The 144,179-nt window shown below is 42.9% G+C and overlaps 1 long non-coding RNA gene and 1 pseudogene across 2 annotated transcripts; one reads left to right on the forward strand and one right to left on the reverse strand.

Moving 5' to 3' along the window:
• Positions 1-6,747: 6,747 nt before the first annotated feature.
• LOC127333052 (uncharacterized) lies at positions 6,748-92,376 on the reverse strand. Of its 2 annotated transcripts, none has more exons than XR_007870889.2 (4): positions 92,166-92,376; positions 84,388-84,600; positions 84,081-84,109; positions 6,748-6,902 (listed from the first exon to the last, which is right to left on the reverse strand). It is a non-coding gene; the product is annotated as an uncharacterized lncRNA (long non-coding RNA). The 2 variants fall into 2 exon arrangements; XR_007870886.2 differs by having other exon boundaries at positions 84,388-84,611.
• Positions 92,377-97,265: 4,889 nt separating this feature from the next.
• On the forward strand, positions 97,266-99,779 carry LOC127333051 (subtilisin-like protease SBT1.6; annotated as a pseudogene).
• Positions 99,780-144,179: the final 44,400 nt, after the last annotated feature.

The following is a 144,179-nucleotide window of genomic DNA, read 5'->3' on the forward strand; positions in this document are numbered from 1 at the left end:
CCGATTACACTGGGTATGCTTGATTGGCTGCGGTGATTACATGGATACGCTTGATGTTTTGTTTTACAAGAATATGAGTTGCTAATGTTTTGTCAGAATATTGATTAATTTCTATTTCGACAAATTTCTAGCACTCCGTATGTCCATTTTTAGCAAAGGTCATGCGAAAAAAAAATCGTGATTTTCTTTTTTGTACTAATTATTTTCAATTTTGATTAGTGTTAGCTAGCCATGTCGTTTTGTGGAAAATGCAATGACGTTGTCGCCGGGTCATCTTCAAGCGGTTCGCGTGGAGGTGAAGAAAATGCAGACACGATCTGCACCCTCCGAGAAGAACTTAATGTAGTTAAGCAAAAATTGGTGACCCTGAAAGCAAACATGGCCACCATTATCGAAAACCAAGTGGAAAATAGGGTCAACGGTAACCTTTCTATCTTGATCCAGTTGATCGAAGATTGGATCGCCGAAGGTCGACAAGGGCCACATCCTAAGTACCAACGCAATATGGCGTATGGTTCAACCGAGACGTCTGGTTCTGTCGAGCCTGCAACACATGTGGCGTCAGATCCTGCCACGCTCGCATCACATGTGGCGTGCTGACCTTGATTTGAAAAAAAGGAACGGAAAAGACCTAAAAAAAGGATTATATCGGTTCCCAGAAAAATCGGATTGTGGACAAGATCTACACGCAAGATCGGCAATATCATGTGGCGGGTAAACCTATGTTATCGTGGGACAAGTACCTAACGCTACTTGGTGATATGAAGAGTCTGCATGACCTCATTCTTAAAGAAGAAAGGCATCGTATTTGTATGGAATCTCCAACATACCCGCCTTTTTTCGTCATGGTTCCTAAGTGCTTGGACTTTGTCGATAAACACCCCGCGGACGTGTTTTTCCTGAGATTTAAAGCTATATTCTTCATGTTTCAGATGAATAGACTCCATCAAAATTTTGTTCGCCTATTTACGCTTGTTGTGGCCTACTAGGTCAGAAAAGAGCAAGAGTTATCCCCGAGCTTGGCGATAGCGGACCCCTAATACCTGTATGAGAGCTACTTGGTCACCTATGAGAACAGACTCAATGCGATGCATTACATCGAAAGTCTCTTCTTAGTGAATAAGGATAAAGAAATGTTTGTCCTTCCTTATTTTCCCGAGTAAGTCACTAGCTGGCGCCACAAGATGCTTTCGTATATATTTCTTTCATTATGTTTGAGTTGAGGATATAATGGTCTGTTTGAATTGTGTTGCACAGAGACCAATATTTCACCCTCATTGTTTCGTGGATCCAATACTCGCACGCCGTGTATTTTGACTCAGGGAATGCGAAACCGAAAACTATACCAACATCAAAAACGTTCTGGATTATGCTCTCAACCGCTACTACTTGAAGGATAACAACTTGAAAAGAGAAGTAGTAGTCATCAGATGCAGGCGTGTATTCGGCCACAAAACGGAGTTCCCCCGAGTCAATCAACCAAAAGATAGCACGATGGAGGCATCCTACGCAATCCGTCACATGTGTGAGTTTGTACGGGATTATCGGCTACTTGTGGAGCCATCTAGTCTTACAACATGGGTCAGGAACTTTGTAGACTGTAGTGACGAAGATTTCATATTAGAGTTGTATGGCATTGACTACAAGAAAAACCTTCCATAGAGACATTTTACTAGAGACACTTCCTTTACATGAGGCTCATCTCTTGGTACTTGACTTCTTTTAAATGTTATGGCACTACATCGTATACTATGTATGAATTTGATATACTGACGTATATTATTTATCATATGCATAGAGATGCCTTGTATGTCGTTTACAAGGGTAGGGTTCCCGGAATCTATGCTAATTGGGAAGACTGTTCGATACAGGTACACCATTTTGCAGCTGCATCTACACACGGTATAACACTATGGAGGAGCCGGAATCTAGATACGCGCACTATCTAGCTGAAAAGATGAGAGAGATGATGATGAATCAAATGAAGACCGCCTTCATCATGATGTTGCTCAGTGACTGCATTTCCTATCTATCATCTATGTTATTTTAGTTTAGATTACTAATTAACTAGCTTTTGATCGATCTTCGGTTCTGACATTTGAGATCAAATAATGGTTTGGTACTGGTATAATCATATCATGGGTCTATGTATTTCATATCATGTGTGTACGTATTTTATACTGCATGTTTAGGTATGCTATTGTGTATGTATATATGTATAATAAGGAGAAATGGCATCGTGTATTCAAAATAGGGGCCAGAGGCAGCATGCGCGCGGAGCACTGTTAGTACATGCTGCCATCAAATCTATTGGCGGCGCGCTGGGTTCGCACGCGGCTGGTAAGTAGCATACTAGTCGCGTGCGGCTCCGCACGCGAGTAGTAACGGATACCACTAGCGAGGTACTACTCGCGGGCCGCCACCCGTGACTGGTAGCCTAAATCCACACGCCGGCTGTAGGCTTTTTCCTACTAGTGTATAGAACCCTACACAGCTCCCATGTCGTCCTAGCCTAGGGCGATCTGGGAGAACCTCCCCCTCCGGCCCCAGCCCACCCATCTAACCCCTCCCTGCCGCCACTATCGTCGGCTTTCGCCGTGGTTGCGACGGGCCTCTAGCCAATGGTCAAAAAAATCATGTTAAGGTACCTCTGCACCGGCAAGCTTTTCCTCCCCCGAGATCCAAAATTTCTCCATGTGGGTGCGGCTGCCTCTCCCATCTCCGATGGCACCCCATCCTCTCCTTCATGGCCGCCGACCGGCGACCGCATCTCGGTCCATGTCCGCCCCTCCCAGAGCCCGTACTAGAGTTGAGAGCCCTACTCCAAGTCTATCTGCGTGTGGCCGATGCTCCTGCATGTGTCATTGCTCGGCGGCTCTGCGGGCCTTGGGGCCAAATCCAGCACTCTCCGTTGCGTGGGTGTGTGGATCCGCCAGTTGCCCTACACCACGTTGTGCCAGCGGTCCTGCAACTCCTTACCTATCTTGGGCTGCACTTTTTCATCTTCGCAAGGTGGTGCAGCTTGACGTCCCTTCTAGGCGCAGAGCAAGCGGCTAACAATGAAGGTGCATATCCCGGAGAAATCCTTGCTATAGTTTTGCTAGAGATGACCATGATAGCATTGGAATGACGTCTTTAAACCTCGTTGGGGACGTGGTTTTGGAGAGGCACATCCTGTTAGCTTCTTGTTGTGATTCCGAGTGAAAGCTTCACGACGATGTGTCGATTTTCTTGTTGAAGGCGTCGCAAGGGAAACTCGTGCTGCTTGTCCGGTGGCACAATTGGTTTTGGTTTGGTGCACTTGGACTTCTGCTCTTGAGGGTCGTGCAAGCTTGGATAAGTCCGATGGTGATGGTAGCGGTATTGCCATGATCTTTGTGTTTCTGGTGCGGTCTGAGTTGATTAGCCCCCTTCGGCGGTGCAACTTGCCTCCTCACCTCGCAAGTTCTTGGGGGCTATCCCTTTGGCCGAGTTCGCGATGAAAGTTCGTGACATTGGAGGAATCTCGGTTTTGCAATGCCCTTCGATGACGTTGGCGGAAACTCCTCGCATTCCTGGCACTCAATCAGCCGTGCGAGCCGAAGGACCCCTAATGTGAAAGATTTGTACTCCCTCCAATTAATATTAATTGTTACTAATTTAGTACAAGTTTATACTAAATCAGCGACACTTAATATACTAAATGAGGGATAGTTAACATGGATCGGAGGGAGTACTACATTCTACAATCATGATTTCCATGATGCACATATTATCTACATTCCCCTTTTATATTCCAATTGCTAATAGAACGAAATGACACTTCGCAGCGGATATATAACACTATAGAGTAAATCTAGTTACAGAAACTCAATTCGGCTCCCGGGTGCGTATGATCCCTCTACCATAAAAACATATTTCCAAGTGTTAAAAAATTAAGATAAAAAAATTACATGTACATCTCCATAATATATGTGTGTTCGTCAAGTTTCACGAAAAAAAAATTGTCGTCTACGTGAAAAAGTGAAAATTTATCTTGTGACAAGTCTTTGTTTTGGCACCGAATTTTGTCTTTTTTACACACGCCACACGACAACACGTTTTTTCACGAAACGACTTTGTGAGCGCGTAGCACATGAAGATGTACGTGCGAGATTTTTGTTTCAAATTTTTTGACATTTCAAAATGTGTCTAACATGCATTTTAAAATAAAGGGAGCATACGCTCTCATGTGCCAAAACATCACTCCCAGCTACGCAAGAGATTAGATCATGTCTATTATTTCTGAGTTGTCAGTGTATGAATCTAGCCGCGCAAGAGATTAGATCATTGTAAGTGTGCAGCGTAAGCACTAACGCTCAAATATCACGTTGTTTTTGAAATTTGGCAAGGAGCTCTAGTAACTACTAGTTCTACGTAGTACTAGTTATGAAGTGATAGCTTCCGTGCTACTTGGGGACAGATTTTTAGACAGTTGGTTTCATTATGCTTCACGCGAAGATAGAATCTTAGCTGAAAAAATTGGGTGCCAGCACGTATAGTCTTCAACTGGGGCATCTCTCTCAAGAGAGACAATCAGGCAGGGGAAACCGCTACTTGATTTAGGAAAAGAAGGGAAGGATAGTGGAGGCCTTTTCATCACTTCTCCATCTTTAGAATTTTTTGTTTACACTAGATGACCCGTTGCGCTATCGCGCAAATAACAGAATCAAGTCAGAATTTAAACCATAAGTTTTAGCTTATTTTAGTATTTAGAATTAGCCCGTAATTTAACTGCTTTAGTATCTTGCAGACACTACATCCCATTGAGATGTTGTAGTAAGATATGACAATTTAGTACGATTCTGCATTATTTTTTCAGATTTTATGCTTTTGTATGAGCTCCTCCACCATATTATGGTTATTGTATCGAAAGAGGTAGCATTATAAAACAAACATAAAAAGACAATTGCTAATTCCAAGATGAATGTATCTACTTCAAGACAAAAAAAAGTTGATACCATAGTTTTCTAGGTTAGAAGTGTCAATTTTGAAAACATATCTTATATTGGGTTATGTGTGTGCTTCCACTTTTACGTGCTGATCGTGCTTGGTGCACTAATATTATTGTTAGGGAAAACACAATGAAAGACACATTGGTGGTTCTCTTGAATATTGTTCCACTATTGAAAAATATTTGAACCTAAACGTTGCAAGTCTTAGGAAAAATATTTATTGTTGTAGCATATAACCAACAAAAATACATACAGTGGATGTGCTTTTCAAAAGAAATTTAAGTGTAGTCTCAAGTATCAAATAAGTGATATATCGATGATATGAACAATAGGTAGGATTCAATGCATAATAAGGTTGAGCAATACACATTGATGTAATCCTACTGACATAACCCATTGCATCACTGGAGCAATTCGCGAAATGGAGACACGGACTTTGGCCCTAAGGTTTCAATTTTGATTCATGGACATGTGGCATGATGTCATCAAAAGTTTGCTCATACTTAAAAAGAACAAAGTACTTAATCATTGGCACTTAATATATTAAAGTAATAAATCCTGTAAATACAAAAATATTTGGATAAAGATATATTTGATACATTTTATTTTGAGGGGAAAATATTGGACTAATGACAATAACTGTGAACAGATGGTTTTTTTTCCTGTTCAATGTAAGATCAATTCCCAAATTGCTCATTTGGGTAGTATTCATACGGGTGAGTGCCTATTTGAAACGAACTGGTGCAGGTGAGTGCCAAAATTGAGACGGAATTATGTCAGGTGTGCCAGAATTGAGACGGAATTAGGACGGGTGTGGCACTTGTGCATATACCAAGGTTGGTCTTGAAATGATTGGGATAATCTGCTCTTTATTTTGCCTTGTCTTGAGAAGATAATTCGAATTATTGTGTATCAGAGGTAATGGAATTAGTGGTGGTTATTAATCTTGGAGGCACAAGCTATAACCAGTAAAAGAAATGGGAAAATGTCCCTAACGCCACTTGGGCTACTTGTCCAATTTTCATACCACATCCATATAAGAAATAGAATGTAAGATCAAACGTCACAATTAAGCGACGCCTAAAAAGATAATGAAATCTCCTAAGCAGGATGATATAAAATTCTTCATCTTGCATCACCAAACTCCTTCCGCTTGACAGACGATCAACCAGATTCAGGACAAATGTAGATGATAGAACACTCATGGACGCAACAACTTCATAACTCCCATGCTCTTGAAGGGCATGCTTCAGACAAGTTTAAACGGTACAGCCTTTTTGGCATTTTTTGGCATGTGTTTTCGGCTTGTGACGAACACATGGAATATCAGCATGAAGCACCGAATGTTACCACACTCATGGATTGAGGATGGTGATATGGTCCACCCTTTGTAGCATGTGGTATGGTGAAGGACCGAGCAACATATCCATTGTTTAACAAATGTTAATAAGCCGACCTTCTAAAAATTATTGCCCTTATACTTTGCTACAAACAAGAATACGTGGAAAGCTCATCTGCTTCATTTGCCATAACTAAGTCAAACAATCATGAACCTCGGCAATATTCTCTTAATACATTCACTAAAGATCAATTACTGAATGATTTGAAGTTATGAAACATCGTGCTGGTCCTCACCTCCTCCGGCGAAGACTCGCTGACAGCACCGCCTCCGGATCAGGCCCGAGTGCCCGACTGCTGCCATCGTCCTTGATGATGAGTCCAAGGTAAACCAAGCACAGTGCTGTGCACGGCAACCCTTTCATCTGTCTCATCAATTCCAACCCAAGATTATTTACTCTAAATTTGTCAGGCATGGTACAATCGAAGCAACTGCATGAATGGCCCAAGATTGATTACTACTTGAAAATCCACACCTAGTTCTGCCCCCTCTCCCTCCCAAGACTATCATTACACTCTTTGCCTGCTCACCTGTCAACCATTGAATTGAAGCTAGCTAGCTCTATATAATAACAGAACATGCCACAATATTTGGCCTCCATAATCGAAGTCTCGAGCGCTCTCGACCACAGTATTCGAAATAGCCTCCCTCACCTCTGGTTTACTAACTGTAGCATGTGTTTTTCTTCAAACACATCATTATCCTATGCTAATTGTTTGTTGCGCTGGATCATCTAGGTGTAGATCTTAGCCGGGTAAGGTGGAATACTGCGGGTCTGTGTGGTTTACCTTGTCCCTGCGAGGAGGACGAACCCGTCTAAGTCAACATGGTGGTGATGGAGACGATGACGGTGTGAGGTCGAGCGAGAGAGGTGGCGGCGGAGCTTCCCGTCGGCACTGTGCAGACCTAGATCGGTAGGTGTGTTGGTGGGGCGAGTGGCACTCCGGTCAACCTCGTGATCTGTGCCACCGCCCCCACCACTGTATTTATAGCACAGGCGACAGGGGCCCACCAACCAGATGCGGTTGGGCGCCCCCGATCAGGGCGCGGACGAGGTCAAGGGTCCGAGTTCGAGCCGTTGGGCTCGGACGCGAGGAGATCATCCTAACATTCTCCCCCTTGATCTCAACTTTTCTTTTAACTTTATACTTTCATTTTATTCGTTTCATTTTGGATCAGTACATAGGGCATGTTTCTTCATCACATCTCTATTGCCGATAGAATCGGACAGCCACAATGCACTTCTCTATTTTGAAACAAATTCTTTTACTTTTGGGTCTCTTATGATCCAGTATAGGTAAGACTTTCCCTTAAACCCATGCTGGCTACGTGCTCCTTGAACACGCTGTGTCGTAAGCCTTTCGTTAGCGGATCCGCAAGCATATCTTTTGTCCTTATATGCTCGAGACTTATTGTTTGATCCTGGACCTTGTGTTTCACAACATAATACTTAACCTCAATCGGTTTCGTAGCTGTACTCGACTTATTGTTGTGATCATAAAATACTGCAGACTCATTGTCGCAGTACATCTTTAGTGGTTTGTCAATACAATCTACCACTTTCAAGTCAGGTATAAATATCTTTAACCATAATGCCTGCCCCGTGGCTTCATAACATGCTATAAATTATGCATACATCGTGGATGATGCAACTATCGTCTGTTTGGAGCTTCTCCATGAAATAGCTCCCCCTGCGAGGGTGAATACATATCCAGATGTGGATTTTTTATCATCTTTATCCCCCGCAAAATCTGCATCTGAATACCCTCTTATTTCTAGGGAATCAGATCTTCTGTATGTTAGCATATAGTTTTTTGTGCCTTTTACATAATGCAATGCCTTCTTTACCATTTTCCAGTGTTCAAAACCTGGATTTTTTTGATATCTCGCGAGTACTCCGGTGATAAAAGCTAAGTCACGGCGAGTGCACACTTGTGCATACTGTAGGCTTCCAATAGCCGAAGCATATGGAACCGCTTTCATTTGATCGAGCTCGTATTGATTTTGGGGACTTTGATGTTTCCCAAAATGGTCGCCCTTGACTATAGGGGCAGGTGTGGCACTGCACTTATGCATATTATACTTACTTAGAATCTTTTCTAAATAAGCCTTTTGCGATAGTCCTAATACTCCATTGTTTCTATCTCGGTGAATTTCTATGCCCAAAATATATGACGCTTCACCAAGATCTTTCATGTCAAAATATGAGGACAAGAACTTCTTTTTCTCTTGCAGTAGACTAACATCACTGCTGGCAAGTAGAATATCATCCACATACAAGATTAGGAAAATATATTTCCCACTTTTAAACTTTGCATCAACATAATTGTCCGCAATATTTTCTTTAAATTCAAATCTCTTAATTGTTTCATTAAACTTTAGATACCACTGTCTAGAGGCTTGCTTTAATCCATAAATGGATTTCTTTAGGCGGCATCCCATTTCTTCCTTGCCCTCCATGATAAAACCCTTGGGTTGTTTCATGTAGACATTTTCTTCTAAAACCCAGTTTAGGAATGTCGTCTTTACATCCATTTGATGTAACTCTAAATCAAAATGTGCAACTAGTGCCATTATGATTCTGAAGGAATCCTTACATGAGACCGGAGAAAATGTCTCATTGTAATCTATCACTTCTCTTTGTGTAAATCCTTTTGCCTCTAGAGGTGGCTGTTGTTGCTCCCTTTCATGCTCAACAAATGGTTCATTCGGCTCCTGACGGACAGGTTCCGAATTTTCTTTCACCGTTGTCATGGGCGGAGTTACAACAGGCGCTTGCACCACAATCGTAGGGATCGTCGGTACAGGTGCACATTGTAGCGCAAAAGATGGCTCATGAGTCATCGGATTAGGTGCATGCACCCTCTTCTCCTCAAGATCAATTTTCCGAGCTACCATGCCCCCGCTCATCATTTCGTCCTCTAAGAAGACAGCATGTCTCGTTTCCACAAACTTTGTGTATTTCTCTGGACAGGAGAAACGATAACCTTTTGACTTTTCAGGATAATCAATAAAATGGCAGCTGACTGTTTTGGTATCTAACTTTGCGATATTTGGATTAAATACTTTGGCCTCAGCAGGGCTCCCCCACACTTTTAGGTGGTTTAGAGAAGGCGCTCTCCCTGTCCATAGCTCATACGGTGTTTTGGGCACCGATTTGCTTGGTACTCTGTTTAGAATGTGAATAACGGTTTTTAACGCCTCAATCCACAATCCCAATGGTAGGGTGGAATAGCTCATCATACCGCGCACCATATCCATAAGGGTACGGTTGCGCCTTTCAGCTACCCCATTCTGCTGAGGTTCGCCCGCATCGAGTACTGGGCAACTATTCCAGTCTCCTGTAGGAACCTTTTAAAAGGTCCAGGGACTTGGCCATATGGAGTATGTTGACCGTAGTAATCCCCTCCACGATCAGACATGACTATCTTTATTCTTTTATCATGCTGATTTTCAACTTCAGCTTTGAATATTTTGAATTTATCCAACGCTTCTGTTCTTTCTTTTATTGGATAAATATAACCATATTGGGAGTAATCATCCGTGAATGTTATGAACGAATCATGGCCATCCACACATTTCACAGAAAATGGTCCACATATATCAGTGTGAATTATTTCTAGTGTTGTTGTGCTTCGATTTGCACCTTTTTAAAATTTTCTTTTAATGCAATCGATGCACTGTTCTATGTCCGAGAATTCTAATGGAGGAAGAATATCATTTTTAACAAGTCTTTCTATTCTCCCCCTCGAAATATGGCATAAGCGACAGTGCCATAATTTCGATGATTCATCAGTTCTTTTCTTTTGTTCTTTGTCCAACGCGGACAACACTTTTCACTCACATTACACACAGACAACACCCACTTTTAATGCAATCGATGCACTGTTCTATGTCCGAGAATTCTAATGGAGGAAGAATATCATTTTTAACAAGTCTTTCTATTCTCCCCTCGAAATATGGCATAAGCGACAATGCCATAATTTCGATGATTCATCAGTTCTTTTCTTTTGTTCTTTGTCCAACGCGGACAACACTTTTCACTCACATTACACACAGACAACACCCACATAAGCATTATTACACCATATGGCACACTTGCCATGTCTCTCCTGTCCATGTGTACTTTTCTGTCACCAGTTGCTACAGCAGCTAGGTCGCACATATCTTTGAAGAACCAGTGAACTGGCTGTTTATTCTTTCAAGATACTCCCCTACGGAAGCACACTCTGCAATTGAGCCCACAATAGCGTTCTCAATTGTATTCTTTATAAATGGCACTTAGCCACCTTTTATACTGCCAAGCAGCATCATCATTCTTGTCATTTCTGACTGGATCTTTTGTTCTGACCGGCTGTGGGAACCCAGTCCACCTCAGCATAAATCGACCTTCTTTTCTCCATTCAGTGTATTTGTCACCTTTGAGGGTTGGAACATCCTTGATGCAGCTCATCAAGTAGTACCCTCCTTTAAACCATAATGAAATGAGATCATAACAACAATTGCATGCAATAATCCAACGTTGGTCAAAATTAGAACATGCAACTGTTTGTGCAATTAAATCTATATCACCGTTGGGCAGAAAATAGAGATAAATGCACACCTTATTGCAACAAATCATGATCATGTCATTAATAACGTTGGTTAAAAAATAAAAGAACCATACTTGTCACAATAATCACTTTGATTATCACTTTTGCACATTACAACAAAACATGATCATGCCATCAATAACGTTGGTCATAAAATGACATATCATAATTGTTTCAACAATCACTTTTAAGCAACTTTTTTAAATTTTAATCATCACTTTTGCATTTTTCCAAATTGAAAATGCATCTTAACTATTTGTAGCGGAAACTTTGAAGTCAAACTTTAAACTTTAAACTTTTCAGAAGAATCTCTGTTACTTTTTAATTTCCAAAAACAAATATCTCGTTGGTTCAATTTGCTCAGGAAAAAAACTTGACAAAAATTCTTCTTTTACTATATGCAGCAGAAACTGTGGATTTAAACTTTTAACTTTTGAACTTTTCAGAGGCATATCTTTCACTTTTTAATTTCTGAACAAATATTTCGTTGGTCCTATTTATTCAGAAAAAACTAGACATAAATTGGCCAAATAATGACCCAAAACTGCCTAAAAACGCCTCTGAAAAAAGAAAAAAAACTGTGAAACTGTGCTCACTCGGCCCGCAGCCCACGCGGCCCGCCACGCACTGCGCGGCACGCAGCTTACGCGGCGCCCACGCTGCCTTGACGCGGCACCGACGTGGCGGCCTGCTAACGCGGCCTGGCCCGTGGCCCACGCAGCATGTCACGCGGCCAGCCAAAACACGGCCCGAACGCGGCCCGATCCCGCGTCGCCCATGCTGCTAGGGTTTCCATCCTGGCCGTCGGATGCGATCGACGGTCAGCCTTTACTTTCGGGCTAGTATATAAGAACCAAAAACGGTCTGCCCCCAAACCCTAGCATTTTTCCCCCCCCCCCCCCCGTCCCCCTCTCTGTCTCTTCTCCCGCACGATGGCGCCGGAGAGAACGAGTCCTCGAGCGCCCGTGGCCGGTGCCACGCCGGCGACGGCAAGCCCACCTGGGCGGCGGCTCGGCGGGGCCTCCTTTTTCTTTTTTCCACCCCACCCGAGGTCCTCGCGGGCGAGCTCCGGTCCCAGCACTCGGCCGGGGACGAGCTCCTCCCCTTTTCTTTGTACCTTGCTGCTTCCACCACCTTCTCTCTGGCGGCTGGGAGGTGGCCGCTCGCCCGCTCCGGCAATAGCTAGCCGGGGACAAGCCCCCCTCCCTTTCCTTTCTCTCTGTCTCCACCACCATAACCTCAGCGGCGGCGCGGTGAGAAGCAGTGGCGCCCCCCTTGGCCCTCTTGCCGGTGCGTGCGTGCACCCTCAGACCTTCATCAACTATCTTGCTCAAAATATTGAGTTATTGTACATCCAACTCAATGTTTACTCTACCCCTTAGAGTTTTCTTATGGTCTTCAACTCCTTTTTCTTCCAACCATTAGACTTATGGTTAGAATATTGGTCTAGGTCTAGTTTATGGGTTGTACTCTTCTAAGGTCATGCGAAGAATATCTGTGGTGTATCCACTCAATTGTGGACATCCAATGTGAATCCTTCGACTAAATGGTTATTTGGCTGACAAAATTTTATTTGTTCACAACTTCTTGGTACAAATAATCCAATTATGGACTGCTGATACGCGTAAAGCACACGCCCGTTGGGAACCCCAAGTGGAAGGTGTGATGCGTACAGCAACAAGTTTCCCTCAGTAAGAAACCAAGGTTTATCGAACTAGTAGGAGTCAAGGATCACGTGAAGGTCGTTGGTGACGGAGTGTAGTGCGGCGCAACACCAGGGATTCCGGCGCCAACGTGGAACCTGCACAACACAATCAAAGTACTTTGCCCCAACGTAACAGTGAGGTTGTCAATCTCACCGGCTTGCTGTAAACAAAGGATTACATGTATAGTGTGGATAATGATGTTTGTTTGCGAAGAACAGTAAAGAACAATTGCAGTAGATTGTATTTCATATGTAAAGAATGGACCGGGGGGTCCACAGTTCACTAGTGGTGTCTCTCCCATAAGATAAATAGCATGTTGGGTGAACAAATTACAGTTGGGCAATTGACACATAAAGAAGGCATAACAATGCACATACATATATCATGATGAGTACTATGAGATTTAATCAGGGCATTACGACAAAGTACATAGACAGCTATCCAGCATTCATCTATGCCTAAAAAGTCCACCTTCAGGTTATCATCCGAACTCGTTCCAGTATTAAGTTGCAAACAACAGACAATTGCATTAAGTATGGTGCGTAATGTAATCAACACAAATATCCTTAGACAAAGCATCGATGTTTTATCCCTAGTGGCAACAGCACATCCACAACCTTAGAACTTTCTGTCACTGTCCCAGATTCAATGGAGGCATGAACCCACTATCGAGCATAAATACTCCCTCTTGGAGTCACAAGTATCAACTTGGCCAGAGCCTCTACTAGCAACGGAGAGCATGCAAGAACATAAACAACACATATATGATAGATTGATAATCAACTTGACATAGTATTCAATATTCATCGGATCCCAACAAACACAACATGTAGCATTACAAATAGATGATCTTGATCATGATAGGCAGCTCACAAGATCTAACATGATAGCACAATGAGGAGAAGACAACCATCTAGCTACTGCTATGGACCCATAGTCCAGGGGTGGACTACTCACACATCGATCCGGAGGCGATCATGGCGATGAAGAGACCTCTGGGAGATGATTCCCCTCTCCGGCAGGGTGCCGGAGGCGATCTCCTGAATCCCCCGAGATGGGATTGACGGCGGCGGCATCTCTGGAAGGTTTTCCGTATCGTGGCTCTCGGTACTGGGGGTTTCGCGACGAAGGCTTTAAGTAGGCGGAAGGGTAGGTTTAGGGGCGACGCGAGGGACCCACACGCTAGGGCCGCGCGGGCCCAAGGCTGGCCGCGCCGCCCTAGTGTGGCGTCGCCTCGTCGCCCCACTTCGTATCTCCCCCGGTCTTCTGGAAGCTTCGTGGAAAAATAAGCCCCTGGGCGTTGATTTCGTCCAATTCCGAGAATATTTCTTTACTAGGATTTCTGAAACCAAAAACAGCAGAAAACAGCAACTGGCTCTTCGGCATCTCGTCAATAGGTTAGTGCCGGAAAATGCATAAATATGACATATAATGTGTATAAAACATGTGAGTATCATCATAAAAGTAGCATGGAACATAAGAAATTATAGATACGTTTGAGACGTATCAAGCATCCCCAAGCTTAGTTCCTACTCGCCCTCGAGTAGGTAAACGATAACAAGGATAATTTCTGAAGTGACATGCTATCATAATCTTGATCAATACTATTGTAAAGCATATGAGATGAATGCAGCGATTCGAAGCAATGATGAAGATAATGAGTAAACAAATGAATCATATAGCAAAGACTTTTCATGAATAATACTTTCAAGACAAGCATCAATAAGACTTGCATAAGAGTTACTCATAAAGCAATAAATTATTAGTAGAGGCATTGAAGCAACACAAAGGAAGATACGAGTTTCAGCGGTTGCTTTCAACTTCAACATGTATATCTCATGGATAATTGTCAACACAAAGTAATATAACAAGTGCAATAGGTAAACATGTAAGAATCAATGCACACAATTGATACAAGTGTTTGCTTCTGAGATAGAAAGAATAGGTAAACTGACTCAACAATAAAGTAGAAGATAGGCCCTTCGCAGAAGGAAGCATGGATTACTATATTTGTGCTAGAGCTTTTCATTTTGAAAACAAGAAACAATTTTGTCAACGGTAGTAATAAATCATATGTGTTATGTATAAGATATCCTATAAGTTGCAAGCCTCATGCATAGTATACCAATAGTGCTCGCACCTTGTCCTAATTAGCTTGGATTAACATGGATTATCATTGCATAGCATATGTTTCAACCAAGTGTCACAAAGGGGTACCTCTATGCCGCATGTACAAAGGTCCAAGGAGAAAGCTCGCATTTGATTTCTCGCTTTTGATTATTCTCAACTTATACATCCATACCGGGACAACATAGACAACAGATAATGGACTCCTCTTTAATGCATAACCATTCAACAATAGATAATATTCTCATAAGAGATTGAGGATTAATTGTCCAAACTGGAACTTCCACCATGGATCATGGCTTTAGTTAGCGGCCCAATGTTCTTCTCTAACAATATGCATACTCAAACCATTTGATCATGAAAATCGCCCTTACTTCAGACAAGACGAACATGCATAGCAACTCACATGATATTCAACAAAGGTGTAAAAGTTGATGGCGTCCCCAGAAACATGGTTACCGCTCAACAAGCAACTTATTAAGAAATAAGACACATAAGTACATATTCTTCACCACAATAGTTTTTAAGGCTGTTTTCCCATGAGCTATATATTGCAAAGGCAAAGAATAGAATTTTAAAGGTAGCACTCAAGTAATGTACTTTGGAATGGCAGAGAAATACCATGTAGTAGGTAGGTATGGTGGACACAAATGGCATAGTTTTTGGCTCAAGGATTTGGATGCACCAGAAAAATCCCTCTCAATACAAGGCTAGGCTAGCAAGGTTGTTTGAATCAAACTCAAGTATAAAAGGTGCAGCAAAAATCACATATGAACATATTGTAAGTATTATAAGACTTTACATTGTCTCCTTGTTGTTCAAACACCTTAACCAGAAAATATCTAGACTCTAGAGACCAATCATGCAAACCAAATTTTAACAAGCTCTATGTAGTTCTTCATTAATAGGTGCAGAGTACATGATGCAAGAGCTTAAACATGATCTATATGAGCACAACAATTGCCAAGTATCACATTATTCAAGACATTATACCATTTACCACATGCGGCATTTTCCGTTTCCAACCATATAGCAATGAATGAAGTAGTCCAACCTTCGCAATGAACATTAAAGATAAAGCTAAGAACACATGTGTTCATACGAAACAGCGGAGCGTGTCTCTCTCCAAAACAAAGAATGCTAGGATCCGATTTTATTTAAACAAAAACAAAAACAAACAGACGCTCCAAGTAAAGCACATAAGATGTGACGGAATAAAAATATAGTTTCACTAGAGGTGACCTGATAAGTTGTCGATGAAGAAGGGATGCCTTGGGTATCCCCAAGCTTAGACGCTTGGGTCTTCTTAAAATATGCAGGGATGAACCACGGGGGCATCCCCAAGCTTAGACTTTTCACTCTTCTTGATCATATTGTATCATCCTCCTCTCTTGACCCTTGAAAACTTCCTCCACACTAAACTCAAAACAATCTCATTAGAGGGTTAGTGCATAATTGAAAATTCATATATTCAGAGGTCACATAATCATTCTTAACACTTCTGGACACTGCACAAAGCTACTGAAAGTTAATGGAACAAATAAATCCATCAAACATAGCAAAACAGGCAATGCGAAATAAAAGGCAGAATCTGTCAAAACAGAATAGTCCGTAAAGACGAATTTTTTGAGGCACCAGACTTGCTCAGATGAAAATGCCCAAATTGAATGAAAGTTGCGTACATATCTGAGGATCACGCACGTAAATTGGCAGATTTTTTTAAATTTTCTACAGACGGGGCGGCTCAATTTCGTGACAGCAAGAAATCTGTTCCTGCGCAGTAATAAAAATCTAGTATTGACTTTACTATCAAAGACTTTACTTGGCACAACAATGCAATAAAATAAAGATAAGGAGAGGTTGCTACAGTAATAACAACTTCCAAGACTCAAATATAAAACAAAAGTGCAGAAGTAAAATAATGGGTTGTCTCCCATAAGCGCTTTTCTTTAACGCCTTTCAGCTAGGCGCAGAAAGTGTGAATCAAGTATTATCAAGAGAAGAAGCATCAACAGAGGGGTTTGGAGTTTTTTCAACTATGCATTGTATCTTATCTATGTAAGTTTCAGAGGCCCCTTTTTCATTATTTTTAGGCTTGCTATTCTCATCAAACAAATTTTCAGGGACAAGCCAACCATAGTTATTTTCTAGAGCTTCATGCATTCCTAGGAGCTTACAAGGTATTGTTGTCTTAATCTCCCCTTCACAATTAACTTTATTAGTGTACTTTAATCTATCTTTTTCCATTTTTCAAGGGTACTAGCAAAGTTGGTATAAGAGCCAAGCATCTTATATTTAATAAAGACTTTTCTAGCCTCTCTTGCTACACCACCAAATTCTTTAAGAAGGGTTTCTAAGACAAAATCTTTCTTTTCTCCTTCTTCCATATCACCGAGTGTAAGAAACATACGTTGAATTATAGGATTGAGATTAACAAATTTAGTTTCCAACATGTGTACTAAAGAAGCAACAGCAATTTCATAAGTAGGAGCAAGTTCTACCAAGTGTCTATCTTCAAAATTTTCAGCTGTACTAACATGAGTGAAAAAATCTTCTATATTATCTCTCCCAATGATAGACCCTCGTCCCACCGGTATGTCTTTTAGGGTGTACTTAGGAGGAAACATGATAAAATAAACAAAAGGTAAATAAAGTAAATGCAAGTAACTAATTTTTTTGTGTTTTTAATATAGAGAACAAGACAGTAAATAAAGTAAAGCTAGCAACTAATTTTTTTGTATTTTTGATATAGAGAGCAAACAAAGTAGTAAATAAAATAAAGTAAAGCAAGACAAAAACAAAGTAAAGAGATTGGATGTGGGAGACTCCCCTTGCAGCGTGTCTTGATCTCCCCGGCAACGGCGCAAGAAATTTAGCTTGATACGCGTAAAGCACACGCCCGTTGGGAACCCCAAGTGGAAGGTGTGATGCGTACAGCAGCAAGTTTCCCTCAGTAAGAAACCAAGGTTTATCGAACCAGTAGGAGTCAAGGATCACGTGAAGGTCGTTGGTGACGGAGTGTAGTGCGGCGCAACACCAGGGATTCCGGCGCCAACGTGGAACCTGCACAACACAATCAAAGTACTTTGCCCCAACGTAACAGTGAGGTTGTCAATCTCACCAGCTTGCGGTAAACAAAGGATTAGATGTATAGTGTGGATGATGATGTTTGTTTGCGAAGAACAGTAAAGAACAATTGCAGTAGATTGTATTTCAGATGTAAACAATGGACCGGGGTCCACAGTTCACTAGTGATGTCTCTCCCATAAGATAAATAGCATGTTGGATGAACAAATTACAGTTGGGCAATTGACAAATAAAGAAGGCATAACAATGCACATACATATATCATGATGAGTACTATGAGATTTAATCAGGGCATTACGACAAAGTACATAGACCACCGCTATCCAGCATGCATCTATGCCTAAAAAGTCCACCTTCAGGTTATCATCCGAACCCCTTCCAGTATTAAGTTGCAAACAACAGACAATTGCATTAAGTATGGTGCGTAATGTAATAAGCACAAATATCCTTAGACAAAGCATCGATGTTTTATCCCTAGTGGCAACATCACATCCACAACCTTAGAACTTTCTGTCACTGTCCCAGATTCAATGGAGGCATGAACCCACTATCGAGCATAAATACTCCCTCTTGGAGTCACAAGTATCAACTTGGCCAGAGCCTCTACTAGCAATGGAGAGCATGCAAGAACATAAACAACACATATATGATAGATTGATAATCAACTTGACATAGTATTCAATATTCATCGGATCCCAACAAACACAACATGTAGCATTACAAATAGATGATCTTGATCATGATAGGCAGCTCACAGGATCTAACATGATAGCACAATGAGGAGAAGACAACCATCTAGCTACTGCTATGGACCCATAGTCCAGGGGTGGACTACTCACACATCGATCCGGAGGCGATCATGGCGATGAAGAGACCTCCGGGAGATGATTCCCCTCTCCGGCAGGGTGCCAGAGGCGATCTCCTGAATCCCCCGAGATGGGATTGGCGGCGGCGGCATCTCTGGAAGGTTTTCCGTATCGTGGCTCTCGGTACTGGGGGTTTCGCGACGAAGGCTTTAAGTAGGCGGAAGGGTAGGTTTAGGGGCGACACGAGGGACCCACATGCTAGGGCTGCGCGAGCCCAAGCCTGGCCGCGCCGCCCTAGTGTGGCGTCGCCTCGTCGCCCCACTTCGTATCTCCCCCGGTCTTCTGGAAGCTTCGTGGAAAAATAAGCCCCTGGGCGTTGATTTCGTCCAATTCCGAGAATATTTCCTTACTAGGATTTCTGAAACCAAAAACAGCAAAAAACAGCAACTGGCTCTTCGGCATCTCGTCAATAGGTTAGTGCCGGAAAATGCATAAATATGACATATAATGTGTATAAAACATGTGAGTATCATCATAAAAGTAGCATGGAACATAAGAAATTATAGATACGTTTGAGACGTATCAACTGCTTGATACCAATTGTGGCTATTTGTTAACTAAAAGTGTACCCTATTATAGGTTTTGACCAATTGGTCAGGACATCTTCTACTTTATCTTGCAGCATTGATCCTATACCAACTGTAGTCTTCTGATACCAACTGTGGTCTTCTTATATATGCTATGGTTTCATAGGTCATCTTCCTTCCTTCAGGGTTTATTTTGCAAGCAAACCACTATGAATATAGTATCCAAAGTGATTTCCCATGCATTCCCGTTTCCATAATGACTATGGTTCTACTTCTACTTCTCCATAATCATCATATTTCTCACCTTCATGCTTCTTATGTACTAAAGTACTCCTCTGTTGAGGTAAAGCATGAGTTTTGATTGGTACTTCCTTCTGAATATTGTGGTTGCTTCCCACAACTTTGTTTCCTTTATCTGATGAACCTTCATCTTGTCTTCAGAATCTTCAGAATTCATCACTTCCTCACACGAATACCATTACCCGCTAGATCTATAGCATCAAGTAAGAACTTGATATTGCAACATGCATTTGCATATCAAAGTCAAACTTCATGTATGGATCTAGTCAAACAATAAAAATCCAATAAAATCCAAGAAGATTCAGCTTTTTGCATATAATACACACCATCTTAAGCCTGAATATAATAGTTGAGTAAGACATTGATACGTCTCCAACGTACCTATAATTTCTGATGTTCCATGCTTCTTTTATGACAATACTTACATGTTTTGCTTGCACTTTATAATGTTTTTATGCATTTTCCGGAACTAACCTATTAACGAGATGCCGAAGGGCCAGTTGCTGTTTTCTGTTGTATTTGGTTCCAGAAAGGCTGTTCGGGCAATATTCTCGGAATTCGACGAAACGAAGACCCAGCATCTTATTTTTCCCGGAAACTCCAGAAAGACTCCAGGGGCGCCGCCACCATCGCGAAACTCCGTTTCGGGGGACAGAAGTCTCTGTTCCGGCACCCTGCCGGGACGGGGAAGTGCCCCCGGAAGCCATCTCCATCGAAGCCACCGCCTCCATCATGCTCCGTGAGTAGTTCCTCCATGGACTACGGGTTCTAGCTGTAGCTAGTTGGTATTCTCTCCCCCATGTACTTCAATACAATGATCTCATGAGCTGCCTTACATGATTGAGATTCATCTGATGTAATCGGTGTTGTGTTTGTCGGGATCCGATGGATTGTTACATTATGATTGTCTATCTACAAAGTTTATGAAGTTATTGTTGCTGCAATCTTGTTATGCTTAATGCTTGTCACTAGGGCCCGAGTGGCATGATCTTAGATTTAAGCTCTATACTTATTGCTTAGATTGTATCTACAAGTTGTATGCACATGTCTATGTCCGGAACCAAAGGCCCCAAAGTGACAGAATTTGGGACAACTGGAGGGGAAGGCTTAGATATGAGGATCACATGTTTTCACGGAGTGTTAATGCTTTGCTCCGGTGCTCTATTAAAAGGAGTGCCTTAATTTCCAGTAGATTCCCTAGAGGCCCGGCTGCCACCGGCTGGTAGGACAAAAGATGTTGTACAAGTTTCTCATTGCGAGCACGTATGACTATATATGGAAAACATGCCTACATGATTAATGATCTTGATGTTCTGTCTTAATGCTATTTCAATCCTATCAATTGCCCAACTGTAATTTGTTCACCCAACACTTGTTATTGGAGAGTTACCACTAGTGTAGATAGCTGGGAACCCCGGTCCATCTCTCATCATCATATACTCGTTCTACATGACATTGGAAGTAGTATCAACTATTTTCTGGTGCCATTGCTCTCATATTACTGCTACTGCTGCTGTGCTACTGTTATTACTGCTCTCATATTACTCCTGCTTTCACATCACCCCTGTTACTAGTGCTTTTCTAGGTGCAGCTGAATTGACGACTCAGTTGTTAAGCCTTATAAGTATTCTTTACCTCCCCTTGTGTCGAATCAATAAATTTGGGTTTTACTTCCCTCGAAGACTGTTGCGATCCCCTATACTTGTGGGTTATCAAGACTATTTTCTGGCGCCGTTGCCGGGGAGGCATAGCTCTACTCATAAGTTCACCTGGGGAGTACACTCCACCTCTCTCTCTGTTTTATTTTATTTTGTTTTACTTAGTTTACTTCTATCTAGTTTATTTGTGCTTAGTTTATTTCTGTCTAGTATTATTTTGCCTAGTTTACTTTTGTCTAGTTTATTTTGTTTTGTTTTACTTTTCTCATATACCCAAAAATCCATAAAAATTTGAAAAACCTAAAAATTAAAAACTGCTATTATGGGAGAACCCACAACCTATTTGGAGCTTATAGAATTATATATGAATTATAGAGAATCAAGAACGGGAAAAGTTATGAGTGATGTGATAGAAAAGCTGAATACAATTGCTAAAATCTTGCTTAAACGCCATGATATAAACTGTTGCTCTAAACAGGATACTAAACATCTTAAATTTCAATGTGGCTTTAGTGAGGAAGTTTTAATTAAGAACTATAATTGGAATAACTATATTCATTTTGGGTTCAAAGAGGTAGAACAATTTGTCATATTTATGGGAGCCTCTGAGATAGAATCCTTCATTGCTAAAAATTATGAAACTTGTGTTGTTTGTAAGGACTTTAAAGATTATGTCCCTTCTATCCTTAATTTTTGCATAGAAAGCTACAGTGATAGGCCTAGGGATCATACTTTCACTAGTGGACACTCTCAACATTGATCACATAACTGAATAAACAAATACTACTTTCTCTACACTCTCTTGTTGGATGACAAACACCATTCATTGTGTAGGGCTACAAGAGCTCCCTCAAGCCGGAGTTAACAAGCTCCACAACATTCGGTGTTCATATTTAAGTAACCTTAGAGTGAATAATAGACCATTGCAATTATACCGAGTACTAACATAGCATGCACACTGTCACCGTCAGGCTATGAAAGGGGAAATAGATAGCATCAATACTATCATGGTAATAGTTAACTTCATAATCTAAAAGAGATCACAATCATAGCTTATACCAAGTACTACATGATGCACACACTGTCACCATTACATCATGAAGGAGGAATAGACTACTTTAATAACCTCACTAGAATAGCACATAGATGTTATTCAACTAGATCACAAGGCTCATGATCACATAAAGATCACATGGGAGAGAGAGATGAACCACATAGCTACCGGTACAGCCCTTAGCCTCGGGGGAGAACTACTCCCTCCTCATCATAGGAGTCAGCAGCGGTGATGAAGATGGCGGTGGTGTCGATGGAGATGCCTTCCGGGGGCAATTCCCCGTCCCGGGGGCATGCCGGAACAGAGACTTATGTCCCCCGAATCTTGGCTTCGCGATGGCGGCGGTTCTGGAATTTTTCTCGTATCGTGGCTTATTCTTTTAGGGTTTTCGAGGCGGGGGCTTTATATAGGCGGAAGGGCAGCCTCGGAGGAGACCTGGGGCCACCAGACCATAGGGGGTGCCCCCCCCTTGGCCGCGCCACCTTGTGGGGTGGGGCCCCCTGGCTCCTCTCTGGCCCCTCTTCGGTGCTCTGGAAGCTTCCGGGAAAAATAAGATATTGGGCGTTGATTTCGTCCGATTCCGAGAATATTTCCTTTCTAGGATTTCTGAAACCAAAAATAGCAGAAAACAGCAACTGGCACTTCGGCATCTCGTTAATAGGTTAGTGCCAGAAAATGCATAATAATGACATAAATTGTGTATAAAACATGTGAGTATCATCATAAAAGTAGCATGGAACATAAGAAATTATAGATACGTTGGAGATGTATCAAGCATCCCCAAGCTTAGTTCCTACTCGCCCTCGAGTAGGTAAACGATAACAAGGATAATTTCTTAAGTGACATGCTACCAACATGATCTTGATCAATACTATTGTAAAGCATATGAGATGAATGAAGTGATTCAAAGCAATGGTAAAGACAATGACTTAAACAACTGAATCATATAGCAAAGACTTTTCATGAATAGTACTTTCAAGACAAGCATAAATAAGTCTTGCATAAGAGTTAACTCATAAAGCAATAAATTCTTAGTAGAGAGTTTTGAAGCAACACAAAGGATGATTAAGTTTCAGCGATTGCTTTCAACTTGTAACATGTATATCTCATGGATAGTTGTCAACATAAAGCAATATAACAAGTGCAATAAGTAAACATGTAAGAATCAATGCACACAGTTGACACAAGTGTTTGCTTCTAAGATAGAAAGAAGTAGGTAAACTGACTCAACATAAAGTAAAAGATAGGCCTGATACGTCTCCGACGTATCGATAATTTCTTATGTTCCATGCCACATTATTGATGATATCTACATGTTTTATGCATACTTTATGTCATTATTATGCGTTTTCCGGAACTAACCTATTGACGAGATGCCGAAGGGCCAGTTCCTGTTTTCTGCTGTTTTTGGTTTCAGAAATCCTAGTAAGGAAATATTCTCGGAATCGGACGAAATCAACGCCCAGCATCTTAGGATCACGCGAAGCTTCCAGAACACCCGAGAGAGGCCAGAGGGGGGCCACTGGGCCACCAGACGCCAGGGTGGCACGGCCCAGGCCTTGGCCGCACCCCCCTAGTGTGTCACTGCCTCGTTGACCTTCTGACGCCGCCTCTTCGCCTATATAAAGGTCCCTGACCTAAAACACGATACGGAAAAAGCCACGGTACGAGAAACCTTCCAGAGCCGCCGCCATCGCGAAGCCAAGATCTGGGGGACAGGAGTCTCTGTTCCGGCACGCCGCCGGGACGGGGAAGTGCCCTCGGAAGGCTTCTCCATCAACACCACCGCCATCTTCATCAATGCTGCTGTCTCCCATGAGGAGGGAGTAGTTCTCCATCGAGGCTCGGGGATGTACCGGTAGCTATGTGGTTCATCTCTCTCCTATGTACTTCAATACAATAATCTCATGAGCTGCCTTACATGATTGAGATTCATATGATGATGCTTGTAATCTAGATGTCATTATGCTAGTCAAGTGGATTTTACTTATGTGATCTCCGGAGACTCCTTGTACCACGTGTGTAAAGGTGACAGTGTGTGCACTGTGTGGGTCTCTTAGGCTACATTTCACAGAATACTTATTCGCTGTTATGAATGGCATAGTGAAGTGCTTATTTATATCTCTTTATGATTGCAATGTGTTTTGTATCACAATTTATCTGTGTGCTACTCTAGTGATGTTATCAAAGTAGTTTATTCCTCCTGCACGGTGTAATGGTGACAGTGTGTGCATCGTGTAGTACTTGGCGTAGGCTATGATTGTGATCTCTTGTAGATTATGAAGTTAACTATTGCTATGATAGTATTGATGTGATCTATTCCTCCTTTCGTAGTGTGAAGGTGGCAGTGTGCAAGCTATGTTAGTACTTGGTTTGGTTATGTTGATCTGTCATGCACTCTAAAGTTATTTAAATATGAACATTGAATATTGTGGAGCTTGTTAACTCCGGCATTGAGGGTTCGTGTAATCCTACACAGTTAGTGGTGTTCATCATCCAACAAGAGGGTGTAGAGTCTAGCATCTATCTATTTATTCTGTTATGTGATCAATGTTGAGAGTGTCCACTAGTGAAAGTATGATCCCTAGGCCTTGTTCCTAAATACTGCTATCGCTGCTTGTTTACTGTTTTACTGCATTTATACTGCCTGCAATATTACTACCATCAACTGCACGCCAGCAAGCACTTTTCTGGCGCCGTTACTACTGCTCATATTCATTCATACCACTTGTATTTCACTATCTCTTCGCCGAACTAGTGCACCTATTAGGTGTGTTGGGGACACAAGAGACTTCTTGCTTTGTGGTTGCAGGGTTGCATGAGAGGGATATCTTTGACCTCTTCCTCCCTGAGTTCGATAAACCTTGGGTGATCCACTTAAGGGAAACTTGCTGCTGTTCTACAAACCTCTGCTCTTGGAGGCCCAACACTGTCTACAAGAATAGAAGCACCCGTAGACATCAAGCTATTTCCTTTCTGGCGCCGTTGCCGGGGAGGAAAGGTAAAAGGTTCTCATACTCCAGTCCCAGGTAAAGTACTTTTCTGGCGCCGTTGTGTGTGTGCTCGAAGCTATTTCCTTTAGATCCTGCAATTGCATCTTTTTGTTTCTTGTTTACACTAGTTTGGCATAATGGACAACAATGAGCTTCTTATTCTATTTCCTGATTTAAGACATGGATGGTTTGATGCGAAAATTAAAAAACCTATGGAACATATTAGTATGAACGCTTTGAACACCATTGTTGCTAATGATATGGAAAATTTTAAGCTTGGGGAAGCTGGCTTTGATGAGCATGATATTTTTAGTCCCCCAAGCATTGAGGAGAAAATTTACTTTGATGATACTTTGCCTCCTATTTATGATGATTATAATGATATTGGTCTTTTAATACCGCCTGTTATGTTGGATAAATTTGATTATGATTATACTATGCCTCCTACACTTGATGAGAATAATAATGATAGCTACTTTGTTGAATTTGCTCCCACTACAACTAATAAAATTGATTATGCTTATGTGGAGAGTAATGATACTTTTATGCATGTGAATAAGAATGCTTTATGTGATACTTATATTGTTGAGTTTGTTCATGATGCCTCTGAAAGTTATTATGAGAGAGGGAAATATGGTTATATGCATCTTAATAATATTAAGTTTCCCCTCTTTATGTTGAGAATCTTGAAGTTACTCGTGTTTTATCCTCTTATGCTTGTCACTTTGTTCTTCATGAATTCATTTGTGTACAAGATTCCTTTTCATAGGAAGCATGTTAGGCTTAAATTTGTTTTGAATTTGCCTCTTGATGCTCACTTTTGCTTCAAATACTATTTCTTGTGAGTGCATCATTAAAACTGCCGAGCCCATCTTAATGGCTATAAAGAAAGAACTTCTTGGAAGATAACCCATGTGTTTATTTTGCTACAGTAGCTTTGTTTTATATTTGTGTCTTGGAAGTTGTTACTACCGTAGCAAGCTCTCCTTATCTTATTTTATTGCATTGTTGTGCCAAGTAAAGTCTTTGATAGTAGGCTTGATACTAGATTTGGATTACTGCACAGAAACAGATTTCTGTCTGTCATGAATCTGGGCAGATTTCTCTGTAGGTAACTCAGAAAAATCTGCCAATTTACGTGCGTGATCCTCAGATATGTACGCAACTTTCATTAAATTTGGGCATTTTCATCTGAGCAAGTCTGGTGCCACTTTAAATTTCGTCTTTATGGACTGTTCTGTTTTGACAGATTCTGCCTTTTATTTCGCATTGCCTCTTTTGCTGTGTTGGATGGATTTCTTTGTTCCATTGACTTCCAGTAGCTTTGGGCAATGTCCAGAAGTGTTAAGAATGATTGTGTCACCTCTGAACATGTGAATTTTTGATTATGCACTAACCCTCTTATGAGTTTGTTTTAAGTTTGGTGTGGAGGAAGTTTTCAAGGGTCAAGAGAGGAGGATGATATACTATGATCAAGAAGAGTGAAAAGTCTAAGCTTGGGGATGCCCCGGTGGTTCATTCCTGCATATTTCAAGAAGACTCAAGCGTCTAAGCTTGGGGATGCCCAAGGCATCCCCTTCTTCATCGACAACTTATCAGGTTTCTTCTCTTGAAACTATATTTTTATTCGGTCACATCTTATGTATTTTACTTGGAGCGTCTGTGTGCTTTTATTTTTGTTTTGTTATTTTCATTCTCTGAATAAAATGCTTGTGTGGGAGAGAGACACGCTCCGCTGGTTCATATGAACACATGTGTTCTTAGCTTTATCTTTAATGTTCATGGCGAAGGTTGAAACTGCTTCGTTAATTGTTATATGGTTGGAAACGGAAAATGCTACATGTAGTAATTGGTAAAATGTCTTGGATAATGTGATACTTGGCAATTGTTGTGCTCATGTTTAAGCTCTTGCATCATATACCTTGCACCTATTAATGAAGAAATACATAGAGCTTGCTAAAATTTGGTTTGCATAATTGGTCTCTCTAAGGTCTAGATAATTTCTAGTATTGAGTTTGAACAACAAGGAAGACGGTGTAGAGTCTTATAATGTTTACAATATGTCTTTTATGTGAGTTTTGCTGCACCAGTTCATCCTTGTGTTTGTTTCAAATAACTTTGCTAGCCTAAACCTTGTATCGAGAGGGAATACTTCTCATGCATCCAAAATCCTTGAGCCAACCACTATGCCATTTGTGTCCACCATACCTACCTACTACATGGTATTTCTCCGCCATTCCAAAGTAAATTGCTTGAGTGCTACCTTTAAAATTTCCATTCTTTACCTTTGCAATATATAGCTCATGGGACAAATAGCTTAAAAACTATTGTGGTATTGAATATGTACTTATGCATTTTATCTCTTATTAAGTTGTTTGCTGTGCGATAACCATGTTCCTGGGGACGCCATCAACTACTCTTTGTTGAATATCATGTGAGTTGCTATGCATGTCCGTCTTGTCTGAAGTAAGGGAGATTTACCACTCATTTAATGGTTAGAGCATGCATAATGTTAGAGAAGAACATTGGGCCGCTAACTAAAGCCATGAATCATGGTGGAAGTTTCAGTTTTGGACATACATCCTCAATCTCATATGAGAACATTAATTGTTGCTACATGCTTATGCATTAAAGAGGAGTCCATTATCAGTTGTCTATGTTGTCCCGGTATGGATGTCTAAGTTGAGAATAATCAAAAGCGAGAAATCCAAATGCGAGTTTTCTCCTTAGACCTTTGTACAGGCGGCATAGAGGTACCCCTTTGTGACACTTGGTTAAAACATGTGTATTGCGATGATAATCCCGATAATCCGAGCTAATTAGGACAAGGTGCGGGCACTATTAGTATACTATGCATGAGGCTTGCAACTTGTAAGATATAATTTACATGATACATATGCTTTATTACTACCGTTGACAAAATTGTTTCATGTTTTCAAAATAAAAGCTCTAGCACAAATATAGCAATCAATGCTTCCCTCTGCGAAGGGCCTTTCTTTTACTTTTATGTTGAGTCAGTTCACCTATCTCTTTCCACCTCAAGAAGCAAACACTTGTGTGAACTGTGCATTGATTCCTACACACTTGCATGTTGCACTTGTTATATTACTTTACATTCACAATATCCATGAGATATACATGTTATAAGTTGAAAGCAACCGCTGAAACTTAATCTTCCTTTGTGTTGCTTCAATACCTTTACTTTGATTTATTGCTTTATGAGTTAACTCTTATGCAAGACTTATTGATGCTTGTCTTAAAAGTACTATCCATGAAAAGTCTTTGCTTTATGATTCATTTGTTTACTCATGTCATTACCACTGTTTTGATCGCTGCATTCATTACATATGCTTACAATAGTATGATCAAGGTTATGATGGCATGTCACTCCAGAAATTATCTTTGTTATCGTTTACCTGCTCGAGACGAGCAGGAACTAAGCTTGGGGATGCTGATACGTCTCTGACGTATCGATAATTTCATATGTTCCATGCCACATTATTGATGATATCTACATGTTTTATGCATACTTTATGTCATTATTATGCGTTTTCCGGAACTAACCTATTGACGAGATGCCGAAGGGCCAGTTCCTGTTTTCTGCTGTTTTTGGTTTCAGAAATCCTAGTAAGGAAATATTCTCGGAATCGGACGAAATCAACGCCCAGCATCTTAGGATCACACGAAGCTTCCAGAACACCCGAGAGAGGCCAGAGGGGGGCCACTGGGCCACCAGACGCCAGGGTGGCGCGACCCAGGCCTTGGCCGCGCCCCCCTAGTGTGTCACCGCCTCGTTGACCTTCTGACGCCGCCTCTTCGCCTATATAAAGGTCCCTGACCTAAAACACGATACGGAAAAAGCCACGGTACGAGAAACCTTCTAGAGCCGCCGCCATCGCGAAGCCAAGATCTGGGGGACAGGAGTCTCTGTTCCGGCACGCCGCCAGGACGGGGAAGTGCCCCCGAAAGGCTTCTCCATCAACACCGCCGCCATCTTCATCAACGCTGCTGTCTCCCATGAGGAGGGAGTAGTTCTCCATCGAGGCTCGGGGCTGTACCGGTAGCTATGTGGTTCATCTCTCTCCTATGTACTTCAATACAATAATCTCATGAGCTGCCTTACATGATTGAGATTCATATGATGATGCTTGTAATCTAGATGTCATTATGCTAGTCAAGTGGATTTTACTTATGTGATCTCCGGAGACTCCTTGTCCCACGTGTGTAAAGGTGACAGTGTGTGCACCGTGTGGGTCTCTTAGGCTATATTTCACAGAATACTTATTCGCTGTTATGAATGGCATAGTGAAGTGCTTATTTATATCTCTTTATGATTGCAATGTGTTTTGTATCACAATTTATCTGTGTGCTACTCTAGTGATGTTATCAAAGTAGTTTATTCCTCCTGCACGGTGTAATGGTGACAGTGTGTGCATCGTGTAGTACTTGGCGTAGGCTATGATTGTGATCTCTTGTAGATTATGAAGTTAACTATTGCTATGATAGTATTGATGTGATCTATTCCTCCTTTCGTAGTGTGAAGGTGACAGTGTGCATGCTATGTTAGTACTTGGTTTGGTTATGTTGATCTGTCATGCACTCTAAGGTTATTTAAATATGAACATTGAATATTATGGATCTTGTTAACTCCGGCATTGAGGGTTCGTGTAATCCTACACAGTTAGTGGTGTTCACCATCCAACAAGAGGGTGTAGAGTCTAGCATCTATCTATTTATTCTGTTATGTGATCAATGTTGAGAGTGTCCACTAGTGAAAGTATGATCCCTAGGCCTTGTTCCTAAATACTGCTATCGCTGCTTGTTTACTGTTTTACTGCATTTATACTGCCTGCAATATTACTACCATCAATTGCACGCCAGCAAGCACTTTTCTGGCGCCGTTACTACTGCTCATATTCATTCATACCACTTGTATTTCACTATCTCTTCGCCGAACTAGTGCACCTATTAGGTGTGTTGGGGGCACAAGAGACTTCTTGCTTTGTGGTTGCAGGGTTGCATGAGAGGGATATCTTTGACCTCTTCCTCCCTGAGTTCGATAAACCTTGGGTGATCCACTTAAGGGAAACTTGCTGCTGTTCTACAAACCTCTGCTCTTGGAGGCCCAACACTGTCTACAAGAATAGAAGCACCCGTAGACATATGAGCAGTTTTCTGGCGCCGTTGCCGGGGAGGAAAGGTACAAGGCTCTCATACTCCGGTCCCAGGTAAAGTACTTTTCTGGCGCCATTGTGTGTGTGCTCGAAGCTATTCCTTTAGATCCTGCAATTGCATCTTTTTGTTTCTTGTTTACACTAGTTTGGCATAATGGACAACAATGAGCTTCTTATTCTATTTCCTGATTTAAGACATGGATGGTTTGATGCGAAAATTAAAAAACCTATGGAACATATTAGTATGAACGCTTTGAACACCATTGTTGCTAATGATATGGAAAATTTTAAGCTTGGGGAAGCTGGCTTTGATGAGCATGATATTTTTAGTCCCCCAAGCATTGAGGAGAAAATTTACTTTGATGATACTTTGCCTCCTATTTATGATGATTATAATGATATTGGTCTTTTAGTACCGCCTGTTATGGAGGATAAATTTGATTATGATTATACTATGCCTCCTACACTTGATGAGAATAATAATGATAGCTACTTTGTTGAATTTGCTCCCACTACAACTAATAAAATTGATTATGCTTATGTGGAGAGTAATGATACTTTTATGCATGTGAATAAGAATGCTTTATGTGATACTTATATTGTTGAGTTTGTTCATGATGCCTCTGAAAGTTATTATGAGAGAGGGAAACATGGTTATATGCATCTTAATAATATTAAGTTTCCCCTCTTTATGTTGAGAATCTTGAAGTTACTCGTGTTTTATCCTCTTATGCTTGTCACTTTGTTCTTCATGAATTCATTTGTGTACAAGATTCCTTTTCATAGGAAGCATGTTAGGCTTAAATTTGTTTTGAATTTGCCTCTTGATGCTCGCTTTTGCTTCAAATACTATTTCTTGCGAGTGCATCATTAAAACTGCTGAGCCCATCTTAATGGCTATAAAGAAAGAACTTCTTGGGAGATAACCCATGTGTTTATTTTGCTACAGTAGCTTTGTTTTATATTTGTGTCTTGGAAGTTGTTACTACTGTAGAAACCTCTTCTTATCTTATTTTATTGCATTGTTGTGCCAAGTAAAGTCTTTGATAGTAGGGTTGATACTAGATTTGGATTACTGCGCAGAAACAGATTTTTGTCTGTCACGAATCTGGGCAGAATTCTCTGTAGGTAACTCAGAAAAATCTGCCAATTTACGTGCGTGATCCTCAGATATGTACGCAACTTTCATTCAATTTGGGCATTTTCATCTGAGCAAGTCTGGTGCCACTTTAAAATTCGTCTTTACGGACTATTCTGTTTTGACAGATTCTGCCTTTTATTTCGCATTGCCTCTTTTGCTGTGTTGGATGGATTTCTTTGTTCCATTGACTTCTAGTAGCTTTGGGCAATGTCCAGAAGTGTTAAGAATGATTGTGTCACCTCTGAACATGTGAATTTTTGATTATGCACTAACCCTCTAATGAGTTTGTTTTAAGTTTGGTGTGGAGGAAGTTTTCAAGGGTCAAGAGAGGAGGATGATATACTATGATCAAGAAGAGTGAAAAGTCTAAGCTTGGGGATGCCCCGGTGGTTCATCCCTGCATATTTCAAGAAGACTCAAGCGTCTAAGCTTGGGGATGCCCAAGGTATCCCCTTCTTCATCGACAACTTATCAGGTTTCTTCTCTTGAAACTATATTTTTATTCGGTCACATCTTATGTATTTTACTTGGAGCGTCTGTGTGCTTTTATTTTTGTTTTGTTATTTTCATTCTCTGAATAAAATGCTTGTGTGGGAGAGAGACACGCTCCGCTGGTTCATATGAACACATGTGTTCTTAGCTTTATCTTTAATGTTCATGGCGAAGGTTGAAACTGCTTCGTTAATTATTATATGGTTGAAAACGGAAAATGCTACATGTAGTAATTGGTAAAATGTCTTGGATAATGTGATACTTGGCAATTGTTGTGCTCATGTTTAAGCTCTTGCATCATATACCTTGCACCTATTAATGAAGAAATACATAGAGCTTGCTAAAATTTGGTTTGCATAATTGGTCTCTCTAAGGTCTAGATAATTTCTAGTAATCCAAATCTAGTATCATCTTTACTATCAAAGACTTTACTTGGCACAACAATGCAATAAAATAAATATAAGGAGAGGTTGCTACAGTAGTAACAACTTCCAAGATACAACAAAACAGTAGCAAAATAAAAACATGGGTTATCTCCCAAGAAGTGCTTTCTTTATAGCCATTAAGATGGGCTCAGTAATTTTAATGATGCACTCATAAAGATGAGTGTTGAAGCAAAAGAGAGCATCAAAAGCAAATAAGAAACAAATTTAAGCCTAACCCACTTCCTATGAAAAGGAATCTTGTACACAAATAAATTCATGAGGAGCAAAGTGACAAGCATAGGAAGATAAAACATGAGTAACTTCAAGATTCTCAACATAAAGAGGGGAAACTTAATATTATTGAGATGCATATAGCCATATTTCCCTCTCTCATAATAACTTTCAGTGGCATCTGATACGTCCCAAACGTATCTATAATTTCTTATGTTCCATGCTACCTTTATGATGATACTCACATGTTTTATACACATTATATGTCGTTATTATGCATTTTCCGGCACTAACCTATTGACGAGATGCCGAAGAGCCGATTCTTTGTTTTCTGCTGTTTTTGGTTTCAGAAATCCTAGTAAGGAAATATTCTCGGAATTGGACGAAATCAACGCCCAGGGTCCTATTTTCACAGGAAGCTTCCAGAAGACCGAAGAGGATAAGAAGTGGGGCCACGAGGCGGCCACACACTAAGGCGATGCGGCCTGGGCCTTGGCCGCGCCGGCCTGTTGTGTGGGGCCCTTGTGTGGCCCCCTGACCTGCCCTTCCGCCTACTTAAATCCTCCGTCGCGAAACCCCCAGTACCGAGAGCCACGATGCGGAAAACCTTCCAGAGACGCTGCCGCCGCCAATCCCATCTCGGGGGATTCAGGAGATCGCCTCCGGCACCCTGTCGGAGAGGGGAATCATCTCCCGGAGGACTCTTCATCGCCATGATCGCCTCCGGATTGATGTGTGAGTAGTTCACCCCTGGACCATGGGTCCATAGCAGTAGCTAGATGGTCGTCTTCTCCTAATTGTGCTATCATGCTCGATCTTGTAAGCTGCCTATCATGATCAAGATCGTTTCTTTGTAATCCTTCATGTTGTGTTTGTTGGGATCCGATGGATATTGAATACTATGTCAAGTTGATTATCAATCTATCATATATGTTGTTTATGTTCTTGCATGCTCTCCGTTGCTAGTAGAGGCTCTGGCCAAGTTGATACTTGTGACTCCAAGAGGGAGTATCTATGCTCGATAGTGGGTTCATGCCTCCATTAAATCTGGGACAAGGATGTAAAGTTCTAAGGTTGTGGATGTGCTGTTGCCACTAGGGATAAAACATCGATGCTTTGTCTAAGGATATTTGTGTTGATTACATTACGCACCATACTTAATGCAATTGTCTGTTGCTTGCAACTTAATACCGGAAGGGGTTTGGATGATAACCTGAAAGTGGACTTTTTAGGCATAGATGCATGCTGGATGGCGGTCTATGTACTTTGTCGTAATGCCCTGATTAAATCTCATAGTACTCATCATGATATATGTATGTGCATTGTTATGCCTTCTTTATTTGTCAATTGCCCAACTGTAATTTGTTCACCCAACATGCTATTTATCTTATGGGAGAGACACCGCTAGTGAACTGTGGACCCCGGTCTATTCTTTACATCTGAAATACAATCTACTGCAATACTTGTTCTTTACTGTACTTCGCAAACAATCATCTTCCACACAATACGGTTAATCCTTTGTTCACAGCAAGCCGGTGAGATTGACAACCTCACTGTTACGTTGGGGCAAAGTACTTTGGTTGTGTTGTGCAGGTTCCACGTTGGCGCCGGAATCCCTGGTGTTGCGCCGCACTACACTTCGCCGCCATCAACCTTCAACGTGCTTCTTGGCTCCTCCTGGTTCGATAAACCTTGGTTTCTTTCTGAGGGGAAACTTCCTACTGTCTGCATCACACCTTCCTCTTGGGGTTCCCAACGGACGTATGTTAATTGCACGCATCAAGCTCTTTTTCTGGCGCCGTTGCCGGGGAGATCAAGACGCGCTGCAAGGGGAGTCTCCACTTCCAATCTCTTTACTTTGTTTTTTTCTTGCTTTATTTTATTTACTACTTTGTTTGCTGCACTTAAACAAAACACAAAAAATTAGTTGCTAGCTTTACTTTATTTGCTGTCTTGTTCTCTATATCAAAAATACAAAAAAAAATTAGTTACTTGCATTTACTTAATTTACCTTTTGTTTATTTAATCATGTTTCCTCCTAAGTACACTCTAAAAGACATACCGGTAGGCCGAGGGTCTATAATTGGAAGAGATAATATAGAAGATTTTTTCACTCATGTTAGTACCGCTGAAAATTTTGAAGATAGACACTTGGTAGAACTTGCTCCTACTTATGAAATTGCTGCTGCTTCTTTAGTTCGCATGTTGGAAACTAAATTTGTTAATCTCAATCCTATAATCCAACACATGTTTCTCACACTCGGTGATATGGAGGAAGGGGAAAAGAAAGATTTTGTTTTAGAAACCCTTCTTAAAGAATTTGGTGGTGTAGCAAGAGAGGCTAGAAAGGTCTTTATTAAATACAATATGCTTGGCTCTTATACCAATTTTGTTAGTATCCTTGAAAAGATGGACATGGAGAGAGTAAGGTACACTAATGATATTAATGATGGTGGGGAGATTAAGACAAAAATACCTTGTAAGCTCCTAGGAATGAGCGATGCTCTAGAAACTAATTATGGTTGGCTTGTCCCTGAAAATTTGTTTGACGAGGATAGCAAACCTAAGAATAATGAAAAGGGAGCCTCTGAAACTCACATAGATAAGATAAAATGCATAGTTGAGAAAACTCCAAACTCCTCTGTTGATGCTTCATCTCTTGATAACACTTGATTCACACTTTCTGCGCCTAGCTGAAAGGCGTTAAAGAAAAGCGCTTATGGGAGACAACCCATGTTTTTACTACAGTACTTTGTTTTATATTTGAGTCTTGGAAGTTGTTACTACTGTAGCAATCTCTCCTTATCTTTATTTTATTGCATTGTTGTGCCAAGTAAAGTCTTTGATAGTAAAGTCAATACTAGATTTGGATTACTGCGCAGGAACAGATTTCTTGCTGTAACGAATCTGGGCAGAATTCTCTGTAGGTAACTCAGAAAAATCTGCCAATTTACGTGCGTGATCCTCAGATATGTACGCAACTTTCATTCAATTTGGGCATTTTCATCTGAGCAAGTCTGGTGCCATTTTAAAATTCGTCTTTACGGACTGTTCTGTTTTGACAGATTCTGCCTTTTATTTCGCATTGCCTGTTTTGCTATGTTTGATGGATTTCTTTGTTCCATTAACTTTCAGTAGCTTTGTGCAATGTTCAGAAGTATTAAGAATTATTATGTCACCTCTGAATATATGAATTATGCACTGACCCTCTAATGAGTTTGTTTCGAGTTTGGTGTGGAGGAAGTTTTCAAGAGTCAAGAGAGGAGGATGATACAATATGATCAAGAAGAGTGAAAAGTCTAAGCTTGGGGATGCCCCCGTGGTTCATCCCTGCATATTTTAAGAAGACCCAAGCGTCTAAGCTTGGGGATGCCCAAGGCATCCCCTTCTTCATCGACAACTTATCAGGTTCCTCTAGTGAAACTATATTTTTATTCTGTCACATCTTATGTGCTTTACTTGGAGCGTCTATTTGTTTTTATTTTTGTTTTGTTTGAATAAAGTCGGATCCTAGCATTCTTTATATTGGAGATATTACGCTCCGCTGTTTCGTATGAACACATGTGTTCTTAGCTTTATCTTTAATATTCATTGCGAAAGTTGAACTACCTCATTCATTGATATATGGTTGGAAACGGAAAATGCCGCATGTGGTAAATGGTATAATGTCTTGAATAATGTGATACTTGGCAATTGTTGTGCTCATATAGATTCTGTTTAAGCTCTTACATCATGTACCTTGTACCCATTAATGAATAACTACATAGAGCATGTTAAAATTTGGTTTGCATGATTGTTCTCTCTAAGTCTAGATATTTTCTGGTTAAGGTGTTTGAACAACAAGGAGACGATGTAAAGTCTTATAATGCTTACAATATATTTATATGTGAGTCTTGCTGCACCATTTTATACTTGAGTTTGCTTCAAACAACCTTGCTAGCCTAGCCTTGTATTGAGAGGGATTCTTCTCGTGCATCCAAATCCTTGAGCCAATAACCATGCCATTTGTGTCCACCATACCTACCTACCACATGGTATTTCTCCGCCATTCCAAAGTACATTACTTGAGTGCTACCTTTGAATTTCTATTCTTTACCTTTACAATATATAGCTCATGGGACAAAATAGCTTAAAAACTATCGTGGTGAAGAATATGTACTTATGTGTCTTATTTCTTAGTAAGTTGCTTGTTGAGCGGTAACCATGTTTTCTGGGGACGCCATCAACTTTTACCTTTGTTGAATATCATGTGAGTTGCTATGCATGTTCGTCTTGTCTGAAGTAAGGGCGGTTTTCACAATCAAATGGTTTGAGTATGCATACTGTTAGAGAAGAACATTGGGCCGCTAACTAAAGCCATGATGCATGGTGGAAGTTTCAGTTTGGACATAAAACCTCAATCTCTTATGAGAATATTATCTGTTGTTGAATGCTTAAGCATTAAAAGAGGAGTCCATTATCTGTTGTCTATGTTGTCCCGGTATGGATGTCTAAGTTGAGAATAATCAAAAGCGAGAAATCCAATGCGAACTTTCTCCTTAGACCTTTGTACAGGCGGCATAGAGGTACCCCTTTGTGACACTTGGTTGAAACATATGTTATGCAATGATAATCCGTGTTAACCCAAGCTAATTAGGACAAGGTGCGAGCACTATTAGTATACTATGCATGAGGCTTGCAACTTATAAGATGTCTTATACATAACTCATATGCTTTATTACTACCGTTGACAAAATTGTTTCTTGTTTTCAAAATGAAAAGCTCTAGCACAAAAATAGTAATCCATGCTTCCCTCTGCGAAGGGCCTTTCTTCTACTTTATTCTTGAGTCAGTTTACCTATTCTTTCTATCTTAGAAGCAAACACTTGTGTAAATTGTGTGCATTGATTCTTACATGTTTACCTATTGCACTTGTTATATTACTTTGTGTTGACAATTATCCATGAGATATACATGTTGAAGTTGAAAGCAACCGCTGAAACTTATATCTTCCTTTGTGTTGTTTCAAAGCTTTCTACTAAGAATTTATTGCTTATGAGTTAACTCTTATGCAAGTCTTATTGATGCTTGTCTTTAAAGTATTATTCATGAAAAGTCTTTGCTATATGATTCATTTGTTTACTCATTATCTTCATCATTGCTTCGAATCGCTGCATTCCTCTCATGTGCTTTACAATAGTATGATCAAGATTATGATAGCATGTCACTTCAGAAATTATCTTTGTTATCGTTTACCTACTCGAGGGCGAGTAGGAACTAAGCTTGGGGATGCTTGATACGTCCCAAACGTATCTATAATTTCTTATGTTCCATGCTACCTTTATGATGATACTCACATGTTTTATACACATTATATGTCGTTATTATGCATTTTCCGGCACTAACCTATTGACGAGATGCCAAAGAGCCAGTTGCTGTTTTCAGCTGTTTTTGGTTTCAGAAATCCTAGTAAGGAAATATTCTCGGAATTGGACGAAATCAACGCCCAGGGTCCTATTTTCACACGAAGCTTCCAGAAGACCGAAGAGGATAAGAAGTGGGGCCACGAGGCGGCCACACACTAAGGCAGCGCGGCCTGGGCCTTGGCCGCGCCGGCCTGTTGTGTGGGCCCTCGTGTGGCCCCCTGACCTGCCCTTCCGCCTACTTAAAGCCTCCATCGCGAAACCTCCAGTACCGAGAGCCACGATACAGAAAACCTTCCAGAGACGCAGCCGCCGCCAATCCCATCTCGGGGGATTCAGGAGATCGCCTCCGGCACCCTGCCGGAGAGGGGAATCATCTCCCGGAGGACTCTTCATCGCCATGATCGCCTTCGGATTGATGTGTGAGTAGTTCACCCCTGGACCATGGGTCCATAGCAGTAGCTAGATGGTCGTCTTCTCCTAATTGTGCTATCATGCTCGATCTTGTGAGCTGCCTATCATGATCAAGATCGTTTCTTTGTAATCCTACATGTTGTGTTTGTTGGGATCCGATGTATATTGAATACTATGTCAAGTTGATTATCAATCTATCATATATGTTGTTTATGTTCTTGCATGCTCTCCGTTGCTAGTAGAGGCTCTGGCCAAGTTGATACTTGTGACTCCAAGAGGGAGTATTTATGCTCGATAGTGGGTTCATGCCTCCATTAAATCTGGGACAATGATAGAAAGTTCTAAGGTTGTGGATGTGCTGTTGCCACTAGGGATAAAACATCGATGCTTTGTCTAAGGATATTTGTGTTGATTACATTACGCACCATACTTAATGCAATTGTCTGTTGCTTGCAACTTAATACCGGAAGGTGTTCGGATGATAACCTGAAAGTGGACTTTTTAGGCATAGATGCATGCTGGATGGCGGTCTATGTACTTTGTCGTAATGCCCTGATTAAATCTCATAGTACTCATCATGATATATGTATGTGCATTGTTATGCCTTCTTTATTTGTCAATTGCCCAACTGTAATTTGTTCACCCAACATGCTATTTATCTGATGGGAGAGACACCGCTAGTGAACTGTGGACCCCGGTCTATTCTTTACATCTGAAATACAATCTACTGCGAATACTTGTTCTTTACTGTACTTCGCAAACAATCATCTTCCACACAATACGGTTAATCCTTTGTTCACAGCAAGCCGGTGAGATTGACAACCTCACTGTTACGTTGGGGCAAAGTACTTTGGTTGTGTTGTGCAGGTTCCACGTTGGCGCCGGAATCCCTGGTGTTGCGCCGCACTACACTTCGCCGCCATCAACCTTCAACGTGCTTCTTGGCTCCTCCTGGTTCGATAAACCTTGGTTTCTTTCTGAGGGAAAACTTGCTACTGTCTGCATCACACCTTCCTCTTGGGGTTCCCAACGGACGTGTGTTAATTGCACGCATCAGCATCATGAACAAAATCAACAATTTAACTATCACATAAAGCATTCTTATTCACATGCATAAAAGTATCATTACTCTCCACATAAGCATAATCAATTTTATTAGTAATAGTGGGAGTAAAACTATCACAACCATCATTGTAATCATCATAAATTGCAGGCATGGTATAATCATAATAAACTTTATCCTCCATAGTAGGTGGCACCAAAATACCACTATCATTATAATCATCATAAATGGGAGGCAAAGTATCATCAAAGAAATTTCTCCTCAAAACTTGGGGGACTAAAAATATCATACTCATCAAAACCAGCTTCCCCAAGCTTAAATTCTTCCATAGCATTAGCAATAATAGTGTTCAAAGAGTTCATACTAATAACATTGGCATTATCATGCATATAAAGTTCCATAGGTTTTTTAATTTTCTCTTCAAACACCTCATGTCCTAACTCAAGATAGATACTATAAAGATCTCTAATATTTTTGTTGTTTTCCATTAAGCCTAACTAGTGTAAACAAGAAACAAAAAGATGCAATTGCAGGATCTAAAGGAAATAGCTTCGAGCACTGATGGCGTGTAATGCACACGTCCGTTGGGAACCCCAAGAAGAAGGTGTGATGCGCACAGCAGCAAGTTTTCCCTCGGTAAGAAACCAAGGTTATCGAACCAGTAGGAGTCAAGGAGCACGTGAAGGTTGTTGGTGGCGGAGTGTAGTGCGGCGCAACACCAGGGATTCCGGCGCCAACGTTGAACCTGCACAACACAATCAAAGTACTTTGCCCCAACGTAACAGTGAGGTTGTCAACCTCACCGGCTTGCTGTAAACAAAGGATTAGATGTATAGTGTGGAAGATGATGTTTGTTTGCGAAGAACAGTAGAGAACAATTGCAGTAGATTGTATTTCAGATGTAAAGAATAGGACCGGGGTCCACAGTTCACTAGTGGTGTATCTCCCATAAGATAAACAGATGTTGGGTGAACAAATTACAGTTGGGCAATTGACAAATAAAGAAGGCATTACAATGCACATACATATATCATGATGAGTACTATGAGATTTAATCAGGGCATTACGACAAAGTACATAGACCGCTATCCAGCATACATCTATGCCTAAAAAGTCCACCTTCAGGTTATCATCCGAACCCCTTCCAGTATTAAGTTGCAAACAACAGACAATTGCATTAAGTATGGTGCGTAATGTAATCAACACAAATATCCTTAGACAAAGCATCGATGTTTTATCCCTAGTGGCAACAACACATCCACAACCTTAGAACTTTCTGTCACTGTCCCAGATTTAATGGAGGCATGAACCCACTATCGAGCATAAATACTCCCTCTTGGAGTCACAAGTATCAACTTGGCCAGAGCCTCTACTAGCAACGGAGAGCATGCAAGAACATAAATAACATATATGATAGATTGATAATCAACTTGACATAGTATTCAATATTCATCGGATCCCAACAAACACAACATGTAGCATTGCAAATAGATGATCTTGATCATGATAGGCAGCTCACAAGATCGAGCATGATAGCACAATGAGGAGAAGACAACCATCTAGCTACTGCTATGGACCCATAGTCCAGGGGTGAACTACTCACACATCGATCCGGAGGCGATCATGGCGATGAAGAGACCTCCGGGAGATGATTCCCTTCTCCGGCAGGGTGCCGGAGGCGATCTCCTGAATCCCCCGAGATGGGATTGGCGGCGGCGGCGTCTCTGGAAGGTTTTCCGTATCGTGGCTCTCGGTACTGGGGTATTCGCGACGAAGGCTTTAAGTAGGCGGAAGGGTAGGTCAGGGGGCGTCACGGGGGCCCCACACGCTAGGGCCGCGCGGCCAGGACCTGGGCCGCGCCACCCTGGTGTGTCGCCACCTCGTGGCCCCACTTCGTATCTCCTCCGGTCTTCTGGAAGCTTCGTGGAAAAATAGGCCCCTGGGCGTTGATTTTGTCCAATTCCGAGAATATTTCCTTACTAGGATTTCTGAAACCAAAAACAGCAGAAACAAAGAATCGGCTCTTCGGCATCTCGTCAATAGGTTAGTGCCGGAAAATGCATAAATATGACATATAATGTGTATAAAACATGTGAGTATCATCATAAAAGTAGCATGGAACATAAGAAATTATAGATACGTTTGAGACGTATCAACCACTCACACACCGGCAACAATGCTAGGAAATAGCTTAGTAGTCGGAGGATGTGAATACCTTTTACCTTACCTCCACGGCAACGGCGCCAGAAAATAGCTTGATATCTACGCACGCTTCTATTCCTGTAGACAGTGTTGGGCCTCCAAGAGCAGAGGTTTGTAGAACAGCAGCAAGTTTCCCTTAAGTGAATCACCCAAGGTTTATCGAACTCAGGGAGGTAGAGGTCAAAGATATCCCTCTCAAGCAACCCTGCAATTATGATACAAGAAGTCTCTTGTGTCCCCAACACACCTAATACACTTGTCAGATGTATAGGTGCACTAGTTCGGCGAAGAGATAGTGAGATGCAAGTGATATGGATGAATATGAGTGGTAATAGCAATCTGAAATAAAGATGGCAGCGTGTAAACATGCAGTGGAACAGTAAATAAACGGTGATTCGATGCTTGGAAACAAGGCCTAGGGATCATACTTTCACTAGTGGACACTCTCAACATTGATCACATAACTGAATAAACAAATACTACTTTCTCTACACTCTCTTGTTGGATGACAAACACCATTCATTGTGTAGGGCTACAAGAGCTCCCTCAAGCCGGAGTTAACAAGCTCCACAACATTCGGTGTTCATATTTAAGTAACCTTAGAGTGCATAATAGACCATTGCATTTATACCGAGTACTAACATAGCATGCACACTGTCACCGTCAGGCTATGAAAGGGGGAATAGATCGCATCAATACTATCATAGTAATAGTTAACTTCATAATCTACAAGAGATCACAATCATAGCTTATACCAAGTACTACATGATGCACACACTATCACCATTACATCATGAAGGAGGAATAGACTACTTTAATAACATCACTAGAGTAGCACATAGATGATATTCAACTAGATCACAAGGCTCATGATCACATAAAGATCACATGGGAGAGAGAGATGAACCACATAGCTACCGGTACAGCCCTTAGCCTCGGGGGAGAACTACTCCCTCCTCATCATAGGAGTCAGCAGCGGTGATGAAGATGGCGGTGGTGTCGATGGAGATGCCTTCCGGGGGCAATTCCCCGTCCCGGCGGCGTGCTGGAACAGAGACTTCTGTCCCCCGAATCTTGGCTTCGCGATGGCGGCGGCTCTGTAAGTTTTCTCGTATCGTGACTTATTCTTTTATGGTTTTCGAGGCGGAGGCTTTATATAGGCGGAAGGGCAGCCTCGGAGGAGACCTGGGGCCACCAGACCATAGGGGGGCGCCCCCCCTTGGCCGCGCCGCCTTGTGGGGTGGGGCCCCCTGGCTCCTCTCTGGCCCCTCTTCGGTGCTCTGGAAGCTTCCGGGGAAAAATAAGATATTGGGCGTTGATTTCGTCCGATTCCTAGAATATTTCCTTTCTAGGATTTCTGAAACCAAAAATAGCAGAAAACAGCAACTAGCACTTCGGCATCTCGTTAATCGGTTAGTGCCGGAAAATGCATAATAATGACATAAAGTGTGTATAAAACATGTGAGTATCATCATAAAAGTAGCATGGAACATAAGAAATTATAGATACGTTGGAGACGTATCAATAAGCAAGTGGTAAAATGCATAGTAACAATCATACACATCAAGGAATAGTAGTTGTATAATAAGTAAAGAGCAGTTGTCAATTTTAAGTCCTATAGTGCATGGTTGATGATTAGTTATCATATAATTCAAAAGAATAACTTTTGAAGAACATGTTCTTCAACAAAGAACAAGTATGACATTTAGGTTTGTGAGGTTCTATGGTTTTCTATGGTTCTAATTGGTTTCTGGAGTAAGTAGTAGATGGATCCCAACAAAGTTGGATTCATTAGCATCTAGAGATTATATGGTTTTAGTGAAACACATCTTAAGTAATTGCTTATACATGGTTGCTATCAAGATTAGTATATCATGCTGGTGATAGTTGACTATTGGTTATAGGTCCTATTAGGCAGGATTGATGATGATTCTTAATTTACTTCCAAAGAATAACTTTTGAAGAACATACTTCTTAAGTAATAAGAAGTATTTCAATTAAGGTTGAGGTGGTCTAGGTTTTACTTTTGGATCATTAAATAAAGAATGGTTGGTTCCTAAATAGGATGATTCATAATTATCTAATACTAGTAGGGTTTAGTGGAACAGGGTTATGTAGTGCAAAATAGTAGGTATGGTTGCTATTAGGGTTCATTATAATGGTGTAATGCTAAGCATGGATAGGTAAGGTTGACGTCTCTGAGGATTGGAACTAGGGTTTACATTTGGTTAACCCTATTTGATCATCTAGGTCTGATGAAGATGAACACATGGGATACCCATCTTGTTAGTGATAGGTCTTCTACATTTTATGTGGACATGATAAGTATCTAGGTTCTATATGGTTCTATGATTAAAAATAAAGTACCATGATCACATGGTATAACCTAAGGTTTAGGTTTAGGACAATTTAGGGTTCATATGGATTAATGGAGCAAGTGTTCTTAATGGCATTAAGGTTTTAGAATCCCACATAAAATTATGAACTACTATTTTATGTACTCCCTCCGTTCCTTTTTAATTGACTCGAATTTAGTACAAACTTGTACTAAATCCGAGTCAATTAAAAAAGAACGGAGGGAGTATAATGGAATTAGGGTATCCTAATCTACCATCTAGTTCTTAAGGTAATAACTTCATTATAAAGTTGAAGTTATTAATCACTTTAAAATAAAATAAAATTGGATTTGGCATTTTATTATTTTTAAAGATTTTAATTATTAGGGTAATTATTAATCAGGGTTTAAATCTCTCTAATAAGGATTTAACATAATAACAAATAAACAAAATTAGTTTTAAAGTTTTCTTTATTTATTTACTGGTTTCTATTTAATTTGGAAAGTTTTCCTAATTATTGAATTTTAATTCAATTAAGAATAAAAAGAAAAGGCTTAATTAATAATGGTTAAACAATTAAATTTTTATTTAAAATGAAAATTTCATATTATATTTTTATTGGATAGATTTTATTTTTAGGATCATTTTGATATCTCATTTGATTTTTTCTGAGTTGTAATGGATTTTATAAATTCAAGTAAAGTTGCAGAAATTTATAGAATTGAAATAAACAAAAGAAAATTAAATGTACCCGGGCTACTGCTACCTACAGGCACATACAGGTGGGCCAGTGGCCAGGTCACCTGCCACGCGTGATTGACCGAGTCAAAATTGCCAACGTGGCAATGGGCACGGTGACCGGCGGTCTGTGGCGATGGTCGCCGGCGTTAGGCTACTCCCGTGGGCGCGCGTGTGCTGGCTCGACTCAACGTGTCGCGGTGAACCCTATGGTGGCGGCGCCGCTCCGGTAAGGTCACCGGAGCTTGATCAACGGTGAGGTACCACGGCGGTGTCCCCAGGTGGTTAAACGCGACGACTATCCAGACGCCTAGCGAGCATGCCGAGAACACGAGGGGATCGAGGAGCTCACCAGGAGCGTGTAGAGCTTGTCGGCATGACCTATGGTGGTCCAAATCGACGGCGGCGATGATGGACGGCATCGGAGAAGACGAGGTTGGCGTGGATGCTTTCGAGCGCTCCAGCTCGATTCCTTTTGCAGGCTGGGCGAGTCGAGGACGGCGGTTTCAATGGCGTCCATGGCGTGGCTTAGGACTGCCTCAATCGATGGCGATGGTCGACGACCGGCTCAGGTAGGGTTTCGGATTGGGGAAAATTGAGCAGAGGAGGAAGAAAACTGAGGCTAGGGCTCGTCCCGGGGCTTTTATACGGCGTCGGAGGGTGCCTCATCACGTCTTTGGACGAGGAGAGGCCGCCAGCGACGAGGAGAAGACGGCCACGGTGTCTCGCTGGTCTCCATGCGCGAGGGAGATGAGGACGACCCCTCCCTCTGATATTTTGGCGAAGGGGTATGGTGGGCTGGGCCAGGCTGCTGCTGGGCTGTGTTGCTGGGCTCGATTGCTGTGCTGCTGCTGGGCTGCGTCGGCTGGTAAGGTCCAGGTAAGGTTTTTCTCTCCTTTTCTATTTTTCCATTTTCTGTTTTATATTTTCTGTTTTCAATTCCTTTTGTTGAATTCAAATTTGAATTCAATTCTGCTCTGCAGGAGTTCCTACCTATTTTAATTAGGACGTAATAGCAATGGTAATTACATGGTCTTGTTGTAATAAATACATATTTAACATATTAAGTTTTATTGCAATTTTCATTAAGCATGATTTTATGCATTCATTTAATTCCTTTTTCTTGTGGAATCTGTTTTGAATTATTTGAGTTGATAATGGCTATTCCAAGTGTATTAAAAAGAATCATGAGGACTTGTCATCTTATTTGATAATTTGATTACTTGCATATGATTTTATGTGAAAACTCCTTTATTAAGGTCTTATAAGATTTACTATAATTCTATTTCAAGGTTAGCACTAGTATTATATTTTAATAACACCTTGAAATACCTAAAAAAGATACTACTCTCATTATGAGTTGGTCTTAATTATAAAGATAAATGTTTGATCATCAAATAGGATGTTATTATAAGATGTATCACAAGGGTTTTATTTAGGTTCATTAAATGAAGCATAAGATTTTATTAATATGCCATACTAGGGTTCTAATGATATTTACCTAATGGCAATTGGTTTGAATCTCAATTATGGCCTAGGTTCATATTATGATCACCATAGTGATGCATAAACTAGGGTTGAGATATACTTCTAGTTTATAGAATTGGGATGCCATTATATTCCATTTGCTAGGGTTTAATCTCCCCTAACCAAGGTAATATGGTTAATTGCTTAATTGTTTCTGTTCTCCTTTAATTACTAAGGACTTGAGAATTGGTTTTATCTTATACCAATAGATTTCTATTATATCCTTAATCTTTTATTCAAGTAACTAAAGTAGCTATATTTCTTTTTATAGTTAACTTTTCTTATGTGCTTATATCCTCTACTTCAAGTTCTTAGGGTTTATGATCACTACACAATTTATAATGATCAAGGTTTGGCTTCCTAAGTTATCTCTCAAGAATTTGGTTTCTCACTCCCTCGAGATGAAATGGTTTACCTCCTAATACTTTAGTTCAATGGTGGTAATTTATTCCTATGTAATTAAAGCTAGGATTGATATGGCTGGTCTCTCTCATTTGGAAAGGATTGTATTATTACTATCCTATGGTTAGGCTCCATAGAGATTGATATGATCACCATTATCTATGTTTCACATAAATGGTTTCTCTCTCTAAGGAATGTCTTAAATAATACTCTAGGGTTCCTCTTGAAGATAATGTTGTGATCATATGGATATTTATATCCAAGGTTTGCCTCAAGGTTTGTCATTGCTTCCCTAAATAAAATAGGACTCTCACCTCTTTAGGTTTGAGGTAAAACTACTTGGAATAGAGAAGAATATATACTTCTTGAGTGGATCTCCTTGTTATAATTCCAATGTTGAAGTGGAATGAATACCATGAGGTTTCATGGTAGGATAATGGATTAGTTTTAAGACATGGAAAAGATAAGTGAAGAATGATTTCTTCATTTATTGTTACTTGATTTCCAAATAGATGTATGTTCATATGTTATGGCAGGGAATTCCATGTTATGATCTTTAATAAGATCCAGTAGTTGTTCCTTGATTCATATGTTCTTGTGTTGGTTTTAATTCCATTTGATCTAACCCCTTAGATTAAATCATCTCTACCCAAAACTAGATTTTAACAAAGGTCACACTGAGGTTTATAGCACTTGACTTGATGAGCTCCTTCAATTCCACCAAGGTCAAGTGAAACTTCAGTTACTGTGACTGTTTTACTTTAAAGCGTGAAAATTCCCCAGATTTTCTATGCATGAATGCAATGCACACATCTGTTTCCTCTATTTTTTTGTAACCCCAAATCCTGGGATATTATAGAGAAGATGGCTCTTCTTCCCGAAAAAACATCTAGATCTACACACTAGCACTGCTCTGATACCAATGTTTGTTTCGCTGGATCATCTAGGTGTAGATCTTAGCCGGGTAAGGTGGAATACTGCGGGTCTGTGAGGTTTACCTTGTCCCTGCGAGGAGGACGAATGCGTCGAAGTCGACATGGTGGTGATGGCGACGATGACGGCGTGAGGTCGAGCGAGAGAGGTGGCGGCGGAGCTTCCCATCGGCACTGTGCAGACCTAGATCGGTAGGTGTGTTGGTGGGGCGAGTGGCACTCTGGTCAACCTCGTGATCTGTGCCACCGCCCCCACCACTGTATTTATAGCACAGGCGACAGGGGCCCACCAACCAGATGCGGTTGGGCGCCCCCGATCAGGGCGCGGACGAGGTCAAGGGTCCGAGTTCGAGCCGTTGGGCTCGGACGCGAGGAGATCATCCTAACACTAATTTCATATTTGTTATACAAACAATACAAAAATTACACTATAGGGGAGAGATAAATGGCTAGCAAAAAGAAATGGACAAAACAATAGCTAATGCCACATGATTGGTAAGACGCTACCATATTTATCTTAAAATTCTTCTAATCATAATCAATGTACTCAACACTCTGTGATGCTTAGTTGTCACTACAAGAAAAGTTGCCATGGCCGACGAAGTTGAAGTCGCGCCGTGGTTGCTGGTGTACCATGGCCGACGATTTTGGGTCCCTCCGTGGTGCATGTCAAAACTTTTTTTTTCTCGTTTTTGAGGCCACCTAGCCCGACGAAAGCGGCCAAAACGTCGCGTATGGTGGCCCGGGACGTGGTGCATCTCGAAATCTCGGGTTCGCCGGCCGAGTCAACGCAAATCCGCACCGCCGAGGGATGTAGGGCCCAGATGGCAGCCTCTCTGGCATTGTTTTTTTTCTCGATCGTGCCATCTCGTTCAACGTTCTCCGATCGAGCCGTTTACGATGCAGGATCATGGGTCCCGCATGTCATCCTCTATGAACCAAAATTCTTTCTATTCTTGGATTTTTTTGACCCCCTGATTTCTGGCTACTTCCTTTTTCTTTTGATCCCTTGCCGCCTTGGAAACGTTGAGACCGCTGCTGCTAAATGGGACCCGCATGTCATCCTCTATGTGCAATCAACTTTCTTTTCTTGGAGTTTTTTTTGGCACCTCATATTTGGTCACTTGCCTTTTTTTTTCGATCCCCTGCCGCCTCTCAAACGGTGATACCGCTGCTGCTAAATGGGACCCGCATGTCATCCTCTATGTACTATAAAAATTTCTTTTCTTGGATTTTTTTTGGCATCTCATATTTGGTCACTTGCCTTTTTTCTTTCGATCCCCTGCCGCCTCTCAAACGGTGATACCGCTGCTGCTAAATGGGACCCGCATGTCATCCTCTATGTACTATAAAACTTTCTTTTCTTGGATTTTTTTGGCACCTCATATTTGGTCACTTGCCTTTTTCTTTCGATCCCCTGCCGCCTCTCAAACGGTGATACTGCTGCTGCTAAATGGGACCCGCATGTCATCCTCTATGGACTATAAAACTTTCTTTTCTTGAATTATTTTTGGCTCCTGATATTTGGCCACTTGCCTTTTTCTTTCGATCCCCTGCCGCCTCTCAAACAGTGAGACCGCTGCAGCTAAATGGGACCCGCATGTCATCCTCTATGAGCAATCAACTTTCTTTTCTTGGAGTTTTTTTGGCACCTCATATTTGGTCACTTGCCTTTTTCTTTCGATCTCATGCCACGTTTGAAACGTTGAGGAACCTGCTGGCTCATGGGACCCGCATGTCATCCTCTATGTGCTATAAAAGTTTCCTTTGTTGGATTTTTTTCACCCTCTGATTTTTGGCTTGCCTTTTTATTTTGATCCCCTGCCCCCTTTGAAACGTTGAGTAAGCTGTTGGCTCAAGGGACCCGCATGTCATCCTCTATGTCCATCAACTTTCTTTTCTTGGATTTTTTTTCACCCCATAATTACTAGCTACTTTCTTTTTCTTTTGATCTCAAGCCGCATTACAAACATTGAGACCGCTGCTGCAAAATGGGACCCACATGTCATCCTCTATGTACAATAAATCTTGGATTATTTTTGGCTCCTGATATTTGGTCACTTGCCTTTTTCTTTCGATCTCATGCCACCTTTGAAACGTTGAGTAAGCTGCTGGCTCATGGGTCCCGCATGTCATCCTCTACGAACAATAAAAGTTTCCTTTCTTGGAGTTATTTTTGACCCCTAATTTCTGGCTATTTGCCTTTTTCTTTTGATCCCCTGCCCCCTTTGAAACGATGAGGACGCTGTTGGCAGGTCGGTCCCACATGTCATCCTCTATGAACAATAAAAGTTTCCTTTGGTGGATTTATTTTTGACCCCTAATAAATTTCTGGCTATTTCCTTTTTTTCTTTTGATCCCCTGCCACCTTGGAATTGTTGAGAATGCTGCTGCCTCATTTTTCTTTTGGTCCTGTGCCGCCTTGGAAACGTTGAGACCGCTGCTACAAAATGGGACCCGCATGTCATCCTTGATGACCCACAAGTATAGGGGGTGTATCGTAGTATCTTCGATAAGTAAGAATGTCGATCCCAACGAGGAGCAGAAGGTGTTGACAAGCAGTTTCGATGAAGGATTCACTGTAAATGCTCACAGACAAGTATTCAGGGGGTTTTGATGTAACAGTTGAATAAAGTACGAGTATGTAAAGTGCAAGAGTAATAATTGCAGCGAGTGGCCCAATCCTTTTTAGCACAAAGGACAAGCCGGTTTGTTTACTTATAATGACCAAGCGTTCTCGAGGACACACGGGATTTTAGTCTAGTGCTTTCGCTACATACGGCTAAATAATCTTCATTGTTGTGATAAGTGTTGTGTGGGTGAACCTATGCTAATGTACCGCCCTTCCTAGGACTAATACATACTTGTGATTATACCCCTTGCAAGCATCCGCAACTACAAGAAAGTAATTAAGAATAAATCTAACCACAGCCTTAAACTCTGAGATCCTGCGATCCCTCCTGCATCGATATACCAACGGGGGTTTAGGTTTCTGTCACTCCGGCAACCCCGCAATTAGCAAACGAATACAAGATGCATTCCCCTAGGCCCATAAATGGTGAAGTGTCATGTAGTCGACGTTCACATGACACCACTAGAAGAATAACACCACAACTTAAATATCACACCATTGAATATTACTCAACCATAGTTCACTACTAACATTTAGACTTCACCCATGTCCTCAAGAACTAAACGAACTACTCACGAGACATCATATGGAACATGATCAGAGGTGATATGATGATGAATAACAATCTGAACATAAACTTGGTTCAATGGTTTCACTCAATAGCATCAATAACAAGTAGAAATCGATACCGGGAGAGTTTCCCCTATCAAACAATCAAGATCAAACCCAAATTGCTACGGCGGTGACGGTGTCCAGCGGTGATGACGGCGGTGATGATGGTGGAGATGATGATGATGGTGATGGCGATGATGTCCAGCTCGATGACGGTGACGATGGCGTCGATTTCCCCCTCCCGGAGGGAATTTCCCCGGCGGATTCCTGCCCGCCGGAGAGCTCTTTTCTCTCTGGTGTTCTCCGCCTCGCAGAGGCGGCTGTAACTCTTCGCGAGATACCCCTTCTGGCTTAGGTCTTCGGGACGAAGGGTTTGGCGAAGAAAAGGAGGCGAAAAGGGTCGTGGGCCCCCCAGACCACAGGCCGGCGCGGCCAGGGCTTGGGCCGCGCCGCCCTAGGGTGTGGGCCCACCCTGGCTGCTCCTGGCTCCCCCTTCTGGCTTCCTTCGTCATCTTGAAAAATAGGATTTTTGGTATAATTTCCTTCCAGAGTTGATCTTCCGAAATATTGCGTTCTGACGGTGCTTTTTCCAGCAGAATCCTGGCTCCGGTGTTCAATCCTCCAATAATGATGAAACATGCAAAATAGATGAAATAACATAAGTAATGTGTCCCAATATGAAATATATCAATGAATAACAGCAAATTATGATATAAAATAGTGATGCAAATTGGACGTATCAACTCCCCCCAAGCTTAGACTTCGCTTGTCCCCAAGCGAAACTGAGCTCGATAGACATGACCACATGTTTATGGAGTGAAGAGTCGATAAATAGAATACGGACAAGAAGCATCATATTCATTCACACAGGACATTATAGTAGACAACCTCTTATAACTCATATTGAAACAAGTATAGGGTAATCACAAGTAAAGGTGCATGAGAAATCATAATTGGTGATGGCAAACTTCGTTCTTGGTCAGAGAACAATTAACAGATTATATTTATCTCATTGAGCAGCGCTCTCATGTTAAAGTTTATAAGGCACAACTTGCATACTCAATCATAATGGTCTTCTCATGATCATTGATAACTTGCAAAGCTATATTCATTCAGATAAAACTTGTACTAAACAAAGAAGAATAAAAGACATGATGTAGCAAATCACAATATAATGGTTTGATCACAACTACTCAAATGCTTGCTTGAGACGGAGGGAAATAGGTTTACTGACTCAACATAAAGTAAAAGACAGGCCCTTCGCAGAGGGAAGCAGGGATTAAATCATGTGCTAGAGCTTTTTCAGTTTTGCAATCATATAAAGAGAATAAAAGTAACATTTTGAGAGGTGTTTGTTGTTGTCAACGACTGGTAGCGGGTACTCTAACCCCCTTGCCAGACAACCTCCTAAGAGCGGCTCCCATATTATTTTCATTTTGTGTGGCACTCCTTCCAACCTTTCTTTCACAAACCGTGGCTAACCGAATCCTCGGGTGCCTGCCAACAATCTCATACCATGAAGGAGTGCCTTTTTACTTTGTTTTATTATGATGATGACACTCCCCCCAACCTTTGCTTACACAAGCCATGGCTAACCGAATCCTTCGGGTGCCGTCCATCAATCACATACCATGGAGGAGTGTCTATTTAGTTTAATTAATTTGGGACTGGGAATCCCATTGCCAGCTCTTTTTGCAAAATTATTGGATAAGCGGATGAAGCCACTAGTCCATTGGTGGAAGTTGCCCAACAAGATTGAAAGATAAAACACCACATACTTCCTCATGAGCTATGAAACATTAACACAAATAAGAGATACTAAGTTTTGAATTGTTTAAAGGTAGCACATGAAGTATTTACTTGGAATGGCAGAAAATACCATGTAGTAGGTAGGTATGGTGGACACAAATGGCATAGGTTTGGGTTAAGGTTTGGATGCACGAGAAGTATTCCCTCTCAGTACAGGTCTTTGGCTAGCAAGGTTAATTAGCAAGCATAAGAGTCGAGGGAAACAAACAAATATACATATGATAGAAACAATCATGCATCTTCCTTGTAAGCACAAGCAATTTTAACTTCAGAATAATGAGCTATGAGCTAACAAGAAAGACAAAGAAACATCTACATGTATTTTTCTTTTCTATTTAAACCTCAAAGTGTTGTTGCTATTGACCAATGCTAAGTTTGCCAAAACCAAATAGATTTATTCAATGCTCCCAAAGTGATACCAATACTAACAACAAGATGAATCATAGAGATTGCAAACTAAAATAAGATGTGCAATATGTAAATGATAAGACTTCTCATTAATATTTCATAACGATAACTCACACCAAGGGATACATAGATAACCAACTAAAGGAGAGACACTTCCAACTGCAACCCATCTTATACGATAACTTCCCTACTCATGATATGACACTTCTTGACAATAAAAGTAAAAGGTAGTGATAATGTGATACCGCGGCACTCCCCCAAGCTTGGAACAAACCAAGGGGATGCCAATACCGATGATGAATTACTCCTGCGGAGATGGTGGTGATGAATTCTTCCCGAGCTTCTTAATAAGCTCCTTCGTCTTCAGCTTCTCAGCTTGATAATTCTGCACTAAGATTCGAAGAGATTCATTGTTATCCGAAGTTGGCGATGACGACCTTGTGACGCGAATCGAGTGGTATTCAATCAATCTTCGGAGACGGCAGTTCTCCTCCTGGAGTATCTCCACTTCTCTTCTCAGAGCCCGATATTGATCACAAAACTCATCGGTAACCCGTAGAACTTCTTCCATCATGGGGAAGGAGTCGAGGCTAAGAGCGGGTGGTAAAGGTCCCTGCAGGTTATGAGAAAAAGAACGTCGAGTGTCAACAGATCCCACCAAGACTTGCTTGCTCCCTCCGGCTTGCTGCTCTTGCCTTGATGGCACCTCCTTCACTTCTTCCTCCGAGAGCCCCTTGCCCTTGTTGTTGGAGGCCATGGTGCTTCTAGACTGAAAACAGATCCTGGCAGAAACAGCTCGAAACAAAACACATCGAAAACACGATATAAGGACCTCCAGGGGTCCGGGAGATTATATAGCAAAAATTTTCTCGTCAAAAGGAAAGTACCAGATCGAACCAGAGTCGGAAAGGGGCGACGGGGCGGCCAAACCATAGGTCGGCGCGGGCCCAGGCTTGGCCGCGCCGGCCTATGGTGGCACCCCCTCATGCGTCCTTTCCACTCCGTTTCGAACTCGTAATTTCTCATATTTTCCAAAAACAGCAAAAATATAGTTCGGAAAGTAAATTGCGTACTTTTCATTACCAGTACTGTTACCTATTCAAAGTCGAGTTCGCGGATCGTCGGTTGCCCTTTGATGAAATCTTCCGGTGTTTCCACTTGAATAATATCAACATCAACATTATAGGAATCACCTGAGATATAATGCTTGAGTCTTTGTCCATTCACCACTTGCGTAGCATTGCCTTGGAGAGAGCTAATTTTGATTGCTCCTGAACGATACACCTCCTCGACAACATATGGTCCTTCCCATTTCGAGAGTAATTTCCCTGCAAAGAATCTGAGACGAGACCGATACAATAGGACTTTATCCCCAATATTAAATTCTCTTTTGATAATCCTCCTATCATGCCATTTTTTAACTTTCTCTTTAAAGAGTTTAGCATTTTCATAAGCTTCACTTCTCCATTCATCTAGAGAACTCAATTGCAACAACCTCTTATCACCGGCAAGTTTAGGATCTTTATTTAATTCTCTAACAGCCCAATAAGCTTTGTGCTCTAGTTCTAAAGGTAAATGACAAGCTTTCCCATAAACCATTTTATAAGGTGACATTCCCATGGGATTTTTATAAGCAGTTCTATAAGCCCAAAGTGCATCCTTCAATTTACTAGCCCAATTCTTTCTGGTTTTATTAACGGTCTTTTGCAAGATAGATTTAATCTCTCTATTTGATAATTCTACTTGCCCACTAGTTTGAGGATGATAAGCGGAAGCAATTCTATGATTAATACCATACCTAGCAAGAGTTTTTCTAAATCCTCCATGAATAAAGTGAGAACCTCCATCAGTCATAATATATCTAGGTACTCCAAATCTAGGAAAAATAATATCTAAAAGCATTCTTAAAGAGGTCTCACCATCAGCACTTTTTGTAGGTATAGCTTCCACCCATTTAGTAACATAATCAACAGCAACGAGTATATGAGTGTTACCTTCTGAAGACGGAAAAGGTCCCATGAAGTCAAATCCCCAACAATCAAACGGTTCAATAACAAGAGTATAATTCATAGGCATTTCATTGCGTCTGGAGATATTACCAACCCTTTGGCATTCATCACAAGATAAAATAAACTTTCTCGCATCTTTGAAGAGAGTTGGCCAATAAAAACCTGATTGTAGAACCTTTTGCGCGGTTCTTTCTCCGGCGTGATGTCCTCCATAAGCACTACCATGACATTTACTCAATATCTCCTGTTGTTCATATTCGGGAACACATCTTCGCATAATACCATCCACTCCTTCTTTATATAAGTGTGGGTCATCCCAGAAATAATGCCTCAAATCGTAAAAGAATTTCCTCCTTTGCTGAGCTGAAAAGGTTGGAGGCAAGTACTTGGAAACAATAAAGTTAGCATAATCAGCATACCAAGGACTGTCTCGCGAGTTCACCTTTATTACAGCCAATTGTTCATTTGGAAAACTATCGTTAACAGGAACAGGATCATAAGCAATATTTTCCAATCTAGACAAATTATCAGCAACAGGATTATCAGCACCTTTCCTGTCTACAATATGTAGATCAAATTCTTGCAAAAGAAGCACCCATCTAATAAGCCTAGGCTTAGCATCTTTCTTTGTCATTAGGTATCTAATTGCAGCATGATCAGTATGAATAGTAACTTTTGAATCAACAATATAAGATCTAAATTTATCACAAGCAAAGACTACAGCTAATAATTCTTTTTCAGTTGTAGCATAATTTCTTTGAGCAGCATCAAGAGTTTTACTAGCATAATGAATAACATTCAGTTTTTTATCTACCCGCTGTCCAAGAACAGCGCCTACAGCAAAATCACTAGCATCACACATAATTTCAAAGGGTAAGTTCCAATCAGGAGGTTCAACTATAGGAGCAGTTGTTAAGGCTTTCTTAAGAGTTTCAAAAGCTTCCTTACAATCATCATCAAAAACAAATGGTACATCTTTTTGAAGAAGATTAGTAAGAGGCTTTGAAATCTTGGAGAAATCTTTAATAAATCTCCTATAAAACCCAGCATGACCAAGAACACTACGAATACCTTTTACATCCCTAGGATAGGGCATCTTCTCAATTGCTTCAACTTTAGCTCTATCAACTTCAATACCTCTCTCAGAAATTTTATGTCCCAATACAATTCCTTCATTAACCATAAAGTGGCATTTCTCCCAATTAAGAACAAGGTTAGTTTCTTCACATCTCTGCAAAACTTTATCAAGGTTTCGCAAGCAACTATCAAAAGAATTCCCATAGACAGAAAAATCATCCATGAATACCTCTACAATACTTTCACAAAAACCATGAAAAATAGCAGACATGCATCTTTGAAAAGTAGCAGGAGCATTACATAAACCAAAAGGCATGCGTCTATAAGCATAAGTTCCATAAGGACAAGTAAAGGTGGTTTTCTCTTGATCTTTAGCTTTAACAGCAATTTGTGAAAACCCAGAATAACCATCAAGAAAACAAAAATGAGTATTTTTAGATAATCTTTCTAGCATTTGATCAATAAATGGTAAAGGGTAATGATCTTTCTTAGTAACTTTATTAACTTTTCGAAAATCAATGCACATTCTATACCCTACAACTACTCTTTGAGGAATGAGCTCATCATTATCATTAGGCACAACAGTCATACCTCCTTTCTTGGGAACACAAATTGCACGTGACTAACCCATCTACTATCAGCAATAGGATATATAATACCAGCTTCAAGAAGTCGTAATACCTCATTCCTTACCACTTCCTTCATCTTTGGAATTAGACGACGCTGAGGTTCAACAACAGGCTTTGCATCATCTTCCATATTAATAGCATGTTGGCAAATAGAAGGAGAAATCCCCTTCAAATCATCAAGAGTGTAACCAATAGCGCCTCGATGCTTCTTCAATATTTCCAATAACCTTTCTTCCTCAATCTCTGAAAGCTTAGAACTAATAATAACAGGATATATTTTCTTATCATCAATATGAGCATATTTAAGATTATCAGGTAAAGGCTTTAAATCAAAAACAGGATCTTCCTTTGGTGGCGGTGTTGTACCCAAATCTTCCACCGGTAAATCATGCTTGAGAATAGGTTGGCAAAGAAAAATTTCCTCAAGCTCATCTCTTTCTTTCCTAAAAATTTCGCTCTCGCTATCCTCCAAATGTTGCTGCAAAGGATTATTAGGAACAAGAACAATAGATGCACATTGCTCCATTTTAATATCATTACTAGGCAAATCAGCTTTATAAGGAGTTTTAGTAAATTTAGAGAAGTTAAACTCATAAGATTCACCAGCAAATTTAGTCAAAATTTTCTCTTTCTTGCAATCTATAATAGCTCCACAAGTATTTAGAAAAGGTCTACCAAAAATAATAGGACAATAATCACTAGCAGCAGAACCAAGTACCAAAAAGTCAGCAGGATATTTAATCTTACCGCATAAAACTTCCACATCTCGAACAATACCAATTGGAGAAATAGTTTCTCTATTAGCCAGCTGAATAACCACATCAATATCTTCAAGTTCACAAGAATCAATTTCGTGCATAATCTCCGTGTAAAGCTCATACGGAATAGCACTAACACTTGCACCAATATCACATAATCCATAATAGCAATGATCACCAATTCTAACAGACATCATAGGAACACTAGCTTGTTTGGGTTTATTAGGATGTGAAACAATATTAGAAGCATCTTCGCAGAAAATAATATGACCATCCTCCACATTTTCAGTCACAAGATCTTTAACTATTGCAACAGCAGGTTCAATTTTTATTTGTTCTTCAGGTTCTACAGGTTTCTTTTCACTTTTATGAACCGCACTATTTATAACAGAGTACTCCTTCATTTTAGCAGGGAAAGGAGTTTTTTCAATATAAGCTTCAGGAATAACATGATCAGCAGTTTCAACTACAACGCATTTATTAATAGATGAATCAACTTTATCTTTATACGGTTCATGATACTTATCAAAATTCTTCTTTGGCAATTCATAATGAGAGGCAAAAGCTTTATAAAGATTTACAGCAACTTGAGAATCAAGACCATATGTAGCACTCATATTACGAAATTTATCAGTATCCATAAAAGCTTCAATGCATTTATAATCATAAATTATACCTGATTCTCGATCTTTGTCGTTCTCCCAACCTTCAGTATTTTCTTGGATCCGATCAAGAAGGTCCCTTTTAAACTCTTCTTTGTTGCGTGTAAATGATCCAGAGCAAGAAGTATCCAGCAAGGTCTTGTCTTGAAAAGAAAGTCTTGCATAGAAATTATCAATAATAACATTACCAGGAAGCTCATGAATGGGGCATTTGAGCATTAAAGACTTCAATCTCCCCCAAGCTTGGGCAATACTCTCTCCATCATGAGGCCAAAAATTATATATGCGATTCCGATCCTTATGAATTTCACTTGGAGGATAGAACTTAGAATAAAACCGGGGCACAATATCATTCCATTCAAGAGAATCCCCATTATCCAGTAATTTATACCAATGCGCCGCCTTACCGGACAGCGATAAAGAGAATAGTTTCTTCCTCACTTCATCCATAGCAATACCTGCACATTTGAATAACCCGCATAATTCATGCAAAAACAGTAAATGATCACCAGGATGGACAGTTCCATCCCCTTCATAGCGGTTATCCATAACACGTTCAATAATTTTCATAGGTATTTTATATGGTATCACTTCCTCACCTGGCGCTTCATCCACTACCGTTGCAGTAGTAGTAGATTTCCCAAATAGAAAATGAAGAGAAGATCTCTCCATAATGACTTATAGCAGCAGGCAGAAATAAAATCAGCACAACAGTAAAGGTTTCCTTACCAATTCCACTTACCAATAGCGCTTCACTCCCCGGCAACGGCGCCAGAAAATAGTCTTGATGACCCACAAGTATAGGGGGTGTATCGTAGTATCTTCGATAAGTAAGAATGTCGATCCCAACGAGGAGCAGAAGGTATTGACAAGCAGTTTCGATGAAGGATTCACTGTAAATGCTCACAGACAAGTATTCAGGGGGTTTTGATGTAACAGTTGAATAAAGTACGAGTATGTAAAGTGCAAGAGTAATAATTGCAGCGAGTGGCCCAATCCTTTTTAGCACAAAGGACAAGCCGGTTTGTTTACTTATAATGACCAAGCGTTCTCGAGGACACACGGGATTTTAGTCTAGTGCTTTCGCTACATACGGCTAAATAATCTTCATTGTTGTGATAAGTGTTGTGTGGGTGAACCTATGCTAATGTACCGCCCTTCCTAGGACTAATACATACTTGTGATTATACCCCTTGCAAGCATCCGCAACTACAAGAAAGTAATTAAGAATAAATCTAACCACAGCCTTAAACTCTGAGATCCTGCGATCCCTCCTGCATCGATATACCAACGGGGGTTTAGGTTTCTGTCACTCCGGCAACCCCGCAATTAGCAAACGAATACAAGATGCATTCCCCTAGGCCCATAAATGGTGAAGTGTCATGTAGTCGACGTTCACATGACACCACTAGAAGAATAACACCACAACTTAAATATCACACCATTGAATATTACTCAACCATAGTTCACTACTAACATTTAGACTTCACCCATGTCCTCAAGAACTAAACGAACTACTCACGAGACATCATATGGAACATGATCAGAGGTGATATGATGATGAATAACAATCTGAACATAAACTTGGTTCAATGGTTTCACTCAATAGCATCAACAACAAGTAGAAATCGATACCGGGAGAGTTTCCCCTATCAAACAATCAAGATCAAACCCAAATTGCTACGGCGGTGACGGTGTCCAGCGGTGATGATGGCGGTGATGATGGTGGAGATGATGATGATGGTGATGGCGATGATGTCCAGCTCGATGACGGTGACGATGGCGTCGATTTCCCCCTCCCGGAGGGAATTTCCCCGGCGGATTCCTGCCCGCCGGAGAGCTCTTTTCTCTCTGGTGTTCTCCACCTCGCAGAGGCGGCTGTAACTCTTCGCGAGATACCCCTTCTGGCTTAGGTCTTCGAGACGAAGGGTTTGGCGAAGAAAAGGAGGCGAAAAGGGTCGTGGGCCCCCCAGACCACAGGCCGGCGCGGCCAGGGCTTGGGCCGCGCCGCCCTAGGGTGTGGGCCCACCCTGGCTGCTCCTGGCTCCCCCTTCTGGCTTCCTTCGTCATCTTGAAAAATAGGATTTTTGGTATAATTTCCTTCCAGAGTTGATCTTCCGAAATATTGCGTTCTGACGGTGCTTTTTCCAGCAGGATCCTGGCTCCGGTGTTCAATCCTCCAATAATGATGAAACATGCAAAATAGATGAAATAACATAAGTAATGTGTCCCAATATGAAATATATCAATGAATAACAGCAAATTATGATATAAAATAGTGATGCAAATTGGACGTATCAATCCTCTATGTACAATAAAGTTTCTTTTCTTGGATTATTTTTGGCTCCTGATATTATGTCACTTGGCTTTTTCTTTCGATCTCATGCCGACTTTGAAACGTTGAGGATGCTGCTGCCTCATGGGTCCCGCATGTCATCCTCTCAGAACGATAAATGTTTTCTTTTCTTATATTTTTTTACCAACTGATTTTTGGCTTTTTTTTATTTTCGGTCCCCTGCCGCCTTTGAAACATTGACGACGCTGCTGGCTCATGTGTCCCCGATGTCAGCCTCCCCGTACAAGAAACATGTGATATTTTATTTTGCAGACAATAAACGTTGTATTTCGCTCTGAGCTATTGCAAACGGATAAATTAAATCTTTATATCTACATAAACAAACTTATATGTTGAATCTCCTTGTTTTTTGTTTTTGCGAAGCATAGGACTTTCCTGTTTTTTTTTTTGAGAAAAATCCGACCTTTCCTGTTTTGGAGTAGGCTGAAATTGTACGAGTCAAAAGGCCCAGCAGGATAGTTCGAAGGCCCAGATGTCCAGATACAGCCCAATTGAAATCTTTCTTTTCTTGGATTTTTTTTCACACCCTGATTTCTGGCTACTTCATTTTTCTTTCGGTCCTGTGCCGCCTTGGAAGCGTTGAGACCGCTGCTACAAAATGGGACCCGCATATCATCCTCTATGTACAATAAAGTTTCTTTTCTTGGATTATTTTTGGCTCCTGATATTATGTCACTTGCCTTTTTCTTTCAATCTCATGCCGACTTTGAAACGTTGAGGAAGCTGCTGGCTCATGGGTCCCGCATGTCATCCTCTATGAACAATAAAAGTTTCCTTTGTTGGATTTATTTTTTTCCCCTAATTTCTGGCTATTTGCCTTTTTCTTTTGATCCCCTGCCCCCTTTGAAACGATGACGACGCAGCTGGCAAGTCGGTCCCACATGTCATCCTCTATGAACAATAAAAGTTTCCTTTGATGGATTTATTTTTGACCCTAATTAATTTCTGGCTATTTCCTTTTTTCTTTTGATCCCCTGCCGCCTTGAAATAGTTGAGGATCTTTCTTTGCCTCATGGGTCCCGCATGTCATCCTCTCGAAAGGTAAATGTTTCTTTTCTTGAATTTGTTTACCAACTGATTTTTGGCTTATTTTTCTTTCGATCTCCTGCCACCTTTAAAACGTTGACGACGCTGCTAGCTCATGGGTCCCCAATGTCAGCCTCCCCATACTGCAAATCCTCTTTCTGCAAAGGTTGTATTTCTAGATAGATAAGGTGGATTCAAATCTGCCATGGTTCAGGCAGCTCAGGTAAGCCTTCTTGCACTGATTAATGGAAGTAGTGTATAGCAAGGTCAAGATATGTGGCTCGGTGTAATGAATCTATTTGAATCATGTTGTGGGTTCAATCTGATAGTTCTCTAACAGGTCAGCCAAAATAGAAATTAAGTTTTTTTCTAAAACGGAAATGCAAATTAAGATGAACACAAACATTAGTTATCATAATAGCTGATCATACATACATACTTGCTAAGAGCAAAAGCTTGCCAGAGTTTTACCACCCATACAATTAATTAGCAGTTCAGATAAGATAACCTTATATAAGTATAACTACAAATGCATTTGCTAAGGGCTCATGGGGCAACAGAACTAGACAACCGCGAACTTTATGACCAGCATGTCACAGCGGCATCGAAAGATCTTGACCTTCAACTTTGATCCAATGCGAAGTTTGGCACCGTCAATGAACTTTTTCCACCTGGAAGTAACAGCCAAGCGGCCATCTGTGGGACTGACGGAGTACCGTCCCTCCACGGTGAGACCTTCACTCTCCATGACGAGGGATATCTTGCCCCTTCGGCCAGCATTGAGATCCTTGGAGATACTTTTAGGCAATTTCTGATTCAAAGCAAGAGATACCACCAAAAATTAGTCAATGGCACCAATGCACTGAACCATGTGAGACTTTGAGCAGAGAAGACATCAAGATAAGAGCAGTTATGCTGTCATATACTCACGAACATAGCCTTCAGATGCGTCCTGGTCACCACACGGGTGGCCACAGCAATGAGCTGAGACCTCGGTGATCTGGCTGGGGCAGGTGCAGGAGCCTGGGCTGGTACACGAGCTGGTGCTGATGCAGGAGACTACTGGGCAGGTGCAGTAAACGGTGCCTCTAGAGGAACCGGTGCTGATGCAGGAGACTGTTGGGTAGGTGCAGTAAATGGTGCAGCTAGTGGAACCGTCTTGATGCGGGAGCTCGTGGGCAGGTGTAGTATATGGGGCCTCTACAGGAACCAATGCTGATGTAGGGGACTGCTGGGTAGATGCAGTAAACGGAGCTGGTACAGGAACCGGTGCTGATGCAGGAGAGTGGGAAGCCGGTGCCGGTGCTGGTGTGGTTGCCCTTTGTGACATCCGCTCATGTTCCATCAGGGGATCTGCAGCTTTGATCATGTTAAACCCAGCAAGCTAGAACAGAGGGAATGGTTTAGAACAACTGCTCAGAACAGTTATCAAAAGATATGAGTAGAAAAAAGTTACATATTATATATTTGGAAGTGTCTCCAACTCTGTAAGCAGTTATGTATATCTGCCCGTTTGAGTTTCTGATCCTCAGCTCATCGCCCTTCTTCAGACCGTAGTCAAAAGCAAACTTTCTCCAATCATGTCCATACAAATATGTGATGGCCTGCGTCTTGTAGACATACACCTCATAGACCGTGTAGGTGTTCATCAATTTGCCATTGCCATGCATAGTGAAAGACCCTTCATGCGGACACATCTGGTTAATCATTGGACGAAGTTCACAAGGTACAGTCTGCATGTGAAAATTGATACAAATGTAAGAAGCAGGAAGACTAAAAACAAGACTTTACTATATGCCAATTCATGCTAAACCACTGAGAATACATACCTGTAACTCTGTGAAGGAGCTACTAGAAAGGTAGATAGAGCCATAGGAGGTGTTATATGCGGGGTATGTACATGGGCCCGCCATATTCCCGCAAGCTCGGCATCGGGATGGTGAAGGAAACATGGGAGGTACTACTGGTGCGTAGCGCTGAATGTAAGTGGAAGAATTAGGTTGTGTAAAGTGCATAGTTCAGAGCAATGCAAATGTTGACAAGCGAGTGCATAACACTATGTTACAACCTGAACAGTGAAAAATTAGTGTATGATGAATATAAGCATGCTAATTTGGTGTTTCCAAATTCCAAAAAGCATTAGACAGAGCCGGTGATAATATCAGACATAAATCATGGCATGTATATGTGGCTTAAGAAAATATACCCGAACCCTTGGATGGTTACCGCCCGGCTGGTCCTTGGACTTGAGCTTATATAAGCATCCGTAAGGTGGGGCTGACAGAACTTGGTGGCAGCCTCTGCAGATGCCTCATCAAGCAGCTTGCAATCCTTTTGACCAATGAAGGGTTAGCGGTTTCAGCATATGAAAATTGAAGAGCAACAGACATCAACGGTGATATATAAAATATATCTATGAGACAACGATGCATATAGTGCTGGATGTAAGTGTAAGAATAGGTGTGTGTGTTTCGAACTATTGGTAAGCATTAGACAAAGCCGGCAATAAACAGAGACAAAAATCAAATCATGTATGAGGATTAAGAAAATATACCTGCTTCTTGAAAAGGGTACCACCCAGTGGCCCGTGGCCTTGTGCTTGAGGAGGTTTTCGTAAGATGGTGGCGGCACCATCGTCTTCACAGCAGCCTCATCAGGATCATTTTTTATCCATTTGAGTAGAGGCACGGAAGTTTCATCCTGCATATGAATAGCAACAGAACTCATCATTGATATTTAATAAATCTATGAGATAGACTGATGCAAATAGTGCGGGTGTAAGTGGAAGAATAGGGTTGTGCATAGAGAACAGTCGACAACAATGCAAATGATTACAAAAGAAGCCAATGGAAGTCAACAGTTTATATACTGGATGAGACAGACTGAAAAGTGAAAAATTAGGGTATGATGATTGTAAGCAAACGCAGTGTTTCTGAACTTTTGGTAAGCATTAGACAAAGCCAACAGTAATTAAACAGATAATAATGAAATCATGTATGTGGATTAAGAAAATATACCAGATTCATTAAAAGGTCACCACCCAGCAGGCCCATGGCCTCGTGCTTGTAGAGGTTTTCGGAAGATGGTGCCGGCACCATCGTCCTCACAGCAGCCTCATTAGCCTCATTTTGCATCCACTTGAGTAAAGGCGCAGCAGTTTCAGCCTGCATAAGAATGGGAACAGATCTCAGCAGTGATATTGAATGACTCTGAGACAGACTGATGCATATAGTGCTGGATGTAAGTGGAAGGGTATGGCCGTGTATGGACAACAGTTCACAACAATGCAAGGGTGTGTTCGGTTCTGAAACAGCGTGGAATGGAATGGAATGGTTCCATTTCAGAGGAATGGAATGGTTAAATTTTTGTTCGGTTGGGATAAATGGAGAGCAGAAGAGATCGAGGTTAAACTAACCATTTGTCTCAAAATTGTAATTAACAATTGCAAATGACATTTTAATCTCAAAGTCGTAATTAACAGCGCCTAATGGTGCTCTTTTAATCTAAAAATCGTAATTAACATCATTTTTTGTTGGGTTAGGGGAACTGGAGTAGATGAACATTACTGTATGATGATTGTAAGCAAACGAATTTGGTGTTTCTAAACTTTTGGCTTCGAGATCTTATGGGTTTCAACTCTAGCCTACCCCAACTTGTTTGGGACTGAAAGGCTTGGTTGTTGTTGTTGTTGTTGTAAACTTTTGGCAAGCATAGAAAAACCGACAATAAACAGAGAAAAATCAAGGCATGTTTTGTGGATTAAGAAAATATACCATATTCATTAAAAGATCACCACCCGGTGGCGCGTGGCCTTGTGCTTGTAGAGGCATTTAGAAGATGGGGGTGGCATCAACATACTGGCAGCCTGATCAGCCGCAGTTTTGATCTTCCTTTTGAGTAAAGGCCCTAAAGTTTCAGTCTGCATATGAATAGCAAAACAAAAGGCAGACCTCAGCAGTGATATTGAATTACTGTATGAGATAGACTGATGCATATAGTGGATGCTCTTAGCCTTTTGCAGCGTGAACACTAGCTATGGACAGACAAAAAACTAGTTAACTCAGCTTTGTCTAGATATGAATGTACTACCACCATCCAAAAGCTTAAGCCTTATTTATTTTTGAGAAATCAAAACAAGCAAAGTTTGACCAAAATTTTAGAACATTCTATCAACAAATATAATACGTAGATACCATAGGAAAATATATTTTATTATCTATTTAATGATATTAATTTTGTATTTTGCATGTTGCGATTTTTGGTAAAAGCTTAGTCAAACATGGTATAGTTTGACTTTCTAAAAATAATATAAGCCCAAAGCTTTGGGATGGAGGCAGTAGTATCTAGAGCTAAAACACATCTAGATACATCCGTATCTACAGATAGTTGAGTTAATTAATTTGGATCTGAGGGAGTATCAGATTCAGACTACGTCATGGTAAGTTGGTTAAAAAAAATTACCCACAGGCGGTCCCTGCCCGGCTCGGCGATGGCATTTCGCTTCTTGTGCTTTGCAGATCGGGCCATGCTCCTCGGCAGGTGGGGCGCTATTCTCGTTCCCCATAGCCTCAGCACGGAACTTGGAGGTACCAACCTGATACAGAGAATATAGAGCATGGTGTCACAGAGGCTTTACGCACAAACACCTGAAGACATGTGCTACTTTAAGCATATTCCAGAACAGGAACAGATTGAGGATGCAGAGAGACACTTAAAAGGTAAAGAGTGGATAAGCAAACGGAGTACCTGCTTCGCGGGGCTGGGGACGCAGCTCAGGCTCAGCCAACTGCCCACATGCGTGGTGGCCTTATGCTCCATTGCCCCCACCGCCGAGGTCTTACCTTTCCTGTACAAGCTGATAAAAGATACAGTGAGGATCAGCAGAAACTACAAAGGTTGCAAATGTCGACAAATAAAGGAAGAACACCCCAATCCAAGCAAAGGTAGCCCCCGCCCCCACCCCCATCAATCACTCCCAGCTCGAGGGTGACCAGAAAGACACCCCTTCGCCCCGAAAAGGAAAGAGATGCGCAAGATATCGAGGAGAGGAAAAAAGAACCGATCTCGAGAAAGGAAAGAACATTACTAGTCCTACCTAATCCGCTTGGTCTAGATGCAGCTTGCCCCTCCAAGCTGGATGCCTGGACGGTGGAGGCGAAAGGAGGGGATCGAGCTAGCGGCTTGCATCCACCGGCAATCGGCACTCGATCGGGAGAGAAGGGGTGCTACATAAAGGGGAGGGGTAACATATTTTATTACACAGTGAACTTACTGATCTATAGTCATTACATGTCTCACTGAAACTAGGGCCCATAGCGTGGCACCCCAAATTCACTTGAAGCTGCCCGGCGGGACGCATTGGCGCGTCAAGAAACCCCCGAATTGTAGCGGGGAAATGAAACATTTCACAAAAATTCGAAATTCAAGCACACCGCCACGCGCCAAGCACGCGGCTGTTCCTTCCTCTTCCTCGGTTCCTCCTCCCCTATCCGAAAAAACCCCAAATCCCAAGCTCAAACCAAAAAAAAAAATCCCCTGGCCGCCATGCATGTCCTCGTTAACCCGCTGGAGATCGTTCCCGGACGATGCGGACCCCCCGCCCTGAGATCCAGAATTCCGTCCACCTCGAGGCACTGCGTGCTGTCTCGCAGCAGCGGCTTGAGGGCGCTGAAGAGGATGTTCCGCCGGAAAGTGCTCATGGCAACCGTGCAAGCTCACCGGCGTGCTGCATCCCGAGAGGAACTGGTCAAAGCTTTGCTATTCACCACACACAAAAAATTGCGGGCCAAGATCTGGTCAAAGCTTCGTCGATGGCTTGCCGCGAGAGGCTTGGAGTCCAGAGTCAATAAACTAGCTGCTCGAGGATCAAGGGCGGTTTACACGGATTCATATTAACTGACTCAAGTTTGTTAGTCTAGTTAACAAATGCATCTAGATACATCCATATCTAGACAGAATTGAGTCAATTAATATGAATCAGAGGGGAGTACCTGAAAGTGTTTCATGCTACCAACTAATGCGCTGGCAGGAATCGCTGTAGAAGTAATTGTGCTACTACTCATACGATGAACTGATTGTGTGGGTGTCGAATTTTGCAACGCGATCATCCACTGAATGCTTAATCTAGCGCCAAAGGCGTACAAATCATAACATACTACAGCACCGTAACATAAGAGTACGAATCATAAAGTAGCTCAACATTTTGCATCAGGGCTGGGTGGTCCTGAGACTACCGGGACGCCCCTGATGATCTCCGGGTGTGCATCCTCTTCAACGCAAAGCTGTGTACTCGGTCCACGGCCTCCTTCTGTAGGCTGGATAATCTCAGGTGCAGGACCTTCGTCTATGAGAGGCTCGTCATCAGTACCATCCACATGTGCATCAGGGCTGGGCGGTCTTGAGACTACCCGGACGCCCCTGATGATCTCCGGGCGTGCATCCACTTCAACGCAAAGCTGTGTACTCGGTCCACGGCCTCCTTCTGTAGGCTGGATAATCTCAGGTGCAGGACCTTCGTCTATGAAAGGCTCGTCATTAGTACCATCCACAGGTGCATCAAACTGAGATTCATCTTCAAATCTCCCATCAAACTGAGAGACCTCTTCAACTCTATGCTTCTGCAATTAGTACATCAACCGATTAGACAAACATCTAAGGGATGCAACCTGAACAAATGCCATTTTACATATTTACCTTCTCATCTGGCACAGCACATGTCCCAGAGCTGAAACCCGTTTCCTGAAGCAAGCGCTTTTTCTCTCCTTCCCGTCCATCCATCTGCAACAAGTTAAATTTGAGTACAGAACCTTGCACAGCAATGCAAACTATTGATTGAAACAGCGGCAGCATCAATATAAATAATTAACTACATATGCCAGTACACATACAGTGTGAGCAAGATCTGCTTCTCCTGCTAAAGGATCATTATATGGTTCACCATGCTAAACCCGCCTAACATATGTGCGGTCCATCCCAAAAATGTGTAAATGATCTGCCACTACAGGGTGAGGCCTCTTCTCACCATTCATACATGTGCAGCGCGGGCAATACACGTCCAGGTTGTGACCTTCATGAGCTCTAATAAACCCCATAAAGGGTTGAACACCATTTATATATGAAGGGGGACATAAGTGTCCATGCAGTATCCAAGTTCTGTCCATCTGTTTAATTATGAGATACAGTGGTTGGTGATTAATTTAAGGCGAAGTAGGAAATGTATATCCATCGAGTACAAAACTATACTACATGATTATGCATTTCAGCAATCATGTCGAGTACAAAACAAAAAATGCCCATCGACATTTTAGCAAACAGATCGTGTACAAAACTCTGCCATGGCATTTCAGCAAATTAACGGATCGAGTGCAGAACTGACTCTATATGCCCACGCAAATGAACAAATTGATCGATGACAAATCGAGCGGAAAACTATAAAGTGCCAATTAGTTTGAGCATACTGACGAATTTTTTTAGCAGCATCAAGAAAATATAAATTGTTAGGCCGTCTTGCCCGATACATGATTGAGCTAGAGATAGCAGCCCTACCGTGGATCAACTTGACCGCCGGTGCGTCTCGAGAAGAACGACGGGGAGGGGAAGCTTCTTCTTCGCACGGACGGGACGGGGAGGGGAAGCTCTTCGCACGGACGGGGATAAGTTGTGTAGGGGTGGGTGGGGGGTCATGCGGCCAGGCCGCCGGGGTGATAATTAAGGTCGGTAGGTGGCGTTTAATGGAGTTGCGTGTGTAATTTGCCGTGCACAAGATTGAGGAATAGGCGGTTCCCTTTGCCGCGCGCACAATTCAAACTATCCCGCCCATGTAGTTTAAATTCGCCATATTTTCGTTAAATCGACATAAAGTCATGTGAGTGGGGGAAAATTAGCAAAGTTGCTTGAAAAATAGTAAAACTCTGGAATTATCCTTTAAATATGCTCTACTTCGTGTGGAAATCGGGGTGTGGAAGCATGTTGAGCTGTTTTATTTGTACTTTCTTCATTAAAACTCCCATTTTATGCACTTTGGATGAAAAGAAATCATTTGTACATAAATTTTGACAACGCCATTTGCAAACACTAATTTTTTTACATGCCAAGATGCACCCATCCACCAAATATATATGGGGCAAAAGTTTATCACAATCTAGCAGATATGCACAATTAGTGAGGGACCCCTTTTGATTTTGTGCAATTTCCACTAATTAGGTAGAGAGAAGGGGTTAATTAATTAGGCCATGTTAGGGGTTATGTGTTTTAGATTAGGTTGTGTGGATTCAAATACAACTTCTTTATTTGTGTGCTATGATTAATCAAAACTAGATTGATCGATCACACACATTATTAGAGGCGCATGCCTTTGCGCACAAAGTGCATGTGTGTGTTGTTGGCCACCAATTAACGAGAGAGAGAGAGAGAGACAGAGAGAGAAAGAGGTAGAGAGAGATCTACATACGAGAGAGCGATTGAAATCCCCAAATTAAACACATATATATATGCATGGCACATTTAATTTAATTAGAGGACCGCGAGCTAAGGCACCCCTGGCCTGCTTGATGCACAATTAAGTGTCATTGGCCTATATATAGGGTTTAATTAGGGTTTAGGGTTTAGGGTTAGGAGGTTAGGGTTTAGCGTCTAGGGTCTAGGGTTTAATGTTTATGGTGTTTAGGGGTTTAGGGATTAGGGATTAGGGTTTATTTAATTAGGGTTTAAGGTTTATGGATCATCGATCGAGTGCGCACACACACATTATTAGAGGCACACGCGCCTTTGCGCATAAAGTGCATGTGTATATGTGTGTGTTTTTTTGGCCAACAATGATATATAGATGATCGAGAGAGAGAGAGATTGAAATCCCCAAGAATATGTTCGATCAAATATATATTAAAATATATGCACGAATGCATGCATGGTAGGCCATGCATGCACACTAATTATATATATATATTATGAGGAAACTTAATCAAATGTGTTTTCATTCGAGAGAACTTGTCAAAATTCAAGTTAATTAATTTATCATCGATAATTATATAATTAATTAATGAATCTCAGGGAGATGTTATACAACATATGATCGATATAGGCCATGTCGTATATATTAATTGGTGTTAATCTACCATTTAATTTGCTAGCTAGCTGCTATATATAGATCGAGCATGTTTTTATTAGATCGGGTTATAGCTAGCTAGTATAGTTTAGGGTTATGTGTTTTAATGAACTAGGGTTTGATTAGCTAGGGGTTAGTTATATATATGGTTTAGGGTTAATGCATGGCACATTTAATTTAACTAGAGGACCGCGAGCTAGGCACCCCTGGCCTGCTTGATGCACAATTAAGTGTCGTTGGCCTATATATAGGGTTTAATTAGGGTTTAGGGTTAGCTAGGGTTTAGGGTTTAGGGTTTAGTGTTTAGGGTGTTTAGCTAGGGTCTAGGGTTTAGTTTAGGGTGTTTAGGGTCTAGGGTTTAGGGTTTAATTAGTGTTTAGGGTGTTTAGGGTTTAGGGTTTAGGGTTTAATGTTTACGGTGTTTAGGGTCTAGGGTTTAGGGTTTAGTGTTTAGGGTGTTTAGGGTCTAGGGTTTAGTGTTTAGGGTGTTTAGGGTTTAGGGGAGTTTTAGGGTTGTTTAAGGTTTAGGGATCATCGATCGAGTGCACACACTAATTATATATATATTATGAGGAAACTTAATCAAATGTGTTTTCATTCTAGAGAACTTGTCAAAATTCAAGTTAATTAATTTATCATCGATAATTATATAATTAATTAATGAATCTCAGGGAGATGTTATACAACATATGATCGATATAGGCCATGTCGTATATATTAATTGGTGTTAATCTACCGTTTAATTTGCTAGCTAGCTGCTATATATAGATCGAGCATGTTTTTATTAGATCGGGTCATAGCTAGCTAGTACAGTTTAGGGTTATGTGTTTTAATTAAGTAGGGTTGATTAGCTAGGGTTAGTTATTACATATATATGGTTTAGGGTTAATGCATGGCACATTTAATTTAATTAGAGGACCGCGAGGCACCCCCTGGCCTGCTCGATGCACAATTAAGTGTCGTTGGCCTATACATAGGGTTTAATTAGGGTTTAGGGTTAGCTAGGGTTTAGGGTTAGGGTTAGGGTTAGGTTAGGGTTTAGGGTCTAGGGTGGTTTAGGGTCTAGGGTTTAGGGTTTAGGGTTAGCTAGGGTTTACGGTTAGCTAGGGTTTAGGGTTAGGGTTAGGGTTTAGGGTCTAGGGTTTAGGGTTTAGTGTTTAGGGTGTTTAGGGTTTAGGGATTAGGGATTATTAGGGATTAGGGATTTAAGGTTTTAGGGGTTGTTAAGTTTAAGGTTTAGGGATCATCGATCGAGTGCGCACACATATTATTAGAGGCACCCGCGCCTTTACGCATAAAGTGCATGCGTATATATGTGTGTTTTTTGGGCCACCAACGATATATAGATGATCGAGAGAGAGAGAGATCAAGACTGAAATCCCCAAGAATATATATGTTCAAATATACATTAAAATATATGCACGAATGCATTGTAGGCCATGCATGCACACTAATTATATATATATTATGAGGCAACTTAATCAAATGTGTTTTCATTCGAGAGAACTTGTCAAAATTCAAGTTAATTAATTTATCACGATAATTATATAATTAATTAATGAATCTCAGGGATATGTTATACAACATGATCGATATAGGCCATGTATATTTTAATTGGTGTTAATCTACGGTTTGCTAGCTAGCTGCTACATATAGAGCATGTTTTTATTAGATCGGGTTATAGCTAGCTAGTATAGTTTAGGGTTATGTGTTTTAATTAAGTAGGGTTGATTAGCTAGCTAGGGTTAGTTACATATATATGGTTTAGGGTTAATGCATGGCACATTTAATTTAATTAGAGGACCGCGAGGCACCCCCTGGCATGCTCGATGCACGTACAATTAAGTGTCGTTGGCCTATACGTAGGGTTTAATTAGGGTTTTAGGGGTTAGCTAGGGTTTAGGGTTAATTAGGGTTAGGTTTTAGGGTCTAGGGTTTAGGGTCTAGGGTTTAGGGTTTAGGGTTAGCTAGGGTTTACGGTTAGGGTTAGGGTTAGGGTTTAGGGTTTAGGGTTTAGTGTGTAGGGTGTTTAGGGTTTAGGGATTAGGGATTTAAGGTTTTAGGGGTTGTTTAAGGTTTAGGGATCATCGATCGAGTGCGCACACACATTATTAGAGGCACCCGCGCGCGCCTTTACGCATAAAGTGCATGCGTATATATGTGTGTTTTTTGGGCCACCAACGATATATAGATGATCGAGAGAGAGAGAGATCGAGATTGAAATCCCCAAGAATATATATGTTCAAATATACATTAAAATATATGCACGAATGCATTGTAGGCCGTGCATGCACACTAATTATATATATATATATATTATGAGGCAACTTAATCAAATGTGTTTTCATTCGAGAGAACTTGTCAAAATTCAAGTTAATTAATTTATCACGATAATTATATAATTAATTAATGAATGTCAGGGATATGTTATACAACATGATCGATATAGGCCATGTATATTTTAATTGGTGTTAATCTACGGTTTGCTAGCTAGCTAGCTGCTATATATAGAGCATGTTTTTATTAGATCGGGTTATATCTAGTATAGTTTAGGGTTATGTGTTTTAATTAAGTAGGGTTGATTAGCTAGGGTTAGTTACATATATATGGTTTAGGGTTAATGCATGGCGCATTTAATTAATTAAGTGTCGTTGGCCTATACATAGGGTCTAATTAGGGTTTAGGGTTAGCTAGGGCAGATGGTTAGGGTTAGGGTTGGGGTTAGGGTTTAGGGTCTAGGGTCTAGGGTTTAGTGTTTAGGGTGTTTAGGGTTTAGGGATTAGGGATTAGGGATTTAGGGTTTTAGGGTTGTTTAAGGTTTAGGGATCATCGATCTAGTGCGCACACACATTATTAGATCGAGGCACCCGCGCCTTTACGCATAAAGTGCATGCGTATATATGTGTGTTTTTTGGGCCACCAACGATATATAGATGATCGAGAGAGAGATTGAAATCCCCAAGAATATGTTCAAATATACATTAAAATATATGCACGAATGCATTGTAGGCCATGCATGCACACTAATTATATATATATATATATTATGAGGCAACTTAATCAAATGTGTTTTCATTCGAGAGAACTTGTCAAAATTCAAGTTAATTAATTTATCACGATAATTATATAATTAATTAATGAATCTCAGGGATATGTTATACAACATGATCGATATAGGCCATGTATATTTTAATTGGTGTTAATCTACGGTTTGCTAGCTAGCTGCTACATATAGAGCATGTTTTTATTAGATCGGGTTATAGCTAGCTAGTATAGTTTAGGGTTATGTGTTTTAATTAAGTAGGGTTGATTAGCTAGCTAGGGTTAGTTACATATATATGGTTTAGGGTTAATGCATGGCACATTTAATTTAATTAGAGGACCGCGAGGCACCCCCTGGCCTACTCGATGCACGTACAGTTAAGTGTCGTTGGATACATAGGGTTTAATTAGGGTTTTAGGGTTAGCTAGGGTTTAGGGTTAGGGTTAGGGTTAGGGTTAGGGTTAGGGTTTAGGGTCTAGGGTTTAGGGTCTAGGGTTTAGGGTTTAGGGTTAGCTAGGGTTTAGGGTTAGGGTTAGGGTTAGGGTTAGGGTTTAGGGTTTAGTGTTTAGGGTGTTTAGGGTTTAGGGATTAGGGATTATTAGGGATTAGGGATTTAAGGTTTTAGGGGTTGTTTAAGGTTTAGGGATCATCGATCGAGTGCGCACACACATTATTAGAGGCCCCGCGAGCGCCTTTACGCATAAAGTGCATGCGTATATATGTGTGTTTTTTGGGCCACCAACGATATATAGATGATCGAGAGAGAGAGATCGAGATTGAAATCCCCAAGAATATATATGTTCAAATATACATTAAAATATATGCACGAATGCATTGTAGGCCATGCATGCACACTAATTATATATATATTATGAGGCAACTTAATCAAATGTGTTTTCATTCGAGAGAACTTGTCAAAATTCAAGTTAATTAATTTATCATGATAATTATATAATTAATTAATGAATCTCAGGGATATGTTATACAACATGATCGATATAGGCCATGTATATTTTAATTGGCGTTAATCTACGGTTTGCTAGCTAGCTGCTATATATAGAGCATGTTTTTATTAGATCGGGTTATATCTAGTATAGTTTAGGGTTATGTGTTTTAATTAAGTAGGGTTGATTAGCTAGGGTTATTTACATATATATGGTTTAGGGTTAATGCATGGCGCATTTAATTAATTTAATTAGAGGACCGCGAGGCACCCCTGGGCTGCTCGATGCACAATTAAGTGTCGTTGGCCTAGACATAGGGTTTAATTAGGGTTTAGGGTTAGCTAGGGCAGATGGTTAGGGTTAGGGTTAGGGTTTAGGGTCTAGGGTCTAGGGTTTAGTGTTTAGGGTGTTTAGGGTTTAGGGATTAGGGATTAGGGATTTAGGGTTTTAGGGTTGTTTAAGGTTTAGGGATCATCGATCGAGTGCGCACACACATTATTAGATCGAGGCACCCGCGCCTTTACGCATAAAGTGCATGCGTATATATGTGTGTTTTTTGGGCCACCAACGATATATAGATGATCGAGAGAGAGATTGAAATCCCCAAGAATATGTTCAAATATACATTAAAATATATGCACGAATGCATTGTAGGCTATGCATGCACACTAATTATATATATATTATGAGGCAACTTAATCAAATGTGTTTTCATTCGAGAGAACTTGTCAAAATTCAAGTTAATTAATTTATCATCGATAATTATATAATTAATTAATGAATCTCAGGGAGATGTTATACAACATATGATCGATATAGGCCATGTCGTATATATTAATTGGTGTTAATCTACCGTTTAATTTGCTAGCTAGCTGCTATATATAGATCGAGCATGTTTTTATTAGATCGGGTTATAGCTAGCTAGTACAGTTTAGGGTTATGTGTTTTAATTAAGTTGGGTTGATCAGCTAGGGTTAGTTACATATATATGGTTTAGGGTTAATGCATGGCGCATTTAATTAATTTAATTAGAGGACCGCGAGGCACCCCTGGGCTGCTCGATGCACAATTAAGTGTCGTTGGCCTAGACATAGGGTTTAATTAGGGTTTAGGGTTAGCTAGGGCAGATGGTTAGGGTTAGGGTTAGGGTTTAGGGTCTAGGGTCTAGGGTTTAGTGTTTAGGGTGTTTAGGGTTTAGGGATTAGGGATTAGGGATTTAGGGTTTTAGGGTTGTTTAAGGTTTAGGGATCATCGATCGAGTGCGCACACACATTATTAGATCGAGGCACCCGCGCCTTTACGCATAAAGTGCATGCGTATATATGTGTGTTTTTGGGCCACCAACGATATATAGATGATCGAGAGAGAGATTGAAATCCCCAAGAATATGTTCAAATATACATTAAAATATATGCACGAATGCATTGTAGGCCATGCATGCACACTAATTATATATATATATATATATATTATGAGGCAACTTAATCAAATGTGTTTTCATTCGAGAGAACTTGTCAAAATTCAAGTTAATTAATTTATCACGATAATTATATAATTAATTAATGAATCTCAGGGATATGTTATACAACATGATCGATATAGGCCATGTATATTTTAATTGGTGTTAATCTACGGTTTGCTAGCTAGCTGCTATATATAGAGCATGTTTTTATTAGATCGGGTTATAGCTAGCTAGTATAGTTTAGGGTTATGTGTTTTAATTAAGTAGGGTTGATTAGCTAGGGTTAGTTACATATATATGGTTTAGGGTTAATGCATGGCACATTTAATTTAATTAGAGGACCGCGAGGCACCCCTGGCCTGCTCGATGCACAATTAAAGTGTCGTTGGCCTATACATAGGGTTTAATTAGGGTTTAGGGTTAGCTAGGGTTTAGGGTTAGGGTTAGGGTTAGGGTTAGGGTTTAGGGTCTAGGGTTTAGGGTTTAGTGTTTAGGGTGTTTAGGTTTAGGGATTAGGGATTAGAGATTTAAGGTTTTAGGGTTGTTTAAGGTTTAGGGATCATCGATCGAGTGCGCACACACATTATTAGAGGCACCCGCGCCTTTACGCATAAATTGCATGCATATATATGTCTGTTTTTTTGGCCACCAACGATATATAGATGATCGAGAGAGAGAGATTGAAATCCCCAAGAATATGTTCAAATATACATTAAAATATATGCACGAATGCATGGTAGGCCATGCATGCACACTAATTATATATATATATTATGAGGCAACTTAATCAAATGTGTTTTCATTCGAGAGAACTTGTCAAAATTAGAGTTAATTAATTTATCATGATAATTATATAATTAATTAATGAATCTCAGGGATATGTTATACAACATGATCGATATAGGCCATGTATATATTAATTGGTGTTAATCTAAGGTTTGCTAGCTAGTCGCTATATATAGAGCATGTTTTTATTAGATCGGGTTATAGCTAGTATACTTTAGGGTTATGTGTTTTCATTAAGTAGGGTTGATTAGCTATGGTTAGTTACATATATATGGTTTAGGGTTAATGCATGGCACATTTAATTTAATTAGAGGACCGCGAGGCACCCCTGGCCTGCTTGATGCACAATTAAGTGTCGTTGGCCTATATATAGGGTTTAATTAGGGTTTAGGGTTAGGGTTAGGGTTTAGGGTATAGGGTTTAGTGTTTAGGGTGTTTAGGGTTTAGGGATTAGGGATTAGGGTTTCAGGGTGGTTGTATAAGGTTTAGGGATCATCGATCGAGTGCGCACACACATTATTAGAGGCACCCGCGCCTATGCGCATAAAGTGCATGCGTATAGTTTAGGGTTATTTGTTTTAATTAAGTTGGGTTTGATCAGCTAGGGTTAGTTACATATATATGGTTTAGGGTTAATGCATGGCACATTTCATATAGTTTAAATCTCAAGAATGTTTATACATGATAGGCCATATGTGCAAAGGAATTTTTTTCCCTGTGAACTTGTCAAAATTCAAGTTTATCAGTGCCAATGGAAACTAGTCCAAAAAATTACATAGAGGACCAAAAGTACTAGACAATAACTAATAGAACCTGCAACTTTACAAAAAGGACCCCAAAACATATAGAAGAAAATCAATCGAGTCCTTCTCGACCGCACATCAGATCTCTGCTCCGCATCCTTTCCAGCAACTCCGTCGCCGGGGACGCACCACTTGGGACGGTGTCGCCGGTAGTCGCCAGGACGAAGGAGAAGAAGGGCCTCAGCAACGGCATATTGGCTCTGAGAAGGGCCGCTGAAAGGCCAAGATGTGCACGGGCAAGACGGATGACGCCGTCGTATGCCCCGAGCTTGTGAACTTTAGCAGCTTGACTTCCCCATTGACCAGATCTGAAGCACTGACCAAAGCAAGCCTCACCGTTAGCGCCATCACATTGATGGCACCAGATCGGGGTTTGGCCGGCAAGATCCGCCAGATTCACCATAGGCCGATCTGAAGCCGATGACGAGATCCCCGACTCCATTGCGCCATTACTCGCTCATGGGAAACACTTGGATCTAAGCTTACAACAACACTAACTCCCTCGGATCCAAATTAGCTGACTCAACTTTGCTTATCTAAATATGGATGTATCCACACATGTTTTTACTCTAGATACATACACGTCTAAGGAAAGTTGAATCAATTAATTTAGTTCGGAGGGTGTACAATATACAGAGAGAAGTCGGCCTCGTCTCCGGCCGGCGAGGCCGCCGGAGAGAAGGGGGAGAGGAGCCGGGGGAGTGGGAGAGACTCGAGAGAGAAAGAGAAGAGGAAGAAATGAGAGCTCCCTGGGGAAGAACATTATTTTTGTCGTTCTGCTCGTAGCTTGAAACTGAAAATTTCGGCCGCGCGCCAAATCATCCCGCCGCATCCATTCGAAAATCCCGTGACCAGTTTTACCCTTTTAACCCTGGTCCGGAAGCTACAACCCACCGACCATGGAGGGCTCATTCGGTAACAATGAAATATCTTGCCTAGATCCCGAACCCTCCCCACAGGCCCACACCCACCCACCAACCATTCGCCCCATTAGCTCAAAAATACTCTCACACGCCAAAGCTCTGACTCTCTACAGTACTAGATCTGCTTCGCCGCCGGCATACTCCTCCACGGCGTAGCCTTGATCGTGTTGGCTGTCCACCCACCTGATCCGCTCCCCCGCCGCCCTCGTCACCGGGATCTGCTTCACCGCCGACCTCGCCACCGACGGATCTGCTTCACCGCCGACCTCGCCACCGACGGATCTGCTTCACCGCCGACCTCGCCACCGACTACCTCGGTGCAGCGGCTGTATCAACTTCACCGAATCCCTTGCCAGCCAACCAGATCTGCTTCACTAACGCCCGCTTCTACTGAAATAGGGTCGATTCATCGTCTCCCGTGTTCGCCGCCGCTGGAATGCAAGTTGCCGCCCCCGTCCACCCCGCCGCAGCTTGATTAGTACGCTGGCCCGTTAGATCGCGGTGTTTCTTTAGCCATGTTTTGTGTAGTTATTTGCAGATCTCATATGCCGTTAACTTTCTTGATGTGTTGCTTCGGATGAAGTTTGTTTAAATATTGTACAGTACAAAAGCATTATCCGGTCGCTACCATCCTGTTCATTCTACTGACACCTGTGTGCATCCACATATTTATAGCCTTATACCCATTCATTTGCTGCCTACTGTTTTTGTACTGCATGCTATTGTCGCACTGCTTTTATAATCATGCTATGGGCATTTCCAATCTGCTTGTTCTTATACCACGTCATTAGCTCACCGCTAGCTGCTAGTTGTTTTCTCGTGTCTGCTATTCTCACACTGCTTTTATAATCATGCTATGTGCATTTCCAATCTGCTTGCTCTTATACCTCATCTTTAGCTTATATAGTTATTGCTGCGTGCATGTCTGGTCTTTGTATTATCGTAGACTGACTTGTCAATGTTATTTTTCCTAGGGATTGATCATGCGAACCACTTATTAGAACATCCAACATTAACAGCGGGGACGCTAGGGAAGGTTGGAATCTGAGTTCTTGGTTGGTAATTTTGGCGGTTACTTCGTTATTATCTATAACCTATATGCATTGTTCCTTATGCAAGAGATTAACACTTGGAACCCTGCCATAGCAATGCCATTCATGCTTTACTATGTTTCTGCCTATTTGATATGCTTGTCTTGGAGAAACTGCGAAGGTGATTTGAACCTGACATTTGGTTATTCTTAATGCCAGTTTACTTTATGTGGAAAACCTTGGCATTACCCTACTCTAAATCTGAATGTCTGAAATTCGTATCTCATGCAAAGCAACATCTAGTTGGTTTTAATCTGATATCTGGTAAATATTGGCTTATTCATTTGGCAGCTCAAGTTTTTTGTTATTTGAAACCAGCTGACTTGGTCTTAAATGTGATATCTAAACACAGATTAAGGACAATGGAGCAGTAGGATTAGCATTTCACTTGATGGCTGAACCTAAAATGACAGGCATGTTGACCACGACTAGTGCACGCAAGAGAAGGACCTGCAGCGAGCCAGTATGTGCTTAGTACATGCATCTTATCTTATCTTGTGCTTATTTCTGCTACATGCTGTTATCTGATCTCTACATTGCGTAATACATGTTTGAATAGTTAATTGTTGTAACTATGTTTGAATGTTACCAGAATGCAGTTTTAATGAAGCAGTCATCATTAGAAGATAGTCGCCAAAAAAGGATCTGTAGCGACCCTGTGCAACATTATGATGTAAGTTTGTGCTTAGTACAAGTTCCATACATTGTCTTATTTATGCAACTTGTTATTATCTTATATCTACATTGCATAATAAATGTTTGCATAGTTCATCGTTTAACTCTTTTTGCATTATTATAATGCAGTTGTGATGAAGCAATCTTCATTAGAAGTGAGGCCCACAAAAAGTTCTGATATTTCTTCTGATGCATCTTCTCATAGCCGTCAACCTAGACCATTGCTTTCATCAAACGGTAAATATCTCAAGGCTGTACTTTATAAAAGACATGGTATTGCTGCTTTAAGATCTGTAGCTGATATGTTGACAAAGAGTACACAAGATTCAATCAAGGCGATTGCCAAATGTCAACGTGTTATTGATGATGCTAATAGAAGTCCTCAATGATTCTATGTAATTTTTTTGTTTAGGCACATTAATTGCCTTGTAATTTTCCTACCTGTTTTATTTGTGTATGTAATTGTGTGTATCATTGATATCAGATTTTAGGCTCATGAAATGTAATGCAAGTTGACTAGTCAAACAAGTAGGGCACTACAACAGATTGGGCCGGCCCACTTACAATAGTGTGGGACCCACTTTCATTTTGGGCCAGCCCACTTCTTTAGTAGGCCGGCCCGGTTACACGATAGTGGGATCCACATGCTTATTGGGCCGGCCCAATATCTTGTTGGGCCAGCCTATTTGCTATATGGTGGTCCCACATGGTAAATGGGCCGGCCCTTTAACAGAAGGTGGGACCGACTGTGTTTTTGGCCCTACCACTATCTTGTTGGGCCGGCCCACTTGCTATATGGTGGACCCCACATACTAAATGGGCCGGCCTTTTAACTGGAAAGTGGGACCCACCTGTGTTTTTGGCCCGGCCCACTATCTTGTTGGGCCGGCCCACTTGTTATATGGTGGACCCCACATACTAAATGGGCCGGCCTTTTAACAGGAAGGTGGGACCCACCTGTGCTTTTGGCCCGGCCCACTATCTTGTTGGGCCGGCCCACTTGCTATATGGTGGACCCCACACACCAAATGGGCCGGCCCTTTAACAGGAAAGTGGGACCCACCTGTGTTTTTGGCCCGGCCCACTATCTTGTTGGGCCGGCCCACTTTCTATATGGTGGACCCCACATACTAAATGGGCCGACCCTTTAACTGGAAAGTGGGACCCACCTGTGTTTTTGGCCCGGCCCACTTGCTATATGGTGGACCCCACACACTAAATGGGCCGGCCCTTTAACAGGAAAGTGGGACCCACCTGTGTTTTGGCCCGGCCCACTTGCTTCTTGGGCCGGCCCAGTTGCTGTAAGGTGGACCCCACATGTTAAATGGGCCGGCCCATTTAAGTTTTGACCAGTCAACCTTAGAGGTTAGGCCCGGCCCACGTAACTAATGGACCAGCCCAGCTATATAGTTGACCGGTCAAACGATGTCAGCTGGCCCGGCCCGCTTAAGACGTGGCAGGCCTCGTGTGGGCCTACCATCTACCACGGGGTTTCAGCCGGTTAACGCCGTTAACTGCCAGCTAACGGCGTCTGCCACATGTCAGTTTGCATGACGTCAACAGTCAACGGGCTCCCGGAAACACTTGGGCAACGGTCCGATTTTCCGTGGCGGAAGGGCGCCCAAGCGCGACGGACCGAAAAAATCGTCGTAGGACTTTGCCTGACGCAGTTTCCACAACAGAACCCATATCGTCGGGTTAGGTCCATAGGCGACGAAAAATACCCCTTAGCGGACGATTTTGAGACGTTGTCTATCAGAACTTTTCTTGTAGTGTGTAGTGCCGTGGTACCCTCTAACACTTCCAGCCATTATATATGAGAAGGGGCTTTGCCAAAGTTTTAAATAGCCAACAAATATTTTGAAAGCTAAAATGGAACTAATGAGTTATATAGATTGAGTAAAAATTTACGGCAAATACCGATACACCAGTCTAGATTGTGATTACAAGCCAGTTCTAGGGGGCTTAAGATGGGACATGCCATGGGTTGTACATACTGAATACTTTTGACAAACGGCTTCACTACAATAATCTTCAGAAAAATACAAGTAAAATATATTATACCTATTGGATTTTTTTTAGTAAAACATGCCTCTTGCAAATAATACCAACAAATCTGAAAAGGAACAAAACAAATGAAATAGTGTTTTAAGGAATATCAGGGACCTGTGGCATTTCCATAATATTTGAAGTTACAGGCTGTGTTTTACTCGTTTCACAGGCTCATTGTTAATTTTCTTTTGACTATGCGACATCCTAACATTTTGACCATTGAACTGCAGCCAGTAAATCAGTAATGGATGTTGAAGCTTTAGCCACACCATCTCCTCGCTTATCAATGGTGAATAAATCACCAAACTCTGAAACTACTTACTTGGTGTTGATGGTGTAATTTGGCTAGCTGATTTGTATGAACGGCCAAATTAATTTAAATGCGCGAGGTTAGATTATTGATTGACATATATATTTCAACCTGTGTAGTTTAAAATACAGGTTTGATTCAGTAAGATTCTGCAGCGATGGCCGGACAGTTATATGAAGTTTTCGTTGACAGGGTCTACGAAGGACAAGTCCTGGACATTTTCTGAGATAATACGCTCCGATAAAATAGGATTGCTAAATCTCCTCGGAAGCCAGGCTGAGATGCGTATGTTGCAGGTTATCAAGTAACAAAGGAAGGTATATACGTACCAGAATTTATATCATGGATTCGGTGCCCAAGCGGAGATCAAAACCTGTACGATACCAGAAAAGCTAAGCTAATATATGTACGCACCTTTGTTACGAGCTGGCCGAATCAAAGAAGTAGAGATATAGATTTACTGGGCTTGTTAAACATTGCGTGTCCTACTTGATTTGTTTGCCAAAGACCGAGGCATACCCTATATAAATACGGGTACATGGCCGATTGAAAAGCCCGACAATCGATCTATACAAAAAATACATTTATCTTTTCCGTACTGTTGCTTTTTATTGTTTTTCTCCGCCATGCCCTAGCAGCCCTAGGGTTTGGTTCATCTTTGCCGTTTTACGCTGAAAAGCGGTCGTATCTCCTCTTCGAAATAGAGGACCTTTGTTGCTTTGCCGGAAAAGCAATCGTTCGTCGTCGCGAAAGTACGACGGTTATCCTGGGTTTGCGCGGCAGTTTTGCGTGCCAACACTTGGTCCATTAGCTTTCTACAAAACTGGAGATGACCACTAAAGTATTCAAACAAGAAGGGATTAAAAGAATTTTATATATAAGAGTGGAGAAACAGATCATAGACCTTCTTTTTCATCGGTTTTCCAAAAAGTTCCCAATAACTAAGGTATTGATTTTATTTCTAAACATGCGCACTAATTTTTAAATGCTAGGAAATGCAGCAGCTCTGCAATGGGGTGTTGACATCAATCTCATAATCAAAACACTAAGTTGCATACACAGAAGCACTAAGATCAATGAGTATAGGACTACATAACACACGGAATCAACAGAAAATGCAGTATCTCGATAGAAGGAAGAAAGCTATACCATGGTAGTCCAATGACACGCTCATGCATCTGCAATGATGTAAAACCCAGTTCAGTGGCTGGAGTGTAGCCTTGACTTCTTCGATTTGTAAATTTAGAGTTGAGAGGTAACTGGAATGCAAGACGTAAGATGCATTCTAATATAGGTGCAAGCAACGAAGGAACATGTTGGTCAATCTTTTCTCTTGGTAATGCCATATCGCGAATGTGTGGTGCAAGACAGAATGCGAGAAGCAGAAAAGGTGAACTCCAAGTTGATGGAATTTACATCGGTAGGAGTATCCACAAAGCGAGAAATTGTAGTTTACCTCAGAATTGGGGCGATGTATTTCATCAATGTGTTTCACCAGTAACGCAGCAGGTTCTTGCAAGATAGTTTGATGAGCAAATCGAGTACACCGCAACAGGAGCAAGGGAATGTATAAGTCATGTATCCAAATGTTGTCAAGACCATCCAATGCAAATACTTCTTCCCAAAATATATTAGACGAGTAATCTCCATGTCACCATTCTTTGTTGTCCTGAAATCATACTTCAAATAAACAAGCAGATATATTAAGAGTAATTGTTGCTGTCAAAACCCACCGGCGGGCAGCGACGGGCAACACCGTAGAGCCGGGAACAACCTAGGGCTGCGGCTGGCCGAGGTCCCTCCGAGCGACGGCCCGCAAAGCCTCTGGTACACACGTCCGATGCTGATGCAAGGGCGTGCCACCTGACCTATACCTGGTCAGGAAGGTGATGGAGATGCCTCGCTTAGTTTCCTGCATGGCATACACGTAAACATTAAATACGAGCCTCGATCGGCTCTCAGGTTATCCTGTGAATCGGCTCAAGGAGCCGATCCACCCATGATTCGTACGAGGTGCACGAATATATGGTGGTCCTGCTTGATCAAGATAAAGCTAATGAGATCTACGACGATTTAGGGTTTTCACCGCATAGTCGGATCATCCTACTCAGGATTGGGCCTCGCGGCCACGCACGGTGATCGTAAGCCGATCCTAGACAAGGCCTAAAAACCAACACGAGGTTGATCCCCGGAACATCCTGTCTAGGACTAGCAAACGACACCCTACGTGCCGCTGGATCCTCCCGCCCTTTGTAAGGCCTAACTATTGCAGATATTAAACTAATCCTTGATGAACAAGGAGCAACCGTAACGGATCGGATCTACTAAATAATGATCAAGCGGGGTGCCGCCCCTACACCTAAGATAGGTGTAAGGGCGGCTAGATATGCAAGGGTTGCACTACGATAGCATGTTACACGAAGAACTATTCTAACCCTAACACATCTATGATAACTACGTTGCTCGCCATCAAAAAGGCTTCAGTACGAGCAACGCATGAACAACATAAAGCTTGTGCTGCCTAGATCGCAAGATGCGATCTAGGCAGCATGTTGCTTACCGGTAGAAACCCTCGAGACGAAGGAGTTGGCGATGCGCCGAGATTGATTTTGTTGGTTGAACGTTGGTTGTTGTTTATTCCATAAACCCTAGATACATATTTATAGTCCAGGGGACTTTCTAACGTGGGAATAATCCCCACCGTGCACGATACAAACTCTAACTTTTACTCTAAGATACAATCTACCATAATTAAAGATACACGTGCAATCTAGCCCAAACTCTTCGTGCAAGGCCGCTTCAGAGATCTTCCACGTGTAACCTTCCAAGCACATCTCCCTTACGGCCCACTTCCTGATTTGGCCAAAATCTGGTGATAACACATGCCCCCTGGTTTTGGCAATGATAATTCCAAAACCACTCTATGTTTCCTTCGAAGGGTCATGTCTTGGCAGAGCAGACCTGTTGCAGCATCCTTCATCATGATGTCCTGTCTTTTCAACTTCTCTGCAAAATTCGATAGCTTTAGCATCACCTCCTCGGAAACTGCAATAGCATTAAATTTCCACCAGATTTCTCATTATTTATCCGTGCCGATCGATTAGCCCTCTTCATCCCCTTCCTCTGTTCTAGCTATCGGCACCAAAAAACCCTCTTCCCCCTCAGCCATGTCGTCTTCTTCCTCCTCTTCCGTCTCTCTCCAATCCTCTTCCTCAAGCGAGTTGGTTCCAGAGCATGACCAGATGGAGGCGTACAACCGCCGGGCTCCCAAACATTGGGACAAGCGGGAGTGGGACTTCGACTTTGTGCCGGAGGGTGAGGACCTCGTCTGGTCAGATGGGGCCATGCCCCTAACCGACGGGGAAGATGACCTCCGGTACCTGGTTGACGGAGCACTGGAGGCGGAGAGCGATGACGACGACCCTCCCTTCCGGGGCAAATTCACCTCCGTCACCAAAGAAGAAGAGGACGACGAAGAAGAAGACGTCTCCTCTGACCCGAAGAAGGAACAGGAGGACGACACCTCCTCCGACGAACCACCACCAAAGCGTATCCGGGGCTGGGCTTGGTCAGACAAGGACGATGATGATGACGAGGAGGAGGCCTCTGCTGAAGGTCACAGTAGCAGCAACGAAGACCTCGCCGACAGCAGCAATGGCGGCAGCTACCTCAGCGATGGCACCGACAGCAACAGCCCTTAGAGTAGGGATTTGCTAGCATAGGGTTGGCAGTAGTAATCCGTTCCCTTTTGTTGAACAATCGGCTTCTCCTTGTAAGAAATTTTATTATCAATGAAAACTTCTTTTGACTTTGCCGATGCCCTGTATGCTGATTCAGCCGATTCTCCCTCATCTGACTTTGTCGACCGTTAGCCCAATCAATATCCAATGACTGATGGCAACGCATCGGTCTCTCACGATATTCTGCGAGACAGGTCAATTCAATCATCCCTCCAAATTAGCCAGTCTTACCGATGATGATAGCACTACCGATCGCAGTAAGCCGTGGGTTTAGTCTTGAGCAGGTGTCTTTACAAAGACCCTGGAACTGTCGCTGAATCAGCTTGGATGCTAAAGCTGATACCTCTGTAGCAAAAGCACCCCTTTTCAGAACAGTTGCGATGTAGAGCCAGCCGATTCCAATCAAATTTGCTCTCCAGAGCCAAGAAACTTTCAGGCGAGTTGCCCCCCAAACCTCACCCAAGGCGAGAATAGTGATGAATCAACCAAACACGTTACCATTGGCTTCCAAGTTATTAATATGGAACCAGCCGATTTCAACGAAATCGGCTCTCCACAACAAAGATATCTAAGGGCAAGCTGCCCCCCGAGCCTCAATCAAGGCGAGAATACCGGCATGGATGCACAGATCAAACAAAAAGGCTCTGACCTTAGGTAATCTGGTAATCCGAGATAGCCACCATGAAGAATCAGCCAGACTTGCCCCCATCGATCAGTTTCCTTCCACTGGGCGCCGATGTTGTAGATGAAACACCAACAACTTGACTGACGCAAAGGGTTGACCATCTTGGCGACAATGTGAGCCCTGAGCACATAGCCGGTAGGTCTTGGTCTTGTGTAACTGTACTAGAGTCGATGGCTGCGCATCGGCTGTATGTTGTTATGAAATTTTTTTTTTACTGGCCGATTTTTCCTAATCGGCCCCAATGTTCCACTGCACACATGTTTACACATGTTTATCTGCACATGTTCATCTGACTATATGCCCCCCGAGCCGAATCTGCCAGGTGACTGCAGATATCGGCTTTGTGGTTAGCCAGGGCACTGTACTTGTACGTCGGCTCCGCGAGGATTCGTGCTGACTTTCATCCGCCGACGTGGCCGCTGCCCAGTAGATCGATGTTGAACACAAGCAGATCATGTGGTGAAGATAATTTTGGCCGATTGCTGGAATCGGCCTCCGTATCGATTGAAGCGCTGACTGAAGGTTCTGTAATGCTCCTCCATAATTTTTGGGGCCGATCACAAGGATCAGCCTTGCCCCGTTTGCTCATCGGTTTGTTCCTGCTACTCGATCAGGCTGGTGGATAAAACCAGCCCAATCTCTGACCTTATCATGTTGATGCGCTTGCTGTCGTCCACCTTGAGTGCATCGTGTAATCGTGGAGCACTAAGCTCCGTCGGAAGGACGAGCACCATGTTCGTACCAGCCGATGTTTCATCATCGGCTTTCCTTTGCTTGGGACGCCACTCCATTTTCCGTGGACGACCCTCTTCGTCCAGGGTTCGCTGAACTTTCGCAGCCAGATCAGGCCGTGCCTTCCTTAACGTATGCAAGTATAACCTTTCGGCTTCCTCCAGGCCGCGCAATCGCTGAACCCTGCGCTTTTGGGAACGGCTGAGTCCATCAGGGCACCACCTTGGACGGTGGTACCTATCTTCTTCTTCTTCTTGTCCCTCGTCTTCAGAATCCTCGAGATCTTCCCATCGAGGGGACTCAGCACGTTTTCTTTGTGGCGGGAGAGGCCCTAAGCGCTTGAACACGGACACGTTGGCTGCCTCCTTCTTCTTCTGGTTGCATTCTGGGCAATTGCCGATTGTGGGCAATCGGCTCATTCCTGAATCCCAGCGAGTGTACGAAGAAGGGGCAGTCCCGATACTGTCGTTGTCATCTTGCTCCCTTGATTTTTCTTTGGCACGGCGCTCGTGCTCCTCCTCATCGCGATCATGCCGACGATATCTTCTGGCTTCTCTAGCCAGACGATCTCTTTCATCATCATCGCTGGATCGTCGGCGTTGGTCATACTGACTCACATATTTGTTGAGGAGGTGATCAGAGAGGGGTCGCTGATATCCTATGTTCTTCACTTCTCCCTCTGTGACGTAGCGCTTGCCATCATGACGGAGCCGATCGCGTGGAGCGGCCTCCTCTGTGTCCTTGCTACGAGAGCAGCTGCCCTCGTCTCCATCTTTGCCAGAGTGGTGCCCAGGTCCTACCATGTTGATGCTGAACGAGGATCCTGGCTGGCAACCTTCAGGGTAAGTGCATTCCACCATGTTAACGGCGGGGAAGGGCTGGGTGTCGACCTTCATGGCGTACTGGTTGAAAATCAGACGCCCTTTTTCTATCGCCGCTTGGATGTGCTGACGCCACACCCTGCAGTCGTTGGTGGCATGGGAGAGCGAGTTATGCCATTTGCAGTGTGGCTTTCCGTTCAGCTCTTGTACCGTGGGGAATTTGAGACCTTCAGGAATCGTCAACTGCTTCTCCTTGAGCAGGAGGTCGAAGATTTGCTCAGTTTTGGTCACGTCAAAATCAAACCCCCTGGGCGGGCCTAGTGGCTTTACCCACTTGCAGGACACGGGGGTTCCCCCCCGAGTCCATTCAGCCGCTGCTACCTCTTGATCTCCCGCAGAAACTTTGTCTTCCTCTGCCTCGACCAGGACTACTGCACGCTTGAATTTGTCCTGGTACAGGTCCGGGTGGCGCTGTTCATATGCCGATAGTTTCTGAACCATGTGCGCCAGTGAGGGGTAGTCTGCTTGGGAGGCCATGTCCTTGAGCGGTGTTGCAAGGCCCGCTACTGCCAACTCGACTACTTCCTTTTCAGTCACACGAACCGAATAACATCGGTTCCTAAGAGTCCTGAAGCGCTGGATGTATTCTGTCACAGTTTCCCCACGCTTCTGACGTATTTGTGCTAGATCGGCAAGGCCAGACTCGGAAACCTCTGAGTGGTACTGCATATGGAACTGTTCTTCCAACAGCTTCCAAGTCCGGATCGAGTCTGGTGGCAACGAGGTGTACCACCCGAAAGCCGATCCCGTGAGGGACTGTGAGAAGAACCTCACGTGTAGCGAATCCGGCACTGAGGCCGTTCCTAGCTGTGCCAAATATCGGCCCACGTGCTCGATGGAGCTGGAACCATCTGATCCACTGAATTTGGAGAAATCAGGGAGCCGATATTTGGATGGTAACGGGATCATTTCGTAGTCGTCGGGGTACGGCTTGGAATAGCCGATTGCCCTCCGTTTCGGCACCATGCCGAACTGGTCTCTCAGTATGTTGCTGATCTGATCCGCTGTGCTGGCTGCAGGAGTTGGACTCTGAAGATTCACCAGGGTGGCGTACTTAGCCAGCCATGTTTGCTTTTCCAGCTCTGAGCCAACTGCAGGAGCTGAGCTCTGGAGGTTCGTCGGGGTGGCGTACTTAGTTAGCCACGTCTGCTTCTCAAGATCTGTCGCTGACGTCCCTCCTGTTTTCCCAGAAGTCCCTGATGTTGTGGCCTGGTTTGTGAGCGCCCAGTTACCGCAATCTGGCACATACGTGCACGTGTACCCGTGAGGGATCTCCTTAGGCGCCTCAAGCAAGAACTGGTAGTCACTAGGGTCACCACCGATCTTGTAGACGACGAATGCCGGTGAAGTCGGCACTTCTGGTGCTGCCAACGCAAATGGCAGCGGTGGACGGGACTGGAGTGGCAACTCTCCTTGATGCGTCCCGAGAGCTGGTCCTGACGGTGAGTACTGGTGCCTCATGATCTCCTAGATCACGCGAAGAGCGACACGCTCCAACGTGTTGACCAGGTTCTCAGAGTGGCGGTGTAGCGAGTGAGCCACCAAGTAGTTGATCTCCTGCCGCAGGGACCTGGTGCGTTCTTCCGACGGGGCAGAGAGGTCTATCCCATCTAGTGCACCATTAGGCGAGAACCCCTTCCACCTGATGCCATGTGAACGGGTTCTGTGGAAAGAGCCGATGAGGTCGGCTTTGAGGATGACTTTGATCTCGTCATACTTCTTCTTGAGCTCATCGGTCAGATCCTCGTACGTGACTGGCGTGCCGTCCGCCATCTCAGATGTAGATGGCGATGTGGTTGATGTAGAAGCTTGTCCCACCGGGCGTGCCAGAATGTGTTGCTGTCAAAACCCACCGGCGGGCAGCGACGGGCAACACCGTAGAGCCGGGAACAACCTAGGGCTGCGGCTGGCCGAGGTCCCTCCGAGCGACGGCCCGCAAAGCCTCTGGTACACACGTCCGATGCTGATGCAAGGGCGTGCCACCTGACCTATACCTGGTCAGGAAGGTGATGGAGATGCCTCGCTTAGTTTCCTGCATGGCATACACGTAAACATTAAATACGAGCCTCGATCGGCTCTCAGGTTATCCTGTGAATCGGCTCAAGGAGCCGATCCACCCATGATTTGTACGAGGTGCACGAATATATGGTGGTCCTGCTTGATCAAGATAAAGCTAATGAGATCTACGACGATTTAGGGTTTTCACCGCATAATCGGATCATCCTACTCAGGATTGGGCCTCGCGGCCACGCACGGTGATCGTAAGCCGATCCTAGACAAGGCCTAAAAACCAACACGAGGTTGATCCCCGGAACATCCTGTCTAGGACTAGCAAACGACACCCTACGTGCCGCTGGATCCTCCCGCCCTTTGTAAGGCCTAACTATTGCAGATATTAAACTAATCCTTGATGAACAAGGAGCAACCGTAACGGATCGGATCTACTAAATAATGATCAAGCGGGGTGCCGCCCCTACACCTAAGATAGGTGTAAGGGCGGCTAGATATGCAAGGGTTGCACTACGATAGCATGTTACACGAAGAACTATGCTAACCCTAACACATCTATGATAACTACGTTGCTCGCCATCAAAAAGGCTTCAGTACGAGCAACGCATGAACAACATAAAGCTTGTGCTGCCTAGATCGCAAGATGCGATCTAGGCAGCATGTTGCTTACCGGTAGAAACCCTCGAGACGAAGGAGTTGGCGATGCGCCGAGATTGATTTTGTTGGTTGAACGTTGGTTGTTGTTTATTCCATAAACCCTAGATACATATTTATAGTCCAGGGGACTTTCTAACGTGGGAATAATCCCCACCGTGCACGATACAAACTCTAACTTTTACTCTAAGATACAATCTACCATAATTAAAGATACACGGGCAATCTAGCCCAAACTCTTCGTGCAAGGCCGCTTCAGAGATCTTCCACGTGTAACCTTCCAAGCCCATCTCCCTTACGGTCCACTTCCTGATTTGGCCAAAATCTGGTGATAACAGTAATATATTTAAATACATTTCCAATCGGTGAAAAGGGAAGTCAGTGTGAAAAGGGACTCGACATCAACATAAGCAAGGAAAAGCAGGCCTCAATTTCTAACTAAGATATTTCAAGTTTTAAACAATAAATTGCACCAACATATACAACCAAAAAGGAGATCAAACCATTAAACAAAACTAAGTATCGTTTTTACCATGAACGGAAACAAGGAGAGAGGAACCACCATCAGTTCTGACCAGGACCAAAAGAGTAAAAAGTACAAGGCACACTTTGTACACAACCTGCTTGCCACAGTTGGACGTTGCAGATGCCTGCCACTAAAAACGAGATAGTACAATGTCTAAACTTTGTGGAAAGCCAGGTCAAACAGGACTACAAATTTAAGGGTTCTCTAAATGCAAACCTTTCCCGATGCAAGAAGCCAAGACTATACAAGCAATGATTCTCAAGCGAAGAATAAGAAGAAGAAAAGGCCGGCGCCTAACCGTTATGAGCGAGCAGTTGGTCCACCTTGGTCTAGAATGCGGCACATTATCTTAGTGGTAGGCTTACAGATCTTTAGGATATATATTAGACATGTGTCAATTAGTATAAATGTAATTAGGTAATTTTTTAATAAAACGAAAATTGGGTAAGTTCATTTGATATCTCCCAGGCAAAGATTCAGTGGTAAAGGTGGTCTGCATGCCCTAGCTTAAGCCTCATTATATCATTTCGAAATTCCTTGTAATCTGTATTGAACCTTGCAAACTATCCTGAACCAGTGCAACAAATTTTTAGTTTTGACCTAAAATATAAATCAACATGAAACTTCTGAAAATGAACACCCCGGAAAACAAGAAACCAAACACCATTTTCTACGGAAGATACATATGAAGACTAAAGAGTTGATAGACAAGAAAGGCAAGAGCAATGCTGCAAGGGTGAACAAGAAGCGCAAGGAGATGTTGTTCAAGTCTGGTGATATGGTATGGATACATTTTCGCCAGGATAGGTTCCCGAAGCTACGGAAGTCTAAGTTGCTTTCTCGTGGTGCTGATCCTTACAAAGTGCTTGCCAAGATCAATGATAATGCATATTCTATAGATCTTCCAACTGATGAGTTTGGTGCCAGTAATTCTTTCAATGTGGCTGATTTGACACAATATGATGAAGAAGACCTTGGAGCGTCGAGGTCGACGCCTTATGAGGGGGTGAGATGATGAGGACATCCCTCCTACACTACTACCTCCGTCATTACAAGTTGAAGACGATGCTGCCGTAAAGCTTAAGTCCAATGAAGTTAGGATTGGACCCATTACAAGGGCTCGTGTGAAGCTACTTGAACAATAGGTGAACTTGTTCCTAAATGATACCTTGATCGATGAGAATTTTATACTGCCTAAGTCCTTTTATTTATGTATGATCAGGTACGAGGATGGAGCAAGCATCGCACGAGGAGAAGAGGAGCAGCTGGACGTAAAGCTGGACATGGAGCTGGACATGAAGCTGGACATGAAGAAATCCCATGGACGCACGAGGGAGGAGAGGGAGACATGCGCGAGGGAAGAAGACGATGTCCAGGCCGGTGCCAGTCCCGGTCTGACCGGCAGCCACGCCGGACGGCCCGGTCCTACGTCCAGTCTGACCGGCCGCTATGCCGGGTCAGCCCAACGCTGACCGGACCCTGGACCGGTGCACACCGGGCAACATCCAGGGCCTCTGGACCCCTAGTCCGGTCACCACCCGGTGCCAGGCCCGGTTCAAACCGGCCCCAGGCCGGCTGTGTCCGAGTCAGTCTCGACCAGATCCCGATCTTGGTCGGTTTTTAATGTATTTTCTCGACTCATGGTCGTCCTGATCCCCTATATAAGTGCCCAGGACGCCCCCAAATTAGGTTTAGACCACGTTTAAGATAAACCCTAGTTCATAGTTGATTGCTTTGCAACTCTATCAAATTTATACTCCATATTGCATCGATTTGGTGTTTGCTACTGAAAGTCTTGTGTGATCTGTTGTTCCATTGGAAATTAGACGGTTGCAACTTACCGCTTCGTGGTCGGCGGCTACGTGCGCAAGTGTGTGGAGTTGCGAATATCTTGCAGGGTTGAGAGATGTTGCATTTGGCGACAGATATTGATCAAGAGACTTCGTCGGCGTCATACAAATTATCATGCACTTCATCATCGTGTATCTCCAATGTATTCATCCCGTGTTCATCACATCTACCGTCGCTTACTGAGAAGATCGGGCAACCCCTTATCAAGAGTAAATCTAGCCACGCAAGAAATTAGACCATGTCTATTATTTATGAGTTGTCAGTGTATGAATCTAGCCGCATATCCCAGAGAAATATTTGCTCTAGTTTTGCTAGATATGACCATGATAGCATCGGAATGACGTCGTTAAACCTCGTTGGGGACGTGGTTTTGGAGAGGCACATTCTGTTAGCTTCTTGTTGTGATTCCGAGTGAAAGCTTCACGCAGATGTGTCAATTTTCTTGTTGAAGGCGTCGCAAGGGAAACTCGTGATGCTTGTCCGGTGGCACAATTGGGTTTGGTTTGGTGCACTTCGACTTCAGCTCTTGAGGGTCGTGCAAGCTTGGATAAGTCCGATGGTGATGGTAGCGGTATTGCCATGATCTTTGTGTTTCTGGTGCGGTCTCAGTTGATTAGCCCCTTCGGCGGTGCAACTTGCCTCCTCACCTCGCAAGTGCTTGGGGGCTATCCCTTTGGCCGAGCTCGCGATGAAAGTTCGTGACAATGGTGGAATCTTGGTTTTCCAATGCCCTTCGATGGCGTTGGCGGAAACTCCTCGCATTCCTGGCACTCAATCAGCCGCGCGAGCCGAAGGACCCCTAATGTGAAAGATTTGTACTCCCTCCAATCAATATTAATTGTTGCTAATTTAGTACAAGTTTATACTAAATCAGCGACACTTAATATACTAAATGAGGGACAGTTAACATGGGAGTACTACATTCTACAATCATGATTTCGAAGATGCACATATTACATTCCCTTTTATATTCGAATTGCTAATAGAACGAAATGACACTTCGCAGCGGATATATAACACTATAGAGTAAATCTAGCTACGCAAGAGATTAGATCGTGTCTATTATTTTTGAGTTGTCAGTGTATGAATCTAGCCGCGCAAGAGATTAGATCATTGTAAGTGTGCAGGGTAAGCACTAACGCTCAAATATCACGTTGTTTTTTAAATTTGGCAAGGAGCTCTAGTAACTACTAGTTCTACGTAGTACTAGTTATGAAGTGATAGCTTTCGTGCTATTTGGGGACAGATTTTTAGACATTTGGTTTCATTATGCTTCACGCGAAGATAGAATCTTAGATGAAAAAATTGGGTGCCAGCACGTATAGTCTTCAACTGGGGCATCTCTCTCAGGAGAGACAAGCAGGCAGGGGAAAACGCTACTTGATTTAAGAAAAGAAGGGAAAGATAGTGGAGGCCTTTTCATCACTTCTCCATCTTTAGAATTTTTTGTTTGCATTCCATGTTTCTTCTTTGTCCTACATGCTACACACTCGCAGAAAATGCTTCCTAGCGAAATAAATATCAATTATAAAAAAACAAATCGTGGGAATGCAGCAGCAGGACTGTGATATATAACCTCTGTTTCTTTTTTTTTTTCGAGAGCACGCGCAAAGCGTGCCTTATCTTTATAGAAGAGAGCAACAACATTTACAAGATTTGGTAACCGGATGCGAACATCCAGCCCAGGAACACACGCACGCCCCCAAACTGCCTAGGCCTACTCTCTCGCGGCATCTACTCTCCTCTCTCTCTTTGCCCTCTCCCACAAATGAAACTCGTCTTTAATCTCCTGTAGCATTTGATCCACGTTCTTCTGCCTCCTAGTGTCCCCGAAAGCCCTCGCATTCCGTTGCTTCCAGAGTGTCCAAGCCGTGCAAATCACCATGGAGTCGAAGCGCTTCCTGTCGGTCCTCCTTACTCGCTTGCGGGCCTCCGTCCACCATCTCTGCATGTTTCCGGTGGCACCTGGGTTCGTAAGCCGTAAACTCGCACTGTGTAAGACTCTGCACCAAACCTGTCTCGCGTACGGACAAAGGGTTAGAATGTGATCTATATTGTCCTCCCCCTGCAGGCATGTGTAGCAAGTATCCGGGTGCTCCTGGAGTCCGTGTCTCGCCCTCCTGTCCGAGGTCCACAGACGATATCTCAGGGCCAGCCATGCGAACATCTTGCACTTCATTGGGGAGAAGGATCCCCAGACTGGCTTACTCATGCTCCAACGCACACTCCCCTGACAAAGCATACCGTAAGTAGCTTTCGCCGATATATAACCTCTGTTTCCGCCAAGAGACAATAGAGATGCAACAGCAGGACTGCAATATGTGTACAGCAAAGAAATCGCGGGAATGTGCAAGGCGTTTGATTCCGTTGTTCTTCTCCATACCGTGCTTAACTTCTGTTTCTCCACTATGCCTGAGAGTGCAGGGTTACTTGTTCTAGCATATTGCAATAATAGCTGACAAGGAGGGGACAGTGCATCAATTTGTTGCCCATCAGTTCTTCTCTATTCCCCATCAGAAACCTGGGGGAGTTCTATATTCTTAGAAATAATAGTTAAATCTATACTGAATTTGTTGCCCATTGATTCGGCACGTCCCTGGAAATCCTCCTCAGTTACATACTTTGTCAAACGAAGGATCAGCCCAAGCCCAGAAAGTGTGTAAATTTGTTCTTCTAGCAAAGTCTTGACGCAATGCCACTTTGAGATTGCATAAATTGTAGAGAATGTGAAGTCTTGACCGCACTGCAGTAGTGGTGTCACAAGTTGCCCGACCGAGCAGAGGAGAGTGGGAACAGATTTAGGCAGTTAGTTTCAAGCCTCATACAGAAGCTAGAATGTTAACTGAAAACTGTGGGCTTGCATGTTCAGTCTCGCCTTTAATTGGTGCATCTCCTTCAGCAGAGATAAGCAGGCAGGGGACAAGTTGAGTTGAGTTTTAAGAAAAGGAAAGAAGGGTAGTGGAGGCCGTTTCACCCCTTCTTCATCCATGGAATTCTGCTTCGTTTTGTTTGTATTTGGCATCCATGAGCCTCTTTGTGCTATTTGCTGCACACGCAAAAGTACTTCTGGCAGAACCAAAATCAATTCTCAAAGTCAATGCTGGAAAGACGCCGCATCTTTCGCAGCCATCTCTGCCTGACGAGGCTTGGAGCAACAACAGCCACCATCGTCCAAAAACCTCGCCAAGAAAAGATTAAGTCTTGACTTCATCATATGAGCTCAAGCTCTCTATAAAGCCATAACCACATACATACATGCATTCCTCCACCACAAGCTCACACACAAGCACCAACAATGGCTTCCACACTCTCAGTCCTTTTGCACTGCACTTTGCTAGTTTTGGTCCTTGCTCAGCCCACGCACTCATCCACCATGGAGAAGACCAAGAATGCCACTGCCGAGCAGAAGCCTCGTTCTTCATTCTCCCACACCTACATCATCCAAACCAACCACCTGGCCAAGCCGTCTCAGTTCGCCACCCTCGATCGGTGGTACAGTTCCATGGTGGCCACCCACTCCCCTCGCGCCACCACGAGCTCCTCCAGCCGCCTCATGCACACCTACGGCACGGTGATGCACGGTTTCTCTGTTCGACTCACCGACGACGAGGCCCGGCGCATGTCGAGGACCCCTGGCGTGTCCGGCGTGTACAAGAGCAGAGTGCGCTACACCCACACGACGAGATCGCCGGAGTTCATGGGCCTCAACGAGACATTCGGCGCCTGGCATGACTCCAACTTCGGCGACGGCATCATCATCGGCTTCATCGACACCGGCATCTGGCCGGAGAGCGCCAGCTTCAACGACACCGGTCTCGGCCCCGTGCGGTCGACCTGGAAAGGCATGTGCGTCGACGCGGAGGGCTTCAACGCCAGCTTGTGCAACAACAAGCTGGTCGGGGCCAAGGTCTTCACCGCCGAGCTGGATGGCGCCCTCACTCCAAGGGACAAGGTCGGCCACGGTACCCACGTGTCCGGCACAGCCGCCGGATCGAAGGTACGTGGCGCCAGCCTATCCGGGTTTTCGAGCGGCACCGCCCATGGCGTGGCGAGCAATGCACGGATCGCCATGTACAAGGCGTGCAACACGGATGGATGTGACGAGCACGGCCTTGTCGCGGCGATTGACGCCGCCGTGAGCGACGGCGTGGACGTCATCTCCATGTCCGTCGGAGTGGAAGGCTCGACGAACCCGCAGTTCTACGACGACGTCGTCTCCATCGCCATGTTCGGCGCCGACCGCAGCGGCGTCTTCGTCGTCGTCGGGGGCGGCAACGGCGGCCCGGAGGCATCGTCCGTGGTGAACGTGGCGCCGTGGATGACCACGGTAGGCGCCGCGACCATGGACCGCGTGTTCCCGGCGACACTCAAGCTCGGCAACGGGGCGGTGCTCAGAGGCCAGTCTCTGTACGCCAGGAAGGCCAACGGCACGGGAATGTTACCGGTCGTGCTCGCTTCCTGCGGCGAGAATGACCTGACGCCCGACAAGATCGCGGGAAAGGTGGTGGTGTGCGACAATAAACAGAGCGACCTCAAGAGCGGCATCTACGTGCAGAGCGCCGGTGGAGCCGGTATAGTCGCCGTGGAAGGCACAGAACGCCTCCGGGAGGCGGTCCCCGGCCGGGCGTTCATCCTCCCCGGCCTCAGCATGAGCAACACGGAGCGCAAGAAGTTGGACGCTTACATGTCGTCCGAGCCGTACCCGGTGGCCTCGTTCGTGTTCTCCTGCGACACGGTCACCGGCGTCGAGAACCGGGCGCCGGTGGTGGCGGGGTTCTCGTCCCGTGGCCCAAACACGGTGGTCCCCGAGGTCATGAAGCCGGACCTCGTCGCTCCGGGCGTAAACATCCTCGCCGCCTGGTCCGGCGCTGCTTTGTCTTACCCCGACGTCGACCCGAGGAGCACGGAGTACAATATCATGTCCGGGACTTCCGTGGCGTGCCCGCACGTCGCCGGCGTCGCCGCGTTGATCAAGAAGGTGCACGAAGACTGGACACCGTCCATGGTGCGGTCGGCGCTGATCACTACAGTTAAAATAACCGACAACGCCGATGGGGCCATACTGGACAGCGGCGGCGTCGGGAGCGCCACGCCGCTGGCAGCCGGGGCCGGGATGGTCGATCCGGCGCTGGCGATGGACCCAGGTTTGGTCTACGACGCCGGGACGCAAGATTACGTCGATTTTCTCTGCTCCTTCAACTACACGGCACCGCAGATTCGACGCTTCGTACCGGAGCTCACAAAATGCAGGACGGCGCTCCCCGGCGGCGCGGCCAACCTCAACTATCCGACGATCGTGGTGGTCTTCGACGGCGACACCCGCGTCCGCAGGCTGACAAGGACCGTGACAAAGGTGTCTGAGCAGTCCGAGACCTACAACGTAACCGTCGCGATGCCGCACGGAGTTAAGGTGAAGGTGACGCCGACGACACTTGTGTTGAAGCGGCAGAAGGAGAAGAAGAGCTACACGGTGGAGTTCCGCAGCGAAACCGTGAAGCCGGCCGGATCATGGGAGTTCGGCCACATCACTTGGATGTCTGACGAGCACAAGGTGCGTAGCGCAGTTGGCTTAACGTGGAAGGCATGATCTGTACTGCAATGTACGTATTGCTCGGTCGTGGGGCTAATAACTACACTAGATGATTGTCAAAAACGCTAGCAGTCGTTTTGGCGTCTATTTGAAATTGTGATCACTGATCAGCGATGGATGTGCAATCTGTTTCCCATGCTAGCTATTCTTCGTGCTTTTCCATTGTTGTTAATAAATAGGAGGACACTCTTCATGTCAAAAGAAAACCCGCAGAAGTTGTTCTCTTTTCTGATTTGGATTGGCTGTGACGCTTTTGGTTTCTTTGTGGATGCATTCCTACACCGTACGCGTTACGTGGTTTCCGCGCAACGCTGTTGTGTTCGTGACACTTAAAGCGACCTGGCAAGAAATTCGAGAGCCACCACCGGGCGGAGCGCGAGAACGCATGAAATGTGACATGAATCATCCAAAATTGTGCCAGTCTTTCTAGACCGTGACAATATATGGCAATCCTTTGGAGATGGAAGGCTTCCTAGCTCAGCTTTCCTTGAAGAAACCGGAACTGCATGTGGAGTGTAGTAAAAGAACGAGAAATTAGATGTATCTGCTGCTGCGTTCGTACATGCCCCTGCTACAGATCTTGCTACCATGGCTGTTCCATGTGGATCTAGGGCTAGCAAGTTCATTTGTGAGAAATTGTTTTCCCAAATACCTCCAATTAACATTAAAATGCAATATCTAATGAAGATTGAAAACTACAGTACCATAAGAAAATTTCATAGCTCAAGTAGATAAGATCACATCTTCCATTTGTACTACTGCTAGTGTTTAGAGCATCTCCAGCCGCGTCCCCCAAACCGCGCCGGATTGAGCGTTTGGGGGACGTGTTTTGTTCGTGCCGCGTTTGGGGGACGTCGCTCCCCAGCCGCGTCCCCCAAACGCCTCCCCCAAACATTTAAAATACTTCTTTTTAACACAACCATTTATCAAATATAGCACATAAATAAAAATGTTTGCGAGGATTATTTTCAAATTAAATTACAACAAACAAAAAAACAAGTAAACAAATATAACAAATAGGGCTAGATGCTAGATCAAGGTGCTACGGTATTTCCTTTGATCCTCCACAAATGCTCAACGAGATCAGCTTCAAGTTGTTCATGAACATTGCTATCACGGATCTCTGCGTGCATGGCGAGAAAATAAGCAAAATCTGCAGGCAACTCATGATCAACCTCCGCAAGAGGCCCTGACACTCATAGGGACCAACATGTGTCCTGGCATGATTCTTGCGGTTATCCTCGATGATCATGTTGTGCATGATCACACAAGTCTGCATCACCTCCCACATTTGGTCGTGAGACCAACTTAGAGCAGGGTATCGGACAATGGAAAATTGTGCTTGAAGCACACCAAATGCCCGCTCGACATCCTTCCTGCAAGCCTCCTGTCGCGTAGCAAAGTGGGAATTCTTCATACCTGATGAATTCGATATTGTTTTGACAAAAGTGGCCCATGTTGGATATATACCATCGGCTAGATAATAGCCTTTGGTATATTGGTGGTGTCGGCGACCCCGGAGGTCAGGGCTAGACAAACCCAGATCTGCATCTGGCATAAGCCTAACCTAGATCTCTAGGGCCTACAGGGTGAGAATCGGTAACACAATAGTGACTCTACGACTCAAGAAGTAATACAAGCTCGTAACTGAGCAAAGAACCAAAGTATTACAAGCAGAGGTCACTGACCTTACATTTCATCAACCAACAGAATCAAAGTTATGCTATTCTAGATAGCAAGATAGCAAAAGGCCTAAGAGGCCAGGAGCATAACGGCGACGTCCCAGCCCATAGATTCCAGGCTGCCACCTGGGAATCCCAAGCTACTCGTCGATGTCGACCTAGAAACCTTCATTTGTCGGAGCGACTTTGTCTGAAACAAAGCATGCAAAGCTGAGTACAGGGACTCAGCAAGACTTAGTACAACCTTTTAGCAAAACTGGTATGCGAGGCTTTATGTGGAGCTTATTTTGCAGAAAGCCAGTTTTCCTTTATAAAACAAGAGGGAGCAAAAGCTCGTCTATTCAGATCATTTTAAAAAGGGATAAGAGAGCGATATCTCTAGCTCTACTGATCATCATATTGAATCCACCGAATCTTCATCATCAGCTGAACCTATCAACTAGGAGCACCCCCTCGATACCCCGAGGAGGGATCCTTATCACACATTGATTCCAAGTTTTACGATTAAGTTCATGTTGTCTATGATCACAGAATCCATCACCAAGTCGTCCGTAACCGTGGGCACGGCTTTTCGAAAAGATTTACCCTGCAGAGGTGTACAACTTTACCCACACGCGTCGACCGACTCTTAGCACCTTCATGTACACGCTTCCTTGGCGTGCCGGTAGAGGGTGGTCGACCAAAACCTTTCCCTTGCTTCGCCTATTCCATGAGTCAATCTAACTGGGGAACTCTGTCATCGTAGGTAGCCATTCTCTGAGGCGGTCCCGGTCATTGTGCGCAGGGGATCCAGTTCAATGCCTCCAGCATCCTTCACCCTAGCCACGTCCCTGTATGATGCACCTTTGAAAACCTTGTCCATGCCTTCGCCATGCAGAATGCCAAATGGAACTCGCAAACTAATTGACTCATGGGTAAGCTAGGCAAGTTCGGGCCAAGGGGTTCCCATGGGCCCCGTGTGGTTGTACGCTCAGTCTTGGTTCCGAAGGCGAGAACCTCAGGTCCTAGTATCGGCGAGAATGAGTCAAATCACCACATCCCCATGTGGCGGCCCATCCAAGCCTTTAAGCATGTTTAATTATCATCACCGATCTTACCACGTCATCATGCCATACTAGGTTCAATTGCAGCTCTGATTCATCAACCGGATGGATCAGAATTCGTCAACTAAGCATGGCTAAGCATATTCGATACAACGGCTCTATCGATGCACACAAGCTCAAACCTAGTCTTGCTGGGAGCAGTGGATCAGAGTATTTAGGCTACAAGGATGGTAAATGCAACACACATAGGATAACTATCCCTGCCGATAAAACATATTGGAAACGAATGCAATATGTAGGAACCGGAAGTAAAAGCATTTCGAAATCATAATGTGAACCAGGCTAGGGCTTGCCTTTGTCCCTGACAAACCAATGTGGATCTTCGAAGATCCCATGCTTGAATTGTTCATCGGTGGACAAGTATTGAGTTGCGTCATTGTTGATCTTCATCGTCTCGGGCACTTGCTCTATCGAACGCGAAGAAGAAAACACCGGAAAGGTAGAACAACAATCAACACATGGCATCGATGCAATGCGCATACAAGTATGATGATATGACATGTTAATTAGGTACTGAAATAACCCTAAGACATCATCAATTTAACTGGGGTTCGACGGGACTAGGGTTAGTAGTTCCGGAGCCTCAGAAGGGGTTGATTTAGTTCTTCTAAAATAACTAGGGTTCAAAGTTGTGTAACAATGCATGATTTTGCTACCAAAATGTAGATCTCATTTTTCTGAAAATTTTGATATATTATACATATTTTTCTGATTTAAAATGAATAAGTTATGAATTTTACAAGTTTTATTCATTTTAAATCATTTCTGGAAAATCCTGGAAAATATTAAAATCATGACAGACTGGACCCACATGTCATGGATTTAATCTTTTCCTAAATATTTCTGAAATTATTAAAAACCTGACAGAGGGGTCCACCTGTCAATGTATTTTCCATTTACAGAAATAAAAAAAAGAAAAAGGAAAACAGGGGCGGGTCCCACCTTGGTCAACCGCCGGGTCAACCGATGGTGGCCGGCGCCGGTGACGAGCAGCGGCGGCACTGCAGGGCACGCCCGGGCGCGCGCGATAGCGCGTTTGACGCGCGGGGCTGCGAGGAGCAGTTTGGTGGCGGCGCCGCTTCGGGAAGGTCGCCGGAGATCGGCCGGCGACGAGGACGAGCGGCGGCCGGGACAGGTGCTCGTGGCGGCGACGAACCAGAGGGGAAGAGGGAGTGCCGAGGGTGCCAGGAGGAGCAGCAGCTCACCAAGAAGCTGATGGAGTTGACGGCGAGGGCGGAGGAGCTGAGGAACGCCGGCGAGCTTCGACGGAGGCTGCGCCGGTGACGAGGAAGACGGGGATGTCCCCGTCGATTGGGGGCCTCCCGGGCCGATTCCTTCGGCCAGGAGGGTCGGGGCAGCGAGGCGAAGCTCGAGGGACCCTCGCCGGAGCTTGGGAAGGCGAGGAGCGGCGGCGATAGACGTCGGCCGGACCTACTGCGAGGGCTAGGGTTTCTATTTCGCGAAAGAAACCGATGGAGAAGGGGAAAAGGGGTTCCTAGGGTTCGTTGCGGCGGCGGAGGGGTCTTTATACGCGCTAGGGGGCGGCGGCGAGGATCTTGACGCCGGCCGGCAGCGGAGGTGCTGCCACCGAGCTGCGTCCCCCATCGTGGGGTTGAAAACGATGGGGTGTTTTGCAAATACCCCCCTAGGGGTGGGGTTGGGCCAAAAGAGGTGGAGCTGGGCCGGCCTACTGGGTTGTGCAGGGAGGGGAGAGAGGGGAAAGAGTTGGGCTGTGGCCTAGGGAAGGGAGAGAGGGGTTTCTCTCTCTTTTTTTTCCAAAATTTGTTTCTACTTCTGTTTCCAAACTCTTTTTGGTATTTGAAATCTGTTTGAAGTTTCAAACTTCTTTAAAATTTAGAAACTATCCATGGCCTTCAAAATATACTTAAGGCCATGTATTTTGTTTGAAAACTTTTGGAAACACTTTGGAGAATTTGAATTTGAGAGAGATTCAAACCAACATTAGGGTTTTCAAAATCATTTCCTTATGCAATTTTCTTAGGAAAAATAATCATGATGCTCATGATGCACAATCAAAACCTAATTAGGTTTAGCTAAAAGAGGGGTGTTACAGGTGGCCATTGATCTCATAGTTGCATGGTGGAGCATGCCCTTCCACTAGTCTGCTGAACACCGGAGACTGCTGCAACACGTTGATGTCATTGTGTGATACCGCCATGCGAAAGAAAGAATGCCAAATCCACAGGTCATAATCTGCCACAGCTTCAAGCACCACACTACAATATCCATGACGCCCTTTATATATACCTTGCCAAGCAAACGGGCAGTTCTTCCATGCCCAGTGCATGCAATCGGTGCTTCCAAGCATTCCAGGGAATCCTCTGGCAGCATTTTGTGCCATGATCCTTGCAGTCTCTTCCTCAGTTGGCCCTCTCAAGTAGTATTTGCCAAACTTTCCCACCGCAGTTCGGCAAAACTTGTACATGCACTCAATGGCAGTAGACTCACTCATGCGAAGGTAGTCGTCCTGTGTATCGGCAGGTGCTCCGTATGCAAGCATCCTCATGGCGGCGGTGCACTTCTGAATGGACGAGAACCCGACAACACCTACAGCGTCGAGCTTGAGCTTGAAGTAGGGGTCGAACTCTCGAACGCCGTGGAGGATATTCATGTACAGGCCCTTGCTCATCCTGTACTGGCGCCGAAAATTGTCTTCATGTGTTGCACCGTCTACAAAGTAGTCATTGTGCAGCATGGTATGCCCCTCCATCCTCTGCCGGGGCTTGGACTTCCTTCTCCCCCGCCTTGATCCTCCGCGGCGTGGCCTCTTCCTCTTCTCCGCCTCAACGTCAACCATGTCCTGGAGGGACGCGATGATCAGCAAATGCTCCCGCAGGTCATCGTCGAAGGCTTGCTCGTCCTCCAGCAGCAGGGCAAGCATCTCATCGTCGATGTCCATGGCTAAAGCAAAATCAATGGTTAAAATTGCGCCGAGGCAGACGATGCAACGAACAGCGGCCAATCGCGCCTACCTGGCAAGTCGTCGAGCACCTTGTGTGTGCGGAGGTGGGGCGGATTTGACGGCGCGTTCTGGGACGCGCTGGCGAAGCGGCGGCGGCGGCACGACCGGCGGGAGCCCCAGCCACGACGACGGTGCCGACTTTCAGCAAAGATCAGACGCCCAAACGGCCGGGAAATCCAGCGGCGGCGGAGGGGTGGGAGGCGCGGGAAGGAAGGAGCGACGAGAAAAGAGGCGCGAACCAACGGTTTATGCAAATAGTCGCCGACATGTGGGAACCCGCCTCGCTTTTCGTTGTGTCCGGCGTGCCCGGAGCGTCCCCTGTGGGACGGGGACGGGCTCGGAGCGCCGGACACCGTACCGGGGCGCGCCGGACAAAAATGGAATTTGGGGGACGCGGCTGAAACGATTTTTTTGGTCCGGCGCGCCCAAATTTCTTTGGGGATGCTTTGAGGGACGCGGCTGGAGATGCTCTTAGAACTTTAAACAACATGAAGCAAACAACATTTTATTACTAAGCTACTAGAGATGGACGTGTATCTAAATGCATGGGCATCTGAATTTTATAGAACGGGAGGAGGCAGTGCTCACGTTCCTAGCTCAGCTAGTAGATACACATACTATGTAAGTTTCGTAGATGATTTATGTTTTTATTCACAAAATTTGATCGTCACAAATATACTATATTATATAGAAGAGGACATAGATGCAAAACATATATGGTTTATTCATAAATTTGTTCGATTTGTATATATAATATCTATTTTTAACATATCCAAAAAGAGTAAAAAAGGTTTATCCCTATTTTTTTTATTTCTATATGTCATTCTTTCGGCACTATGATCTCCATCTTCCACACTTTTTCTTATGTCATATTTTTTAGACTAACAGGAAGCGCTCCCGAGCTCCTTTTTCATTTCCAGAAACAAACTTAACAGCATAGTGGGACAAAACGAAAAGAAAACTCCAGCCATATAACCAGGTCTAGAGCTAAAAGCTCTGATGCCATTTTGCTTATGTCTATTACACACGATTGTCTTGAAGTTCCGTGAGATCCAAGAGAAAGTAGCCCCGGCCGAGACCCTTAATTTTCCCGCCTTCTTGTTTATAGTATCCCCATGAACCTTACCAATAAGGTCAAACATCAGTCATCTCCCTGGTCCGAAGGTGGAAACTGTGTGTCTCCGGCCTCTAACGATCGACAAGCGTGGTGATCGTAGAAGGGTTCATGTTCGGTGTTGACCGGCTGACCATACGAATGAATGGGAGGAGTCCTAGCTTCTAGATGTGCTCCGTGTATCGCTCATCGTATGGCATCTTTCCTGAGGAGGCCTCGTGACACCTAAGTCGGAGGGGTCTGGACACACATACAACTTTGATTATTCCATATCCATTTTAACATCAAGTAGGCATGGTGTTTATCATCATAGTGAGGATCTAGAAGTGTCATCCTACACATGTGAGCATATAAAAATTATTAGTCTGAGCAAATGTTAGAATACAAAAACTAATATGTGAGCATGTGACCTTCCGTATGTGAACTACAAATCTAGATCACACGAGACCTAAACATAGTCACACACGTGCTATTCGCATGCTACAAGATTAAAAGTGCATATCAATCTATATTTTTTTTTTCATAAAATAGGGTTTCTCTAAAATAACAAAATTTGAGCAAATGCGATAGAATTTTGGATGAAATTGAGAGGAGTGAGGGAGAATACCTAGGGAAACAGGTTGAAATCAAGATCCCCGGAGAAACCCTTCAAATCTGTGGGTTTTTGGTAGATGATTAGAGGAGAAGGAGAGGGACCATAGCGGCCGCCACTGCCCTCCACCAGCACGCGTGTCTGGGGGATGAGGAATAGGAACTGGATTGGATTGTGCCGCTCAGGCCGACTAAATCCAAGTAGATTTGTCGCACCGTATGGCAGGGCGTGGCACATCATAGTGCTGCGCCTCGGCACAGGGCGTGGAACTTGCACACGTGGAGCCTACCAGTTCATGCTGGCGACGAGTGCGGTGCCGTGCACCACAGGGTGACAGGGCTAGCTGCAGCGCTGAGGAGACATGCATGGCTAAAAAGGGTTATAGTGGTGAAATTATTTCGCCGAATGTTTATTCTTCCAATGTATTCTCGTTCCAATAAGGGGCAGTGAAATCCACTTGCAGGTTCCAATTTTTTCTCTCGCTTGGGGCGAGACAAACAAAAAAAGGTGTAAAACTAGCGCTGGTAGTAGCTGATGCGAGTTACCGGGACCAGGACGTTGTATCTGTTCGAAAGCATCTCCACTGAAAGACGCGAACAAATATCGTTTCCACATACAGAAAGTACACGCGGTACACTTCAGGTTGTGTTTTTAGGGGGGGGGGGGGAGATACGTTTCAGTTCGTCTGGAGTAGTGTGCCAAGGTTCGTTTCTTAATGAACTAGCGGGGTGGCCCGCGCACTTTGCGCGGCTAGAATCATGATTCATATCTTGCAATATTTAGTTTAGTTTGGATTTTCATTTGTGTGCGCGTGTATGGTATGGCTCGGCGTTCATCTATTATTTAATGCCTTGGTTTTTCTAAAAAAAATGTATTATATATAGCTACCATTCACAATGTGCATTTCTCATTCCATCACATAATACTAACTTGGTCCTATTTCTTAGGACCGACCGTCATGATTTGTCCAAATATCATTGTTGAGACATCCTAAATTTCAATTTTTTATCTGATATATGCATCCCTGTTTGTGCGAAGTGAGTCAGCAACATTGGTTCGTCACAATCAATTTACTATTTATATGGCCCTAAAGGATATTCATGGGTTTGATGGGTATTTAGATTTGCACCAATATTTTCTGCTATTTCTGTCGCTAATAGATTATGAGTATATATTATTGTAGTGCAGATTGACTCTTTGAAGTATCCAAACAGTTAATATAATATGTCTAACTGAACACAAAAAGCATGCCAACACTGTTAACTGGACCTGCCATTTAATTTTGCACCATTGTTGAGTTAACATTAAGGACAATGCGAATTGCTATTAAATACTCACCTACATGATGAGTGAAATTTATTCATGATTTGAGTCTAATTTATCACACTATAGATTAAATTCTAAATTATAGGTTTAATTATACACTTGAAATACAAACTGAGTCTCAATTTGTATTTACTTGGTATTAGAATTTTATCCTCGTGGACATCTGGAATTTGTCCGTAGGCAATGCCATCCTTGACTACTGACTTAATCTTGGTGAGAAATGTAATAACATCTTCAAATTTAAACAAATATTTTGTAAGTCGATAGTATCACATGGAAGTTATAAATGTAAATATGACTATTGCCGTACCTGGTCATTGTTGATCTTTCTCTAACTGTTCTTGTAGAGCATTAATCCTTAGTGAATTCAAACCAATAACTTAAAAATTATATGATGATCATTTTCAAGTACTTTACCTTTATATATTGTACACAAAACTATTTTTATTTTATGCTTACCACGCGATATTTGCATATTCTACAACATTGAAATTGCTCAAATTATTCTTTCATCTGTAGTAGCCGAAAATCTATATCCTGGTAGTAGCTTAACGATAGACGAATTGATTAAATCAAACATACTCGCTGCACTTACTGTAATGTTGCATATTAGTCATCTCGCGGTCAGCTCACTCAGTTTCTTGGTATAATGTTGTTGTTTCCTTCCGAACTACATCGAAGAATAGTTGTTTATCGGTGATATGAATTTAGATCAGAAATCGGTGATTTAACTACAGAAAATGAACATGGGATTTTTATAATAAGGAAGCTGCGATAATTGTTGAGATGGAAGCAGCCAAAAACACACATGAAGACGTACGTGTTGACATTACTCGTACTGGATTACTTCTTCAGCTGTACTCTTACTTTAAAAAGTGGTGGCGTTGACATATCCAGCAAAAGGAAAACAATAGTTCTCCACCTTGTACAGGAACTTTGCTGCCTGCATGACACGCAGACGCGGCGGAGTATCCATTATGCTAAGCTCCAGGTTCTGCTTCTTAGTGCGCGTCGATCATCCCGCATCCATGCACGCATCCATGGGCGGATGCAGGTACAAGCTTGTGGGGGCCAATGCCCCCACTCAGTTTTCACTAACAAGCTAATATGTTAAGTTTTCACCATTGATGTCCCCTCTCACAAAGCTAAATACAACCCTGATACCACAAATTGCCCCCTCTCAATTATATCCCTGGCTCCGCCCCTGCACGCATCTGCTGTTAATTAATCTTGCTGCCGCTCGCCTCCCGTGATCGATCGATCTAAGAATATCCGGCATATCTACGGTACCTCGGATCCATCCAAGGAGGGGGTCCTTGGAGAAACTGGGGCGCATGATGACGACGGGGATGTCGCTGTGGAGCTCTACCAGCAACATCTCCTCCCGCCTCCTGATCCATTAGTAGCTAAGCTCCAGCTTTTGCATCTAGCACTTTGATGATGATCATGTCGATCGCCCATGCGCGCACCGCTCCACCATTAGTTAAACATGATGCCGCTCGCCGCTGGCAATATCAATCTGTTGATTATCCGGCCGATCGATGGTACGTCGTTCCTTTCATCCATCCGAGTAGATCGTTGAAGATGATGGCGCCGTGGAGCTGGCCTCGCAGTATCTCGTTCTTGACCTTCGTGAACACATCCGTCTTGTACCAACCTAAGTGTTGGGAGATCCTTGAAGATTTTTGGGCGTATGATGAGACGATGACGGCGCCGTAGAGCTGACCTAGCAGCATCTAGTTCGACCTTGGTGAAGTGCTGGGGCCTGGGAGACGGTAGCAGGTGCAACTCCTTCATCGATTTGCTCTGTCATGTGGTCGCCGGAGCAGATCGCGTCATCCCTGGCATCGTCCTCCAGTGGTCGCCTACCGCCGCAGCTTGGCATGATCTCTTCTGTCAGATGAAAGCTATCAAGAGCGTCGATCTCCCATTGATTTTGATCGCTTATACATGGATCGACGTGCGTGTTGACCTTAAATATCTATCTGTGTACCTTTTAAATTTTCTTTCTTGTAGATATGTCTGTTTAAAATTTCTTTCTTGTGCGGCAACCCTTTTTAGATTGGACGTGACATACGTGTTGACCTTGCACATCTATCCGTGTATCACTTTTTTTTTGCAAATGTGTGGCTATACGTGATAAATCTTCACCATTTCTAAATCTTAGTTTTAGGTTGAGAAATCTCCACCGTTGGTTGTTTGTTGTTTTAATAATATAATAGATAGATGAGGAAGGAACAGCCCGGGAGGAGGAAACGATACGAGCGTTCTTCTATAATGAGTTGGCGACGACTATATTGCAGATTCCCATCAGTCGGCATGGCGGTCAAGACTTTGTGTCTTGGCCACATGATTTTTTTTTGATATGGGAGCGTAGCCCCGGCCTCTGCATCAATAGATGCACACAGCCATGTCTTTTATTCAAAAAAATGTTCAAAGTATATGCTTATTACAATCATGCAGTATCTAAGATCGCAACAAGGATCAACCAAACAAAGATGAAAAGTATACAAAGACTATCCATCTTCGATTCTTCTAACATGCCGCCATCCAGTAGCCTAGAAATAACAATCCCGTGTGACCGTCAATAAATAGTTGCATCCAGTAACCATTATATCCCGCTGCTCCTCCGGAAGAAGGTATGCACATAGCTGTATCCAATGCGCCGCACGAAGAATAACCTGCAAAAAATTGGTTTCCTTCTGTTTATTAAACACAATATCATTTCTAGTAGTCCATATCGACCAGCAAATTGCAGAAACACCAATCCGAATATGTTCTTTATCTTTCTTATTCACTCCATTCAACCAATTACCGAACATATTTGTAATATTGGATGGAGGAGGAATGTTATAGGAAAAGAAAACCATCCTCCAAATTAGTTTTGCAAACGGACAGGAAATAAACAAGTGGTCAATAGTCTCATTCTCATCACAGAAACAACATTTTTGACAACCTGTCCACTTTCTCTTTGTCAAATTATCCTTAGTCAACAAAACCTTATTGCTAATAAGAAACCACATAAAAAATTAATCTTAAGGGGTATTTTGATCTTCCAAAGATACTTACGCAGAAATCTAGTATGACCGTTCATAAGATCCAAGTACATAGATTTAACTGAAAACAAACCCGACTCTGTTAACTTCCAGATAAACTTATCAGATTCATTAGTTAGCTGCACCGACATTAAACGTTCACATAGATGCAGCCACAAAGTCCACTTATGTTCATTTAGGAATCTCCTAAAACCAATGTTAATAGGCACTTGACCCAAAACCGTTGAAACCAAAACATTTTTCCGTTGTACAATATTGTACAGGGATGGATATTGCTCCCAACCATACATCTTCCCAGAACCTAGTCCTCGACCCATCCCCCAACTTGAATTTTCCCCGCTCGAAGAAATCAGATTTAACCCGCAATAAACCCTTCCAAAATGGAGAATCAGATGGTTTCTCCTCTACTTGGGCTAAAGTCTTATGTTTGAGATATTTATTATGTAACAGCTGTTGCCACATTCCCTCCTCGGTTAGTAATTTGAAAAGCCATTTGCTTAGCAAACATTTATTTTTCAGTTCAAGAACTTCAGTACCTAAACCCCCTTGATCTTTCGGTCTACATATTATATTCCAACGAGTCAATCTATATTTCTTCTTATGTTCATCGGATTGCCAAAAGAAGCGTGATCGATAAAAATCAAGTCTCTTTCTCACTCCTATCGGAATCTCCAAAACAGATAGCATAAACATAGGTAGACTAGTAAGCACAGAGTTGATAAGGGTAAGGCGATCCCCATACGATAGCATCTTTCCCCTCCAACATCCTAACTTTGCAGCAAATCTATTTTCTACCGGATTCCATTCAGAGTTACGGAGCATACGGTGATGAATTGGAATACCAAGATATCTAATAGGCAAAGACCCAGAAGCACACCCAAATATTTCTTTATACTGGTGTTCCATCTCTGATGCTTTACCAAAACAAAATAATTCGCTCTTATGAAAATTTATCTTTAGTCCCGATAACTGCTCAAAAATGCACAAGATAAGTTTCATATTTACCGCTTTTTCTATGTCATGCTCCATAAAAATGATAGTGTCATCAAGTATTGCAAGACAGACACCCCCCTCAACCAAATGAGGAATGAGACTACCCACATGGCCAGCTTCCTTAGCCCGCATAATCAAAATGGCTAACATATCAGCTATGATATTAAATAGAATAGGGGATAACGGATCTCCCTGCCTCAGACCCTTTTTTGTTTGAAAATTATGACCAATGTCATCATTAACCTTTATCCCAACACTTCCCCCCTGAACAAAATTTTTAATGCGATCACACCAAATTGGGTTAAAACCCTTCATCCGCAAAACTTGTTGAAGGAAAGGCCACTTCACCTTGTCATATGCCTTCTCGAAGTCGATTTTAAATAGAACCCCATCCATCTTTTTACGATGCAATTCATGGATTGTATCATGCAAAACAACAACTCCTTCCAAAATATGTCTACCAGGCATAAAAGCCGTCTGAGTAGGTTTTATTATTTTGTGTGCTACTACCGATACTCGATTAGTGGAAACTTTGGTGAATATTTTGAAACTGGCATTTAGTAAGCATATAGGCATGTATTGCTGAATTTGCACCGCATTTTCTTTTTTAGGTAGTAGGGTAATAATTCTAAAATTTAGCTTGAACAAAGGGAAACCACCACCCTGGAAGTGGCCAAACATGGCCATCAGGTTCTTTTTAATAACCTCCCAAAATCGTTGGTAAAACTCCGCGGGAAACCCATCCGGCCCCGGCGACTTGTTATGTTCCATTTGAGATATGGCTTCAAAAACTTCTTCCTCAGAGAAGTTCGCCGTTAGGAGAGCATTTTCCTCTTCCGAAATTTGAGGAATATCATCCGTACGGGTTTCCATCATTTCAAAAGAGTTGTCCTCAGGAGGTCCAAAAAGTTTCTTATAGTATTCAGTGATGTATACTTTCAAATTATCATCACCCACAATAGTGCCTTCTTCTTGTTCTAATTGGAAAAAAAAATTCTTCCTATGTTTACCATTTGCAATCAGATGGAAGTATTTTATGTTGTTCCCTCCCTCCTGTATATGTTTCACTTTCGCCCTTTGTGCCCATTTGATCTCTTCTTCTCGTCTAAGTTTATTCAATTGATCATTCGCTTTTTTTAAATCAAGCCTTTCCCTCTCAGTTAGAGGACATGTTTCAGCTTGAATGTCTAAAAAGTCAATGAGATTCAACAGCCGTTCCTTCTCTTTCTTATATTTTCCACTTATATTTTTTGCCCATCCCCTCAAAAATCTTCTCAAATGTCTAATTTTATTTTGCCAAGTCACAATCGGTGTTTTCCCAACAGGACCAGCCGCCCATTCTCTGGCCACTATCTCTTCAAAACCATCTTGTTCAAACCAAGATAGTTCGAAAGAGAAACGCGCATTGTTACCCCGATGAGCCTTATTACCCAAATCAATTAGAAGTGGAGTGTGATCCGATCCAGCTCGGGACAAAGCTCGCACCGAAACAAGAGGAAATTTTTGTTCCCACTCCACACTTGCTAGTATGTCAAATTTCTCATAAGTTGGGATAACTCGCCTATTCGCCCACGTATATTGACGACCAGATAGAGCGATTTCCCTCAGGTTTAAGTTCTCAATGATTGCATTAAACATAAAAGGCCATCTAGGACTAAAATTATCATTACTTTTCTCCTCCGGTTTACGAAATATGTTAAAATCCCCAGCCAAGAGTATAGGTAAAGACTCAGTATCACAAATCCTAACCAGTTCAGACAAAAATTCAGATTTACGAGCATCTTGTGCCGCTCCATACACGGACACTAAAATCCATTCAAAACCATCATGTTTACAGCGGACATGGAACTTAACACAGAAATCCCCATTGTCCACCCTTTTAATTTGAAGAGTAGATGTATTAATACCAACCAAAATCCCTCCAGACCGACCCATTGGTGGCAAACAAAACCATGCGAAGTCAGCGTCCCCCGACAGACAGGCTATGAATGCATTCGAAAAATTAGATCTTCCTGTTTCCAACAGCGCAATAAAGTCTAACCTATACTCCCGAATCGCCTCTTTGACAAACAGATGCTTTCCAGGATCTCGAAACCCCTCACTATTCCATTTCAAGAGTATGATTTTTTAAATTTGGTTCGGGTGCTTCTACGAAGAGGTGCCTTATCAACGGCCTTCTTTTTTTTTTTAATCTTAGCACCATTTACTACAGTCGGTTGCTCAATAGAAAACTCATCATCTAACAAATTTTCCTCATCATTCAAATCCTCACATAAACTTGAAGCCCTATTAACCAGTAAACATATACCAACTTCATCAGAATTCTCATTTGGTTTTAATAAAGTTAAAGACCTCCTACATTCATTGTCCAGAATCACCTTAGCAGAGACATTTTCTACCTCGGTTGAATTACCCAAAGACACCCCCATAGACTTAGCCTTGTCAATAATATTGGAACATGTAAACGATAACAAAGAGACTTTGTTCGGAGTCGACATACCAGGCACATTGTACACGGACTTTCGCTGTGCCGAGCCCATTGCCCGCTGCATTTGCGTGTCATCAACATTGGGTTGAGCTCCGATCCTTGCACTTGATCGAGTCCCCTGTATGCTTTCCTCCGAAATCCCTCCAAACGCAATAACCTCTTCACGCGAATAAGTTTTTGCCTCTTCCAAAACAGAGGCTGCGCGAACATTAATATTATGCAAATTTGAGTCTGTATGTGTTGACGTGAATATGTTTGAAGCCTTTTCGGATAAACTAAAATGATCCCCGATCGACGTACCTCGTGCCGCGCAACCGATACCATGCATACTAGGCTCGGCATGCAGCAAGGGCTTCGGGCTGCTGTTTTGCTGATGCATGCCGGCCTTAGGGCTGCCGGCGGGCGACGCAGACACAGCATACCGCGGCTGTGTACATGGGCTGGCAGGGATCAGCAAGCCATCGCTCGCTGTCAGCTTGTTTGCTGCCTGAGTCCTCCCGCCCTCCTGGGTAGGATCATCTGGCACATGTGATGATGGCGTGAACCATCAGTATACTTCAGAATTGGATCGACCGCCACATGCAGCGCTGAACACGCATTATCACCAGCATTCAAAGTAGTAGACAACGGTGTAACCAGACTCGGCGGGAACTAACAGCAGGCAATTGCTGCTTGCTACCCTCGGAAGAAAAAATATCAGTAAAAATCGGTTCTAATAATTTAGGAGTAAGATGCAAATCAACATAATTTGAATGCTTGTACCTCAGGTTATCACATGATTTGGCAGCCATACTTGCTCCAGTATCATAAGACCATGTATTTTTCAAATCTTTGAAATCCACTGTACCTAGCGGAACCGGCGAACTCATCAGATTATTTCCCTTACCAACCGTGCTCTGTGAATGCATAATTGGGTCACCATCAGTCTTCTTATCAGAAGCACCCTTGGAACGTTTTGCCTCTCGATCAGTTGCACTATCTTCAGAATGACCCGAGCCATTGCCATTTGGATCCTCCTCATCCCCTGGTACACTCGTCATCGTAACATCCGCAGAGATATTAGGCTGCTGCCCCTCCACTTCAAAACGCAGCCGATAGAAATCATTCTTAATTTTCAAATCCCAAGTAGCCGGAATAAGTGTCGGATCCAAACAAGTAATTAACATACGCAACACATTATTCTTGCGAGTGAAAACAATATCAATGTCCTTAGTTTTTCCAAACACATCTCCAAGTGCCCACATAGCTAAAAAATCATCAAGAGCAAAAGGAAGTAATTTATGCACTCTTACCCAAATATCTTCTGGTGACCAGACTGGTTCTATTTCTTTCTTCCAGAAATCAAAGGACATAGATATACCCGAGTCTGGAATATTAAAACGACCAAAGTGCTGCACACGCACTAAGTCAAGCTTGCTTGGAAAGTTCACTCTATAAACATCCTTCTCCACTTCCTGTACCTCCCATTCATATTGCTCATCAGGGACAATCCATTGTAACTGTGCAATTACCTCTGACAAAGTAAGAGAACCCCCAGAAACAGTGACCCTCCCAATCCTAGTATTCTCAATTCTAGGCTTCACAGAATCATGATAAGCATGGAGTTTATACCGTCAGGTCTGCCTATAATCTAGCTAGAACTGTTGAGTTTTTCTCTGCTCGTAGTACATCTGGGAAGGGTTCAAACTCTAATGTTGACCTCGAAACAAAGTTGTGGAAGGCTGTTTGGGCAATACAGGCTCCAAATAAGATGAAGATCAACCTCTGGCGCATTATTCATGATTGTCTACCTACTGGACATCAACTACAACATCGTCATATTGCATGTGATGTTGGTTGTGTGTTTTGTGGCTGGCCAGAGCGTGTTGAACACCTATTTGTGTTGTGCCCTTTTGCAAGGGAAGTGTGGGACGCAGTGAAGAAGCAATACCCACTACACATGTGCAGGAAATCAGTTTCTCATGCTAAGCAATGAGTTTTTGACTTTCTTTGCAGAGAGAATGAGACAAGTGCCACGGTGTTGGCCGTTACTTGCTGGCATATTTGGGAGGCGAGGAATGGTACTCGCAAAAAGGAGGAACAATTGCATCCTCAAAGGTTGGCCTAAAAAATTCTGGCATATGTGGAGTTCATCATGACCTATTTGTTCAAGACAAAAAATGACAGGCAACAGTGAGAGGTGGCTCAGTCGAGGTGGTTGCCTCCTCCTGAAGATTGGGTCTGTTTGAATGTTGATGCAGCTCTATTCCCGGCAGAGAAACGCATGGGGTGGGGAGCTGTTTTGCGTGATCATACAGGGACGTTTTTGTTCTCCTGTGCTGAAGGGTTGGATGGGCTACCTGTTCCTGAGCTAGCTGAAGCGATCGCGGCAAGGAGCGCTCTGACTATGGCGCGAGACAAGGGTTTTCAGAAGGTCATCATGGTTTCCGATTGTCTATCCTTGGTCCAGCGCATATCATCTTCTGCCCAAGATCGTTCGTTGACTGGCATTGTGGTTGGGAATATCAAAAGCTTAATGACGGACTTTGGGTCCTGTTCGGTTAAGTTTTCTAGTCATAATTTCAATGTTGTAGCACACACTTTGGCTCGATCTGCCGAGCCTCTGGTTTGTAAGTTTTCTGCTACTGTAATCTCGGAGCTTATCCGGGCTGAACTCTGTAATGATGTTTGCTAATCAATAAAGTGCTACTTTCTCTCAAAAAAAAAAGTAACGAGTTCCATAATCTTTCATGGTCACCTTTCGACTACATACCGTGTTCGCGACATATTATCTGTCTGAAACCAGTCAGCTGACCCCCCATGTTGCATTGTGCGCTTGATGCCCTGGTTATTTTGACAAGGTGAACTGAGAAGTGTACAAAAAGGGGAGAAGCCTCCTGCTTTTTTTTTCCGAAATGGGTTGCCCTAGCCACTGCATCGCAATGATGCATAAGGTCGCTTTTATTGAACAAAAAAAATCCAGTCTTACAAAAGAGCGTGTGGGAAGCCTTATTACAAATCACGGATCGCAAAGGGTCTCAACAAAGATGAGCCATCGAAAAAAAGGAAAAAACATGAAGCGTCTTTGCATCAACATGTCAAACGCCGGTCAGCACGCCATCCGCACCGGTTGTAGAAATCCCGTGCAACCGTCTCCAGTCGGTTGCACCCAATATCCAAAGTCGAACGCTCGTCCTCCAATTGTAGATAAGACCATATACGGATCGAGTGGGTAACCAAAGGGATAACCTGCAAAAACGATGGGAAGCTTTTTGTGTTAAAGATGCAATCATTACGAACTCTCCATATGGCCCATAAAAGAGCAGAAACCCCAACTCTAATGTTCCTTTTATCTTTTTTGGGCACCTCATTCAACCACTTTTCAAACATATTTGTAATATTTAGGGGGGGGAGGTATATTAAAAGTCATATAGATGATTCTCCAGATCATGCATGTAAATGGACAAGAAACAAATAAGTGTTGTATTGTCTGGATCACAGAAACAACATCTTACATCACCATGCCAATTCCGTTTGACTAAATTATCTTTCTTGAGTATGACCTTCTTATGAAGAAACCACATAAAAATCCTAATTTTCAAAGGTACCTTCATTTTCCAAATATACTTCTTAAGAGATGGAGTGTGGCCATTAAGCATATCATTATACATTGATTTAACAGTAAAACGGCCGGATGTTGTAAGCCTCCATTTGAAAATATCATCATGATCTGTGAGTTGAACTAGAATTAATCTATGTAACAAGTGTTTCCATCTATCCCACTTATTGCCATCCAAAGTTCTTCTAAAACCTATATTGATAGGGGTGGAGGAAAGCACATTCTCAGCTGTCACTAGTAGAAAAGAGGGCTTTAGTTTTTTGCTCCAAAAAGCATTAACACCGGATTTGGCACGAACCGGTGCTAAAGAGGTCATTAGCACCGGTTTGTGCGGTCTGGACGTCCAGGGACCAGCCGCGGCGTTAGCACCGGTTCGTGCGGGACCTTTAGCACCGGTTCGTGCCACGAACCGGTGCTAAAGGGTTGGTGTCAGCCGCGAACCCTTTAGCACCGGTTTATGTTACGAATCGGTGCTAAAGGTTTTTCTGCTCCCCACGCACCTCCACCCCCCCCCCCCCATGTGGATCGCCTTTTTAACTCTGTAAAATAGAAAATAAAATGATAGAAAATTCAAAAAATATAATTTTTGAGATTCATGTATGTTACACAACCTACTATTAGGGAAAATTAACAAATTTGAATTTCGAATTATTTTGCATAAAAAGTTTAGAAAAAGGTAAAATGGCATTAAATTTAGAAGAAAAAATAGGGAGTGGAAAATAATTTGATTTTTTTACGGTAGCGGGGTTCTACCACGGCAGCGTTTTGGAGCGTTTTCCTGCCGTGGCAGACCCTTTAGCACCGGTTCGTATTACGAACTGGTGCTAAAGGTCCTCTCGCTCGGGCGCTCGGCAGCCGCCACGCGGTGCCCCTTTAGCACCGGTTTGTAACTGAACCAGTGCTAAAGGGGCCTTTAGCACCGGATACTTAGCACCGGTTGGTCACCCGGTGCATATGGCCCTTACCAACCGGTGCTAAAGGCCTGTTTTCCACTAGTGTGTGATATTTTTGTGATGAACAATATTATAAAGGGAGGGATATTCAGTTGCCAAGGACCTCTGTCCTAACCAAATATCCTCCCATAATCTATTAGTGAGCCCATTACCTACAACAAAAGACTCACGCTTAAAAAATTCATCTTTAACATTCATAAGCCCCTTCCAAAAAGGAGAATCGGTTGGTTTCGCTGAAACTTGAGAAAGAGTCTTAGAGTTCAAATATTTCTTATATAATAACTCTTTCCACATCCCTTCTTCATTAATAAGTTTATCTAGCCACTTGGCTAGCAGACTCTTATTCTTTGACTCTAAATCCTCTACTCCTAACCCACCTTGGTCTTTCCGTCTACAAATTATGTTCCACTTAGTCAATCTATATTTTCGTTTATGTCCATCACTTTGCCAGAAAAAGCGCGATCTAAAAAAGTCAAGTCTTTTCCGAACACCCTTTGAAATTTTGAGAAAAGACAACATAAACATGGGAAGGCTCGTTAGAACAGAGTTAATAAGCACTAGGCGATCTTCATACAATAATATTTTACCTATCCAACTACTCAACTTTTTCTCAAAGCGATCCTCCACTGGCTTCCACTCTCCATTTCTTAACTTGCAAAAATGAATTGGTATACCCAACTATCTAAATGGTAATGAACCTATATCACACCCAAAAAGAATTTTATAATCATTTTCAACCTCCTTGGCCTTGCCAAAACAGAATAACTCGCTCTTATGAAAATTTATCTTCAAACCTGACAATTGTTCGAAAATACAGAAAACTAATTTCATATTCAAAGCTTTGTCTAAATCATGCTCCATAAAAATAATAGTGTCATCGACATATTGAAGAATCGAAACCTCTCCCTCAACTAAATGTGGAATTAGACCAGCTACCTGACCATCCTCTTTGGCTCTAGCAATTAAAATTGCTAACATATCTGCGATAATATTAAATAAAATTGGTGATAAAGGATCACCTTGCCTAAGTGCTTTTCTAGTTTGAAAATAGTGCCCTATGTCATCATTAACTCTAATTCTGACGCTACCCTTCTCAATAAACCTCTGAATCCATGCACACCATGTAGGATGGAAACCTTTCATCCGAAGAACTTGTTGTAAGAAAGGCCATTTTACTTTATCGTATGCTTTCTCGAAGTCGATTTTAAAAAAGAACCCCATCCATCTTTTTCCTATGAAGCTCATGGATGGTCTCATGTAGTATAACTACACCTTCCAAAATATGTCTACCCGGCATAAAAGCTGTTTGTGTCGGTTGGATAATATTTTTAGCAATATCAGTCACCCGGTTTGTTCCAACTTTAGTAAAAACTTTAAAACTCATTCAACAAACAAATGGGACGGTATTGTTGAATTTGAATAGCATTTTATTTTTTTGGCAATAGAATAATAGTTCCGACGTTTAAATGAAACAAAGGCAGCTCACCTCTTTGAAAACTTTCAAACATAGCTAACAGGTCACATTTTATGACTTCCCAAAAACTTTGATAAAACTCCGCCGGGAAGCCATCTGGCCCGGGCGGTTTGTTTTTTTCCATTTGCACCATTGCTTCAAAAATTTCTTTTTCTGTAAAATCCTTAGTCAGAAAATCATTCTCTTCACCCGAAACTTGTCTAATATCTTGAGTCATGGATTCTATCATCTCACAAGTATTAGGTATGGGTGGTCCAAACAAAGTTTTATAATATTCCGAAATATATTTTTTAAAATTCTTCTGACCCACAATGGTTCCTTCTTCTTGCTCAAGTTGGAATATTTTTTTCCTTCAGTGTTTACCATTGGATATTAAATGAAAATATTTGGTATTATCTCCTCCTTCCTGGATATGTTTAACCTTTGCCCTTTGAGCCCACTTTGACTCTTCATTTCTACGTAATTTTGGAAGAACATCTCTCACATTATGTTTTGTGTGTTTGATGTCAATATATGTGATACACTAATGTTTGTTTAAGTGGTACAGGGTTTACATAGTTATTTATTCATGTGTGTTGGATTTGATCGGCTGTCAAAAGAAATCAGAAAAAGTTGGCCAGGCCGGATAATCCGGGCCGGATATTGTTGAAATATCCGGCCCCCTGTTTTTGGCTAAGTCTTCGAGGAAAAGCAGCAGAGTATGGGGGCCGGACATTTGCCCGGATATTGTCCCGGTATTGTACCAGGGCCGGAATATCCGGGCCGGATATTTTGGAAATATCCGGCCCCCCCCCCGATTTTGGCTAAGGACTGGAAGAAAAGCTTCTCTGGCATAGGGCCGGACATTTGGCCGGATAATGTCACTGTTTTGTTCCGTTGGCCGGATTATCCGGGGGGGCGGATTATCCGGCCCTTACTTAGGCCGGAATATCTGGGCCCCCGGAAGCTGCAATGGCTCAATTTTGAGGGGAGGTATAAATACCCCCCTTCTTCTACCTTGGTTGCTTGCTCAATCATTACACAAGAAATCTGCCAAGCCACCTCCATTAGAGCCACCTCAAGAAACTCAAGATTTGCAAGATCTCCTTCCTCCCCCAACCAAAGCTCTTGATCTTTGGAGATTCGAAGGAGAAGACACCGATCTACATCCTCACCGAAGCGTTCTTCATTTCCCCCTCTCTTGTTTGAGGGATCTCATGCTAGTGTTCCTATTTGGTTCCCTAGTTGATTTGTGTTGATGTATTGTTGTTGATTGTTGTGTTGTAACAGATTTGGGAGCCTCCAATTTGGTTGTGGATGTGTGCCCCAAGAACCTTCTAAAGGCCCGGTTTCCGCCTCGAGGAAATCCCTTAGTGGAAGTGGGCTAGGCCTTCGTGGCGTTGCTCACCGGAGATCTGAGTGAAGCCTTCGTGGCTGTTGGTTTGGCTTTCGTAGCAACCACACTCCTCCAAACGTAGACATACCTTCTTGCAAAGGAAGGGAACTACGGGAATCATCTCCGTGTCATCGCGTGCTCCACTCTCGGTTACCTCTATCCTATTCTATCTCTATATTGCTTAGATTTATCTTGCTTAGTTTTTAGCCTTGTCATATAGGTAAATTCACTTAGTTGCATATCTAGAGAATTTACCTTTTGTGTCAAGCCTAAATTGAAAAAGAACTAAAAATTGGTTAGCACCTATTCACCCCCACTCTAGGTGCGGCATACGATCCTTTCAATTGGTATCAGAGCCTCGGCTCTTATTTCGGGCTTAACCGCCTAAGAGTATGCCGTACGAGGAGTCCCCGGAAGGGGCCGCCAAGATGGTCTCCATGGAAGACTTCAATTCGTTGAAGTCCTCCGTGGAAGCCCAAATGGAAAGCATGAAAAAGATGATTGCCGAGCTTTTGGCTCCGGCCCTTCCCAAGGCTCCTAGTGTAGAGGTAAAAGACACGGGTGCGTTAGATGAGGGAGAGGCTTCGGACTTACCCTCATCTACCAAACCCGTGGAAGGTGATAACTTAAACACTATCAAATCTCCCATTGCATCTCCTAAGGGAACTAATGGGAGTGAGAGCTACAATCGAGTACCTCCACCTTTCCAATCACCCGATATACCGGTTCCCCATCCCCATTTGAACATTCGGGGCGACCCACCTAAGTTTTCTATTGATAATTTCGATACTTGGCAATTTGAGTTCCGCTCTCATGTTTGTAGTGCCTCCAATGAATTATGGAGAATCATCTTGGAGGGCTTCAAGCCATACAACCCCGACAAGTTGACTAGAAGAGAAGCGGTTGATAGTCAACTCAACAACACCGCCTTGCACATGATTCAAACTAGTGTGGGGACAAAGGAATTGCATCGTGTCCGGAACTACACCACCGCCAAGGAAGCTTGGGATGGTTTGACCGTTAGTTGCATTGGAAGTGAGAGCACAAGGAGGAACAAGTATAATGCTCTCAAGAATAAAGCCGAAGGGTTCATGAGGCTACCGGATGAAGATCATGAAGACATGTATGGAAGACTTCTCACCGTTGCCGATGCCTTCCGGCTTATTGGTGCCACCCACATCAATGATTCTTGGATCAAGGAGAAGTACATTGAATGCATGATGCCATTTGTACCCATTGATGTCAAGACTCTTGTGGGAAGGGAATGCTATTCCTCTCTCACCTCTCAACAAGTCGTGCACGAGATGCAAGCTCTCAAGGTGCTTGAGGAAACCTCTCATGATTCTCGCAATCGTGCTCTTGGGATGGCAAAAGGTTCCAACCTTGCCTTGGTGGTCAACTCCGTTGAAGAAGTGATTCCTCAAGAATCTTATAGGGCATCTTGGAGTATGACCTATCCGGAAGATTTGCAATGCCACTACCATGATCACATGGCCTTCCATGCAAAATCCTTTTGGGTTGATCCCTCCAAGGCCAAGGAAGACAACATCAAGAGGAACAACAAAAGTGGGTTCACTAGCTTTGGTCCAAAGACAAGATCATGCTACAATTGTGATGACAAGCGCCACTTCATTGCCGAATGCCCCTATGAGAATAGAGAGCTTCATAATGGGAGGCTCATTCCCAAGGACAAGAGCAAAGACTCAAAGGGCAAATATTCAAAGCCCCTCAACAAGAAGTTCTACAACAACAAGACCAAGAAGGGCAAGAGGCCCTCAAGAGTTGTGCTAGTAACAAGGGAAGAATATTCTTCCGATGAAGTTGAAAGTTCTAGTGGTGATGAAGATGAAGAAAGCTCAAAGGAATTGGCCACCATCGTCACCACCAACACACCCTCTTCATCTCTCTTTGAATCTCCCAATGAGAACCCTCATATCAAGAATGCACATTGCTTCATGGCAAGGTCATCCTTGGACACACCTATTGTGCTATCAACTCAAGAAGAGTATACCTCTGGAGATGATGATGTTGATGATGAAGAAGATGCAACCTCTAATGGATTGGTCGCTCTTGCCTCCCTCTCCACTAACTCTTCATCACCAAGTGAATCCCCCAATGAGGTCATTCATGTGGAGGAAGAAAGTTGCCTTATGGCTAAATCTTCCGAGGTATCATCTCCTAACCCCTCTATGCCTAACATTGCTAATGATCTAGGGGTTGACCCCGCTAGTCTAAAAGTGAAACAAGAGATGCTAGAGTTTGATGAGTTCATTAGTAACCTACAAGGTAACACTAAGAAGCATGTTTCAAGCCTCATGGTTCGTATAGCTCAACAAAGTGATATGCTTGAGAAAAAGGGTCAAATAGAGAGAGAAGACTCTCTTGAAATCCATGCCCTTAAAAATGCTCTTGAGGAAAGTCAAGAAACTATAGCTTCTCTTGAGGAGAGGCTAGAGACTCTTGAAGAGCCTCAAGATAAAATTAACAAGCTCACTAAAGCTAGAGATCTTGCTAGAGCTAAGACTAAAGTGCTTATAAAGGAAAAGGCCAAATTTGGTGTTGATCATGAGAAACTTGTGAAGGATCTAGATGAACTAGACAAGGCTCACAAAGCCTTGAAGAGTGAATACTCTCTCCTCTCCGAGTCTTATGAGCAACTTCAAATTAGGCTTGCTTCATATGACATACCTAGTACCTCTACTCCTTCATGTGATCATGCAAATATAATTGAGGAAAATGCTAGGTTGAAAGATGAACTTGCTAGGACCTCCTCTCCCCAAAGTAAACTTTCCTTGGATGATCTTTTGAGTAAGCAAAGGTCAAACAATGGGAAGGAGGGACTTGGTTTTAATACCAAGGCAAAAAAGGCAAACAAGAAAAAGACCAAGCCCGCACATGAGAAAGCTAATGGTGAACCCCGAAAGGGCAACACCATTAATGATGATGGTGCGGGAATAGATAACCCTCACTATGTTCTCTTTAAAGATTATTATGGTGATGTTTATGCTAAATATGTTGGTCCATATGATGGTTATGTTGCTTGGTCTATTTGGGTTCCAAAGACCCTTGTTGCTAACAAAAGAGGACCCATTGAAAAATGGGTACCTAAATCCAAGAATTGATCTCATGTAGGACTATGCCGCCGGAGGTTCAAAATGGGTACTTGATAGTGGATGTACAAGTCATATGACCGGTGGCAAGAACCTCGTCAAGGATTTGAGGCCTAACATAAATGATATCACCGTCTCCTTTGGCGATAATTCTACATCCGAGGTATTGGGTTTTGGCAAGGTTGTGGTTGCACACAACATTACTCTTGTGGATGTCATGCTTGTCAAAACCCTTGGTTACAATTTGCTTTCCGTTTCCGCCCTTGGCAAGATGGGTTTCGCCGTCTTTATTGATAATGATATTGTGGTCCTCTTGTGGAGCAAGACTCTAAAAGTCGCATTCGTTGGGTATCGCGAACACAACTTGTATGTGGTGGACTTTTCGGGGACCACCACGTCAAGTGCGATGTGCCTATTCGGAAAGGCGGACGTGGGTTGGTTGTGGCATCGCCGCCTAGCCCATGTCAACACGAGAACTTTGCAAAGTCTTCACAAGGGGAACCATATTGTGGGACTAATGGAAAATGTGTCTTTTGCCAAAGATCGTGTTTGTAGGGCTTGTGTTGAAGGCAAAATGCATGACTCTCCGCATCCAAGCAAGACCATCATCTCTTCCAAGAGGATCTTGGAGCTCCTTCATGTGGATCTCTTTGGTCCTGTTAGTCATGCAAGTCTTGGTGCGAAGAAACATTGCTTGGTGATTGTCGATGACTACTCAAGATACACTTGGGTCTACTTTCTCAAGACGAAAGATGAGACTCAACAAATATTCATTGACTTTGCTACCGAGGTGCAACGCCAACACAACCTCCTCATTATGGCAATAAGAAGTGACAACGGCTCCGAGTTCAAGAACTACACACTCAATGATTTTCTTAGTGATGAGGGGATTCGTCATCAATATTCCGCTGCTTACACCCCTCAACAAAATGGTGTTGCGGAGAGGAAGAACCGGACTCTTATGGATATGGCAAGGTCTATGATGGCGGAGTATAAATCCCGCTATAACTTTTGGGCCGAAGCCATCTCCACCGCTTGTCACTCCTCCAACCGGCTCTATCTCCGCAAGGGCTTGAACAAGACTCCATATGAAATACTCACCGGGAACAAGCCTAATATCTCATACTTCAAGGTGTTTGGGTGTAAGTGTTTCTACAAAATCAAAGGGGTTCGTTTGTCTAAATTTGCTCCTAAAGCTTTGGAGGGTATATTTGTTGGTTACGGTGCCGAATCTCACACTTATAGAATCTTTGATGTATCCTCCGGGATTATCATTGAATCTTGTAGTGTGAAGTTCGAAGAAAATGATGGCTCCCAAGTGGGGCAAGTTGATGTTTGTGCAGGTGATGAAATACCTCAAGATGCCATAGTAAGAATGGGTGTGGGATTTTTCCGCCCCATTGAGGGACACGGTGTGGCGTCTCGGGAAGGACTATGCTCTACCACGGTGGAGCCCTCATCTTCTCAACATCAACAAACCCCATCAAGTGAAGCAAATGATGCACCAACCCAAGAACAAGAAAAACACCCTCTCTCTAGTGTGCAAGATCAAGGACAAGATCAAGGACAAGATCAAGGTTATGATCAACCAAGAATTCATGATGGTTCCGACGAGTATCCATTTGATATTTGCTCCGCACCAAATGATGTCCAAGATCAAGCACATGATGTTGAGCACTCACAAGAGATTGTAGTTGCTCAAGTTGAAGGTCAAGACGGGGACCCAAAAGATCAAGTTGATCAAGTGATACCTCCAAGGCCAAGAAGAACCAAGGAGGAGATCGAGGCCCGTCGTCTAGCAAGAAGAGAAAGGAACCTTGAGCTTCGTGATCACACTCATGATAAGGTTCTTGGTGATATAAGGGCAAAGGTTTCCACAAGAAGGCAATTGGCTAATTTTAGCAACCATCATGCTTATATCTCCTTAGTGGAACCCAAGAAAGTATTTGAAGCCCTTGAAGATTCGGATTGGTTGGAAGCTATGCACGAAGAACTCAACAACTTCAAGCGCAACAAAGTGTGGACTTTAGTAGAGAAGCCAAAGGGGTGCCGCAATGTTATTGGCACTAAATGGATATTCAAGAACAAGCAAGATGAGTTTGGGAATGTTGTGAGGAACAAGGCAAGATTGGTGGCTCAAGGGTTCTCTCAAGTTGAGGGAATTGACTTTGGAGAAACCTATGCTCCCGTGGCTCGTCTTGAGTCCATCCGTATCCTTCTTGCTTATGCATCGCATCATAACTTTAAGTTACAACAAATGGATGTGAAAAGTGCATTTCTTAATGGTCCTATTCATGAAGAGGTTTATGTTAAGCAACCCCCGGGGTTCGAGGATCTCAACTTCCCTAACCATGTCTACAAGCTCGATAAAGCTCTTTATGGTCTCAAACAAGCTCCTAGAGCTTGGTATGAGCACCTTAAAGAATTATTGGTAGACCGTGGGTTTGATGTTGGGCTAATCGATCCCACTCTTTTTACTAAGAGGGTCAATGGGGAGCTTTTCGTTTGCCAATTATATGTTGACGATATTATCTTTGGCTCTACTAACAAAGCTTTCAATGATGAATTCTCAAAGCTTATGACCGATAGGTTTGAGATGTCTATGATGGGAGAGATGAAGTTCTTCCTTGGTTTTGAGATCAAGCAATTGAGAGGAGGAACCTTCATCAACCAAGCAAAATATCTCCAAGACATGCTCAAGAGGTTCAAGATGACCGAGATGAAATGTGTTGCTACTCCTATGGTTACCAAATGTCATCTTGCACTTGATCCCAATGGTAAAGAGGTGGATCAAAAGGTATATCGCTCCATGATTGGATCCTTGCTTTACCTTTGTGCATCTAGACCGGACATAGTGTTGAGTGTTGGTGTGTGTGCAAGGTATCAAGCTTCTCCTAAGGAGAGCCACATGATAGCTCTCAAGAGAATCTTTCGATATTTGGTTGATACCCCAAGATATGGTATTTGGTACCCCAAAGGCTCAAGTTTTATTCTCAATGGGTACACCGATGCGGATTGGGCGGGAGACAAGGATGATAGGAAATCAACCTCCGGGCTTGCCAATTTCTTGGTAGGTCCTTGGTGTGTTGGTCATCTAACAAGCAAAATTGTATATCTCTCTCCACCGCCGAAGCCGAATATGTTGCCGCCGCAAGTGGATGCACTCAATTGTTATGGATGAGGCAAACTTTAAAGGAATACGGTGTCATTTGTGACAAAGTGCCTCTATTATGTGACAATGAAAGTGCTATCAAGATTGCCTATAATCCGGTGCAACATTCAAGAACGAAGCATATTGAGATCCGGAATCATTTCATTAGGGATCATGTTGCCCGTGGTGATATTGAGCTCATCTATGTTCCTACCAAAGATCAACTTGCCGATATATTCACGAAGCCTCTTGATGAAGCAAGGTTCACTTATTTGAGGAATGAGCTAAATATCATCGATTCAAGGAGTATAGCTTGACCATCTTGCAAACACACCTTCGTCTCAAAACTTTATTTGGTTTAGATGTGGGCATGGAAATAGGGGGAGTGCGGTTTAAATAATTGAGCTATCCCTCCCCCCATAATGCCAACATTAAAGATTTCATTCTCGTTATATCATATGTTGATATGTGAGCTTAAATGATGAGTAGTGGCTTGGACCCAAGATATATCTTCGCGGTGCCATGCCACAACACTCATATATGGTGGCCTAGGCCACCACACTCTTCTTCGTGAAGAGTTGGAGTTGTTTGGATTTTCATTGGATTTTATTGACATCTCCATGTTCTTATGGGAAATCACTCTAGTTTGGCCTTATTTGCTCATATCTTGCAAACTTGAGTGATCATGTACCATTAACAGTTTGTATCTTCTAAAACCTAAGCCTACTCTCTCCTATAAGCCATTTCCATCTTGCTCATTTGTCATGTTTGGTAAAAACTTGGAGTTTGAGGTGTTTTCGGTCGGATGATCTTGGTTGCTCCATCTTATTGGTAAATTTGCACCTTATATGTGACGTGATACATTATTGTATCACATATGGGTCATGCAAATAACCAACGAAAGATGGGCCGGATTCCCGGTGATTCTGGAATTTTCCAGAACCCCGGATAATCTGGCCCCAGGAGAAACCGGAAAATCCGGCCCGGCCGGATTATCCGCCCTAAGCTAGGGCCGGATTATCCGGCCTGGGCAGATCTTGAAAGGGTTGAGGTCGAGGCCGCGGGGGGGGGGGGGCAAACGGTTCACACCACCCCCCACGCGCCTCTCACTCCTCTTTCTCCTCTCAAGATCGCCGGACCTCCTCCTCCTCGCCGGAGACGCTCTGTCCGCCCCCTCTCGGAGTTCTTGGGTGGATCGGGTGCATCTCCTCCCTAGCTACCTTCTCCTCCAAGCGGTTTCCACAATGGATGTGGGTATGATTCACAATCTCTAACCCTAGATGTTGAGTTTTATATGTGCTATTTTCTTGGTGGAATTGGTGTCTAGTTGTTCCAAATCACGTGTAGTGTACTCCTCTTGCATGCTATGAGGCCGATCTAGTCTTAGACAAGCTTTTGATTGGAAAATTGCAACTTTCGCAGGGCCGGATTATCCGGCCCGGACGGATTATCCGCCCCCTGGGGACCCCGGATTATCCGGCCTGGAGCATCATCGCCGCTGCAGTTTTTTGCTTCAATCTATCATGTCTAGATTTGTACCGACTTATAGCATGTTTCTCGAGTATATTACTGTATCTTACATGACTTATGAGCATTACCTTCTCTTTGCTACCCGCCTTTTCTTCTCACAGGTGGTGCTTCTCGGGGTGGTCGGAGATGCTCAAGGCATGATCGATCTAGTGACGAGTATGCACCCAATGCACCTCGCAAGTCCGTCACTTCAAGGCGGAAGAACAAGGAAGTGAGGGAGAACTACAAGGCCATGGACCCAGTCTCTTATTCCGCTATCCGCAAGAAGAACTGGTATGAAGATGTTCCAAGGGATGAAGAGATAGAGGACAGGAGATTCTGGTGCATGGAGCAGGAGTTCATCTACAAGGATGTCTATGAGCCCATGAAGAATCTGAGACCCATGCAAGCTATCGATGTGGACATTCTGGCGGTCAACAATCACTTTGAAGACGCAATCTGGGTAGCTGGAAGGCTGGGCTTGCATGATATCATGAAGATTCAATGTGACTATAGCCCAGATTTGGTGAAGCAATTCTTTGCCACTTTGGCAATCAAGAAAGATGAGGAACGCACTATGGAATGGATGACTGGCTCCACTTACTACAGTGCCACTCTGCACCGATTTGCTGGTATTCTTGGAGTTCCTGTTGATGAGGGTCGTCGCCTTCATGGACCACAACAGACAGATAAGAATGCTCTTGTGCATCTCTATACCTCAGCGGGAAAAGTTGGTTTTACCAAGGGGCTGCTTCCCATTGATACGTCTCCGACGTATCGATAATTTCTTATGTTCCATGCCACATTATTGATGTTATCTACATGTTTTATGCACACTTTATGTCATATTCGTGCATTTTCTGGAACTAACCTATTAACAAGATGCCGAAGTGCCAGTTGCTGTTTTCTGCTGTTTTTGGTTTCAGAAATCCTAGTAAGGAAATATTCTCGGAATTGGACGAAATCAAAGCCCAGGGGCCTATTTCTCCACGAAGCTTCCAGAAGTCCGAAGGAGAGACGAAGAGGGGCGACGAGGGGGCCACACCCTAGGGCGGCGCGGCCCCCCCTTGGCCGCGCGGCCCTGTGGTGTGGGGCCCCCGTGCCGCTCTTGACCTGCCCTTCCGCCTATAAAAAGTCTCCGTGACGAAACCCCCGCATCGAGAGCCACGATACGGAAAACCTTCCGCAGACGCCGCCGCCGCCGATCCCATCTCGGGGATCCAGAGATCGCTCTCCGCACTCGCCGGAGAGGGGATTCATCTCCCTGAGGACTCTACGCCACCATGGTCGCCTCCGGTGTGATGTGTGAGTAGTCTACCCCTGGACTATGGGTCCATAGCAGTAGCTAGATGGTTGTCTTCTCCCCATTGTGCTATCATTGTCGGATCTTGTGAGCTGCCTAACATGATCAAGATCGTCTATCTGTAATTCTATATGTTGCGTTTGTTGGGATCCGATGAATAGAGAATACTTGTTATGTTGATTATCAAAGTTATGCTTATGTGTTGTTTATGATCTTGCATGCTTTCCGTTATTAGTAGATGCTCTGGCCAAGTTGATGCTAGTAACTCCAAGAGGGAGTATTTATGCTCGATAGTGGGTTCATGTCTCCGTGAATCTGGAGGGGTGACAAGAACCTCTAAGGTTATGGATGTGCTGTTGCCACTAGGGATAAAACATTAGTGCTATGTTCAAGGATGTAGTCACTAGTTACATTACGCGCAATACTTAATGCAATTGTCTGTTGTTAGCAACTTAATACTGGAGGGGGTTCGGATGATAACCTGAAGGTGGACTTTTTAGGCATAGATGCAGTTGGATGACGGTCTATGTACTTTGTCGTAATGCCCAATTAAATCTCACTATACTCATCATGATATGTATGTGCATGGTCATGCTCTCTTTATTTGTCAATTGCCCAACTGTAATTTGTTCACCCAACATGCTGTTCGTCTTATGGGAGAGACACCTCTAGTGAACTGTGGACCCTGGTCCAATTCTCTTTATCAAATACAATCTACTGCACATCGTTTCTACTGTTTTTCTGCAAACAATCATCTTCCACACAATACGGTTAACTCTTTGTTACAGCAAGCCGGTGAGATTGACAACCTCACTGTTTCGTTGGGGCAAAGTATCTTGGTTGTGTTGTGCAGGTTCCACGTTGGCGCCGGAATCACTGGTGTTGCGCCGCACTACATCTCGCCGCCATCAACCTTCAACGTGCTTCTTGACTCCTACTGGTCCAATTAAACCTTGGTTTCTTACTGAGGGAAACTTGCCGCTGTGCGCATCACACCTTCCTCTTGGGGTTCCCAACGGACGTGCCAACCACACGCATCAAGCAAATTTCTGGCGCCGTTGCCGGGGAGATCAAGACACGCTGCAAGGGGAGTCTCCACTTCTCAATCTCTTTACTTTGTTTTTGTCTTGCTTAGTTTTATTTACTACTTTGTTTGCTGCACTAAATCAAAATACAAAAAAATTAGTTGCTAGTTTTACTTTATTTGCTATCTTGTTTGCTATATCAAAAACACAAAAAAATTAGTTTACTTGCATTTACTTTATCTAGTTTGCTTTATTTACTGTTGCTAAAATGGCCAACGCTGAAAATACTAAGTTGTGTGACTTCACAACCACAAATAATAATGATTTCTTATGCACACCTATTGCTCCACCTGCTACTACAGCAGAATTCTTTGAAATTAAACCTGCTTTACTGAATCTTGTTATGCGAGAGCAATTTTCTAGTGTTAGTTCTGATGATGCTGCTGCCCATCTTAATAATTTTGTTGAATTATGTGAAATGCAAAAGTATAAAGATGTAGATGGTGACATTATAAAATTAAAATTGTTCCCTTTCTCATTAAGAGGAAGAGCTAAAGATTGGTTGCTATCTCTGCCTAAGAATAGTATTGATTCATGGACTAAATGCAAGGATGCTTTTATTGGTAGATATTATCCCCCTGCTAAAATTATATCTTTGAGGAGTAGCATAATGAATTTTAAACAATTAGATACTGAACATGTTGCTCAAGCTTGGGAAAGAATGAAATCTTTGGTTAAAAATTGTCCAACCCATGGACTGACTACTTGGATGATCATCCAAACCTTCTATGCAGGACTAAATTTTTCTTCACGGAATTTATTGGATTCAGCTGCTGGAGGTACCTTTATGTCCATCACTCTTGGTGAAGCAACAAAGCTTCTTGATAATATGATGATCAACTACTCTGAATGGCACACGGAAAGAGCTCTGCAAGGTAAGAAGGTAAATTCTGTCGAAGAAACCTCTTCCTTGAGTGATAAGATTGATGCTATTATGTCTATGCTTGTGAATGATAGGACTAATATTGATCCTAATAATGTTCCATTAGCTTCATTGGTTGCACAGGAAGAACATGTTGATGTAAACTTCATTAAAAATAATAATTTCAACAACAATGCTTACCGGAACAATTCTAGTAACAACTATAGGCCATATCCTTATAATAATGGCAACGGCTATGGTAATTCTTATGGGAATTCTTACAACAATAATAGGAGTTCACCCCCTGGACTTGAAGCCATGCTTAAAGAATTTAGTAGTACACACACTGCTGTTAACAAATCTGTTGAAGAAAAGCTTGGGAAAATTGATATACTTGCTTCTAAAGTCGATAGTCTTGCTGCTGATGTTGATCTTTTGAAATCAAAAGTTTTGCCTAATGAGAATCATCATAATAAAATTGTTACTACAGCAAATGCCATTCAAGTTAGAATTAATGAGAATATAAGATTAATGGCTGAACTGCGTGCTAGGTGGGATAGAGAAGAAAATGAAAAACTAGCTAAAGAGAAGAATGTAGCTAAAGTTTGGACTATTACCACCACTAGTAATGCTAATGCTACACATGTTGCTGCACCTCCTACTCATACTAATAAAAGAATTGGTGTTAGCAATGTTTCCACTTCGAATGCAAAGCGCGAAAAACTGCCTGAAACTGCTAAAATTGCTGAAACTGCCTGTGATAAAGCTGCTGAAATTTTTTCCAACATTGGGGATGATGATCCCATTGCTTTAGATTATAATGGTTTGAATTTTGATGATTGCCACATCTCTGAAGTTATAAAGTTCTTGCAAAAACTTGCTAAAAGTCCTAATGCTAGTGCTATAAATTTGGCTTTCACGCATCATATTACAAATGCTCTCATAAAAGCTAGAGAAGAGAAACTAGAGTGTGAAGCCTCTATTCCTAAAAAGCTAGAGGATGGTTGGGAGCCCATCATTAAGATGAAGGTTAAAGATTTTGATTGTAATGCTTTATGTGATCTTGGTGCAAGTATTTCTGTTATGCCTAAGAAAATCTATAATATGCTTGACTTGCCACCGCTGAAAAATTGTTATTTGGATGTTAATCTTGCTGATCATTCTACAAAGAAACCTTTGGGTAAAATTGATAATGTTCGCATTACCGTTAACAATAACCTTGTCCCTGTTGATTTTGTTGTCTTGGATATCGAATACAATGCATCTTGTCCCATTATATTGGGAAGACCTTTTCTTCGAACTGTTGGTGCTATTATTGATATGAAGGAAGGTAATATAAAATATCAATTTCCTCTCAAGAAAGGTATGGAACACTTCCCTAGAAAAAGAATGAAGGTACCTTTTGATTCTATTATGAGAACAAATTATGATGTGGACACTTCGTCTCTTGATAATACTTGATACACACTTTCTGCGCCTAGCTGAAAGGCGTTAAAGAAAAGCGCTTATGGGAGACAACCCATGTTTTTACCTACAGTACTTTGTTTTTATTTTGTGTCTTGGAAGTTGTTTACTACTGTAGCAACCTCTCCTTATCTTAGTTTTGAGTTTTGTTGTGCCAAGTTAAGCCGTTGATAGAAAAGTAAGTACTAGATTTGGATTACTGCACAGTTCCAGATTTCTTTGCTGTCACGAATCTGGGTCCACCTCCCTGTAGGTAGCTCAGAAAATTAAGCCAATTTACGTGCATGATCCTCAGATATGTACGCAACTTTCATTAAATTTGAGCATTTTAATTTGAGCAAGTCTGGTGCCATTTTAAAATTCGTCAATACGAACTGTTCTGTTTTGACAGATTCTGCCTTTTATTTCGCATTGCCTCTTTCGCTATGTTGGATGAATTTCTTTGATCCATTAATGTCCAGTAGCATTATGCAATGTCCAGAAGTGTTAAGAATGATTGTGTCACCTCTGAATATGTCAATTTATATTGTGCACTAACCCTCTAATGAGTTGTTTCGAGTTTGGTGTGGAGGAAGTTTTCAAGGGTCAAGAGAGGAGTATGATGCAACATGATCAAGGAGAGTGAAAGCTCTAAGCTTGGGGATGCACCCGGTGGTTCACCCCTGCATATATCAAGAAGACTCAAGCGTCTAAGCTTGGGGATGCCCAAGGCATCCCCTTCTTCATCGACAACACTATCAGGTTCCTCCCCTGAAACTATATTTTTATTCCATCACATCTTATGTGCTTTTTCTTGGAGCGTCGGTTTGTTTTTGTTTTTGTTTTGTTTGAATAAAATGGATCCTAGCATTCACTTTATGGGAGAGAGACACGCTCCGCTGTAGCATATGGACAAGTATGTCCTTGGTTTCTACTCATAGTATTCATGGCGAAGTTTCTCCTTCGTTAGATTGTTATATGGTTGGAATTGGAAAATGATACATGTAGTAATTGCTATAAATGTTTTGGGTAATGTGATACTTGGCAATTGTTGTGCTCATGATTAAGCTCTTGCATCATATGCTTTGCACCCATTAATGAAGAAATACATAGAGCATGCTAAAATTTGGTTTGCATATTTGGTTTCTCTAAGGTCTAGATAATTTCTAGTATTGAGTTTGAACAACAAGGAAGATGGTGTAGAGTCTTATAATGTTTTCAATATGTCTTTTATGTGAGTTTTGCTGCACCGGTTCATCCTTGTGTTTGTTTCAAATAAGCCTTGCTAGCCTAAACCTTGTATCGAGAGGGAATACTTCTCATGCATCCAAAAAATACTTGAGCCAACCATTATGCCATTTGTGTCCACCATACCTACCTATACTACATGGTATTTTCCGCCATTCCAAAGTAAATTTCTTGAGTGCTACCTTTAAAATTCCATCATTCACCTTTGCAATATATAGCTCATGGGACAAATAGCTTAAAAAACTATTGTGGTATTGAATATGTCATTATGCACTTTATCTCTTATTAAGTTGCTTGTTGTGCGATAACCATGTTTACTGGGGACGCCATCAACTATTCATTGGTTGAATTTCATGTGAGTTGCTATGCATGTTCGTCTTGTCTGAAGCAAGAGAGATCTACCACCATATGGTCAAGCATGCATATGTTAGAGAAGAACATTGGGCCGCTAACTAAAGCCATGCTCCATGGTGGAAGTTTCAGTTTTGGACAATAATCCTCAAATCTCAAATGAGAAAATTATTAATTGTTGTTATATGCTTATGCATAAAAGAGGAGTCCATTATCTGTTGTCTATGTTGTCCCGGTATGGATGTCTAAGTCGAAGAATAATCAATAGCGAGAAATCCAATGCGAGCTTTCTCCTTAGACCTTTGTACAGGCGGCATAGAGGTACCCCTTTGTGACACTTGGTAAAAACAATGCATTGTGATGATCCGGTAGTCCAAGCTAATTAGTACAAGGTGCGGGCACTATTAGTACGCTATGCATGAGGCTTGCAACTTATTAGATATAATTTACATGATGCATATGCTTTATTACTACCGTTGACAAAATTGTTTCATGTTTTCAAAAATCAAAGCTCTAGCACAAATATAGCAATCGATGCTTTTCCTCTATGGAGGACCATTCTTTTACTTTCAATGTTGAGTCAGTTCACCTATCTCTCTCCACCTCAAGAAGCAAACACTTGTGTGAACTGTGCATTGATTCCTACATACTTGCTTATTGCACTTATTATATTACTCTATGTTGACAATATCCATGAGATATACATGTTACAAGTTGAAAGCAACCGCTGAAACTTAATCTTCTTTTGTGTTGCTTCAATATCTCTACTATGAATTATTGCTTTATGAGTTAACTCTTATGCAAGACTTATTGATGCTTGTCTTGAAGTGCTATTCATGAAAAGTCTTTGCTATATGATTCACTTGTTTACTCATGTCATATACATTGTTTCGATCGCTGCATTCACTACATATGCTTTACAAATAGTATGATCAAGATTATGATGGCATGTCACTCCGTAAATTATCTCGTGTTATCGCTTTACCTCGCTCGGGACGAGCAGAACTAAGCTTGGGGATGCTGATACGTCTCCGACGTATCGATAATTTCTTATGTTCCATGCCACATTATTGATGTTATCTACATGTTTTATGCACACTTTATGTCATATTCGTGCATTTTCTGGAACTAACCTATTAACAAGATGCCGAAGTGCCAGTTGCTGTTTTCTGCTGTTTTTGGTTTCAGAAATCCTAGTAAGGAAATATTCTCGGAATTGGACGAAATCAAAGCCCAGGGGCCTATTTCTCCACGAAGCTTCCAGAAGTCCGAAGGAGAGACGAAGAGGGGCGACGAGGGGGCCACACCCTAGGGCGGCGCGGCCCCCCCTTGGCCGCGCGGCCCTGTGGTGTGGGGCCCCCGTGCCGCCTCTTGACCTGCCCTTCCGCCTATAAAAAGTCTCCGTGACGAAACCCCCAGTACCGAGAACCACGATACGGAAAACCTTCCAGAGACGCCGCCGCCGCCGATCCCATCTCGGGGATCCAGAGATCGCTCCGCACCCTGCCGGAGAGGGGAATCATCTCCCGGAGGACTCTACGCCGCCATGGTCACCTCCGGTGTGATGTGTGAGTAGTCTACCCCTGGACTATGGGTCCATAGCAGTAGCTAGATGGTTGTCTTCTCCCCATTGTGCTATCATTGTCGGATCTTGTGAGCTGCCTAACATGATCAAGATCGTCTATCTGTAATTCTATATGTTGCGTTTGTTGGGATCCGATGAATAGAGAATACTTGTTATGTTGATTATCAAAGTTAAGCTTATGTGTTGTTTATGATCTTGCATGCTTTCCGTTATTAGTAGATGCTCTGGCCAAGTTGATGCTAGTAACTCCAAGAGGGAGTATTTATGCTCGATAGTGGGTTCATGTCTCCGTGAATCTGGAGGGGTGACAAGAACCTCTAAGGTTATGGATGTGCTGTTGCCACTAGGGATAAAACATTAGTGCTATGTTCAAGGATGTAGTCACTAGTTACATTACGCGCAATACTTAATGCAATTGTCTGTTGTTAGCAACTTAATACTGGAGGGGGTTCGGATGATAACCTGAAGGTGGACTTTTTAGGCATAGATGCAGTTGGATGACGGTCTATGTACTTTGTCGTAATGCCCAATTAAATCTCACTATACTCATCATGATATGTATGTGCATGGTCATGCTCTCTTTATTTGTCAATTGCCCAACTGTAATTTGTTCACCCAACATGCTGTTCGTCTTATGGGAGAGACACCTCTAGTGAACTGTGGACCCCGGTCCAATTCTCTTTACTGAAATACAATCTACTGCAATACTATTCTACTGTTTTTCTGCAAACAATCATCTTCCACACAATACGGTTAACTCTTTGTTACAGCAAGCCGGTGAGATTGACAACCTCACTGTTTCGTTGGGGCAAAGTATCTTGGTTGTGTTGTGCAGGTTCCACGTTGGCGCCGGAATCACTGGTGTTGCGCCGCACTACATCTCGCCGCCATCAACCTTCAACGTGCTTCTTGACTCCTACTGGTCCGATTAAACCTTGGTTTCTTACTGAGGGAAACTTGCCGCTGTGCGCATCACACCTTCCTCTTGGGGTTCCCAACGGACGTGCCAACCACACGCATCACCCATATACAGTCAGTTGCTCCGGTTCTTTCGGGCAACTATTTGCCCAAGTGGTGGTAACAATGATGCTCTCAGGGGAGCCCTTGTGGACCTTATGCACCTCAGCTATAAGTGTGCTCGTGAGACTAATGAGGACCGGGACTACACTCTTGATATCATGGACTTTATCTTCCATGAGATCCATGATGCCATGGTCTCCCGGACCACCATACCCTATGCACCCTACATTCAGCTTCTCATCAACAACTCTGTGGCTGTGAGTGGTGAAGACTTGAGTGGGTATCCTCTTGTGAAGCACCATGTCAAGAAGGCCTACAAGCTTAAGCCAGTCTCTTCAGCTGTACCTGCACCTAACACTTTCATGGGTGCTGCTCGTTCTAGTGGTTTTGCTCCTGCTCGTCATCCTGATGTCCCGGCTATGAGGAAGCAAGTGACCCGGATTAGTTGGTTTCAGTGTCACATCCTTTGCATGAACATTGAGATCCATAAGGAGAACTATGCAGCTAGCCGAGAGCGTTCTGAGATTAAGCATACTCAGGCGGTTATTCTACACAAGCTCAGTGGTGATCAAGGTCCCCCGCCTCAGCCTCCAGCTCACCAGGGTTACAGTGGATGGCACTCTGCACAGGTTCCTTGGAGTAATCTTGATGATTGCCTTCAAAGGTCCAACACCTCTCGTCATTCTCCGGATGCACCTGACACTGATGAAGAAGAAGAAGAAGAAGAAGAGGCGCAAGAGTCCGATGATGATTATGCCTCCGAGTAATTCCCATGGGACGTGTAGCATCGCGCTTGTCCCCTTTTTGGCGTCTCGATGCCAAAGGGGGAGAAGTGTTCTATTAGGATTCTCGGGGATTTGCATGGTTTGGGCACAAGCATATGCGTTTATCATTCTTATATTGCTTGTGTTCCCTCTTATTTGAACTATTTGGTTTGTTTGTGTGCCGTTCAAAACTATGTGCTATGTGGTGTGAGACATTGTTATGGTTTTCGGATTTCTATTTGTTGAGATCAAGGATATTACATTATGTGTGATGCTATATCTCCGCATTATATATCTACACATGGGTATGATTTCTTGCATCCTATCTCAACTTCATATGTGTCAATGTCTATTGTTAGAGCTCATGTTGGATATCTCTTGTGTTGAGGCACCATACTCCTATGTGTTGTGTATTTGTATTCAAATGCAAATTACTTATATGCACACATGTAGGGGGAGTGCCTCTATGTTTTGCCATCATGCTTGTCTCTATAGTGATTCCCATGCAAATCCGTATATTGTCATCAAACACCAAAAAGGGGGAGATTGAAAGAACATCTCTCACATTATGTTTTGTGTGTTTGATGTCAATATATGTGATACACTAATGTTTGTTTAAGTGGTATAGGGTTTACATAGTTATTTATTCATGTGTGTTGGATTTGATCGTCTGTCAAAAGAAATCAGAAAAAGTTGGCCAGGCCGGATAATCCGGGCCGGATATTGTTGAAATATCCGGCCCCCTGTTTTTGGCTAAGTCTTCGAGGAAAAGCAGCGCAGTATGGGGGCCGGACATTTGCCCGGATATTGTCCCGGTATTGTACCAGGGCCGGAATATCCGGGCCGGATATTTTGGAAATATCCGCCCCCCCCCCCCCCCCGATTTTGGCTAAGGACTGGAAGAAAAGCTTCTCTGGCATAGGGCCGGACATTTGGCCGGATAATGTCACTGTTTTGTTCCGTTGGCCGGATTATCCGGGGGGGGGGGGGGCGGATTATCCGGCCCTTACTTAGGCCGGAATATCCGGCCCCCCGGAAGCTGCAATGGCTCAATTTTGAGGGGATGTATAAATACCCCCCTTCTTCTACCTTGGTTGCTTGCTCAATCATTACACAAGAAATCTGCCAAGCCACCTCCATTAGAGCCACCTCAAGAAACTCAAGATTTGCAAGATCTCCTTCCTCCCCCAACCAAAGCTCTTGATCTTTGGAGATTCGAAGGAGAAGACACCGATCTACATCCTCACCGAAGCGTTCTTCATTTCCCCCTCTCTTGTTTGAGGGATCTCATGCTAGTGTTCCTATTTGGTTCCCTAGTTGATTTGTGTTGATGTATTGTTGTTGATTGTTGTGTTGTAACAGATTTGGGAGCCTCCAATTTGGTTGTGGATGTGTGCCCCAAGAACCTTGTAAAGGCCCGGTTTCCGCCTCGAGGAAATCCCTTAGTGGAAGTGGGCTAGGCCTTCGTGGCGTTGCTCACCGGAGATCTGAGTGAAGCCTTCGTGGCTGTTGGTTTGGCTTTCGTAGCAACCACACTCCTCCAAACATAGACGTACCTTCTTGCAAAGGAAGGGAACTACGGGAATCATCTCCGTGTCATCGCGTGCTCCACTCTCGGTTACCTCTATCCTATTCTATCTCTATATTGCTTAGATTTATCTTGCTTAGTTTTTAGCCTTGTCATATAGGTAAATTCACTTAGTTGCATATCTAGAGAATTTACCTTTTGTGTCAAGCCTAAATTGAAAAAGAACTAAAAATTGGTTAGCACCTATTCACCCCCCCCCCTCTAGGTGCGGCATACGATCCTTTCAATTTTGCCAACTCATCATTATCTTGACGTATCGACATTCTTTCATTGTCACTTAGTGGACATATCTCCGCTTTTTGTCAAGTATGTCAATTATATTATAAAGTCTCTACTTTTCAATCTTATAATGTCCACTTAGATCCCTGGCCCATCCCCGAAGAAATTGTCTAAGGTGCCAAATTTTATTTTGCCAACGCTCCATAGGATTGGATCCTTCGGAAATAGAAACCCACTATTGAGATACTATTTCCGAGAAACCAGCATTTTTGAGCCAAGATAACTCAAAAGAGAAGTTAGATTTGTTTCCTATAAATGCCTGATCACCCGAGTCAATAATAAGTGGAGTATGATCGGATCCAGATCTAGTAAGGGCCCTTACTGTCACTAAGGGAAATTTCTGCTCCCATTCAACACTAGTAAGAATTCTATCCAATTTTTCATACGTTGGGGTATCTCTGCGATTCGCCCACGTATATTGTCGTCCAGATAAGGATAATTCTCTCAAGTCCAATCTTTCAATAATCGCATTAAAGATAAAAGGCCATCGTGTATTAAAGTTGTCATTATTCTTCTCTTTCCTACGCCGAATAATATTGAAATCCCCTCCAACAATCATTGGAAGAGGCTCATCCTCACAGATTCTAACTAGTTCCGAGAGGAAGGCGGGTTTGTGTTCATCTTGTGCAGCCCCATAAACAGCTACCATCACCCACTTGAATTTGTCACATTTTGAAGTAACAAAAAAATTTACGCATCTATCACCCACCACAACTTTGTCAACCTCAATGGTATCGGAATTAATGCCCACTAGGATACCCCCAGATCTACCTATGGGGGGTATATAGTACCACTGGAAGTCCAAACCTCCAGAAATATGCTTCAAAAAAGGGGCCAAAAAATTGTCCCTCCCGGATTCTAATATCGCAAAGAAGTCTAACTTTTGTTCCCGTATAGTTTCATTTACAAAAACATGTTTAGCCGTATCCCTATAACCTCCACTATTCCAGAAACCTCCTTTCATCGTGAGAACAACTTATTTCTTACTAAGTCGGGCACTTCTGCGAACCACTTTTGGTTGCACCTTATCTCTTCTTGCACCAACCAAAGCGCAAGCAAAACACAGGCAGGCTGGGGGCATCAATAAAGCTGGCACACCGCACACGCAAACACAATAGCACATGTTGGGGCATCATGTTCCAAGGAATCCAGAAAGGAAAAGGTTTAGTTCTCATATGAATTGTCATTTATTTAAAGCTCTATCATATGAATTGTTTTTCTTGCAGATTTTTTAAAGTCTAGACACAATGCCACATATTTCCTACATATTTATCAATTTATTGTAATATATATTTATTAGTATATACATGAGACACGAGCTTTGTATTGGGCTTCACTTATAGTGGTTATTGACAAATTTGTTGTTGTGGTGGGCTTCTCGCCTCACGAACTAATGGGTTTGCGGCCCAGTAACGCTGCCTTGTGTTTTCAGAAATCTGGGGCATCAGGGCCCACCCACATTGTCATCATGTTTTGTTTATCTCGCCAACCCCGTGATGTTCCACCCACCGTAGTCACAGTCCGTACTACCGTCACCAGGGAAAACCAAACAAAGACAGAAACCATTTCCGGCCGCGGCTCGGCCTCTCCCCTCAAGCCTCAACAACAACAACAGCAAGAAAAGGCGATCACTGCCTCTCCGGCGAAGAAAAGGCGGCAATGTGCCAACCTCTCCGGCAAATTAAGCCGGAGGCATCTTCCCCCTCGAGTTCTCCACACGCACCCGGAGTTATCTTTTCTTACATCCCAATCGCCTATAAAATGGGAGCTTACGCCGTTGCAATTTGTAAACCCAAGTTTAGATCGGTAGGGGATACGGAGGAGCAATGAAGGCCAATCTCATGAACATACTGGTGATTGGCCTAGTATGCTTCGCTGGGGTGGTTCTTGTACTTGGATTCATGGTAGAGATTTCTCTCCTCGTCCGTTGGCTGAGGGCTGCCAAGCGACTCGATAGTTTCAAATGTCTTCACCAATATTCTGAAGAGCATGGATCTTTCAAATGTAAATATTATTTAGTTTGTTATTGCATTACCTTAATATTTATCTTGTTGAATAATAATTTTTAAAAAATTTGTGTGTGTGTGACCAACTGGTGAAGCTTGACTGAGATTGTTAAGGCGCCTAAAACACCAATCATGCTTAAACTTTAAGTAAGATATATAAATTTAACATAACTGGATATCTTTAAGGATTTTTTCAGAGTAGGGGGGCCATTGCCCCCTGCCCTAGAAAACTTAGCCACTATGAACAAGGGGTCATTGGTGTCGGTTCGCCCTAGGGCCCTCGAAATCTATGGACTGGCCCTGCGGCCGAGGCAGGCCAGCATGCGCCGCGTGGGGCCCCACTGCAGGGGCGACCGAGAAGATAAATGTTTGTGCTTCCATACTCCAGATCTTGTCGGCCTTTTTTAGTTGTCTCTATTCTTCCTTAGAGTTTATCATCTCAGTGGTGACGGCATTGTGTTTCAGGAGATGTGCTTGATTGAGATAATGTTTGTAGGACATACACCATAGAAGAAGATGTGTAAATAGTGTTGGACCA

The sequence above is a fragment of the Lolium perenne genome, chromosome 2, assembly GCF_019359855.2.
Source record: "Lolium perenne isolate Kyuss_39 chromosome 2, Kyuss_2.0, whole genome shotgun sequence".
Lineage (NCBI taxonomy): Eukaryota > Viridiplantae > Streptophyta > Magnoliopsida > Poales > Poaceae > Lolium > Lolium perenne.